Consider the following 143609-nt stretch of genomic DNA (forward strand, 5'->3'; position numbering starts at 1 on the left):
TACGCGTCTGCTACATCTGCTACTTCACCGCAATCTCAGTAACAAACAGGAACACACTTATCCAAACATACAAACATCTACATGTACTTTCAACCCCACAGATGTAAACACAAATGTGGTTTACATCAAAATCACTCGATATCTGGTAACAATCACAGATCTTGGATGTTTGAGAGACCGCTGGCTCCATGCCTTCTGACAGCATGACTGGAAATTAGCTATCATTTGAAGATTTCTAACAGTATCCCAGATACAATTGTAGATTTTTGGTACCAATAACAAAATGCTAAGTGTTAAATGCCCTCTTAAAAAAAGCTTTCAGTTTAAAATTACAAGTGAAAATGATTAAATATTCCACTGTCAGCTTTTGTTTTTCGGTTGATACCAGATAACGTAATGAGGTTTCCATTTCCAACAAAGCTCTCTAAAAATACTTCCAGGACTTTGAACTTCGTAACGTGGACATGTCTAAACCCATGTTCACATTTCAGCACAACAAAATGAGAAAGAAGCACAGTGTTACCTTTACCACTACGTGTGTATTTTAAAAATAGACTCTTTGTCTCTCGCTTGGAAGGAACAGGGAACATCACTGAGGATGACGCAATACTAGAGAAGACAGTGCCTGTAAAGAGCAGTGAAGAAAAAGTAACAGAAAGAAATGAGCATCCCTTATTTCATTTTGAAAGTGACAAGGTGAGATCAGAACCGAAACGTAAGCTAGAAATCCACTGACATTTTCTAAAGGCTTCACGCATACGCAGGGCAAGTTGCTGCTTGGAGAGCTGATGCACACACATCATTACAGTATACACACAGAAAGAAGTAGAACACAGCAACAGCCTCTGGTGCCAAAATGTAAATCCAGGTACAAAGTATATTTTTTGTATTTATGATAAGCGTATAAGGGTGAGAGAGTTTTATAACTTGCCATTTTCAATTATTTAAAGGCTTAGAGTTGTACATAGTTAAGGGCATAATCTGCTATGTTTGAAAGGTGGTTTGCAAAACAGGTTGCGAGGTAACATTATGGTGACTCAGTCCATCATTGAAACAGTCTATGCCAAACAAAAACATAGATATGATGATTACTATGTACTTGTCTAAGTCTAACATGTCCCCTGCGTATTCCTGACCAATTAAATAAACAAAGGTTGCATAATTGCAAGTGTTTAGAATTGGGGCTATCTAAAAACAGTTCTCAGCAACTATGTGCTTCAACAGTTAAGATAGTTTAATGATGAAGAAGCAACACATGAGGAATTTTTCTTTTTCTTTTTTATGCTGTTTTTGGATATGTTCCTGATTTGGACAAAACATTTATTATAACAATATGTTTATACCCTCTTGATAAAGCTGTTTGAACATTCTATGATGTTAAACTCAAATTTGCAGGTCACAAAATCCTGTAGTGGACAAATAAAGAGGTATAACTGTAATTCACGTTTTACCTGAGGGACATAGCTATTATTCCCTTTATTCATTCTCTAATATTGAGCAGTCTTTAACTAAGACCAGATAATAGCAATTCTGTTTTAGCCACTAGTACTCCTGTAGCGAACTGATTATATAAAGAAGCCACGTGTTCTGGTTTCAGACTATTGATTTGGTCCTTAATGCCCCCCAGAATACCGTTACTCCGCGGCCTGTGAAGACTTTCTTTACTTTTTATTAATAAGGTAAACTCCACTAGAGCTCAAATTCTCTGCTCCTGCAAATGACCCCCTCAGTGCCTGCACTGTGCTCTGCTGTCTTTAATCAGTTTGAGCCTGTAGCACTGTCTTTTGTACAAGAGATTGTCTCCAAGTTAAAGCCCTCTGGGTTCTCCTGTCGCGAATAGGGTTTTCCCCACTGTTGGACCATCTGTGCTGGCATGTTACAAACAGCAGTCTGGCTCTCAGGGAAGGTCCCTGAAAACCTGAAGCATGCAGTAGTGCAAACCTCAGTATTCAAAAACGCAGTCTGGATCCCACAGTTCTGGCTAATTTTAGGCCCATTTCCAAAATGCCTTTTATGTCAAAAATCCTGGAGAGAAGATTGTCCTACAGTCAAATTATGTTTTTTCTCTGGAAGAGAACAATATACTGGAGGTTTTCCAATCCGGGTTTTAAAAACTATGCACAGCAGTGAAACAGCGCTTTTAAAGAGTTTTTTAATGACATCCTTTTATCTACTGACTCTGGGGACTTGCGTTGTGCTTCTACTTTATTGATTTACTGCTGCTTTCGATACAGTCGACCATGACATCCTGATCTCTCGCTTGGAGAAGTGGGTGGGCATTGAGGGGAAAGCCCCTGGAATGGTTCAGGTCATATCTGAAGGACAGAACTTTCTCTGTCAGCCTTGGTGACTCCGAGTCATCCCTCTGCTCCACTCCTGTATGGGGTCCAACAGGGCTCAGTATTAGGCCCCCTGCTATTCTCCCTCCATTTGCTCCCTCTTGGGTCCATATTTAAGAAAAGCAACGGCAATCGCATTCCACTGCTATGGAACAATTTCCCAATTTGGGATCAATAAAGTACTATCTTATCTTATCTTATCTTATGCTGATGATAGCCAGATTTATGTCCCACTAACAAAGAAGGAGGGTTACTCAATTAGCCCACAGCTAAAGTGTCTAGAGGACATAGAAGGGCCTGGATTGCGTGCAACTTCCTAAAACTGAATGAAAAGAAAAAACTGAAGTAATGGTGTTTTTGGTAGCACCACTGGCATCACTTCCGTAGACCTGGGTTCCCTGGCTCAGTACATCAAGCCCACCATTACGAACCTTGGCATTGAAACGGACCATGAACTAAAACTTGAGTCAGATTAAATCTGTGGTAAAAACAAGCTTTTATCACCTGAGGCAGCTAGCCAAAGTAAAACCTTTTCTCTCCAGACAGCAGTTTGAGACAGTAATCCATGCCTTTGTCCACGCACTCGGCTGGATTACTGTAACTCTCTCTACATGGGGGTCAGTGGTGGTCCTCCCATCGCTCGTCTGCAGCGGGTGCAAAATGCCGCGAGCAGGCTTTTAACTGGCAACACGGAATATATGACCACATTCCCCCATTTTGGGCTTCGCTCCACTGGCTGCCAATACATTTTAGGATTCATTTCAAAATCCTTTTGTTTACTTTTAAATAGGGATGTCCCGATCACCTTTTTTTGCTCCCGATCCGATTCCGATCATTTGATTTTGAAAATCTGCCGATACCAATTTTTCCCGATCTGATCTTTATGCAATGCATTAAGAGAAAAAAAAGGTAACATATAACGGCTGGTCATCCAACGCGATGAATTCAGCTATCTTGGCTGTTATTTTTTGGCCTTTTCACTGTTCTGGGGGCAGTTTCTCTTTCCTTTTAAAAGGTCTCTGAAAGTGTCGGGTTGTTTCAGTGCCGTTACCTGAGTGGCCGCTGTGTACTCGTCGTGTTGTGTTGGTGTTTGTATTAGATTGGGTCGTGTTGAACGTAGCTCTGTTCTTTCCACCACGCGGAACCTCCGCCTTGCAAACATTGCATCTGGCTGTTGTGTATTTTAAAAACCAAAACTAAGGCCTCAGGATGACTTTAAGACGTGAACATGGTCATTTTTGTTTTGTAACATTAAATAAAATAAAAATATTTTATAAAAAAAAGAAAAATTCCCGATCCCCCGATTTTTTTCTCCCGATTCCGATCTTTTGAAAATCACGTGATCGGCTCCGATCCCCGATCACGTGATCGGATCGGGACATCTCTACTTTTAAATTCCTAAATGGCATGACCCCACCATATCTTTCTGAGCAGCTACACCCTTACACACGCCCAACCGCCCTCTCAGGTCAGCGGATCAACTGCTCCTGAATGTGCCCAGAACCAAGTCAAAGCTCAGAGGGGGCCGTTGCTTCTCTGTAGCGGCTCCCACACTGTGGAACGATCTACCCCTGCACATCAGACAGGCCGCCACACTGCCTGCTTTAGAATCGCTTCTTAAAACCCACCTCTTCTCCTTAGCGTATTAACATCTTTTAGAGCGTTGAATTTTATTGCTTTTAAATTGTCTATTGTTTTTACTTGTACTTGTTTTATGGTGTGTGAGCTGTGTTACTTTTTGTATGTTTTGTTTTGTTTATTTGCCTGTACAGCACTTTGGTCTGGAAGTTTAAAGTGCTATATAAATAAAGCTGTATTGTATTGTATTGTATTGTATAATGATTAATACGCTACAGAGCACTTCATTAATGGCCGAAGTGGCTTTAAAGCTTTAAGCTGCCCTCCCAACCTAATTTAAAAATACAGCATTCATTTACAGTCTTACATACAGTATGCCTGATCAGGATGTATCTGTATTTATTTTTTAATGAACCTGTATTGTACATTGTAGTACTTCAGGAAAAGTAATTGATGTTCAGTGTGTGTTTCCGTAAAAGTACTTATTCTTTTTGTATCATTTCTTTTTGGGAAAAAGGGCTAAACAAGCAATATTACTGTCCATTATTAGAGTTTGCATTATCTTAAGAAGGTGATCATGGTCGTAAAAAAAACTTTTATAAACATGAAACTTACCACTAAGCTACGTCACAATAAAAGCCACTCAAAAGCAGGAACCGTGAATGAAAAACACAACCTTATTATTAGCCCACAAGAACCCACTTTAAATATTAAATATAAAACCTCATTGACGTCTTTTCACAGCTGTCATTCATCCTCGGGAAATGTGTCATAAAAAAACAACCCCTATACACTAAATTCTCAAGTACCGGTAATGTTTAAGATGGGCATCATGATTTAAAGACAAAGCCTGATGACTTTGACCTGAGAGGCCACAAGGAAAGGAACAATTAGCTTTGAATGATTTGACTTGAAAACACAGTCAAGCAATCACTTTGACATCTTAATGCAGGGGGAGGCAACAGCGTGGCTTCCCAGATATTCAGAAATTGCCAGGAGCAATCTTATTAATTAAACGTGGAGATAAGAGATATAATTTCACAATTACAGTACCATGACATTAGTGACTGTTCAAAATGTTTGGTTCTTTTTGTTCAGCCAAGATGTGAACAGTTAAATGCATCAATCCAATTTTATGAAAAAGTAGAGAGTTCTTATTCATTAAGTTATTCAAAGCAATAGTGAGTGGCTATTATTAATATGAAACTATTTGTAGTAAGTCAATGAAAGAATGTATATACAGCAATGCTTAAACATGTGTCTAATATTTATTTGTGAATAACCTTCATTACCAAAGGAGGGAGCTCTGATACTTGATTGCTAAACCTTTGCCATAAAAATCGCTTTTAAATGTGCTTTATAAATAAAACCTGATTTGATTTGATAACCAAATAATATTATTCTTATTAATATTCATCCTCTACTCCACATTTACACCTGGAAGAGCAGAGGGGAAATTACAGGGCAGAAAACAACATAGCTTTTTGGTTTACGTAGGATAATGTTATTGGTGTTATGACAGTCACACATCCCACCTGCTGCTCAGCAGCTTACAGGCATGAATACATCACAACAATTGGCTCCAAAAAGGAGAAGGAAAAAACAATACTTTGTTTAAATGAAACAATGAGTGCAATAAAACCTGTGGTCCCTAAATGGAAATGCTGAGACTCACACTGAAGCTTATACTATTGGCTTTGACTGTGTGAATCCAAAGAGAAAGACAGAGCGCCACGCTGACAAGACAGATAGATAAGATAGACTAATGTGATGGCCAGATAGATGGCCTGTGTCCGCTTTCTGGAAAAAATACCAGAATTCTTGTTTGTGTGGGCTGGTAGAAAATTACCCTGGAACATTACATTGCACCATGTTTGCTATATAGTAATTACATTAAACATACATTATGTTGGTTGTAATGTTGTGCTGTGTAGTTATTACATTAAAAAATATGATTGCAGGATTCACGTTTGCTGGGTTGCAATGACAACAAAAAATACATTATCAGGAAAATGTGCAATATAAGTAAATAAAACAATTATATTTGAATCTTTAAGCTTGATTTGACACTGGGACTCTTTCAAAAACAGGGTCCCTGGATCAGGGGATAAAGCAGGAAGCAAATGCAGGTCATCATTGTGTCAGATGTGTGCTTTATTCTCCATATTACTTCAGAATATGACAATTCATGAAATTGCCAAACAGTGAACCTAGGGCTTTTAGGGCCTTGTGTGCAGTGAATTGCTCTGGTCAGTTAATCCAGTTGGTATTGGTGTGCAAAGTAGTCCAACACTCACTTCCATGTCCCCCCTGACACAGGTACCACGTTGTTACAGGTGCATGTAATAAACGATTCATTCTAATAGTATGTGAGGTGGTGTAACTTTACTCACCTGCAGCCTTGCATTGTGGAGCATAAATTCTTGCTGCTTTTTAAAGTTTGCATCCATGGATTTAGACAGTAGAAACCCCATGGTGGCGCTGTAACTGCTGGCCTAAAAACACAGATTACGTTACCAAACTAACAGGCACAACTAATATTAGAGGTACAAACACACGTTAAAACGGCATTTACTTTAACATGTTACTTGATGTCACCGTCATGGTTTCACTTTCCTGTAGCTTAACTTAGAGCTGTCAGCCTAACTTAGTTAACGTTAGCTCACTCGTCCTTCATTTCACCGTTTCTGTCGAATAACTTCATGCTAATAACGTATACGTGTTGCTAATTCTAGGTGCTAGCATTGCTTAAAGTTAGCAGACGACTTGACGTTTGTTTCTGTGATGTTTGGGCTCTCTTGTTAATTAATTTGGCAAACGTCATGGGCTAATATTAAAACATAAAGTAGCTCCCCACGCTTCACCCGATATGATTAACCTTGAGTGTTAACGCTATCTAGGTTGACAAAACATTTGAGTTTTACATACCTAATGTACTTTGAAGACAGTAATGACACTTTCGTGACGAGAAATTCAATGTCTCTATGAAAACAAAACGTGTGGCGCACGAAATCAGAAACTGCTAACTTCCGGTCTACCTGTAACCTAAAGTAAGATCAGTGACAACAATAAACCATGCAATAAACAAACATGGTACTTCCGGTTAAACTTCCAAAATAAAACTAAAAGCAAAACAGCACGTTCTACGGTTCTACCATAAACAAGGATGATGCTTTCCAAATGACAAAACATTATGATAACAGTACACCCTCACATTTTTTTACACACTGCTTATTTGTGTTTAATAGGTTTAGTGCTTGTCCAAGGCACTTTACAGTCCGTGGTTGAAGGCTAGTTTCACATAAACAATTAAATGGCGCCCTCTCTTGGTGTTTGTGGCATAGACTGTATATATAAAGGTTTGTGGGTGTACATATTGTCTAAATGTAGATGTTTTTTGTTACAGTCGTTGCACCAAACCTTTATAAATACAGTTTATGCACCAAACACAAGTTGAGTGGATACTTTGGACTTTGCACAACCAGGGCCATATTAAGTGGGAGGATACTACAATAACTATGTGGGAGAGTTAGCATCCCAAGCTGCTTTTTGTTTAAAAAGTAAAAGTGAAAATCTTCATTCTGCACTGAACCATATCAAACCAAGCTATATTTTTTCATTAATGCATTACAAAAAGCATGGGGGACTCCTGCCCAACTTCCACCTTGCTGGACAAATAACACCTGATATTGCACTATTAACTCAACACAAATAATTGTTTTACTTTTTGCCTTTTGTGACTGTCCCTTTGCTGTAACATTGTAAATGTCCCTGCTGTGGGACGAATAAAGGACTACTGGTTCTGATTCTGATTACTGTGTCCATCAACTATTTTCCCCTTTTCTACTGTTGATTTAGGTCAGAGTTGCATATGTATTAAAATCGTTGAGCCATACTTCAACAAGTAACTTAAAGGTAACAATAATGATCAACCAATGAAGCAAACTAATGCACAATGTATTCAACTTCACCTCTATTTGACTTTTTCTCTCAGTATTTTTTACATCCTGGTTACACCCTAACAGTAGGCTACCATACATTAGTGTCATACCAAATGCTGTAGCAATGTTTTTACCTCATTAGACATTAACCAATTGGATATCACATGGGGAATAAAACCTATTTACACAAGATCTGTATCACAAACCCTTCCTGCAAGGACAATGCAGTGGTATTGTATATGAGTGATCTGGGTAGTAAACTCCAAAACTATTTAGGATTTTCCAAGGGGTTGCCTAGTCATGAGGGACAGGAAACATTTCGATGTAACAAAAAAAACTGTATACAAAACTTTTTTTCCATCTTTCCAAAAGACCTTTGTGAAAGCCTGTGTGAAAGTAATACTCGTGGTGTTATATCCTCAGAGATGGAAAGAAACAAACACCAACCTCAAGTTCTTTGTCGAATTAAGCGGTGATTTTACTTTACTTAATTATCTAAATGTTCTGCTACTTTACACTTCTACTTTGTCACATTTCAGAGGGAAATATTTTACGTGTATTCCTAATTACATCCATTTAACAGCCATTGTTATTTATTTATAGTAATATGGGGAATTCTTTGTAGTAAAAATTCCCAGCAGGCTTTAAAGTAAATACAATTTGCTTCATATTTTCATTAAGTAGCCTAATAACATTTTCAACAATGTAATTTAGATTCCGATTCTGCTGCATAATGAGTATTTTTACTTTTGGGGCTTTAAGTATTATAATACATTCAAATAAATCAATGTACCTGGATACTGTGTACAGACAAGTATTTTCCAATAAATATTTTACGGCTGAGGGTTACTTACTGTATGTCCCCATTTTATGACTTTTGAGGTAAAGCCAGTGTAAGATAAGATTGTTCTTACTGTCTACTTCCGTGTTCATTGGTAGGCTACTACTTGTTTCCTAGTCGCGGTCCATATTATTTGAATGTAAAAGGTTTTATGATGTGTTTTACAGCCTATTCACAACAGCCGTAAATATTCAATAAGTATATTGAATTTTCGATTGACCCAATGTCGAGCCGCGTGACAGTAAAGTGTGTGTGGGTGTGTTTTCGAGTTGGGATTTCCCTCTTGCCTTGATATGAATAGCAGCATCGGAGCAGACTGCAGAAGAAGGGAGCACTTGATGAAAACACCACCAACATTATCTGATATATGACCAGCAGGTAAGAAAATATCATTGACCTATAACAACAGCTAACAGATGAACAGTAGTTGGGGGTTGCACAACTTCTAATCGTATATTATCATTATTATTTTTATTGTTTTTTATTTTATGTAGTATACTTTTATGGCTGATGTTTATGCATTCACTTTCCTTATTTCCAATATTATATATTTTTGTATTGGACATGTATCACCTTTATGTCTAGCTTTGTAGCTTGAATACCAATACAGTTATATGAACTGTTGCAGGCTAAATATGTTAAGGTCCTAACACCTACTTTTAATTTACTTTATTTAAATGATGCTTTTTGTGAACCAAACGACTGACAAAGCTCAATACTCATTGTCAGCTCTCCCAATTTCAAAGTCATACAAGTTCTGCAGAAATGCTGTTGACATTTTCATTTTACAGGAAATCTGCACAGAAAATCACGTGTGTATGTGTATGAAGCATGACTAGCATTGTTGACTGTGTGTGTGTGTGTGTGTGTGTGTGTGTGTGTGTGTGTGTGTGTGTGTGTGTGTGTGTGTGTGTGTGTGTGTGTGTGTGTGTGTGTGTGTGTGTGTGTGTGTGTCACAGCATCCAACAGCATCTTTCTTGTAGTTTGTTTCCCTGTCATGACTCATCCATCAGGGAAGTTACTGGATTTTCAGTGCTGAGTCATGCTGGTAATAGGAATAAAATGTATGTGACCTACATGTGATGTTGAGTGTGTGTGTGTGTGTGTGTGTGTGTGTGTGTGTGTGTGTGTGTGTGTGTGTGTGTGTGTTAGTGTGTGTGTTAGTGTGTGTGTGTGTGTGTGTGTGTGTGTGTGTGTGTGTGTGTGTGTGTGTGTGTGTGTGTGTGTGTGTGTGTGTGTCAGCATATTAATACTAGATCAATCTAGTTACGGTGGAATTCACATCTTGCCTTCTCCAGTAAAATGACTCAGCTTTATCAGTTAGACAGTTAGCTAACTATTTCAACATCTGTAAACCCCCTTTTGTTTCTTCCTTAGGACTCAATGGATTGGGCCGTTATTGTAGTTTTGAATGTCATGTTTCAACCATCCCTCTCAGGTGTGTAGTAAAAAAGTGTATGAATAAACAAGAGCACACACAGGACCAATTGCATTTACATTAAACATTTCTATTAAGTCAATGTTGTATATTGCTCCAGGGCTGTTTAGCATATTGATGATGTCTGACTTTATTATGTATTATTTCCCTGCAGTGTTGTTCACTGTTGAGGCAGAGCGAACCGTGTATGAGTCAACGTTTGGAGAAGATGTTGTGATGGGCTGCAGGTTTCAGCCTAAACTATCAAACTCTCCTGCTGACCTGAAGGTGACGTGGCACTGGTTCACCTCCACCTTGGTCCGGGACGTGTACCGTATGGATAACTGGGAGGAGAACTCGGCATCCCAGGATCCTGATTACCATGGCCGAGTGATGCTTCTCAATGATGAGCTGTGGGGCGGCTGGTCCAAACTAAAGGTGAATAATGGGAGTCACTTTCCTAGAATTACATAGAATCTGAGTAGGCAAGGTTATTTCCAGTCAAATTTCCACTGAATAATTTACTCCTATCGGGAATTACTGATGTTCAAATTCCCAGGCAGACTATACAATTCCTGCTTATTAAGGTATCATGTATACCTGCCAAGAAGGCACAGATGATACCTTGTATTATAATAAGAAGGTTCATCGGAACCTTTAGTTCATGAGGGAATATGTGTTTTATGGACATAAACAAATCCAAGGTCTGAACTTTCTCATTTTGTCTCTTTTCAGATCTCCAGACTCAGGATCAATGACTCTGGGACATACCAGTGTTTTGTGCAAACAGGAGAAGGAGCTGATTATAAAACCACAACTTTGTCTGTTGTTGGTAAGTCTGACAGTGTTACTTTTTATTGCAAAATCCTAATGGGCTTGTTCTGGGAAGTCATGCTTTTTTTGCAATAGCCTGGGGTCATTTCTGAGCACAGTATATCTCAAAATGAAAATGAAACTAAGCAGAACATTACTCAATTCGGTAAAGAATGATTTTGGCTCAATTTCTTTCGACAAGATATTTCCCTTATCATGTAAGCCTTTATGATCACAATGTTAAGACTATGTTCTTTCTATCTGATTCTTCCCTAGCACCTTATAAATCAGTGACTAAACACATTGAGAAGGCTGCAGGGGGGGATGAGCTGCTGCTTTCTTGCCAGTCTGAGGGATACCCGGAGTCTCCTGTTATGTGGCAGGATGGACACCTGAAGACATTCAATCCGAATACCACTGCTGTGACAACTCCACAGCAGCTTGTCAATGTCACCAGTCAGATACGCGTCAGTTCGTCGGCCAAAAAACAACTACACGTGTATCTTTACAAAAGATGGCTCCTCCGCAACATTTCAAATTCCAGGTACATTTTGGTTTCCTTTCAAAGGCTTTCTTATCACACAGGACTCTATCAATTGGATGGAGATAATATGAAAGCACACAGGGTTTTATAGGTTGACTCTTACAGTATATTGCAACATCTGCAGGTCAAGTCTGGCCAGTGAACTTTCTTCTGTCTTTCCTCCCTTATTTATTTTCAGCTTTTTTGCCACCCAACAATTTTACAAAAGATAAAGAATCAAATGAGAAGCCAGCAAACAGATAATGTGTCCAATTGGTGGATGTAACAGAGTACATTGACTCAAGTCAACCTTTTGAATATTCTCATCTAAAAACAGGAAATATAATATCATCATGTGCCTACCTATCACCGCCTACTGCTGTTTCCTGTTGTGTTCAGTCTCTTTTGATCTAGATATCTGCTGTCAACACAATGTGATGACAAAAGGAGAAATACAAGCATTACATTAGTCATAAGATTTTACCCTGCTTTTCCAGTGAAGCTGATGTGGGTAGTGTCTGGGTTCGAGCTTCGATTCAGCTTTATTGTAGGAGTTATGTTACAAAAGACGTGTGAAATTGTGTGGCTTGTGTGTGTGTGTGTGTGTGTGTGTGTGTGTGTGTGTGTGGTGTGTGTGTGTGTGTGTGTGTGTGTGTGTGTGTGTGTTTGTGCTCATGCTTCTGCCTATATGTGGGCGAATGATTATTGTCTCTTTTAGATGCTTAAACTTGACAAACTGAAAATAAGAAAGTATAAGGGTTTTTTTAATTGCTAAAAAAAGAAAAAAGCTCTGTGAATACAACTACAAAAACAAGAAAAGTAATAAAAGATCAGGGCAGCTCATCACAAAACGAGTATGCAAGCTGAAGTATCTCTAATTGCTGCGGTTTTTTGTTGTTGTTGTTTACCACAAAGAAGAAGTGAGCAATATTTTTGTCTTTGGTATATTTGGTTATTTCCATGGTGGTCAAACATTTTGTAATCGTAGGAATAACAATTAAAATACAAACACGTCAAGTGTCATTGCACTGCTGAATATGAATGCTTTGTTGCACATTTTAACCCTCATCATTCTTCACTCTCTGCACAGATGAAATCCCTGTTCCTCAGAAGAAAAATGATGCTCTCATCATTGTTCTGAGCATAGGTGTGATAATGGTTGCCATTATTGTTGCAATGCTCTTCTACCGACGACAAAAAGGTAAAGCAGTCACTCAATTCTTCATGTGTAAAGCACATTACGAACTCAGGACAAGCTTAAAGCAAATACAGCAGTTGCATAATCATTTTTGTCACAGATTGCGAAATATTAAAGTTACAAAGGGACAATGCAGCCAAACCAAACCACATGTGCAGCAGGATAGCAGGGTCATTAGAGGGTTAAAGAATATCTGCCGGAAAGAGGGTGGAGATTCCAGTTTGTGTATCCTTTATGATTTCCTCATTACAAGTAAACACACTGGTTTATTTTTCACTATTACAACCCATTAAAATATATCACAAAGTACTACAATGACTAAAGACAAAATAAATTGAACTTTTAAGCAGAACCTTATTGTGAAGCCAAAAAATATTTCTTTAATCTCACCTCAAACAATTTACAGTAGTGCCAAAATCATTAGTCAGCATCCAAAGTGTTACATTATTATGTCAAACTCAGAGTGGCCTAAGGGACATTTAATACAACCAATTGTTTCCTGCCAGTAAAAAACGATGTCATTTATAACTGGAAAGACGCTAACTGTATATGCTGAGTCAGTTTCAGTTTTGGCACAAAGAAGAGGAAGTATTTCTGTAAGCTGACATAACTTAGACATACGCTTTAGCTTCATCTGGAGGGAATTTTGCCGGCATGCTGGTCATTCATTTCCTCTGTGCACATGACAGGTACTAATTTTGGAAACACCCATGTTGGTCTTGGTTGATAACAGGGAAATTTGAGGCCATTAGTTAATGTGTGAGTGGTTTTTCAGCATGGCTTGTTGGTAGTATTCCCCCAAATAAACACATACGTCATTTCAATAATGGACTTATTACAAGTTGCTATATTCATGTGAATGTGTAACATGATAAGAAGGGAAACTTCAGCCTAGGGTCCAGATACCTATGATTTTTGTTTTAAGAGAAATGTAAAATGACGCTATACAACTAAATATTTCCAATGTCAATCATAAAGACGGCTAAGTTGATGATTTTTAAACAAACATATTTGATATATTTTTACTAAGCTGCATTATTGAAACTACTTTTATGTAGTCAGCTTTATAAAAATGCCATCCTTACACACACACATGCTGGAGCAACACAGTCAATTAATAAGGTTTTCTTCTCCATAGGTTGCAGAGGTCATAGCACCAGGAACCTTTTGGTTGACGGTCGACTCAAATCCGTTTCTGTTGCTGCCTGTGAGTACGAACAAAGCTGAACAAGTTACAAATAAGTCAACTTTTCTATGTATTTAATCATATTGATTTACCCTAATCTCACCAAGTAAGTGAGCAAACATGAACTGTGCTTTTACAAAAAGAGCTCAAACTCAAAGCACTTCTCATAAGTTACAAATGAAAAACACCTACAGTCATAAAATAAGCCAGTGTTAAAGTTGTACATGTGAAATACTCAATGAAGGTGTCTGGACTGAAACACAGCTATTCCATAAATGAAAAGTGTCAACAGTGTGTGAAAGCTGATTTCATTACATGGACTTAACAATATCATGATTAAAGAAGTGGAGAGTTCTGCTTTCATAAGTTGTACATTTACAAATAGTTTTCTTAGATGCAATTGATTTGAATTTGCATTAAGGTGAATCTGAGTGGATTTACACAACTGTATAGTCACTTCTAGCTATGATGAAATAATGAACTATTTAATGAAGATCACACTGTTTGAATGAGTGTTTCTAACAATGCTGTTCCTTTCCATCAGGTTTAGCAAAAAACAAAGGCAACGATGAAGAGAAAACACTTTTTAATGAAGGTACGGGACTCTCATGTCTCCCTATTTAATATTTTCAGTTTATGTATACAATTACTTTACAAAAATGTTGTTAAAAAAAAATAGAAGCTTTGTTCACACTATTTGCCTTATTTGAATGGAATTACATTGATATGATAATGATCAGGTCTGTTTCTTTGTCTGTAGGCTGCATGGAGGAACATCTGGGGGCGTTTCTGAAAGAACATTATTCCAACTTCCCGCTCAGCACCGAGGTGAGACCTCACTGCGAAGCTTTCGCTGCGGAGGAGCTGATTCACAGGCTGCAAAACAAGTGAGTCACAAACACATCTTCACATTCATTACAAGGACGCCACACTTCTATGATCTTATTTTCAGTAGTAGGAACAATTCACTTTTCATTTTATTTCATAACATTGAAACATTTTAGTGACCCCCCTAGTCTATTTACCTTCAACTAGCTAGCTTGGAAGGGCAGTTTATAGCAGGGTTAAATAAAGACGGATGAAGACGCTAACTTACTATAGTTTCCTACATTAGGGACTGCCATGATATAGTGATGTGTCGGTCGCGAACGAGCCGGCTCAAAGAGCCGGCTCTTTTAAGTGAACGACGGGAGCCGGCTCGCGCCCGCGAACGAGCCGTTTTTTTTTTTTTTTTTTTTAAATTTAAGTAATACAAGACAGAATGATATGATGATCTCCGCGCTACAGCTGCTCCGTGCATGCATGCAGTTACATGTAATATCCAAGGATTAGAGACTGTTGGATGCTGCTGTTTTGAGCATTGCAATACATTTATTTTTATTATGTTTTTTTATGATTAGAGACGGTTGGATGCTGCTGTACTGAGCATTGCAATATATTTATTTTCACTATGTTATTTATTTATGATTATCCTTGGGCTCAGCAAAGATTTGATGTCAGCTGTTGCTGTCTTTTTTTCTATAGTTAATACTGAAATAGAGCCCTGCTGTTTTGTCAGGGCCCTTTCTTTAAATATAATTTTAAAATGTCGATACAGTAGCCCCTTTTTTTAAATGTCTATGCTTAAGTTTTTGTGTTGCTATCTGCTTTGTGTAGCGTGGTTTACAAGCAAGTCTGTGCATTAATTGGATGGTATCAGAGAGATACAAGGGTCTGTAAATGCAATGAAAACAATTGGCCACAGCAAATAATTGATATTAAACATGTAATTTTTACTTTTGAATACTTCAGTACAAAGGATGTATTGAATAATTTAAGTGATATGTGTACACATATAAAGCATTAGTCAAAACAGGGCTACATTTGATTGAATTATAAAAGGTATAATATGTGCAGTGGCGGCGCCAGGGTATGGCTGGGGTAGGCTACAGCCATACCAAGAAATGGCTTAGCCCCACCTTAGCCCCACCATGAAAAGTGATGCAAATTCAATTAAATAATAAGCGAAATGCTAAATGTTGAGAACACGGATTGTGAAAATATACGGGTCGTGTCCACAGCACACAAACTGATCCTGCTGTAACAACAAGTGCACGACGTTACTGATGCAATATGGTTGAGACCATTCGGGCTTATGCTATAACGGACCGTCTCCACAGCAGCGTTAAAAAAATCTTGGAGGTGGGCGTATCTGAGGCTTGGGGATTTTTTTGCGATCAACCAATCACATGAATCTCCCGCCCGCGACATACGAAGCCAAAAAGCCCGAAGTAAACTGGATATAAACTCCCCAAAACAGGCGAAAACATACCACTGTCTCTGCCACCTCCCTCCATGCCTGGCTCCTCCGGTTTATATCCCGGTAGGTCTGGTCATAAAGCACCGGGTGATTGATTCCCTACCGCTAATTTCTCCTCCATTTTTTGGAATATGAGGAAATGACCTGCGGTCTGGCTCTCCCAGCATACACGCCGTTTGATTGGCTAGAGCTTGAACTGTCAGATTTGCGTACACGGGATTTGATTGGCTGACGCTTCCTCCTCAGCTTCAAAAGTTGAACATTGTTCAACTTTGGATCTTGAAAATCCTGAGAATCTCCGCTCGCCTGCCCACAATGCATTTCGGCGAAAGCGAAAAAAAGTGACGTCACCCCATTCAAAGTGAATGGGCAGAAGCGTTTCAAGATTTTTTAACGCTGCCGTGGAGACGGCCCGTAAGAGGGGTGCAAGGAATAGTCTAAGTAGTGGGGGAGTTTTATACACTAAAGGTGTGGAAATTCTCTGGCGTTATAATATCAGCGCGGCCGCGGTCAGATCAAAATGCCTCCGAATGCAATTTGAATAGACCTACAGCCAATCAGAGCAACGCAACGTTGGATCTGCGTCATGCCCTTTATATATACGGCTCTGGTCATGCCTTATTGATTGAGATCAATCGAAACCGCCATTCAGTATCCCCATTGGATCTTCAACGTGTACTATCATACGTCACGTTCACAGTGATCCCTTTTATTTACTACAAGACAAATGTGCCGTTTTATTTCATACAGTTCCATTTTGATTGAGACAGGGAAATAATCTAAACCTCACGCGTGGCGTTTCACTGTCAAGGGGGCGATATAGCGTGTATGTAATTACATTGCAAATACTGACTTGAGCACCACCACTGTATGGGTTAGCCCTACCATAGATTACCCAACAAAAATGCTCTGGCGCCGCCACTGAATATGTGGTAAACTGAAGAGCCGTTTGGGAGCCGAAAGAGCCGGCTCTTCTTGGTGAGCCGAGCCAAATGATCCGGCTCACCAAGAAGAGCCGGAATTCCCATCACTACCATGATAGTGTACAATTGACATACATTACATTACCAAACGTACAACGATAACCCTGTCGAGGAAATCCATAATTAGCATTTACTGATTGTTGTTGTTGTAAATGCTGATGTGACGGGCCTTAAAAAATGAAAGCAAGTCCGTGGATGTATTTGGTTGACACAGCTGAAGGCTATGGTTTTAATATTTGTTCAGAGCTATGTAGCTTACATCACCTCTTCTTGTTTTCAGTGAGGGCCAGTCTGTGAGTCTTCAAGCTTTACTCCCAGAAGCTGGAGAAGTAGTTTTCCTCGAGGGACCCCCAGGAAGCGGGAAGACGACAGCCAACATCCTGGTTTCTTCTTGGACTGAGGATCCCACACATGCCGTCTCTAAACTTCTCAATCTCAGCACTGTTCGATATCTTTTCAACGTCGACTGCAGCAGAGTGAAGGGCGACTTGTTTCAGGAAATAAAGATGCAACTTTCTCTCATGCAAAAGACAGGGGATGAGTTGAGGACTTTGTTAACCAGTGAGGCTCTGCTGGTGTTGGATGGGTACCGAGAAGGGAACCATTTGTTTGACGAGTCCGTGAAGAAGTTTCTAATGGAAAGAGAAGGATGCAGGGTGCTGGTCACTTCCTGCCCCGGACAATGTCCAATACTCAATGACACAGTTGTGACAGGACGTACACTGCAGATCCACAACCAAGTATGACGTTCTTAGGGCACAGACGTTTGTGCAAAAACAAAGACATTATGTACTTTTTATATACATATTTGTATGATGTTACTAGTTTTGTGAATGTATGACTAGATTTTCTATGAGCCCTTATATGCTGCAAAACATTTTGAATTCAATTTATGTATACGCAATAAATTCTATTTTTGTATTATCTACTTTTTGTTTTTTTAATTACATACATTACAGAAACATGGTACAATTCAAGTCATCTCTGAAATCCTGAAAATGGTTTCAGCAACACCATCCAACTCTCTGTAACCGATCCGAAACTTAATATGTGATTGCAGTTGTTTCTGTTTCTGTTCATTACACAGTCCACGAAAAAAAGAAAGGTTATTATTAGGGTCAGTCAGCGGGAACATTTTCTATGGTCTGTATGTGAAAAGGGAAGCGACTTTAAGAGTGTTCCTGGCAAGAGAGCTCACTGATTCCAGTAACATTAGATTTTCAAAAAGCTTTTTCTTTTATTTCTATATGCTCTCCAGGAATTGGATCATCTCGCCTCATCTCACACACTAATGAGTAATTGCGCTTCAGTCAGCATGTTTTGATAATGTATTAAGCAAGTGTGACTCATTTGTACCCTTATTCTATTGCACTGGTTATCCCCTAAAGCTGCAACATTGATACTTATTCATAATTGTGTTTCTCATCAACATGTTTCTGTACAACGTTTATTTTTTCCTTATTAATTGACAAGGACAAACTGCTAAAGACTTACTATGTGACAGAATGGATATTTCTTGTGTTTGAGTTTATGTTACTGGTATAAGATAAAAGGCTTAGCAGAGGATGACAAGGTTAAAAAAATGAACAGTCCATGACCAAATGAAATACGCCCTTGCAGAAGATATAGGTTATCTCCAATCTGATGTTATTTTTACACGGCCACATAAACAGGTGCAGGCATCAAGCAGCAAACCCCAGAGCAATGAAGCACATGCAGAAGTGCCAAAAACCGCAGTTCATCGAGTGGCAACTCAGCAATCTTTATAGACCTTCATGTTAAATGCCCAACTTTACAACAGAAGTTAACATATACAGTTTACAGCCTGGTTTTGTGGGTGCTTTTTTAAATATAACATTATAACTAATCTGTTATATTCAGGCTAAACCGTATGCTTAAATAAGGGTGTGGCCGTTTTGAAGGACAGGTGCCGGCCCAACTGTTATGCATTAGCTTTCTGCTATGCTAGCCCATAGCTATTTGGAGTTTCTGAACATGTCTTCTCAGCCCAGTGCCTTTGGGGTGATTTTCTAACAAATATCAGACAAAAAGTGTAGGTGATTGTACCAACAGACCATCCGAGAAGTATCTTCTCCAGTTTTCTTGGTGAGTGAAATTCTAGTATTATTTAACTAATATGTTAACAGTGTTGGCAGAAATGAGCAGGGGTCAATGTTTCTGCTTATTAAACCTTTTATATTAAAATGGTGCAGAGAAAGCAGAAGAGTGACAAAGCCAAAGCGCCCTTGAGTATTGTGAAAAGAGCTAAAGTAGGCTATCTCCAGTTCATTCATGTGTCACTAACTGACTCAACATCTGCTGCAACTGTGAAAACTGCAGGCAGCGGAAGAGTTTTTGTTCATCTTTTTGGACTTTCCAGATGTTTGCAATCTCTCTGCGTACAAGGAAGCAGCAATCTGTTGAATCACAGGCTTCATTGTGAAACAAGTTGAAAAAGGGGTGTACCAGCATGCCTTGACCACAAGCAATGACCTCAGATGATGCAAAGAGGACTGAGGACAGGGACCATCACCAGGCATTACTGCAGTTTGTCAAGCTACAGAACTATGCTCCCTGCAGCTTAACAAGACCAAGGAGGGGGAAAGTAAGAGGTACACAACAGTAGCCAATTGCCCCCAGGTTCCTACTGACTGGCTTGAGTCTTTTCCCACAGCTGCACAGGCATGATGTGATAAAGCTAACCATGTCCCTGTTCTGGTGAAGATGGTTTCTGTTTGGGAATGCAAAATGTGATTAAATCATATAGCATGGTAGAAGAAAGGTAAAATCAGAGAAGGCATGGTGTGGAAAAATATATAAAATCTTTAATCAATATTAAACAATTTTGATGGAGAATAAGAAAAAAAGGTTGTTGGCCATTCCAGTGAGTGCATGTTTATGTTTGTGGTTGGATTTCAAACCTGCAAAGATATAACAGTTTTGTCAGTAGGTTTGTGTGTTTAATATCTGTTGTCTTTTCTTATAAATGTGTGTGTATTTGAATATATATGTATACAAACTGTGTTAGCGATTATATGTTTTAAGTCAGTATTGATCACAGCGATCTCTTTTAAGCCTACTAAGGTGAGTGTTTGAAAAATAAAAATATTGAATTAAATTAAAGTAAGTTTAATAAACTGCAACTGGTGTAAATGGCACAGGGTATTGATGATTAGTAATTAGTTAACATTAAGTTTATTTTTGTTCTTGTTTAATATCGTCAAACCCTATTTCTGAACAGTAAAACATGCAGTGTTTCATCGCTGCATAGTTTCACTAGATGGTGCCATCCTCCTTTTGATGCAGGCTCAGTGTGAGAGCTGTGCATGGTTTCTGATGTCTGCTGATTATGAATCATCAAGAAATTATGTTAACTAATGCGGAATGAAAGGGTCATAGAAAAAACCCATTACATGCAAAAAAGATATTTTTGATGGAGTCTTATGACAAAGATCATAAGGTTAGGGCCAACTGAGTCAACTGTGTCACTATATATTTTCACTATCTATGCGTTTTTTATAGAAGTCATTGCTATCTTCTTGCAATTATCTGCGTGTGCTTGCATTAATATTCATGTATCTGACTCTTTTACAGGAGTGTCCTTCACAAAAGACCGTAGCAGCATTTGACAGCTTTCAACTTTCCATTTTCATGCTTTCCTGCTCTGCTTGATCATATTTTACTTTGGGGCTGAGAAAAATGTATTTATTGGCCATTTTGTGCCAAACATACAACTGCTTCTTCCAGATGTCCAGGATATTCTCATCATACATTAAATCGGAGAAACAAATGCTACCCCTGAAACTTCACCCCCAAACATAGATGCTGCTATACCCCATCCCAACACGAACACACAGACACACAAACACACACGCAAGCACCCACACAAAATAAGAGTTAACCCCATCAAAAAGGACGGTCTCCTACATGTGTGGCCCCCTTTTCATTTCCTCCTTTAACCCCCCAGACCAAAGAGGCGGTTTCATCATTTGGTAATTAATATTCTAGGGAAGAGGAGAGCATCAGGAAACAATTATTCAATAATGTAGGAGGCACGCTGTGTCCACACATAAACACACATGCACAAGCACATATACATCACTATGATCGACTCTTCCAAAGATCAAGTTTCTCTCATACATGAAACACAACTGGAGTAAATGTTATGGATGTGCTGGGTGGAGGGTGAGATCTTCTAATGTCAGCTTTTACGCAGCCATAAAAGAGTGACGTTTTAGAGTTTGTTAAGCTGATGCAACAGGTGATAGTTGTGCATTCAGTCCTTCAATGCCTTTAATAAACTAAGTAAATAACCATGATATGTTCCACCAGGGTGGGTATAAGACTAGCTTTAGAAGAAAACCGTTTTTAAAATTGTATAAAACGGTAAGGACACGATTGTAAATGAAAACACCAAAAATATTGTTGAGATTATAGACAAAGGGCAAAAATTCAAAAACAAATTCTTAAATATGAAATAATACGCCATGACATAAAAGAGCACAAGACATCCTTTAACAACTTTTCCATCTTAATTGCTGTAACTGTTAAAATGCAGATATGACATGAGATGATTATACATGAGACCCCTGTTGATATGATATATAGTATACTATATTATATATGGAAACCACTTCAAAACATCTTCTTGTTATACGCAACATTGTGCTCCCTAAATGATATGAATATTTTTGTGATAGAGAAATTAAAATGTGTATACAGATAGATGTGTATAAGGAGTGAAATGGAAATCAATGTCATTCCATGCTAAATCAGGACCACTATAGATGTCGAAGTGGCTTTAGATCTCACTAATAATATAGGTGTCAAAATAATGCCAGTCAAAGACATAGACAAAAAACAGATTTGTCTTTCTTTACCACAGATAGAGTACTGTAAAGTGGCGGGGCATATGTGCATGGTGGTGTGTGGATTCAAGCCAAAGGATGCCACAGTTGGGTTATCACTGAAGTCTTACACACGAGTAAAGTCTGCATCCATATAGTCTCCGCTGGCTCTGACCTAGTCTGTCTGGTAATTGGGATCAGATGAGTGGCAGCAAAAGCGAGGCGACCTGGGTTTTCCGGGACCCACACTAACCTGGAAGCATTTATTTTATGGAAAAGATGTTTAGTTAAAGTGCAGAGCTGCAGCCCAGCCCCTCTAATGACTCTCCAGCTCTCTTGCCCGGGCCTGGAGACAGAGCCCTGTGATGGATACGACTGGTGAAACGGGGGCACACACACACACACATGAACACACATGCTTCCATCACCGTGCACCGTGATGGATATGACTGGTGAAAGCTCTGAACACTGTTTCCTGAGTCCTTCACTTCCTTCCTCCCAGGCCTCGGTCGGCCAAGCTGAGCCGCGTTTCACTAGACTCGAGCCGGATTGGATTGCAGATTAACTGACTTCCTGTCCAATCCGTTGGCTGCGTTCATCTGCTTTCCAAACGGTCACTTTTATTTATGAGCAAGCGGTGACGTTATTGAGGATGAATGAGTCTCTTCAGGATTAATGAGATCCTGGGGGGGGCGTTGTGGATTTACTGAGAAACAATGTTTTTTAGAAGTGTATTGTGGAAACAATTTGGGGAAGAATATTTCAATGTTTTCCCAAATAATGACTCAATGTAAAAATAGCAAAGGAGAGGTGTGTCTTGGTACGTGTGCATGCATGCAACAGCTTTCATCCGTATGTGAAGTTCTTTCTGGACTACAGCACATCACAGCTGGATTGTCTTAAACTTGGTTATTAGCTGTAGGATTAGCTGAAGTAAATCCTCCATTTCCTTTAAAAAAAAAAAAAAACAGGTGGCATGTGGATATATTTGAGTACAGATCCACTTAGTAGAATAATTGTTCTTGATTCTAGTGCCTTATTCTGCATTTAAAAAACTCCTTTGGATGTGTTGGAAACTTATCGACATAATGCCTATACAATAACATATTTTTAAATAAGTTAAACTATCTGAAAACATGACATATGGCCTGAATTAAAAAATAAATACTTGAAACTTTTGCAGGGACAGAATGATTTATTCCTCGTTGTATCCTAATCAACCCAGCTCTAATTTCACTTGTTGAAGCAAAGATACTAGACATTTTCTACTAACTATTGCAACATGCAAAATTGACAGCAAAAGGAAAGTATTTTTGGGGGAAATATTGTCCATGTACTGATAATATATTAAATCATTTTTATCAATATAAAAAAAAAAGTAGGTCATAGAAGATACCTTTCCATATTTTCTTTCTTTTCTTGGCTGAGAACTTCAGTATTCTTTAAAGGTTTTGGAAGAAGAAATATATTTTTTAAATTGGGTCCATTATCATTCCCTCCACTATCTCATCACTACAGGGATCCAACACCCTCCACCCCACACCCTCCTCCCTCCTTCTCTCTTTCTCCCTCTCTCCCGCTGGCAGCCCTTGATTACACTTGTCTCCTGGGGGAAGGTTTAAACTCCTCAGAGATAGTAATATCGAGGGCACTACTGGCTAGTCACTTCAGATCAGGGCGGGGGGAGGAAATGGCGACGGACATAAAGCTAAATATATAATTCCTCCCATGCCGGTAATCACGATGTCCAGACGATTCGAAATGACAGTTTAACCACTTTAGACTGAGGAACGCTTTGTTCAGATTGGAGAAGCAGGAGGTGTGTGTTGGAGCGTCTGGTTGGTCCCTACGACGTTTGGGGAGCCTCCTCGTGAGTACAGAGGCTATCAAAAGGGGCCCGTGTGGTCCTTCCTAAATCAGGGGAGAAAGAGTGCATGTTCCTCTGAGTTAAAATGGCTCGCAGACTAGACAGGAGCAATTCTGCCAATGACTGACATGCCAAGAGCTCCGGAAGGAAACACTCTCACCGCCCGGTATTAGTTTACCTGATTATTAGGATATCCAGCTTCCTCCTAAAATGGCCGGCCATTTCCCTGTTAGAGGCAGTAAGAGCACCCACCTGGATTAGCCCCTAAACGTGGTTGGCATTACACCAGGCGCAACAAGGCCGCATGCCACACAGCTCAACCAATTACATCTATAAATATTAATAGGCTAATCTGCACATATTCTTTTCCTGCGAGCCTGTTGCTACATCCCTGAAAGGGTCACAGATACTCTTACGAACATCAAATCCATTACTTTTTTTTTCTTCAATTTGCATATGCAGAGATTTTTTCGCTCAAGACAGGCTCTCTCAATGTCCTCCCTGTCCCCCCCCCCCTGTCCCCCAATCATCACATCACAAGAGGAGAGTGCATTCTGTATTCACGCTCTGATTGGATCCTTGATGAGATCTTCAGGGTGGCTTCACACACTCTGACGCTCTTTACACTCCAGAGGTGATGAGAAGAGGAAGAGAGGGAGAAAAAGACAGAATAAGAGGTGTGTGTACGTGTGTGTGTGTACGTGTGTGTGTGTGTGTGCGATCTGTCCTATTCTGTCTACTCTTGAGTGGTTGGCTCTGTCTCCGCCCGGCTCCGGGGGCTCCTCAGCGGTTCAGCTGCTGCAGGAGCGCCGCAGCTCGATGTGTAATCACAGAGTCACAGAGAGAAGAAGAGGAATCGTATACATTCATTATTTTTGGTCTATTATGCACACGGCGGCGATACAATATAATGTAGGTCTTTTTGGGAAACTACACCATTGTATCGAGCTCCTTTCAAAATATATGAATAATGCAGTACAGAAATCTGCATGAAAAGTGGACATATTGAGAGGTAGAACAATGCTAAGAGGGGAAGAATGAAGTTAGAGAGGACTGAAATAGACACTCGAGGCATTTTGATTCTTTTTTCCAATGAGTTGAAATTGTACTCTTCCGTATCTGTATCTGTGTGTTCTAAAAGAATAAGGGGAAGAAATTGGATTCAGCAAGTGCTCTGCAAAGCACATACTTACTAATATTCCCATTGGGGATTTAAAACGAGACTATTGTAAAAATAAATAACAAATTCTTCCTCTTACAAATAAAAACTGGAATTCATAAGAACTGAAACGGACCCCTGTCCAATTGAGTACACCCCGGGGGTTTTGCTGCTTGAGCCATGTTTGGTGTGATCACTATTAGCTTACTGAGGCTAATGTTAGCAAACCTGAATAAAACTGACATTACTGAGTTCACTGATTTATGAACCTTCTCTACTTGTCCTACTGTTACGTTACAATTTACCCTTCACCATTATCCTAGCAAAAGTTTAAATAGTCTTGCTTGTTTTTTTTTTAAATAAAACAATTTAAAACATTTTGTTGATATTTCTTCATGGCCTGGTTTTGTTCTATTACAATTTCTGTCACGCAAAAATGAATGATACTTTTTGTAGAAATAGAGCTTTATAAAGAGCATCTTGGGAGTAAAAGCTATAGATTTAAAATGTGTTAGTGGTTATCTTTGCTTAAATGCAGCGGCAATAAACAGAACACTATCAAATCCAACGTGTACTGAACCAATTCAGACTTGTATATTTTGGTGAGGAATCGCCAAAAGACACACCACGAGTACAAAGACAAAGCTCTATTGCTCACAGACAAATGCACTCTCACACACACACACATACGTCAAAAGGCGGTGCTAGTAGTAGTAAACATTTGAAAAGAAAAGACGGGGGGTAATTCACTTGATAAATGTCAACCAAAATGAAGCTATCAGCTGAAAGCAATTTCCTCGTGCTTGCCTGTGTTCTGCGCCAGGGACTTGGGAGATTTTCACCCCTCCATCGATCATGAAGCTCTGTTTTAGGCCAAGGTACACAATGCCCTCAAATTGCTGACATATGGACCCAGAATCTCCGCAAAAAAACCTGCCATTTCCACCCCACCCCTCCTCTGTCCCAACACAGCCACTCCTCTGCTAAACTCTTGTTTATCCAACGACTCCGGCCAATTTAGGCCATTACAGCAAGGCCATTCAGGGAGACAAATAAAGAAGACAAATCTAATAAAACTACAATCTGTAGCTAACACCAAATATTACAAAAAACACCATGAAATCTGCATAGTCATATTTTATCCATTTATTTCATCCATTAAAAAGACGCCAAACAGCATTCTGATTCAGATTTAATTAGTAGCGTGCGATGTCGCCCCACTGTAATCAACAAACCACAGAGTGGTTGTAAGAGCAAGTGTGTGAGGAGACTCTTAAAATTAAACCTGTCTGCCATGTGGGCTGCCTGCGACCAGTAGCAGAGGAAGCAAAACAAACCATGATAAAGACGAAGACACGGACCACATAATAGTGCGGAAAAGCTTCTAGCTGGTGTAAACAGCGGAGGGATGAAAGGAGAGCCGTGTGTGTTGCTGTAGGCTTCTCATTCATACATTTCTTGTTATCCATGCACTTTGAACAACGGCAATTCCTGAAAGTGGCTTTAAAAGTGCAGCTTTTTAAAGGACAAAAGAGGTCCAAGTGGACAACATTAAAGTTTGTTTTCCTAATGGACAATTGTGGTGCCAGCAGCCAGGGTCTGGAGGTCTGTACACAGGAAAAGTCCATTATCACTCTGACTAATGGAGGAGGGGGCGACTTCAAACCAAAAGTGGAGAAAAACAAAAGAAAACAAAAAAAGAGAGAAACATGACGCACATGGTACAAAGTAGATTTTCTTTAATGGAGCCCATCAATAATGTTACTTTTCCGACGTTATTGTCGGTTGAGTAGCCGTATTATCAATCCTAGACGATGGCAGAAATTAAAGTTGTTGTTTCTCTCAAGTTTATTTTTGAACCGACTTTGAATCAATGCGAAACAAATGTTTGGCAACATGCTAATCATATCCTGCGTCTCTGGAACAAACCGTCTCTCCCCTTTTCTCTCGCTCTTGCCACCAAGACAAAGCCGCAACCAGTTTACATTCAGACGGGTGCGCTTGTTTTATGTAAACAGACAGCCCTTGTGGCAAAGAGTTTGATTAGGAGGAGGCCCGCAAATCCCATTAAAAGTCCATTCGTCCCTCGTCGGTGTTTGTTTGAAGACAGGAAGAGTAACAAGGGAGGAGGGATGTGACCGGCAGTCTGTCGTTGTTGTATCCGTACCAATTTCTGTTTGTGCACTGACGGTTAAACCCAGATATCCCCCAGCAGCGATGCATCTCCCCAATGCTAGTGAGTGTATTATTAACCAGATATGAATGAGTCCAGTTGAAGTTCAGCTATAACCAAAATAACCAAAATAAGACCTTTTAATCGTCACAGTCAGCCGAGCAGCTCCTTGGTCTTGGCTGCAAGCTGTTTGTCGATGTCCAACGCCATGTTGTCCGCCATCTGCTGAATCTGTCAAGGAAGAGGAGGGAAAGATGAACAAAATACACATTCACCTCCCTCTATTGTATGTCTGGTAAACGGACAGCATTATATAGCTGAAATAAGACAGAATATGACTGGGCTTATGATGAATTTCTCCCTATTTATTTCAACTCTTGGACTGCATTAACAGTTTCAGGTCTTTAGGCTCCAATTATCAGAGGTTTTGAAAATCATCTCTTGCATCCAACAACACTCAACTTTCCTTAAAATATCCCTTCTCAGTCTGATCTATCGATGTAACCATGTGTATTAGAACTGCTGTCCTTCTCCATATCTCTTACCTGTTTCTCCACAAGACGTAAGGTGTCCTCCGATTGTGCATCCTTGGTCTTTTTGACTTGTGTGACAGCGTTAGATCGCACCTTCCTCAGTGATTCTTTAGCCTTGTTGCCGAACTGTTTTGCCAGCTTGGCGAGGTTCTCCCTGTGGTCTCGTGTTACTCTACAGGGAAGGGAGGACATGAGAGAAAAGAACAAATAGTAAGACAGAAGTTGACATACATGGATTGTTCCAAGCAAGGGTTAAAACGCATATGTCTCTGTACGTCGCTATGAAGATGACGAAGGAGAGTTATGCAAGTACGTTTAGCTCAATGGATGTCAGTGGGGTAAAGTAGCAGCTACTCTTTAAAGCAAGGTTATACACTGTACCAAATGATGATATTAGCTAATGACTATGATATTTAGCTTTCAGTGGTGGAGAAAGTGTATTTTCCTACTTTTAAGAGGAATTGCTACAGGAATACAAGATGCCTTTAAACTACACACAGAGACCTAAAAATAAACGGTTAGTCAGACTCTTTTTAAACACAAAACCACATAATAAAAAATGCATTATGTCAAATAATAACAACCTTACTTACTACTTAATGTTAAGGGCATGTAAGCATGAGGTCTAATTATTTCAGTTCTGACCCGTGAGTCCATCTCACTGAGGGACCGGAGCTAAGATGCTCGTCATCCCGACAATTTTGTATTCACTTTGCATTCGTTAATCACTCAGAAAATCATACTTCCCATTTCACTCTCCCTCTTTGTCTTTAATTGGCTTTTTTCTCGTTGTTTTTGCCTCGTGGACTATTTGCAAACAATCCAAGTGTGGTGTCTATTTACCACAAACAATACGGCCTAATTACTGATTCCAGGGCCAATCAAGGAGCGCCTTCTCTTTGGAAATGCAAATGTGGGCTTGGAGCGTGCCGAGACTGATTGCAGGGGGAACGCAGCCTGACTCTTGTGTCCCTCCTCTGCCAGACTAACACCTGCTGCTCCACGCGTGCACACACACACACACACACACACATATGCACCCAAATGCACATAAGTACAGATTGGCATTTATACATGTATGCTTACATGCACATGGGCAGATATGTAAAAAACTAAAAATGATAAACACACAAAGTAGTTTAGTGAGTGAGTGACGGATAGTTTTTCGTAAGGTTGTTTGACTTGGCAGAGAGAAAGAGTGACCCGGCCCTCACATCAACACACTCGGGGTCTCTATACATCTACAAACCAAAGTCAATAAATCTGTCAGTTACAGGGGTTCATTAATGGGGGGACTTTCAAAAGCATGAAAGAGACTAACTGTAAGGTTGTGGTCTAGGATTTGCATCATGTATTGATATTCTTTTGATTTATTGGTATCTTATTTAGTTTATAAAATGCCAATGTAAAATGCATTGCATTGCAATTATTCTCAATTCCAAAATGTAGTTTTGCCATATCAAATAATCTTGGCCTCCTTAAGAGGATCCAACTAATCATAGCATGAAATACCATTTTATAAATTGATTACTTGATTTATCAGATCCCCTAATTTGTTTCATGGTAAATACTTAAGTTAAGTGTATAAAAGTGGGAGTGGGGAAAAAGAGGGATAACAAAAGAAAGGGAAAAGGGGTAAGGAAAGGATTGAAAAGAAAGAAAGTGCAGAAAGCGATTCTGCCCTTGGGGGTTGTGTGTGTGTGTGTGTGTGTGTGTGTGTGTGTGTGTGTGTGTGTGTGTGTGTGTGTGTGTGTGTGTGTGTGTGTGTGTGTGTGTGTGTGTGTGTGTGTGTGTGTGTGTGTATATGTGTATATGTGTGTGTGTTTTAGGAAGAGACTCACTTGGGAACGGGCACCTTGATGATTGTCCCGTCCACCTCTGGGTTAAGGTTCATGCTACTCTCTCTCAGGGCACGGGCAGCGGCAGCTGTATCCTGGGGCAAACACGACATAAAGATCAGAAACACACACACACACAGACATATTAATGTGTGCTTGCTGGTGTGAATGGAAAAGCAGTGCTACAACTGCAGGTAGTGGCCAGGCTCCAGCTGGCTTCTATTAAGGTGTGGTGGGTTGTATGTTATGTGTGTGTTTGGGTGGGGTGTGTGTGTGTGTGTGTGTGTGTGTGTGTGTGTGTGTGTGTGTGTGTCAGGGGAAGCCGATGCAGTGTGGAAGTGCCTTGGGCCACTGTCAGCGCTCGGCCCTCTGGGACAGGACTGAGAGGTTGCAGGGCAAGGCGGTGACCCACAGTGACCTCACAGGACTGTCTGCGGGTGTTTGTGTATGATACATGGATACACACACACTAACACACATGTGCTTTTGAGTTTGTGTGAACACATTTAAAGTATTTTCAAAAATAAAATCATCTTATTGCTTTTAATAGATGTGGGTAATGGTTATTATATTGAGGTGAGCACATGAATATTTACATTCACTTAAACTAACATTTAAAACACTTTCATTGTATTGTGTTCAGATTTTGCATGAGGCTACATCTACCATCTACTGGACATTTACAGTACCAATACAGTGGGTGGCAGAAAATGTCACTCATCTGTTAGAATAAAATGGCAACAAATATTTCTCGAACATCTGTTTTATTTTGAAAGGATGAAACAATTTAATGGGAGATGAAAAGAAGAGAACTTTGTGTTTTGTTAGGGAACAAGTGATCTAGTGTCAATTTGGATACTAGGCAGAGATGACATTGATACCTCAACCCATAACAGGATCAGACAAATACATGTTAAGAGGTTATGTTGGTCTACAGTCACACAATACTTTAATAGTAAAGTGGCTTCTTTGGAATTCTATTTGAAAGTATTTTTGTATTTTTTTGGCAGGCATGCAGACCAGCAGGCAGAGGAACAAGCTTGCATGTTACTCTGGTGAATATTAAAACAGTCTTAACATATGTGAAACATCAAAACTTGATCCAACATATGCAGCACAACCCTTTAGTCCAGCAAATACTACATGTTAACCCGAGAGACAAACACAGTGCAGACAGACAAGGCAGAGGAAGCCAAATCCTTTGAATTACTGAAACAAAGTCACACTCCTCGCATCAGTTCTGCAACCGCATGACAATTCCCATAGCTGATCATTACAAAGTGTGCAAATGCGAGGAAAAAGCATATCATCTGTTTTTTTTCTACTCCATTTCTAACCTACTCTCCATTTTCGACAGCTCCTTCTGGCCTTCTCCGCTGAGGGAAAAAAAAATGGCAGTGAGATTAAAGGAATTTATTTGCGCGCATTAAATTAATTCATGTGGTTTCTTTTCCTTTGTCAAATTCATCCGGAGCGCAGGCCTCTGGTTGCGCTCTTTGAGTGTGGGGTGATAGATTCAGCCCCTACCTATGTTTGATCGTTCTCAGCATCGAATTCATCACCGTTTCCTCTCTCCCGACGGCCACTCCGGTGGTTACGGAAAACCGAGGGGAATTTCTGTGTAAAGGCCGTGCAGGTTCTGGTTAATATGTTCGAGAGGAAGAGAAATTACACTGAAGTTTCACATCAAACGCTTGACGGCCCGCTTCAAAGCAAAGAGGCGAGCGGGGAGGAATGTGTGTGTGTGTGTGCGTGTAAAATAAAAAGTCCTGAAGAAAACGATTTATGAACAAAGTGGTGGGATGCTTTAACATGCAAACTCTTCCTAAAACACACACACCAAATTGGCTCTTGATCTAAGCCTGCTGGTAGTTGTTGTTAGTTCCACCATGCCTTCCCTGGCTGCTTTTAATGAATGAATGGAAAACAATGCTAGGGCCTCTGGAGTGCCTGGTAATGGATAGGCATCATTATAAGCCTATTAGCTCTGGGTACTGAGGACTCACCTCTGTGTGGGACATGGGCAGCGCAGGGCATGACATTGTATCGTGTGCATGCATGAGTGTGTCTGCCGGTGTGTGTGTGTGTGTGGTCTGCGGTCGGAGTTCCTGGAAAGAAAATAGACTCACGGCAAGACCGTTCAGGCTGAAGAGTAGATTTCCAGATTGAAGATGCTGATACATGCTTGGATTTGCATGTTTTGTGATGCCGCTACAACACAGAACAAACAGGTGTAACCACACCTTTCAGATTCACAAAAGGTGACCGGTAGAAAAATAGAAGCTGGTGGAATATGGTTGCAAGAACTTGTTTTTTATTTATAACAGACAGGTGGTTCTCCAAAATAACAAACTGCCTTTGAAAGTCATCGAAGCTTTAAAAAACGGTTTTAAACAGCAACAGATCATGTCGGTTTGGATTTTGTTTTACTTCCCTTAGAATGTAAATCTGTTATTGCCTCCACAGAGTGTTTTATGTTGCTATTTTGTGTTTTTAGCCATGTAGGGCTGGCAATGCCGGGCGGTCGGACTCTTTGGTTCAGACTTGAAATATCTCACCAATCTTCATTCCAACCCTGACTTGCATGCCATTAAATTCGCATTCATGCTCCAGTTAGGATGAATTGTACCAAACATAATGTTAGCATGCCAATGTGCAGAGCTAAGATGGCTGTCATGATACAAACATTATACCTGTTTAACATCAGCATGCTAGCATTGTCTTCATGCCAACATTAGCAGTTAGATAAAAGAACAGCATCACAGCGCAGCTACCTGGACAGTAGACCCTTTTAATCAGTTTTTATTGTAATGTATTTTCGTACTTGCACTTAACTGTATGAATTTATTTTATTTGCGTAATCATAACTGTGGGGGGAAACTTCTGTAGCAATGGAGAGTCAGGACCCAAAGAGACACGAGGAGAGCTGGAGCTTTGATGGCAAACACTGACGGTTTATTTGGAGCTTCGGCCGGAGAATTCACAAGACGTGTCACGGGCCGCGAGTTGACCACACGGTTGAGATGCCACAATCAATTCTGAAGAACCCTCCTGTAGCTCGAGGTTTTAACTAGTTCAGAGTGTAATAATCAACATTCTTCAATAGATAGACTAAACAGCTGAGGACACTGAATCACATTTGTTGTCGCTTATGGCTCTGGGTCATCTACACCCCGAGAAGGATGTGTTCCAGGTGTCCCACAACAATAACTATCTCTCACCGAGAGTTGCCCGGTAATAAACTGGTAACAACAACAACTTGCTAGGGCAGCCCCTCCTTATGGGAGACAACGGCTGATCAAGGTTGGTCAGCTGCATCAGAGGGCAAAAGGTAAACATGTAGGGCGAAATTATTCCCTGACAATAACTATCGGCAGGTTTCTGAGTGACATTTTGTACTTGCAAGCTTCACTTGTAATTAGCATTCATTATTCTTATTCATCTAAACATATTTTTTAAATAAGACCTTCGAGAACTAAATCTTTATTCATGACTTTTTGGGGATATATGATTCAGTCTTGTGTAACTGCTAAAAAAAGCACATTAAGATTTGCCAGGACACCAGAAGGTCTTGAAATGCAAGACGCCCCCTCTGACTAGCAGTGTTGTATGATCTAAAACGGAAAAGAGGGAAAGAAAAAGGAGTAGAAAAAAGAAAATAATCCATTCCTTCCTAACCTGGGGGTAAAATGAGGTCATTTCCTATTCTGTGAAAACTCACACACAGACAGAACCACATCCCAGTGCGCGCACACACACAGTTTGGGTTCATGCTGCTATCTTTCACCGCGGAACAAAGGCCTCCTCGAGTGATCAATCAATTAGCATCTGAGACACAGTTGGAGAGAGAGCGGCCGCTCAGGTTTCATTTGTACAGAACTGAGGGCTTCGAGAGTTCTGCTCTGGCTTACTTTTCCTTCTGCAAAGGCCATCTATCTGTCTTTCGGATCTTTGTCGTCTTGTCGGATTATTTTTATAAAGCTTTTAGTTACAGCGTGCTAGTCTGCGTGAGACAAACACATACGTCTAGGAAGAATCTGTACGTGTGTGTTTGTGTGTGTGATCGTCTTACCTCTGGAAAGCTGCTCATGTTGATCATAATGAGCTGAGGGGATTTCATGGAGACCTGTCCCAGCTGGTTGAGAGGGAACTTGCCATCTTGTGTCGTCACCACAATGTGATCCAGAGCTCCTAAACAAAAGCACATCAAAAGAATTGTTAATTTACCTAATTGAATTAAATGTCCCATGTCATGCTTTTCCGGTTATTACCCGTCCCCTTGTGTGTTATGTAGCTTTTTATGCATGTAAAGGTCTGCAAAGTCACAAACCCTTAAAGTACACCCTGTAGCGAGTAAAACTAACACAGAAAAGACCTGTCTATGCTGCCCCAGAACGCCTCGTTGGAGATTTTTCTTTTTCCATTTTATTCTTCCTGGGTACAGTGACGTGACCATACCCAAATGGACCAATTGGTGCAAATGGACCAATCCGTGAAAACACACACACACACACACACACACACACACACACACACACACACACACACACACACACACACACACACACACACACACACACACACACACACACACACACACACACACACACACACACACACACACACACACACACACACACACACACACACACACACACACACACACACACACACACACACACACACACACACACACACACACACACACACACACACAGCGCTGGGGGGGGTGCTAGTGGAGCCTCGCAGCGGCGAAACTGTGGCGCGCTTACACTGTAGGTGCGCTGCGTTTGGGGGTGCGGGTGCTAGTGGAGCCTCGCAGATGGGGGTGCTGCAGCCCCCCCCCCTTCCCACGTCCATGGTTGGACTCAGGCTGAGTTCAGGCTGAGTTTCGCGATGTCTCGCAGACCCCACGCAGCAACCTGGAAATGACACCAGTAATACAGCTCACACTGTCCGCTCCTCACAGCAGCGAGCCCCGCAACGTCCCGCCAACACGGCACCCAGACCCCACGCATCAGAACAGAGTGGGCAAGCTGACCAATCAGAGCACAGTGGGCTCATAGGGAGGGGGGGGCAGGAGCTCCAACAAGCCGTTTAGGACAGAGAGTGAATACACATGCTATACAGAGATGCTGTATGAGAAACCAATGTCATTTTGGAACATTGAACAATGTCAATCTATTCTAGTAGACCTCAACAATGGAATTATGATCAGTAGAAATGGCCATGACATGGGACCTTTAAATATATTGACATTCAAGGCATTTCGTTGCAAGGTACAACACAGACACCCTGATTTTGTGCGACTAATCTACTAATTTCATATGCCAATATAAACACATATCAAAATATCAATACACATTTTATGCTGCGTTTTATGTATATTTGATTAATTCAAATAAAAAGGTAATATAGGTCTATTTATAGTTGTTTAAATGTAAACGTTTCTTTGGGAAAGATATTGAAGCCCAAATATTAAGTACAGCCATTGGTGTGTGAGTGTGTGTGTGAATGTTTATTGCTCCTGAGCAGGTGGCAACTTTGCCAGTGTGGGACAAGAAAAAAAACAATATATCTAAATGCAGTCAATTTATCGTTTAAACATTCAACATTTTGAAGTATATTGATATTTGTAAAATATCTGTACTGCGAGGCATATATCTTTCTAGCAAAATGGGTAAGAAAGATTTGTCTTCTTCATATCTTGAATTATTATCAGATTTATTTAGCTTTTATAGATAAATATTGGCGGGTCCCAACTATCTAGTATTGGTCAGGCTGCAGCTTTTCTAGTTTAATGACACTATTTCCCTGCAGAGTTAATGAGTGACAGTATGTTTTCCTATATATTTAGTCGACAGGATAACAACTAAACACACAGACAGATGAATGAATGTCCCGCAGGAGCCACAAACTGCATGAGTAAGAAATAAACCCTCAGTTAGAGTGTTAAGAGTTTCCATGATCTACTGCCTCTCTTCCTTGTCAACACAGAGAGACAAAAGTTGGTTTGCCAACAAGGGTCGACTTCTGTCCTTTCCTCCCTCTCTCCCTTTACTCCCTCCCTCCCTCCCTCCCTCCATCCACCCTCTCCCTCTCCTCCATCTGGCTAACCTCAGACGCAGTTGTTTCCTCCTTCTCCACCTCTGTCTTACATCACTCGCTCACTGCTTACCCAGTGGGGTGTGTGTGGTAAAGTGGGGGTGAAGGGGAGGTGAGGCAATAGTGTAATTCTAAAGATTCATTTATCATCTGATTTCAAGGGCGAGAAAAAAAAGAGACCAGAAGAAATAAAAAAAGTTGGTGCAAACTGGATGGCCCACATACCAGCTGCCTGGTAATTAATCTCCTTCTTTAAATGTATCTCAGTGTATATACAGACTTTTCATGTCAGTATCTATGACCTTATGACTGTCCGTCTCTGTTACTTGTGCCTTGACAATGAGCACCTTCACATCTGCTAACACTTTAGGAGGGCAGACAGACAGACAGACGTTTCCTTAACTACAAAAGTGGAGGGTGAGGAGGGGCGGGGGGGGGGGGGGCGGAGAGAGAAGACGAAGGTCAGAGGACGATGGCTTAGGAAGCATTTGACAAATCTCTTCATTATCAAAATATTGCAAATGCCAATGCAGTATTATCTGGTGGGAATAGTATGATATAAATGTACACTATACTTTTTCTTGGTTATTAACATTAAACAGGCCTTTTTATTTGTGTGGAGCGTGAGAATGAATCAAAACAGAAATATTGTGTTCCATAAAACAAAACAAAAATAGCTAAAAAAGTCTGAAAAGCTGTTTGAACTGCAGAGAAGTTACAATCAGAATCAGACTTATTACCAAGTAGGTTAACACATAGGAGGAATTTGACTTGGTGTCATGGTGCATACATAAAGATACATACAAATAAAACAAAAACACAGATAGAAAACTATTTCAAGAAAACTAATAAAATTTAAAAATATTTAAAAATATAGTCAAATATAGCAATATTTACATTGAATATGGTTGAAATTGTATGTGCAGTTACAAGTGTGATATTGTTGGTCTTATCAAACTCGCTGCAAGACAGTGAATATGTTTATTTCCTTAAAAATTGAAACTATTTCTCGAAGCTTCTATCTTCAACTTAAAAAACAATTGGTATATGAAATGTTTCAATGGTTTTTCCAGCAGTACTGTGTCCAAACTGTCTCCGTCTGAATTTTCTTGGAAACAGAAATAGTTTTCGGGCCGGATTACCCATCTGTGACTGACCACAACATGTTGGTCAAGCATTGATCATCTCTCTACGTCTATGACTTGGCTACACCTTTGCAACACACAGACAAACACATGCACATTATGCATTCATTGCAACAGCGCATACAGTCATACCCACACACACATGCATACTCATAAGCTTAATGAGAACCAGATGAGAGGTTGATGGAACAAACACACACACACCTACACACACATTCAGCTGACATCATTCCATTCCACCATCTCATCTCTCCTGTCAGCTCTAAGTCCTGCTGCCTCGCTGGATTACTGTGCAGCTGGACAGAAGGGAGGAGGACGGATGGAGCTGAGGACAGCAGTGAGGGGACAGAGAGATGGAGCGAGGATGACAGAGGGACGGAGGGAAGGAGACAAGATGACAAGAGAAACAAGGAGGGCTGAAGACAGGAAGGGAGGGGTACAGAGACCTATGAACAAATGTTTCCCTGTTGGTCAAGAAGCAATTAAATCCAAAAGTATGACACACAAGATTGAAGATATAATATAAGTGGAGGCCAAAAAATAAAGCTGGGAATTATTGCAAAACAGAGGGAGGGGTTCGAAGATTGACAATGACTCCATAAACCATAAATCACTGAATGATGAGTGGAGAACGCAAAAAGCTGAAGGGAACATGATGACAAATGAGCATATTGAAAATGTATCAAAAATCAATGAAACAGGTGGAGGATATTTACAAGAAGAGACATTGTGGTGTTCACTAGAATACTTATGTTTATGCTTCTGTTGTTTCATTTTCCAGAATGCTGTGTAAATGTCAAAAAGACTGTGCATGCTATAAATCAAATGTAGGAGAGAAAGCTCACTTTCTTCTGAGGAGGAAAAGGAGTAGAAGCTCAGACACTTTTAGTTTGAAGTCTGATTCTAAATGCCGCCATCTCCTGTGGGAGCTTCCATTATAACCCCCCACCTCTGAGTCCAGCTCCCATTTGTTCGAACCCAGAGGCAAAAGGGTCATGACCAGGATGTAGTTGGGGAAACAGAGGTCAACCTAGGGTCAAGGTAAGGTCACACTGGGGCTCACTTTCAGCCCTTGGGCGCTTTGTCAGGTAGATACAAACACACAGGAAGCCTTACTGACTTTCATCCCAAAGTCAAATTCTCCCAGGGACAGGGCATGTAAGTATTTCTTGTCAAATTCATAGTAAAACAATATGGTAGCCCCATGTGTGGCCTCAGCAGTGTATGTTACTTAGTGATTCATGCATATAGTGTTGCCTAAACGACCATTATGGAAATAAAATGGAAAGTCTTATGGATGTCTGTAACCTCATGGATGTCATGGCAGTCCATCCAGAGGCAGATTGATACAACGTTACCTCTGGTCTAGGAAAGAGGACGTAACAAGCAGCTTGTATAGAGAAGAAGAAAAGCCACTTTTTGGAAAGATGTTACTAAAAAAACATTCTTTGGAAAAACTGGAATCAAACATTGGTTTTGCTCCAGGTAAACATTTGATCATTCTGATTGGACCGCAGACAACAGTGAGATCACAGACTTAACTGTCAGATTGAAGATTCTTCTTGAAAATATATACAAATACTACTTCAACCTATCTGTATGTGGTTTGATATACAATTCACTGCTTTTGTTCTTTTGTTCCAGCATGTTTTCTTCTTTAACCCTGTAAATACAATTCAATAACAAACAGAGCAACTCAATAAAACCAAAAAATGTATGACAACACCTTCCTTGCTCTACTTATACTGCCATCTGTAAGGTTTGAGAATCAAACAGAGTTTTCTAAGGAGACAAAGGCAGACTGACAACATGAGAGAGACTTGAAAAAGTTTCGGACGGAGATAATAGATAGTAACGGAGATAAGCTGAATACCTGACTGGGTTCGGATGCTGAGGTTGCGTGTGAAGTCATCTTTGAGCTTATTGAGAACAGCGGTCATCTCCTCCTTCAATTCATCCAGACTGATGATGTCTTCCACCAGAGCTGAATTAATATTCACTTTAGCTGACTGGCCTTTTGCCTTGGCTTGGAAGATGAAGAGAGGGAAAGGAGCAGATCAGTAAGGGAAGAGTGGAAACTGATATTTAAGATAGATAATATCTAGTCACGTAACCCAGTTTTGGCCAACAGATACACAGAAGTTGAACACATGTGAACTCAGAAAATCTCCTCACTGACCTTTTGCCTTCTTGGTGGCATAGAGCCTGGTGCATGCAGCAGGGTAGGAGGTGGGGGTGTTGGGGTACAGAAGTGGTGCACTGACCCTGGAGGTGACCACGAGGGGAGACCGGACCACCAGGGACTGACAGAGCAGAGGCCGCAGCAGACTGAGGCGGTGCATAGCCATGACTGAAACTGAAAGAAACGGTTTGAATTAAGCATTTAATTGCCTGGACGGTATGAAACATTTTTCACAGATAGGTTAAATCAGCTCTGGTAATATTTATTAACATGAAGTAATAGCTCATATCAGCCAGTAGGAGGTAGGCCTTCATCCTGTACTGAAATGACGGTACCAATAGTGTCTTTCTGTTATTTATCTGATGATGATGTGAGGTAATGTGTTGTCTTTGGAACTGGCAAATAAAACAACACTCACCATACACTGTACAGCAAACAGTTCACATACAATACACACTAAATAAATTGTCATTAAAGTCTCATTTATAAAGAAAAAGGTCAAATTAATAACAAGTACACTCAAATAAAAGGTCTCTAGAGAACAGTTAAAAAAAAAAGCTTAATTTATGCAGGCTCTGTCAAAGAATATAACAGCAGACATTTGAGACATAGAAAAAATCAATAGAAAATGTAAATGTAAAAAAGCAAAGACATATTGCCCTATAAAAAAAATAAAAAGTATTATAAATTAATCTGCCAGTAGATCTTATTCACAGAAACCATGTTGGCATATCATAACAGGGAAAGCACAGTTGTAAACAATAACATTATAACTTAATAATTATAATTGGGGTCAGTTTTTGGCGCAGGGTTAGGGTCCCGTTGATCATCAGATCAAGGGGCGTTGGGGAACAACAGTTCGAAACCCGCCTCCTCACTGCGTCAGGCCGTTGTGTCCTTGGGCAAGACACTTCACCCGAATTTGCTCCTGTGGATATTGTCCACAGTAATGACTGTTACATGTCTGATATGTGTAATGTGTATTTTTAAAGCGCTTTGAGCACCAGGAAAAGCGCTATAATAAAAATGTAATTAATTAATTATTTATTATTATTATTATAACAAGTTATTTGAACACCTAATAGAGAAGAGACATTGTTAATTCAATTTGTTTCTACTTTCCTTCTTATACAAAGTTAAATTCACTGCTGTTGACTCACTCAGCTGTACAGGCTACATTACACGCAGTAACACCTAACAAGGGCCAGCACTACGTCTACACTCATGCACAGTTGTTTGGGCATTCCTGAAGAGGAACCTCCCATTCAGAAACATCACAACATTATGAGACCGCCACTCCTTTTCTGTGTAAGACCCACCTCCCACCTCGCACACTGGCTCTCGGCTGTGAACTGTGTCACTGAACCTCGGAGTACACACAGGCACAGACAAACTCTGAGCCCACAGACACAAACACACACTATAGCCTGTCTTTCACAGTCAGTGGCTGTGAAGAGCTCACAGTGCTCTGCAGCCTGATTGACATATTCTATTGTCTGGTGTGTGTTTACAACTCGTAGCTGTGAGGAGAAACAAACTGTTGCATAAAGACGAGAAGTAAGAAGAACTTTCAAATATGCATAATACTACTACTGAGGATTTTTTTTCTGCAGAAAAAGCATACATATTTTCAGCTAATTGCTTATCTTCTTCACTGACCTAAATTAGGTTTTATAAAAAGGATATTAAAAAAAAAAAGAAAACCTTTTCAGCACCAGTCTTATGTCCAAACAACCATTAACAAAACCCACCCGCAGAAAAAAGATATTGAAATAATATTAATGGTTCTGATTGTTTTCAAATATCGTTCTTATTTACTTCTACCTTTACATAGTGCTCTCAATGCCATTAGAAATGTCCTCCACACTTCCAGGAATATTACACCAAATTATTTTATTTGATGTGATTAAAAATGTATGCTCTCTCTTGTCAGTAACAGATACATTTGGGATTTTTCGTTTAAAAAAAAAACATGTCGGAATCAGCCTTACATTTACATCATTACTGATTTTAGTGTCCTCATTAGTTTTTAAAGCCACACCCACCCAAGTCCCTGGTGTCAATCAAACATTGACTCTAGATATTAACCATAATCAAACATATTCCAAAGTCAATATTTAGGCTAGGCTGTGGACCACCACCTACAATACAAACCCATACCAGGTATCGGTGGCTGGCAGGTTTCCTGACAAGCTGATATGATAAAACTACGCACTGTGGCAGAGCAGATAGGCTCAGATGTGGGACGGTGACGGATCTCTTTAGAGAGGAAGTCAGGCATAAAAAGTTAAGCACAGGTGTTCAGTGGGATACTGTAGCCTCATATCCTGTAGATTTCACACACAGCAGCTGCAGATACACCGCTCCTTCTTCCAGTGGCAGAAACCAGCTGGTGAGCCTGCATGATCTCTCCTCTGCACACTTTACAGTTTGAGCAGGAATAATACAGCAGTGTATCTGATAATGTTCTGCCTCCTCAAACAGACTGTGCAGATAGAGCATACAACTAAAGATTATTATAAATATCAATTAAGCTCTCAATTATTTGTATTTTTTCATTGATAACTGTTTAGTCAAGCAAGTGCCAGAAAATGCAGAATAATAATGGTCTCAACAAGGGACAGAGCATATTAATAGAAAACAGTGTAAAAACACAGGATGGACACCCTTCAGTTTGCAAGAATGCTGATTAACATCAGGAGTCAATGGTCATGTTGCCATTTTTGTCCAGTTATATGAATGAATATGAATATATCACTTTTGAATTGATCATTATAGCTTGTGCGTTAATCTATCAACCTCACATTAAACACACTGTTTAAGTAACAGGAGGACACACAGATATTCATTCTTGATTGACTGGATCATTGTGCGTCCCTGATGTGTCTTAATACAGAACATGAAAGTTCACCTTGCCTTTTTATCATCATGCAAGCAGTTGGTACTATGTCATTAAAAGTAGTAGGCCTACGTATATATTTAAGATAACTGACTGGTTGCAAAACCTCTGGGTAAAGTGATGTGGTGTGAAGGTCGGTGTGATGGGGGTGTGCGTATAGCCCTTGTAGCATTCTCCTGTGCATACCACGGGAACAACTCAATATTAACCTCAACCACTTAGAGTCTAAATATAAAACGGTCGTTGGTTTAATTACCGCACAGCAAAATCCGACATATAACTTTAAATTACCCCAAACAGCATACTTACTTTCAAGTTCACAGCCCTAACAGAAGCATGTTAGCTCGGGATAAGCCACATATGACATCTATGTTGTCATCATCACGCGCCAACACTTTGAGGCGGTTGTGCGTTTGAAATATCGTAAAGGGTACACCGAATGGGCGGGGTTTCTGCCTGAAGGTACAAACCACTATGAGGGGAGATTTTCGAGAAACTCCCAACACTAAAACGAGTGCCTCCTCTCGACTCCACAGACAGTTAAACAAACTACAGCATCACCCTGCGCCTTTGTTGTGAGACGATAGCAAGGCGACTGTTTATCATTCGAGTTAGCTAATCTAGGGTCAGTTTTATGGGAGGAAAACATAAATAGTAGCTTGAAATGATATGTATTACGTTTTGACGTAACTGAATCCTCCCAAGGTGGGATCCGTAGCACATCAAGGTTAAGTAGTGAGTCGCCATCCAAGAGGAAGTTTGACAGATCGACGAGGTAAAGTGATACTATCTAAGCTAGCTAACTGCTAGCAATCCACTGCTCGTCCTAAACGGACTATTAACCGTTTAGTGGTTAGATTTAGCTTATCTTCAACATCTCACCACATGTATTAACGATATAAATTTAACCTTACACGATCGGTTTGAACTACCTCAATATTATACCGCTAATATAACTTGTAGTTAATCGATTAACCTGTGGTTAGCTAAGCTAACGTTAGCTAGTAATGTTAGCAAGTCGTCGTTTCCTAAGTGGAAACCTTGAGTTTCCTTTGTATTATGTTTAAATAACCAACTGTTTGCCTGACACTGTCAATAAAGTAACCTTACAACATTTCCTAATTGTTATAAAAATGAATACTGTAGGATATTTATAGATATACAATTCATATTTAATAAAACAAGTGCACTGTTTGAAAATAATGCTACGATATAACATGTTGGTTACATTTCAAACAATGTGCCTATTACACAAAAAGGAAATGAATCTATCGAACTCAACTGAGTGATGATTGACTTTCTTATTTTCAGATTGCATAACCCTGTTTACTGTGTTATTCAAAATGTACTGTCTACATTACTCCGTTATGTTAATTGATCAGTTTGACCTAACCAGCGTATATCATGGAGTACCAGATATATATATATATATGTATATATATAGTTAGAATAGAATAGATACTGTAGTTACTCAACATTTAAGTAGTAAGGCAACATTTCTGTCTCCCAATTAAAAACTTAAATGGCTGCTGAGTATCTGACAAATAATGTATAAAAATTAGCCCTGACTTTTTTTTGTAATCCTAATCTCTCTGTCTTCTCTTCCTGCCTCCCACAGAGTACCCATGACGTCTGCGGCAGAGACAGTGGAAAATGCCTCCATCATGTCAGAGAGTGCGGCCCATGACGGAAACCGCTTGTGGATCGGCAACATAGATCCCAAAATTACAGAGTGAGTGAATACACTCCTGGTTAATTTCAGGCATCCACTTTCTTCCAACGTTTTTGTAAAGTATCTTTCTTCAGATTAAATTAGAGCTGAAACCACAAGTGAGACAGTACAACAACCTTATCATCACATTTTAATATACATTATTTGAGTTAAAAACACATCTGTATGTCACTGAAAGGGCACAAAAAAGCCAGCTGAATTAAAAAAACAACCTCAGCTTTGGATTTGAGGTATAAGGCGGTCCATGTTATGAACCAGAGACATTGCTTTTTAACTTGCCTGGCTCTGCCTCATAGAGAGGCAATGCATTGTGTGCGCGTTTATGATTGATTAACTGGTTGCGTAGTATGTGTGTGTCGCAGGCTGAGACTGAGCAGACAGGGCTGGGTGTGTGAAAGAGAGGCAGCGAGGCGTGGAGACCTGCTCTGCTAAGGAGCAGCCATCATTCCTCACTCACCTGCCCTGTTTACTCTCTCTGTGTCAACCGTGGTGTGGTGGGTGTGTGTGTGTGTGTGTGTGTGTGTGTGTGTGTGTGTGTGTGTGTGTGTGTGTGTGTGTGTGTGTGTGTGTGTGTGTGTGTGTGTGTGTGTGTGTGTGTGTGTGTGTGTGTGTGTGTGTGTGTGTGTGTGTGTGTGTGTGTGTGTGTGTGTGTGTGGTGTGTAGTGTGTGTGTGTGTGTGTGTGTGTGTGTGTGTGTGTGTGTGTGTGTGTGTGTGGTGTGTGTGTGTGTGTGTGTGTGTGTGTGTGTGTGTGTGTGTGTGTGTGTGTGTGTGTGTGTGTGTGTGTGTGTGGTCATTTAAATACACAGTTGATGTTTGGGTGGCAGCTGTTAGTGGTGCAAGCTCCCCACACACTGAGGTGTCTGTGTACATTTATTATTAATGTGTCTCATTTACACTACATCATATGTTTAATTTATGAGAGCAGCTGAGTGTCTGAATGTGCAAAACTCCAAATGTGAGTGTTGAGAATCCCTTTACATATATTGAGATGGAGCAAAGAAGGTAGATGTTCAGGGTGAGGGGTGCGTCTGTGGGGGCTGCTGGAGAATGTATGGGCCGCAGCTCTGGTGGGCGTCTAGACAGGCGTTTCCTTCCCCTTTCCCTGCTCTGCTCTAGCTCTCCCTAAATAGCCAACTACTTCACAGTATGGAGGGAAAACAAGAGAAATGCCCATGGCCCCTGGTGCTGATTGGGAAGATTAATTAGCTCCTGTGTAGCATACGTAATGCCCCATGTGTTTGTCCTGCTTAGTCAAACCAAAACTCAGTGCAGAGGAAGCATGCAGATCTAAAATGCAAGGTGCTGATTATGAATATATGAGGCCATGATTAGTTAATTACACTTTGTTTCTCCTGGAAGTTTCTTTTTGGTAATTAAAGACATCAAATTGCGTATTAAAAGTTGGTTGCTACTCAGTTATTTAATCTTGACTTGAATTTTAACATAATGTTCTTTCTATAATGAAGCAGAAACAGTTAGTGTGAAGATGTTAAACATTGCCGTTTTTCACAACATGTCATAGTTGATGATGAAATAATATAAGTATGTTTTTCTGCACTGGTTGTTTGTGGTTAAATATTACATCTATCGCAATTTGATGAGGTAGGAAGGTGGCACCTTTATCATGTGTAATGTGTCCCTTGTCAAAATAATGAATTGTGCTTTGTGTGTTAGCATATATAAGTACACAGCCAATGTTTCAGTAGTCTTAGAAGGATAAACAACTCCTGTTGCGCTCATAGCTTGAACACCTGGGCAAAGATCTATTCCAAGCCTGTGAACTTTCTTCGTCTTCCATTTCTGTCTCTTTACATCCCATACCCAGTCAGATTTCTTTGTCAGTGCACAGAGCGGAGACACAGCAAGTGTAACTGGAGCTTTCAGCACATATTCATGTTTTTGTGCTTTTGGCTGCTCGGAGAGAGAACTTCTCATTAGTGGTAATCCATCAGCGGCTCCCTTTCTGTTCCCTGGTCTTCTTGTTACGTTTTAAGTTGCTTAAAACCAGGATTTGTCAGACCTATAACCCTCACCTTACTCATATTGCAGCCATGTTTTATGAGGATATTTCAGTTGCCAGAAAATGTTCCCCCATCCTCGTCCTGTCTTAACTTTGTACCCGCTGAGCTGCTCTTTTCTGGACTGAACCTTTTGCCCTTATCTTTTTCTGGACTGGACTCACTCACCCCTTTTCCTTCCTTCCTTTTCTTTGCTTCTTACCTCCTACCTGGCTCCTCACCTCCTCTCTTCTTTTGGCTTTTCCTCCTCTTCCTCCACCTTTCACCCTGCCGTCAACATCCCCTCTGTGAACTTTACTCTCCCTCTCCCCACCTTTCCTCCCCCTCTCCTCCTCTTCCTCCGGTGGTTTTAACAGCCCCCAGGAGGAGCGGTCCATTGTGGTTCAGCTCGCGAGCATCCAAAAGTGTTCTTCGAGTGTAAGCCCTCAGATCTGTCACATATTAACACATATGTACAAACATTGCATTATGTAGCTTTTTTAAAAGACAGTATGTATTTCATCACAACATTGCATTCAACTTAAATGAATGCCTCTCTATTTTCCTAATCAGTGTTTCAGAGATCCAGAGGTGCAAAGGAAAATTATTTGAGTGTAAAAATGCCAAAAAGTTTTATAAGTAATATTCTAAACTTGGATTTATATGTAAATGACTACTGCTGAAGGAGTCACCTTCACATGGGACGCTTGGAGGGTGTTGTCTGGGAAAAGCAGAAATTCTCTTTTGCCTAAAGCCCTCAAGGGAGTCATAGAGGAGGGGGGTGGGGACATTAGAACAACCTGTAGCTGAGCGCACAGTTCACCCTCTGTGTCTCACGTTGAGTCAGTCATGCACATAATTGCACACACACACGCACGCACGCAGACATACAAACAAACCACCCTCCAGCAATACAAATAACAAACGACTAAACAATAATAGGCTCGAGCATCAGTTCCACTCCAACCGGGGTCACTGTGAGGCCTGGACAGTTACATAAGTTAAAGGCACCAAAATAAATAAATAAAAATAGGTGTTCATTGATTTATTTTGTTTGTTTGTCATCAGTTTTTTTTTTTATTGCACGTGCCCTTTTCTCTTTTCTATTTCATGTTGCTATTTGGCTGTAAGAAAAGCACAGGTTCAAATTGATCACAGCTAATTCAGTCTCCAGGTCCTAGTATTGTGCATGCTGGCTCACTGTCACACTGTCATCACCCCACAGTTAGTGAAAGCACCTGGGTTCTTCTGAAGATGACAAAATGTCTTAAGTGAATGATCATGTGCGTCAAAACTAACTGTCTCCATCTCATATTAACTAAATTAGGCAAGTGATACATATACAATTTGATAAACAGATTCTGCCAAAGAACAACCAAGTTATAGGATGTTTTTCTCTCCAGTAGTTCTCGTTACCTCAAGAACATGACGAAGGCGTTTGAATGACTAATCAACCAGGAAGGTGCTGTGTGCTCTCTGAAGAACTGTTTCTGCTAGAAGTGTTTGCCCTAGTCAGAGACACCAGAATTACATGATTAATCAATTAATCATAATCAGCAACAATTTTGAGGATTGATAATTAATTTAAAGCATTTATTGAGCCTATCTGACATTTTCTGGTCTGGACATTTGCTGGGGTCTTTGATATTGTATCAGTCTAAAAAACCTTGTGGTTATCATGAATGTCAGATTAAACGTTAATGGAAAGAATAGTTGGTGTTGCCTTTCCGATGGAAGAATGTGCCTCAGACGATCCATTATTCTACCGACTCCAAATTAAGAATATTGCACATATAACTGATGTACAAGAGCTTTGACAAGTAATGCTATTTTAAAGCACATGCTGCTCAGCTAGCGTTGTAACCATTCAATAGCACTTAGGTATGTACAGTAGTAAGACAGTGTATATAGTGAACAGGTGGCCCTGAACTCATTGCTCTTTCTGTCTGAAGAAATATTTTTCCCATGGCTGCCAGTGGTCCGTTACACACGAACCTCCGAGTCCTCTCACACGCTGCATAGCTCTTCAATGACAAAACATCTATGTTCACTCGCAGGCCTGCGGTCCCACACAGTGAGTGGATGTTGTTTGTGCCGAGCCTGTGCTCAGGAGGGATTTGAGGCTTCCTCTTTTTTATTCCCTCATTGTCCGGCTACTGTATCCTCAGCATTGTCTCAATGAGAGATTTACTGTCACTGCGCTGCCACACCAGCTGGCCTGCTGCTAAAAAGGTGACAGGGAGAACAGGCTGTCATTCTCATTAGCCCCTTGACAGATTCACCGACTGGCAAATACAGTGCAGACCTGATGTACTGTGGGTGGCTGGTTCATAGGGTTGAGCTTAAATAAATATATAACGTGCATTATGTTGATCATTATGGCTAGGTCATTTGACATTTTACTGAATAAAAGCTTGTTCTCTCTTTCCTATGTTCTGTTTTTCTTTGACCTTTTCTGCTATTTCTTACGTGACTCTCCTCTTGGCAGGTATCACTTGGTGAAATTGTTGGAGAAGTTTGGCCATGTGAAGCAGTTTGACTTCCTGTTTCATAAGTCTGGGCCTTTGGAGGGACAGCCACGGGGCTACTGCTTTGTCAACTTCAACACCAGAGAGGTACATGCAAAATCTTTATTTGATCTAAACTATATTATTAACATTTTGCCGCAGTATGTCATTTTGTAAACTGATGGTTTGTACTATGAGTTTGTTGTAAAATCGGTGTGCTTCATACATAGGAACAGCTGTCATTTAAAGTGATATACCCTTGAAAAATAAAATTGAAATCTGTCAATCATTTGAATAAAAATGGCTATTAGTCAATAATGATAGTATGGCAATATACCAGTGCGTCTACTCAAATTAATAAGGCAAGTGAGACTTTGACTAGATTATGTTTTTTTGCATATTTGTGTCAAGGTTCTTCACTTACACATTGTTACATATTCTTTCTTTGTTAAAATGTGCACATCCACTCAAATCCACTCAGTCAAATACATTTTATCAAAGGAATTCCCTTTATCGATTGTGATAATGATCCCCCTACTCAAAGTCCCGAGAAAGCTATTAGACATCTCCTAGCAGTCAGGAGCTGAATATGTGTCTAACTGAAGTGGACCGTTACTCTAAAAAAAGCACTTTGAAGGAGCCGCTTGGCTTCACTGGCTTTATTTGTTTTGGAGTGAGCCTGGGGAACGTGATAAGCATCTCGTTCCACTGATAGTGTCCATCAGTGGGATATAAAGCCCTCCCAACATACAGAGGAAATGTGTGTTTATCTTACACGCTCACACACACTGAGGCACATACAGAAAAAGTACTTCATTAATATCATTTATATTAGAGCCACTTACTCATTTGATTAGACACAACTACCTTTGTCACACTGCTTCTCAAACACACAACAGAGACACACACAGGTTCGTTAGTCAGAGTGGCACATCATCATCATCCTCTGTTAGTCATCAAGGCTGATTTTTAATCATAATGGTAAAAAGAAAATCTTCCTTTCCTTTCCCCCTTCATCTTTTCCTCTGTGTGTCTGCCTGCAGGAGGCAGAGAGGGCCATCCAGTGTTTAAATGGGAAGCTAGCTTTGTCTAAGAAGCTAGTTGTGCGCTGGGCACATGCACAGGTGAGGGTAAGTGTCAAACTCAATTATTTTGTATTTAACTGAAAATCTTATACACCCTGAAGGCTCAGTGCAGTAAGGCACTTCTGTGTTTGCGGCTGAAGAGTAAATTATTGTATGTGTGCATTAGAAAAGACTATCATCAGCTTTTATGATAAAAGAACAATAATACAAAAAACAGCTTTTTGTCATAGACTTGGATATATATAAATAACTCTTTTTTTAATGTGTGTGACACTAAACAACAGTGGTGTACCGTAAAGTAACTAATCACATTTACTCAAGTACACTATTTACTTTGTACTTCTACCCCACTACAATTCAGAAGTAAACGCTGGAAATATGATATAAATAACCAATAATTCTTCAAATGGAATGCTGGGTTTCAGTCTGTGTTGCAGTAAAAGATAATAAGTATCTGTTTATTTACATTTGGACATTGCCGCTGCAGTATCAGTTTATGGAGAGCAGCTCAACCTATGGCTGTGTCTTAACAATAGAACGCCTACTGGCAATGGGTGAAGGGATATCCTGAATAGAGACGAATCACGCCCCACACACACACACACACACACATACACACACTCACACTCACACTCAGTAGGGGGAGGTCAGGGTCAATGCTGCCGCCTCTAAGACAACACGTAGTAGGATAAAGTTGGTCAAAACTTCTTTATAACTTTGTAATTTTAGCAAAAAAACTTCGGGTCATTTATTTTGTTACATACCTATACTTTTTGTGTTAATAAATTATCACAAATTTACAATCAGTCTATAGATTTTGAGTTGATACACTTTAATTAGCAACTCCTCAGCCATAAGATGTTCACGGTTATCAAAATCTGTGTTACGGTCTTTTAAAACACGCTCAAATCCAACACATAGTTAATATGATGCTGCAAACACATCAGCCAGGTTTTTAGCAAAGGTGCATCACACGAAGGGATTTGTTTCTGTCAAGCTTTCCCCTGTGGACCAACCTTTTCTGGTCGTTGTCCCAGCTGATGAAGGTGAATGCTTCATTTCATCCCATGATATGCATTCACAAGCTAGATCAAAAACTATCCTCACATTGTCTGACACCATCTGTGATTGTGCTGCTTTGGGATATAAAAATAAGATGTAAAAGTTACACGCATGTTAAGATTAGAGCAATTTCCCCACTTGGGGCCAGCTTGAAAGTGATAGATGGTTTTTAGTGCCTGTCTTTCCAACCCAGAGGTGGATTACTGGGATAAGTGAGTCAGAGAAAGCTGACGTTAGGAGTTGATGTGTCATTTCCAGTTTTACATCTTATAACATCTCAAACACCCATTTCTCTTACAACGCTTAAACAACTGTGTCCTTATTCATTAATGTCAAATTATATATATGTAGACATACACCGTTTAGCAAAGTTGTGTGTTATGCTTGTCATATTCATGGTATGTGAAACTGTCATCACCTCTAACCCTCTAAAAAACACATTAAACACTTATTTTAATCCTTAATCAAGCTTTCAGTTCTGAAGTAGCTGTGTCTGTAGGTTATTAAATAAAAGTACCACAACTGGAACAACAAGAAGTATTTTTAACTTCATTCTCTATTTACTTACGCGTTGGCTGTTGTTCAGATTCAGTATGTCCTGATCTACATGCCTTTAGTAATATGTGGAAGGGAAGGGTCCTGGCTGATGGAGCGGCCATTGTTTTCGACCTATTCTTGGCCATACGTGTTATTTATTTCATGAACAATATGTTAGATATTTGTGAGTGCGTTTATGTAACCTGATTAAATGATACTCACACCAACTGACCTCTAATCAAATGGCTGCAGCTGCTGCACCAAAATCATCACAGTTTCCTCCCTCCCATCATGTCTTTTTTTTTGTCTTTTTTTTTTCTTCACAGGTTTCAAGAGTTCTGTGTTGGCTGGTGGAGATGTTTGGAAGGTGGTTTTTTGAAAGGAATGAGTGCAGACGTTGCTTTTTGCTCTTCAGCTGCTCCCTCTTTATCCTCCCTCATGCCTCAGGGTGTGATTATGAGCTGGACGCACAGTCCTGCTCGGTTACTGTCTGTTGGAGCAGACACAAACAAAATCAATACTTCACTTTAATAATGTTGATGTTTTGGGAGGAAGCTGGAGTTGGCCCTCCAGAGAACGGCTGTCAGTGTTTATTAGGAGCTCTGATGGTTTGTAAATGTCTGGTTTACAGGATGTTTTACTTTTCTACTCATTACGTGGCACTGTTCCTCTAAAATATTTAAAAACCAGGTGTGACTGTACCCAAATGTGCTGAAAACACATTACTATATGATCCATTTGAAGTCCTAATCTTTAAAATCACTTGTGATGCAGTAACTTCATGTTTTTGTGTTTAGCTGCGACTATCCATGCGTCTCTGTGTCCCTGCATAAGGCTCTTCTCTTATTTTACCCTTTTGTCTCTCTCCATCTGTCCGTCCTTCCATGTTTCCATCACTGTTTGTGTGGGACATTTTGTTTTGTCAACAGAGGTTTGAAGGGTTCCGTAATGACAAGACGATGCCTCAGAGCCTGGAGCCATCGAGCAGCGGGGGGGCAGACGATGGACCCGTAAGTGCCAACCACCTCAGGTTGGTACAAAACACAGTTAACACCCTTGTTCCTAGTTGCTATTCTGAAGTTTTTTGCCTTTTTTTAATTCTTCTCAGAGTAAGTTGAGTCAACTAAATCACAGTTTTTTTGCTTTTCCAACAAAAAGCTATCAAAGAAGGGCTGATCACTGTGGGCTTATTGATCTAGTAGCTTTCTTTTGTCCAGTTGTCTAACAGCAGAAGCAGAAATATGTTAATTACTTCACTGTCCATCTGATTGTGAAACACCTAATACCATAGTGGAGACAACAGAGGTTTAATTCGCTTATCTGACAACTAACTGGTCTGTCTGTCCAAATCCTTACTAGATGTTATATAAAAATAACATAAGAAAGAAAATGTGTACCTATTTTACTTTCTGTTTTGGTGTTTCATCTTGGAAGGACATCAAACTGTGTTCATGTCGTTGTAACACAAAAAGCGTCATTTTCCGATTTAGACAGCCGAGTGTGGATGTAGTTTCTGGTCACTTTAGGGACTACCAGAACAAACTCAAGCTTGTTCCTGAAATCATTATTGGAGAACTTATTGCTTTCACCACAAATGGCACTTCAAGTTGAGTTCATCTGAGTACAACCGGACCAACACTTGAAACATTGAATCAACAAGTGTGCCAGTCAAATGAAGCACTGAAGTCTGTTAATGGCCTCTTGTGCTTATAGCATCAACTCTGAGACAATCCCATATGTGTAGCAAGTTATCAGCTATAAAGATACTCCTTTAAAAAGTCTCCACACTCCAGTTCTATTGTAAACTTCAAAATCCCTCACTCCTCACAGCGCAGGAGAGGAAGTATAAACACTCTTTCCCCCTTTTCCCCCTGATGCCTCCTTCTAGACTCCTTTTTATTTACCCTGCTTCCCTCAGTCTCTCTTCTTCTCCCTTGCTCTGTAATCTTTCTCTCTTGCTCCTCAAAATTCTGTTCCACCGTTGAGATACAAGTTTTCCTCTATCTCTTAGCACAACTGGTAATCTCTTGCTTGTGCTCCCCCCCCCCCTGCATCTGTCCCTCCCTCTCCTAGGAGTGCTAATACCTCCTCTCATTTTCCCCTCAGCCGAGAGCCAAGATCTGTCCATCACTCAGTCCGGCCCTCAGCTCCCGCTCTGGTATTTTCCCCTCAGCCTCGCAGCTAACATCTCTCTCTCTCTCTCTCTCTCTCTCTCTCTCTCTCTCTCTCTCTCTCTCTCTCTCTCCTCTCTCTCTCTCTCTCTCTCTCTCTCTCTCTCTCTCTCTCTCTCTCTCTCTCTCTCTCTCTCTCTCTCTCCTCTTTTTTCTATTTATGTGTTTCACCTCTAGCACGAGTGCTAAGATCCGTGCCATCGAGGCCAAGCTCCAGATGATGGACGAGAATCCGGAGGATGACTACTCGGGCCCGTCGGCCTACGTTTACAACAAACCGCCAGAGAGGAAACGCTGGGAGCCCTACTCTAAATCACACAACAACCAGAGCAGGCCCTTCCGCAGGTTTAGGAGATGACCCATCCCACTCATTCTGGAGATCCCCCCTCCCCCACTCCGTCGACACACTTCAGCCCCCATCTACACACAAACTGACTCCACACCAGATACTATAAAGACTATACACAGCCTATGAAAGGTTTTGAAAATACTTTGAGAACCAAGAACTCTTTGGGAGTAATCGCAGCAATCACGGACAAGTACCAAAAGTGTTTTCAGTTATTTTACAGTTATTATTTACTCTTAACATATGCCCCATACCTGACAGATGTGCAGGTGGGATCTTATACGTCTGCGTTCTCGCTTTGGCAGAGATTTGAATCAGCAGCTGTGAGTCATGTGACCCAGAGCTGCCAGAAAAGAAAAATGATATTATTATAAAAGAGTCTAAATGCTGATTCTCTTATTGGTTTTTGACATGTTTTTACTTTCGGAGAGATTATTTAAAGGTGAAATACAATTTTCTTTAATCAAGACTTCAATGAAGAGGAAGACATGCAAATATTTGTAACAGGTTTGTATCCTTGGAGTTTGAATAGTAAGCCACTCAGCAATGCTTACGGTGTGTTGCAGTATTTTGTGTGACATTGCTCTTTTCCTAATGGTTTGCTTTTTTTTTCAATTTTGTAAGACTGTATTCAAACTCTTTTTTACTGACTTTGTTTCTTTTCTGTAGATTTTTTTGGAAGTTCCCTTTAATATTCCTATTAAAGGCTAATAAATATAACATCTGCAGCCTGTTGTTTTATGCCATTTTAGTGTTTAGTCAATAACATTACAATGCTCTCGTCCACATGCTTTTGCTGGAATAGTCAAATTGTTTTTGTAAGAAATTTGGGAGGAAAACATCTGCATCTCATTAATGAGAACCTTTTGTGGACTACAATTTTAAACCATTAATCCAGCATGGTTTTAAAAAATGCAGTTCAGGACTATGACAGAAATAAAAAAAACATTGTAGAGATTATCACGAGTACTGACAAATGTACCAATACTTTCTGTAATAACTGATCATCCTGCTTAATATGGCGTTCATTATGCTTAGAGTCCCAGATTTCCCCAGACCTGATGGATACTGACTGTTTTGTTCATTTGCATTCTCTCAAATTGTGCCGTTTTAATATTTTGTATTTTCAAATGTAACGTTTGTTATGGATTTCTGTGTTTACATGGAGCAAACTTTTGTTGCGATCCAAGTTGTATTTTCCATCAGGTGTTAAAATGCCCCTTAAGGGGAAAAGAGGGTAAAGTGGACAAAAAATGTTGGCGAAATATAGCATAATTAAGTTTGTGAGAAGAAAGAATTTGCAAACCAAATTTGCAGAACCATTTTTAATAAGTTTAAGATGAAAACTTCTGTGGATAAATAACATTGCAAGAGGGATGGAAATCGGCCGATTAATTGTACAAGTTGAGAGAAGAGAGCATCATTTCATGCGCAGCGTACAAATCAAATCCTACCTCTTGACATGTCAGCCTTTTTTTTCCTCGTAAAATCAACCTGCAGCAATTTCTGATCAACCGTTTTCTTTGTATTGTGTGTTTTTATCTGTTTGCAATAAAAGGCCTATCAGTTCAATTATAATTTCAATTGATTACATCTTTCAAATCCAGTTCTCCCCAGAAATGATGAAGACGTTTCTTAATTGTTTTTGGCTTGGTTTATTTTGATGGGATCAAATGGGATATTTGCTGGATCCTTGTAGATAGCCTGATTGACGCGTCGATGTAAAGCTGTGTGTGGGCTGATCACACGGATCCTGCAATCACCAGGCTTCCCTTCGTTAAAACACTGGGTGAGTTTTAGTTTATTCTGCCTCAGCCCTACTCTCACAACATTAAAAAAATTAAAAAATGTGTTTCTTCCTGCCCATAATATATCCTTAAACAATGGTGTCACAATAAACCTATGGGTGAAAACCCTTTTTGTTAATCCTTAAATTAGGCCATTTAGTCCTTTCGTTTTTCTGCCTTGCTAATCATTGTCTACTACTCATTAACTTTAATGGTACACAATTTAAATATTTGAAATTAATGTTATAACGAAAACATATTTTTATTTTAAAAATTAAGCCTTGAATCATGATGATAATAAGCATTGAAGCAGTTCCATAAATACACCACTCTAATTAATTAAATAACAAATTATTTTGCAACATGTGATTTAAGTAAATGTATTAGGATTTTTTAAATGTATTTTTCAGGCATCATTATTATTTTTTGTGTTGTAGTTTAGATTCTAAGCCTGAATATATATGGAGACGCTGTGTATATAAAAAGGTCTGTATTCCGGTTAATTATTGCGTTACAACCTATACAGCCATTGTATATGTCCAGTAGCAAGTAAATGGCAATTATATGAATAACTATAATTTACATTTTTTCCTCTGGCAGCAGCTATAAATGTCTGAGATATCACACATTCGACAGCAGAGTTTGAGTAAGTTTCTGTCATAACTGCTCCAAAGTGTGTCCACCCTTCTCACGCATATGAAACTCTTTCTCACCCTCCCCCTTCTTTAACTATAAGGCAGGCCAGAGCGGCACAAACTTTCACTGCACTCTGGTTCTCTGCGCTGCCGTCGACTAGCAGCCCAGCAGCCTCCCTGCACCTATGAAGCCTTGGAGTAAAAGCTGCCAGCCCCTTCATTTCATTCACTTCCTGTAGCCAGACTCCTTCGATAAAGTGGAGAGAGTGGGACACGGGGAAAGGAACTATTTCTGTTCTAAATAAGGCTCTCCGAGGAGCACCAACAACTCCTCGCCTCTGCAAAGCTCCATAACTTCAGTGGTGTGTGACAGCGGCAGATCGTCACGCACAGACACAGAGCATTTCGCGTCAAAAACAAAACGGTGCGCCCATTACACCCGAACCCATGCATACGGATGGTTCAAGTTTTGACGCCCATCGCCGAGCCTTCTCCTGATTCCACGCGCCGAGTTTGGATACACTGTACGCTGTGAGACTGCAGGGGTTCATGTACTGGAAAAATGAACTTTTGTCCCCTCTTTCAGAGGGAAACAAGATTTTGTCCGAAGGAATTCCCAAGAAGCAGGTACTAACACTTAGGACACGACTGAGCTCCAACTTTGTGCGTAAAAGTTTCATTGATACCCCACTAATGCAGTGTGGGCCTTCTGTTTGGTTTAGACTAAATCAGCTTGTTATGTGCTGGCTTAAAAATAGCGATATTTGGTGTAACCTCAATATGAAACCATTTTGATTCACCAAACAATTTCTTCTTATTTTCTCATTGCTCAGTGGATCTATCTGTTGTTGCAAATGCATGCAGTTTATTTGCAGCCCGCAGCATTGTGCGTTAGTTTTGTTTTGTCTCTCTGTGATGTCATAAGAATCACTGCTTGTGTACTGAGATCAGCTGCACGCGCCAGCCGCTGTGAAGAGGCACGCGCCTCTCTGTTATGAATAGCGTGATTTGCGGTCCGCGAGCCTCTCGAGCGGTGCCAATTCGCCTGAGAAGAATTGGATTTTAATTACAGCCATTAAAAATCAAATTTGCAATTCTTTGGGTGACCCGTTGCCTTTCTCTGATTGACAGTTGAAATTGACACTCCGGGTCCCTCTTATCCACAGCGTTTCAAGCTATTTGTAATTACAGGTAGTTTTTTCCCCCTCCACTCTTCGTGTCCTGGATTGCGAAGAAAATACTATTATTCTGAGAGGCACGGGTTAAGGGCAGGGAAAAATCAATCCAAATTGAAATAGCTTCATTAAAATGTGCCTTTTGTTGCGGGGGCCCTTTTAACTATTTTAACCGGGGTTTATTGTCAGGACCACTTTATATAGGACTAGCCCTGAAGAGCTGTGTGCAAATGTCTCCCGAGGATTTCCCAGCTGAGGATGAGACCGTTAAAGTGATGAAGACTTCCCGTTTACTGAACGTTGTCTTATAGGTGATCTCCACCGAGCATCAGAGTACACCGGGAGCCTCGCGCTGCAGTGTGGACTCTAACCACGCGCCAATGGTGAGAGCTTTATTGCCTATTAATGCTTTTAAAATGTCACTTGGTGCGCTTATTGCACATTGGTGACACCTTGGTCTGGGTGCATCCGCTGCACGTTGAAGATAGGATTCATTATATTTTACATTTCTGATATAGCCTACGCGCATTGATTGATATCGACTGCATTTTGACTACTGCAATGTGGGGATGACTGTGTGTGTGTTACTGAGCTGTGCTGATGCCCTCTTGCAGTCTCACTCGGACGGAGAGTCCCAGCGGTCCAACATGGAGCCGGAGGACACCCACTCCCCACCCAGCAGCCCCTCCAGCCCTTCCGTGTGCTCGCCGATCTCCACCGCCAGCTCGGTGCCGTCAGACGGGAAGAACGTGTGCGCCAGCTGCGGTCAGGAGATCCTGGACAGATACATGCTGAAGGTGAGAGGCTGACCTTAAGTCTTTAGATTTAAACAGGCTGACGCGATGTGTGGTCACAACAATTAATATATTCTCGTGTTGTTTATTTGTTTAGCATTGTATTTTTTACGATGGCATTAGCAAACATTTGGTCGATACGTGTCCTGTTTTGTTTTGGAAAGGCCTGCTGTATTTTTGCACTGATAGGCCTACTGGAATTAACAGAAGGCCAGTAGGCTACAACATTAGGAGTCCTTACTTTATTATTTTAAGAAGAATAATTACACTAAATAAAAAGTAGGTACAGATAGGCTACATATATCCCAAACAAAAAACACAGAAACGTGTCCCCAATATAGCCTTATTTATGGCTTAACGAAACACTTTGTTATCATATTTTTAAAGGTAAAATATATACGTGAAATGCATACACATTTAAATATTAAATCCAAATTGAACTGCTGTTATCTGCAATGTATTTATTTATTTGTTATCAAAAAGTGATACACGAGGTTTTAGCAGATTCAACAGGGATGTTTTGATTTTTTTCCTGTAACCCTGTCTAGTCGCGTGCGCCCGCGTGCTTCCATTCCAAAACATTCCTCACTCGCGCGCAAATGGGTGTGTTTGTCAGGAAGTGTGAGATAACTTCTGTTGTTGTGTCGAAGTCCAGGCCTATTGGATATCATCTATAATAATTGTTTTAAATGTATTAATACAAACTGAAAAAGACACATGAAAAATATTTTTGCAAACTATTTTGAATAATTATGGGATATAATAATTTGTGATCTCCTATAATAGGATACAACTCAATTATATCAGCATTCTTCTAAAATGATTAGCAATCTTTATCTTGTGTAAAATATCATGCATGCTGCGCCATTACCAACTGGACGATGCTGTAATTAAAAGTAGGCCTATGTAAATAAATATTTTTGCTTTAAATGCTTACAAACGTATATGTTGTAGATGACCTAAAAAAATCACAATATTATAAATATAATACAATTAAGTTCTAGAATTAACATTATTGCATTTCAGAATTGAATTTAGAATCTTTCGAACAGCGTATTATGGGACAGGCTTTATGATCTCTCTCGCCAAAAATATCGGGCTCATTTTAGATAATAATATTTTGAAACATATTAAAAGGGCAGCTCTGTTGACATAAATGGCTTCGCAATTTGTAAAACTTTAAAAAATGATTTAAATCATTTTTCAGTCGTCATTTACAAATTGGTCACTTGTTTTCAACGCCTGGCAAGTATTATTTTTTCTTAATTCTGCTAAAAGGCGTTCATAATTGCTCTTGAACGAAAATATTACACCCAGTGCCAGAAAGAATTATCTCGGGCCTAAGCAGCATGTTCTGGGTTCGATATTTAGAAATTATTAAGATTGCATTTCAGCAGAATATATTTGCCAGCGTTTTAGTACAATTAATACTGTCCTTTAACATGCAATTTTTAAGCAAAACACCAACAAAATACTGTGTTGCTATATCAGAAAACACAAGAAAGTAAAATATGATCTAAGCGATACTAAAATTGAATATTTAAATATATTGTGCCATCACTAAACTCATAATTGTGCATCACTGTAAGATATGCAACTTTCGTGATATTCCCAAGGTAATAATATCTTGAGTATGCTTAATTAGACATTGAATATTTAAATATATTGTGCCATCTCTAAACTCATAATTGTGCAGCACTTTAAGATATGCAACTTTTGTGATAATATCTTGACTAAGTATATGCTAATTAGACATTATGCAGTTTTGATGATTTTCTTTTGTCGTATATTATGAAGAAAGTCAGCACCAGAGACACCCTGTGCGTCCTTAACGCTTGGATCCATCATCAGTGTGTGTTTGACATGCACGTTGTCTCTCTGCAGGTGAACAACCTCATATGGCACGTGCGCTGTCTGGAGTGTTCTGTCTGCAGGACGTCGCTACGTCAGCACAGCAGCTGCTACATCAAAAACAAAGAGATCTTCTGTAAAATGGATTATTTCAGGTAGGGTAAGTTTATGACCGTGTTTTCAAAATACCACGTCTACTCTACTCTGCCAACATACCCCCCCCCCTCCTCTCTTTCTCTCTCACACACACTCACACTCTTCCTTTGAGATGGATGCGGGTTGCCTCATGTGTTCTTGAAAGACCTTTACAAAAACGTCTCAAAGTGTGTAACAAAATAAAAGTGTAGCTGAAAGATCCACAGTTTTGTTTTGGCTATCATTAACAAAACGTTTCCAGCAGCGACAGAAAATAAAACATATCTGGCCTACTAGAATAAGTGTGGAAATGTCTGCGCGTAGGGAGTTGTGTGCGTTTTTTAGAGGTTTTTTAGATTTTTGGTGAGGTTGTTTTTTTGGACCACGTTTTATCAACTTCTATGCCTTTATGGGTCAGGTCAGATTTTAATATTGCACATTATTTATTGTCAGATATCTTTATCGGACCATTCCAAATCAGTCTTGCCATTAACCCGTTAACTTCCACCACATTTTGTAATTTTTCTGGCGCTCAATAAATTCAAGTATCCAGCAGCACGCGCGCAGGAGTTACCGGAGTCTTTAACCTATATCAACACAACGTTAACGGCTGTAGGGGTACAGGAAAATAGCGTAAATCGCTGGAAAGGCACTTGGGTTTTGCAGCTATCTGAGTTGAGTATGTCCCTATTGACACACAAACCGTTATGCAACGAAAATATACAACAGAGGAGGCCTTTTTTATTCTACTGTACATTCATGACCAATTATCATGTATTATGATAATATACTATATCATATCGTTGTAATAGGCTACATTTAAGAGAACCGAACAGCAAATAAAACTAAACCTCATTAATAAAATACATTCTGTTTTTAAGCTATAAATACTTATTTTACACATTTTTCACATGTTTATTACTCATATCATAAACGATTAATTTCACTATTTAAAAAATAAATACATTGCCATGCAATATTGAAAGGCATTATAACAAAACGAGACACTGAGACATGCAGATACACACTCATTGAGGGGTTAATAATGCAATGGGTTCTTCAGCCAATCAAAACATAGCCTGCTGCAGCCTATTTCTGTTAGGAAAAATCTTTATTTACTGATGTTTTTAATCATAGATTTTTTATTCACTTTTTATCCAAGTGTGTGGATTTTATTTGTGCCTGTGTGAGGCTGTCAGTGGCGGTATCTGAGGTCAAATGTGGTTCAGACCAGCAACAGCCATAGTGAAATTCAGTTCTATAGCCTGAAGCTGGTGGATATGTTGTATGGGCACATATGCATTGTTCGTGTGTGTATGTATGTGTTCGTGTGTGTGCGCACATGTGTGCCTGCTTGGAGTGAGCTTTGGTGTATGTCTGATCGGAACATGACACCAAGCCACCGCTCTGAGGTTTATAATCACCAGCAATTAGTTGTCCTCCATCCCAGACCCTCAGGCCTCCAGATCAGCAATTAGACCGCCCCGAGTGCCTGGTCAGCATGTTTCTGTTCTGAATGTGACTCCTCTCCAAACTAAAAACACACACACTCTAAAACAGATATGTGTACAAACCTTCAAATTAAAACATGAAGGTGGAACATTTATGTGATAGCAAGAATGCACTGTACACATTGGCTGCTTTGATAACGCCAAAGACACACTTTACACACAGTAAACATACATTGAGATCTCTGTTTATTTATGCATGTCCAGCAGCTGCCACTCATTTTGCTAATTCCTTCATGAAATGGAGATTTTTATGTTTGCTCGGCCACATCATAATATTTTACCTGACCCGTCTCCATTTAAATGCTCCTGCACCCTTCTCGCCCTAAACCCTGCGTTGTGGACTCTGAGCCAGTATTTAAAATATGTCAGAGCATTAGAAAACGGTAATGAGTGGTGTAGATGTGGCTGTCACCGGGTTACATGTTGGCTACTCATCAGATAAATCGTACCCTGTAATTATATGATATACAATCATTGTGATTCAAACATGTGCCTAAATATAGAAGCAGTAAATGTTTCTACACTCGTTTTGACAACTTTTATTATGAATTTCTAAATGATTGCATACAGGCATTCTGTTATATCATTTTTTGAAAGAATGGGTATGGACAGTTTCCTGCAACAGCTAAAATGATGGGTCTGTTTTGCTTTTTAATAAAGAAAAAAAATGCAAACCTAAACCCAAACAGCTTCACATTCAAACTCCTAGCTGCCAGTCTTAGTGTCATAACCTTTGGAATTTCAGCTTTAGCCGTTACTACTGTAGGCAACAAAGCAAAACACTTTTGATTGAAAGACCAGAATCTTTTTAAATATGATAACTTCCAGGGTTTACTTCTCTCTGTAAAGCCATTCATTTCCCCTATTTGAATAAATAATAAAGACTGTACTTCTTTATGCATACTGTAGACATTTCGTACATAATAAACTCAGAATCCCCTACACAAGGCGTAAAACTAGATTTGTTTGTTGTATTTGTTAGTTTTAATACGGTCCATAGCTTGGTCATATGACAGAATCACACACATTTTCATTCATATCTATGGAATAACTGCACACTATCTGCTCTGTAGAGTGACTCTTAAAATGAGAATAAGAAGTAATGCAATAATATTTAATTTGATGGTCAAGATATCCTTAGGATCAAACTGTTTTCGTATCAATATTGTGAGGAACTTTGTAGAAACCCTGCACAAAAAAGTTACCTCTGAAAATATAAACTTTAATCTGGATTTAGGCCAGATTTAAACTAGGCTAAACACGACCGCGGGCCCAGATCCTCTGGGCTGGGTTCAAACCTCTGGAGATATTCCCTCATCTGTGTCAGCCTCTCATCTGGCTTTGGACTGACAGCTCCTTTAATGGGGCGTAATAGCAGGAAATCAGAGTGGGTTTCCCTCCATATACGTGTGTGTGTGCGTGAGGAGGGGGTAGGTAGGTGGTGTGTATATGTCGGGTTAGGGGGTGCAGGACAGAGCCCACGTTGCGCCTCTCAAAGCCATGTCAGGCCTCAGGGGCTCCCTCACGCACACACACAACTACACACACGCACACCATTTCTTTATCAGCCTACTTTGACCCCCCTCGCCTCCCTTAGCTGCCCCCCTCCCCTCCCTGAGCTCTGTAGTAACATCATCCTGGTCCGTGAGCTGCAGGCCACACAGGAAGTTGCATTGGCGCACTAATCAGGGGCACCCTGGGATACTGACAGTGTAACCAGAGTCCATGTATGTAGGGAACTTTCTGGGTGAGATGTGTGCACTTGTACATGTGACTCTTCATGTGTGTGTGTGTGTGTGTGTGTGTGTGTGTGTGTGTGTGTGTGTGTGTGTGTGTGTGTGTGTGTGTGTGTGTGTGTGTGTGTGTGTGTGTGTGTGTGTGTGTGTGTGTGTGTGTGTGTGTGTGTGTGTGTGTGTGTGTGTGTGTGTGTGTGTGTGTGTGTGTGTGTGTATTGTAATTATTATTATTCATCATCCCACCTTTAGTTAGCTGATTACGTCTCCATAGCAACAAAGGCGAGTAACCAGTACAAAGCGAGGGATATGAGTTTTTCTAAGAACTGAATTAATTTAAATTATAATTAAACATCTGCCACACAATGCTACACGTTTAAATAAAGACTGCTCGTTTACAGCTAGGAACTAAATTCTTCTTTTGTGAAATAGATTACAAAGAAAACTGAGTGTTCACAGTTACTGCAGTGTCGAAGAATAGAGAATTGAACAATGTCAAGGTTTCTCTTGTGCAGGGTTAATATGTTAAAGCCGGATATCATGTCAAATTGTATTGTCAGTGAATCATTTAAATCACTTCCCAATCTTAGATTTCCATGCAAAGGCCTAACACGAAACCTCGCATCGTGAAACTCTCTCAGGACAAATCTAATAGAGATTAGAGTATTCTCATAGCACATCAGAAATAATCCAAAAAACGTGTACCTCCTCAAGCCACTCTTTCAGCAGCAGGTGAATTACTGTTAAGGAAAAGTAAAGATTAGACCAAAGAAGGGCAGCAACTAGGAGACGTCTGAGGGGATAGGCAGTTTTGCGGTGCAGGATTTTCCCTCTTGTGATACTGGGGGGCCATGGGGATTGACATCATTCCAAAATAAACACCAGGTTTTTGGTGCAAATACAAAACGTGATACAAAAAAAGAGATGGAGGAGATGAAGATGGAGAGGGAGGGGGTTAAAACAAGGGATGATTTGCAGCTTTTCTGGGTTCTGTCTCGGAGCATGAAACTGACAAGCTGTCATGCTAGATTAGACGCAATGTTCCACAATGTTTTCCTCTTTTACTGTAGAAACGGCCAGGAATTCTCCATAACAATCTGAAATAGTACGCACACACAGCGCAGTAAGCTATGGAGACCATTTGTCTCCGGAATGGCTTTATTGGGTTATAAGAGGGTTTTTTGGTTAAGTTGCACATATCTGTGACAATTTAAGCTCCCTGTAAGTGGTGAGCGAGCTAATTTTATTTCAAGGTCACTGCAAAGACTTACTGCTTTTTAATGCTGAAATGAATTTGTTTGTTATGAGGAATGCCAGGCCTGGTACTGCAGATGCTCTTTTTGGATTTGGACATTAATGCATGACTTAACAGTGATACAAAACCAGGAAGGCAGACAAACAGAAGCAGGATGAAACAGATAAGAGGCAGATCCTCAAACAGTAGGCGTTTAATGATGACCTTTACATATTCGCTACCATACTACATGCAGAGAAAATGAAACTTCTGGCCAACAAGCTCATATACATGATGAGGGGCACGAGTTTTTGAGATGTCAGGTTTATAGTATGCTTTCATCCCAGATAGAGTGGACTTGAGTGCACTGATACGCTGCCAAACCCACTCACTTGGCAACCCTCCTGCTCTCTGTCCCCCTGCTCTCTCTCCACCATTGACGCTCTTTACTTTGCTATTTCCCTCAGCCACTTACTTCCTCTCTCCATGTCTATTCTTTTCATCCTGCCCTCACCAGCTCCTTCATACCTATCCACGATTGACAGCTCTTTGAATTTGCCTCATGTTGGGCTTGTATGAGTTTCCTCTTTATCCCGGCTCTTTGTATTTTGCTGTAAAGAGGCAGCGCAAAGAAGAAATAGCTAAGTGTATAAGTTAAAATGTCGAGTCGGGCATCAGCTCTTTATATATGTGTCAATGCCTCTTTTACAGAACAATCCCATCAATATGGAAATGTTTCTCATTTGAGCTAGAGCCAGTTGGCCGCTATGCTTTTTGCTCCCAGTTTTACCCTTGGGGCAGCACTTTCTGTCAGGCTGCTTAAAGAATCCTGCCTCCTTCACCAGAATTGGCAGCTGCTGACCCTAACAATGCCTCTTAACCTCACTATAACCATCTCAAAGTACAGCGTTTTATACCCATTAGACCCACAATGTGCTCGTTAAATGAGCAGCTTAATGTATTTTCATTCTGGTGTAAAACAGGAAAATCTGTATAGTATTTCATTTGTGTTAGAGTGAATGTTTTTTTGGATAACCCCACAGTGCCAGCTGCTCAGTCAGCCATATTCCAGTTAAAGGAGACGGCTGGTTATGTGCTATACATTTTTGTAGTATCATCAAATCCCATTAAACGTCAAAACCAAAGTCTATGTCTATAACCATAGTCTATGTCTGATGAAATATCTGATTCTTCTCTGTCACAGACTTCCATTGTTGTACTAAAACTATAACAGAAACACATTAATGAGCCACACTTTTTCACTAAGTGTCATGAAATGGTGAACATGGGCACTGTTGTGTATTTTTTGTCTGTCTAATATACACCGTCCTGCTTCTGTAAATATTCACACATGTGTGTAAATCTGCCACTAAAAACAGTCCCCGTCAATACATTCTTAATTATTTTTGTGATATGTTTGCAAGAAATGGACTTGATGAAATGAGATTGGGACAACCGAGAGGGCAGGATAGTCAAAAAATATTGTGAGATGGACTAATGCACACTTCTCTCTCTGAAATATTGTGAATATTATGGTACTTAAATAAAAAAAAGTATTTACTTTTCACTCTGTGCTTAGGCTCTTTCACTGTTTGGCTCATTCAGTCCTCAATTGGATTTATATATATTGATATTTTTCAATGAAAGAGCGTAGTTATTTCAGACATCTTGTTTTGAGGTCATCAGGAATTGTCTTAAAGAGTTTGCTGACTTAACAAATGTACGTCCGCTAACCCGTTCCCTGCCCAGCCTCTCTCTTTCCATAATTTTCTGTCCATTTATCTTTCATCCACCCACCCATTCAGAACAGTAAGTCAGGTGGTTTAGGTTTATATGCCGCCTGACCTCACTGTTGCTATCAGTTACAGCGGGGCGATCTAGAGTGATGTCATCCAAGTCTTTCTTCATCTTCCGCTGTGTGTAAAACCACCCTGGTTTGTTCCCTTGTGTGTGTGTGTTTGTGTGTGCGCTTGGGTACATGTCAGGGTCTTCATGCATCAGCCAGGAAATTGCAGGTGTTGGTTTGTTTGCATTCAAGGCTCAGCTTGCAGCCGCAGTCAGGGTTTCTTTTTCAGAAGGCCACATCCTTCTCCAAGGTTTCTTCCTTAAACCCTTCGAGTTCTGCCAAAACTCCAAGTTTCAAAACACACATTTCCTACTCTCTCAACATGTTCTCAAAGAAAAGGACGTCTGTGCATGTTTAATTTAGTTTGTTTAACAATGTGTGTGCTATATGGTATTGGCTTTGAGAATTAGGTTTAAAACATATTTTACCACTTTCTGTACTGAAATGTTGCTTTTACCCCGTCAATGAAGCACTAATTCCTCATTCTGTCTCTCCTCCTCTACCTCGGCTCTCTTTTTCTGTCCCTCACAGTAGGTTTGGTACTAAGTGTGCCCGCTGTGGGAGGCAGATATTCGCCAGCGACTGGGTGCGCCGTGCAAGAGGGAACGCATACCACTTGGCATGTTTTGCGTGCTTCTCGTGTAAGAGGCAGTTGTCTACGGGAGAGGAGTTTGGCTTGGTGGAAGATAAGGTCCTGTGTAGGAGCCACTACGACACCATGGTGGAGAACCTCAAACGAGCGGCTGAGAGTGGTGAGTCAAATGCTTCTCTGTGGCTGCCCAGATTTTTGCTCCAGAGTCCCAAAACTGAGGTCTGCTGAATTTATGAGCAAAATAATGACTGTATAATTCACCTTTGTACAATTTATTATTTCTTAAATCATTGATGATTTAATGTGTCTGGCCTGCTTCTTACTCATTACTCAGTGGTCGTGTTACAAGAGCTCAAAAACCTCAATTTTGGCTCCCAACTGAGGAAAAAGTCTAAATATGATTTTGTGTCCAAGTCCTCTTGTTCAAATGGGCCTCCTGGGACAATCATGGTCATTTTAAAATGTTATTCAACACTTTTGACTGTCATGTCATATTTCTGTTATTGTGTTTTTCAGGCAATGGTATCACATTAGAAGGAGCAGTTCCAACAGAACATGACAGTCAGCCCAAACCGGCCAAAAGGGCACGGACATCGTTCACTGCAGAACAGCTACAGGTCAGACACACACTTATTTTGTGAATATGCTGCACTCTCGGCTTTATTTTACCAAAAATACAATGTGTAATGATTGGATTTCAGCAGCCTTTTCTTAATTTCATGTTACATTTTTGCCTCAATATGCAGATAATGCAGGCTCAGTTTGCCCAGGACAACAATCCAGACGCCCAGACGCTACAGAAACTAGCCGACATGACAGGCCTCAGCAGGAGAGTGATACAGGTCAGTACACAGAAATACACTTTCTCTAGTATTAATGAATCTATGTATGCTCTGAAATAGCATACTTTTGAAACATTCAAACACATATACTTAATTTACAGAAAAACATAGTAAAAGGTCAAATTATGTTTAATTATGTTCAGGTATGCATATTCATACTGATTTAGGTATTTTCAATGTTTTGTCTGCTTTTGAAATAAATCAACATGTTTGATATTAAGAATATAGCATCATGATGTCTGGTTACATTGCGTCTTCATAGGTGTGGTTTCAAAACTGCAGAGCAAGACACAAAAAGCACACGCCCCAACACAGTGGGGTTCCCCAAGGTCACCTCCAGTCCAGGATACCCTCGTCCATGCCCGATGAGCTGCATTACTCCCCCTTCGGCAGTCCTGAGCGGGCGCGCATGGTGGCCCTTCACGGGTATATCGACAGTGAGTCACAATTTACTTCAATGTATAATAATAATTATGCAAATACACGTTTTAGACTTTTTATATTTTCACCTAAATCCTTATTTCTTTTGTGTGCTCTTCAGGTCATCCCTTCTCAATGCTGACTTCTCAAGGTCTCTCTCATCAGGCCATGTCGCTGCCCCAGCTCCCCCTCAGCCGCTAGTGCTCCACCACTATGACCCTTTTGACCCCTAAACCTCCGGATCTGAACCCTTGATCTCCCATCACTGACGTCTGTAGACCTGACCGGGGGGTCATGCAGTCATCAGTTTGGAGAAAAGACTTATCTTACAGGAGCCCTGCCCACTCGGACATAATGGAAAGAAAAGGAAGAACGAGGAAAAACTCAAGATACGTCCATCATTATGGGTTTTTATTTCTGAGGACAGGAATATCCCACCTGCAGCCACTCACAGCCTCAGAAGCATTTATCATTAGCAGGAACTCAGTGACGGTATTTTACACCACCTTAAGGACCCATTTTGCTTCAAATGTACAGCATCCTCCACTCTACCCACCCATCCTTTTTTTAAAAGGGATGAAGCTGAAAGAGGAGTGAAGCTTTTTGAGCGCTGTCAGAGTACTGAAGATAAACAAAGAGAGGGAACTTGAGGGGAACTGTCTTTGTGGCCTAAAGGCCCGACACACTCAGTAGACCACACTAGAGGTAAGACTGCTATTTTCTCTCTAAGCAAACATGAAGGAAACCTAAATGTAAAGAAATAAATATGACTGTTGAAATATTTTCTTTAGGAAGGGACCTTATGACATCTCAAAAATATTCCCTATGTTACATTTTTGGTCGATTTTCCAATGAAATTAGGTTAATTTTTGACATTGTGTGCCTTATCTTTTCCATAATTTAAAGAAATTCTGCAGCATTGAACCAGCTAATTAAATCTAAGCCTGTAATTCATCTCTACGTTTTAATTACGTAGAAAAAATTAAGAAGATTTAAAATCTTCTACTGGTGGAAAATGTGCATCTTGAATGTGTCAATTTGGAAGTAAACCACAAAGCACACTTTCTGGGCTTGTGTGTTTTTAAATTATGGCTGTGACATTAGAAGCTAACAGAATTTGGGCCACAATAATCCTGCTACATTTCTTTAAACTGAAAGGGAAACAAATGGAAGACTGAGATGAGCTACACATTGCTACAAATTCTGTTACAAGTTACATATTTTCATATTTCCAAACATGTGTATTGTCACTAATTTATATGTTCTCTGTCTGTGTGTCTTTGGCACAAAGAGGGAAGTGTTGGTGTTTTGGTACAATATGGAAAATATGAAGCAGACTGGGGTTGTACATACGTGTGTGTGTATGTGCGTGTGTATGTGCGTGTGTATGTGTGTGTGTGTGTGTGTGTGTGTGTGTGTGTGTGTGTGTGTGTGTGTGTGTGTGTGTGTGTGTGTGTGTGTGTGTGTGTGTGTGTGTGTGTGTGTTGGCAGGGGTAAAGAGTGTGCATCTGTATTTAGTGCCATGGCCATTGTGTGAAGAACAGGATCCAACAAGACCTCAATGTCCTTGTATTTATTGAGATGGTAAATCCCTGTAAAGCACTTTTCCCTCTGAAATTATTTGGTTTTTGTTAAAAAACAAGAAATGAAATCAAACAAAAAGTTTATTTGATAGACTGTGCATCATTAATGTTTTGTGTACTTAAATGCAATAAAATAGAATGTGATATTTTCTTTGTGGATTTGGATCATTTGTAAGGGTAAATTAACCAGGCAATAATTCACTTTTATTTTCCAAAACAACACGTGTGGCACAAAGCAAAGGACATGTGGAACAACACTTTTTCTATGTTCTTTATGCAGGATGTTTATCCATTGGGGTGTGTATTTGCTTGAATTGTGTGGATAGTTGTTTACATCCCAGTGTGTGTGTGTGGTATTTGTAAATGTGTATCTTCAACGAAGCAAGAATGGTGCATTGTGGGAAATATTCTCTTTGTGCAAAGCACTGCTGCCCTTAGAAGACTTGATGTTTAATTATTTTTTATTTATTGAGGCTTTTTCAACTTTCCTTGTGAAGTTGTGTGGAGGATTTATGGCCGTCATAGCCCAACATATCTGCTAAAGCTAATGTCCCCTGTCAATGTTATCTGCACATTAGCAAAACACAGGAATATGTTGATTTGGTTCAATTGGTCTGATAATCTATCCTTTTATTTTTAAAATCACACACAAAATCGAATTAAACATAAGAAAATAGAAATAACAAAAAAACGCTTTATTTGCCAGAGTTATATTACAAGACACAAAAAACATCTGATGTTCTAAAAATGGACTACAAAAGTCTCCGGTCTCTTCAGAAAGCGACAGAGTTTTCAGGATCAACACCGGCAGCCTCATCCCAAGCTTTCCGACAAGTCCGCAGAATCCACTCATGCTCGGAGTCATCTGTTGGAAAGATTTAATTTCAAATGGAGGATTATGTTAAAACTATTGGAAACAAGGCCTGGAGTCATACCAGCTTAATTGTTTTTTTTAAACGTTTGACCTACGATTACATAAGAAACAAACGCAGATTGAGGTGTAAAGGTAAAGCGTTTAAATCAAAACTATGAAGCAGTTGCCTGCATAATTAAACCACAGGTCTGCGACAGTGAAGTGCCATTCAAGTCTCGGGTAAACCAAGATAAGCCTGACAATTAGGAGCAAATAACTTCTCAGAGCCACTTCAGACACCGATAAATAATAACCTCCAAAAATGGACGACGATTTTTCTTTTTTTAAACCGAAACGACTGCCAGAGGAGCTGATAATAAAGCAGTTTTGCATTGTCAAAACTGAAATGAGAAGCTAATTGCGGGGGAAGTGAGCTTTTCTCTGGAGCGCATGCAGCTGCACGCACTTGAGCAGCGCGCGGGCCTCACCCCCAGGTTCCACTGCGCGCGAGGCTCCATTGTACAGGGGAGCAGGTCTGCAGCTCGCGGACTGATTGTGCGTAATTGCCAGGCGTCAACACCAGCAGCCACTTCAAGTATAAAACGCTCCTCTTTCTCTCTTTCTCCTCTCTACCTGTTCTGATCGCGAGGTCAATTGAACGTATCGGACACGCGGACAGCTGCCACGCAAACAGTCTTTGTGACGCATTCGTGGCGGAGAAGGTAATTATTGAACACGTCGTTACGTTTAGACTGACCTCAATTAGACCCAAACCACAACCTGCCTTAATGATAATTTCATTGGGACATTTTCATATTTGCTGTAATTCTGCCCTCTTGAGATTGTATAGCAGCGTTTATCTCAGGATTTAAGTCAAATGTAATTGGTACCTTGGGTTATATGAGGGCACAGGTGGCTGGTAATTTCCTGCAATCTGAGGACAGCCGGACATTTTTGTGATTTACCAGTCTTTGTAAGTCAATACATCAATTTATAAACCTTTTTAATGACCCCTTTCACCATTTCTGGTGTTGGGATATCCAGTTAAAATGATAAAACAGAAATAAAGACACCTTATGTTCTCTGGTGTAGCCTAATAATCACATTTGTGGTGCAAACTTCAGGGAAACATTTTAGTCTTTAGGGAATGAAGCTCACTAAACACACTTGTTTATTGAACAGTTTTTTGTATATCCATCTTGACTGTATCCACCTGCACAGACAACCTTTTTGCGATGTACACAGGAGAGAGTGTGCGGAAGCGATAATGGCACCTTGTTAAAAGTCTGTTTATCTTAATCCTTAAAATACACTCAGAGGGGAAAGTGTTTCCTTCCAGCCTAATGGCTCCGAATTAACACGCAGACACACAACCAAACACATGCAGAGACAGACACACTGGCATAATGAGCAAAAGCAAAAAACTGCTTTCTGCTTGTAGATAGTTAATTTCATTAAAGATGATTGTGCTGCAGAAACGGATGGGGTATAACACTGATGTTGAACTCTGAACCTGGTCCACTCACAATGACCTATAGGGTCATATGTGCACATTTTGTGGTTTCCAATTGGAGGCACCACAGTAAAATCAAACTTACCTAAATGTGAAAGCTCAAATAAACATTCAAATGCGCACATTTAAGGCATCTGTCTCCAATTCACTGCAAGCCGAGCGGCCTTTGCTTTTTTTGGTTATGATGACATCACAGAAAACGGTGCGGTTTTCATGTTTCCAGCTTTGAAGGAGAGATACCAATCTTTAACATTATTAATCCATCCGTCACAGTTCGGAGGATTAACATGTGAATCCTATTTTATGGTGAATTTTTGTCCCTAAGATGTATGAAAAATGAGAGTTTCAGGAAAGGCAGCGTGAGGATATGTTCCACTCCCAAGGGCCCCAGCTGATCTTATCTGTCTGTGAAACACCTCGGCTGGACGGGGACAAAGGGAGGGGCCGCGGCTCGGTCACCAGAGGTGTTTTCCTTGGCAGTGGAATGTTTTCAGTGTGGAACTCTTTCAGCGCGGAGTCTCAAAGGGAAGCGGTTATCCCAGAAACAGGAAAGTGCTACAAACAATATGGCAACACATGGCCCCTGCTGGAGCTGCTGCCGCCTCCTGCGCCCGGCCGACTGTTGCTGCCTGTTGCCATGAGAGCACACACACAACTGACGGTGTGTGTGTTTGTTTGGAATAATACGCTCAATCAGTCAGCGGTGGAGATTTGATTGTGCAGATGTGGCCTATGTATCCTTTCTCGTTCTTTTTTAATTACAGTTTCATTGAGTAATGCAATGTTCTACCTTGTAACAATATTCATACAATTATTTTGTCCTTTTTGTGAGGACAGATAAAAGTAGCCCTGTAGACTTGTTTGTTGATTACATGATTTGTTTTTTTTAGCAGCAAAAAGGTTTGGCTTTCTTTGAAGCTAATGTACTTCCATAATTCTTCCTATTCAGTGTTTGTCTCTTCATGGTTGAACAAATAGAATTTGCTTTGGATAAACATATCGGTTGAATGTTTGTTAAAGGTTTAACAGTATTCATTTTACTGTGTTTACCCTGTTGGCATTATTTAAGCTGAAATCTTAACTATGACACACTGATGTGTGGAGTCATATTAAAAAATCTGAAATAAATAAAATTATGATTCTAATCAATCAATCAATTTCATTAGTTGCTTAACAAGGAGTGTTTTGTGTTTTTAAATGTAGGGATTAGCTGCCACCTCATCCACTATGCCAGTCCATTGACATGTTTTCTTGTGTAAGACTGAGTAACTAATTGGTGATTTGTCAAAGTAGATATTGGACGCCCTTAAAGTTTGGAAATAACATCGGCCAGAAACAAAGAATGTCACCCCTAAATGTTCATTTTTCACCACAATCACTCAACACACACACAAACGTACACATTGCTGCACAGTCACACACACTCAGACCTTCCTTCCTTTCCGTCTCCTGTGTATTGCAGGAGTTGACTTTGTATCCAAATGACACGTGTGACTCCTTTCTGTTACTTAAAATCTACGAGGAACAGGAGTCTGTTAAAAATGTTTTTCATTAAGTTAAGATGAAATCATGGGGGCGATATCATCATGTGCATCCCATCACACCATTTCCCCCATCATCCTACATTTTTACGAGGCGTACCAGTATTCTCGATACAAACCCTTCCTACATTGTTGGCATAGCAGCCCCTTGATGACATCTCCCAAAATAATCCATAACCTCTTGGGGAATATTAGCAAAAGATCCTATTGTTTTGCTCTCTGGCACTATGCCAAGAAGGACTGTTTGTCCAAGTTAGCAACAGTAACTAAGCAGGCCAGGACTTTGTGATAAATCAGTTTTGACCAATGAGTTTGGTTGAGCCTGATATCTCCTTGCAAGGACTTTAAGATCAGGGGGGTAAACTTGATTCATCTGCAGTTTCAACCCGTTCCATATGCAACATTTTTGCAACTCTAGATATGATCTTCGTCTTCACGGGCTAATTTCTTCCTTGTCCTACATCCACCAGCTGCTACACAGGGAGCTCCTTCCTCTTTCCTTGCTGCAGCAAACGTCCCCTTTGGGAGGGTGGGTCTTCCCTGTGTCCCATCATCCTGGGCGGAAGCCATGAGGCAATAAATTCTGTCTTCACACCCACTGTGACAAATGTGCTTTCACCTCAAGGGTTGAAAAATGAATCCGTACAGGACACAGGAGCATTCTTTTCAAGTCTTGTTTACAAAGCAAAGGGATAGCGGACATGTATTGCATAAGCCACATTCTCAGTATATAATATACATCACTCTATAGTATTGCACATGAACAGACACACTTCTATTAAAGTTCCCATCAGTGTAAGTGCTATATGAATGCTTAAAAACAGGGTGTCCAAACTTTTTTCACGAGGGCCACATACAGAGAAATATACGAAGGGCTGGGCCGCTCACCAGAGGTATATTGCCTCATAAGTTATAAGTTAGAAAAATCTATCAAATGTAGGTAAATGATGGTTGATATTGATGAAAAAAACACAGCTCTCTGTAGGGTTTCATTTATTTTGTTAGCAGCTCATTCCTTAAAACGGGAGGCTCAGATTGCTTATAAAAAGAGGAAATATGAAGGGTATATTTCAAGGTTTTTATGTAAATGTGTTATTGGGCTTTTTTCTTATCAACTAAGATTTGTTAGAAAATGTTTTTCAACTTTAATTGACTGAATTTATTTGAAATTTGGGCTTATTAACACATGAATACTGTGTTATATATTTGAACATATATATTTAAGAAGTACAATAGCAGATGTTTAATTTGTGGGCCATATTTAATTATACTTTTTGAATTTGGCCGATTCCAAACGTGGGCCGCATTTGGCCCCCGGGCCGTAGTTTGGACACCCCTGCTTTAAAATTATCAAAACGCTTAATCTGTGGGGAAATGCACACAGTGGCTTAAGCAAGCCGGCAGGATTTCCTAAAGATATACAATAAATAGGTAGAATGTGCTGCTATAGTGCCATAGTCATTCCCCGGCTGCAATGACACGTGCATTTACGGAAATCCCCAAAAGACTGACCAATCAAAGCAGAGTGTTTCAGAGACTGAGAAAATCTAGGTATATTCAGATTTATTGTAGGAGAAGAAAATAGTCATTTTTGAACATTAGAGAATGTGAAAATGTTCTTGCAGAAACCTAAAGCATAGGGATAAATCTGAATGATTACATCTCCTTTAAATAGTTTGTTTGATTGCAGATGTATTTAAATCAAAACAGAGTAAGAGAATGGTTGGAAAGTGTTCAGTTCCTTTTTCTTTCTTCATCTCAACTTCCAGAACATATCTTTTATCTTGTTTTCTTTCTCTCTCTCTCTCCATCACTCCACTGATCAATACCAGAGCTATAATGATGATGAACAACCCCCATCAAGGAAAGAATTGAAAAACATATTTTTGTCTTCTTACACACGCTGAGGACATCTGGCAAGGATGTGGATCTAATCCTCTGTTTCCTTCTGTCTCTCCACATATGTAAATTAGATTTGTGTGCTTGTGGAACTAATCTGTATTATGTTGCAAATAGAACATCTGAACACAAATATTCTGCCCAAAAAAAAATACCTTAGGCAGCTTAGTGAATCATACATTAACTAATGCCAGAAATCATATTTCTTACACATTTCTACATTTTTAAGGTTAAACAGTCACAAGCATCATATTTGGATCAAAATATGGTCTGGTTTGAATTCCTCCTGCATTTTCTGCAATCAAAAGCAACAATTCCCACAGCCTTGTACACCATCACCATAGATTAAGCTTTGATTAAAGCTTTTTTAAGCTACTATACAATATGCTAAATAATGTCAAGCCCCTTTGATGCGCAGTAAACACTGGACCAAACATTAGTGAGCCCATAGTATTTAGAAACTGCATTCACAGCCTGCTGCCTAATTCACAACAGTGTCTTGTGATGTAAAATCTTAGGAGACATGACGAGCAGAGGATGTCAGAGGATTCCTATCTGGACACCTGACAGACCGCATTCACTTCAAATCAGGAGTTCCAAAACTGGGCACCCACTCAGGGGAAAAATGTGTCTTGAATTTTCCACTTTTGACAAATACCAAAAGGAAAAAAAAGTTTTGAATTGACGGCAATAGCCTATAGAAGCATGCTTATCAGATGACTTAGCAATAATCTTCCATCAGAGAGTCCAGGGATAATCCATTTAACATAACTCCATTGGTTCATTGCTATAAAATCCTTCCCATATGGCCACACTGTGTGCTCTCAGAGAGGCAAAGACAAAGGGTCCTCCCCGAGGCAAATTCAACACAAGCTCTTTAGTGTGTTTGACAATACTTTGAACCAACTCTACTTTTCTGGCCTGTTTTCAGAAAAGTAGAGTTGTTGAAAAGTAGACATGTTATACACAGCTACTATTCTGCCCGACAAAGCAGCAACAATTGCTCCCTCAGTATTTATTTAGCTGATTATATGGCTATAAACTCTATAATAAAATTGTATTGAGGTATAGGCCTGATGTTGCATTTCTGTTTACCTATATCAAACAATGATTGGAACATTTACATGAGGAGTCTATATTAAGGAAATGGAATACTTTGCTCAGGTGTCTGATGATGATGAATGTTCAAATAAACAACCAAACAAAAGCTGAAATAAACCTTAACCTTGTCAACTGTGTCCTTGCTCTGTTTCCCTGTTCTTGTTTGTGTGGATTGTGGTTCTTTATTATAGCTTTTTTAGAAGCAAAGAATTGATTATAATTTGAACTAAGGGTTTACATGAAGACTGAAAATGCATCTTCAGGCTATCATCTTTCGTTTCACCGGGCTACAACATTAAAAATAACAGGATATTCTCTCTCTCACCTGCATTTCTGAGGAATCTGCCACTGTAGGAAGTAACAACTCTGGCCTTGGGATCATAGGAACCATCTCCACAATCGTAGCATCCATCAGGAATAAAGTGTGGTGGATGAAGATCACTTAGCTGAGATTCTCCTGTACGAACAAGTCAGTTGTTTTGTGTTGAATGGTTATGTGGTTTACAACTACTAAAACAACTTGTTTTTATATTCTTAATCTATCTAATGGATTTCACCTTATGTTGTACTTGTTATTATTGTTTGTCAGGTTAATGGCTTTGGGTGATACTTTTTTTACTCAAACACGTTCTTCCTCTCAATGTATTTCCAGTAGTTTATTATGAGGCAAAGTTCTTTATATTTTCCAAGCCAAATCATGTGAGGGTGTTTGTCTGATGCGATTAATAAGAAATAATCTGTCCCATTGAGAACACAATAATAAATTCCAACCTGCAGGTCTGAGTCCATTGCACCTCTCACTGTAGAAGCGCCTGTCGTAACCATCGCAGTAGTCCCAGTCCTTCTCCTGGTACTGCAGGCCATCAGCGAAGGTAAATGACCCCTTGTAAGGAAGCACCATTTTAAAATCACCCCTATTTTTCAAACAAGTTTTTTTAAATGGGGAAAGTAATTATATCCCAAACTTTTGTTATATTCACATCTTTAAACATACACATACAATAGAGTTGTATTTGCGCTCCTCAAAGCAGTGAAAGAGCTACATTTGAAAACGTTAAAAGCAGAAACAATGCTGATATGCAAGATAATCCACAGACCTCACTGCTGGCAGTCTTCCCGCGGGTTATTTCTTTGACAGAAAGTAGTTCCAGTTGAAACTTTTGAAAGTAAGGTCTGGGTGTAATTCTATGTAACCCATGGTTTCTGGAGAGATAAATGGCTGTTGTGGTTTTCAAATGTAACTTTTCAGTGCTTTAAACCCCACAAAACAATTTAAAATGTCTTCCATTGTCATCTTTAGGTCAAGGCGGGAATCTAAGGGATGGATATCTCAAAACCTCAGCAGATAAAACCAGAACTGTCTGCATTGATGTATACCACGAGTGAAAAGTGGAAAAATATGTCTTTGGCAGGAACTGATCCACTTTGTGTACATGTGTGCATGTCCTTCTGAGAAAACCTTCTGAGAAAAAACTTATTGGGAATGGAAAAATAGCATATATTTTACAGTTTTCTGCCAAATGTGGAACCATAATAACACTTTAATGTAAACAAATGCATTAATTCGGATTTGCTGAGGCTCTGGAGGTAGAGGGGTCATCCATCAACTTTGATCCCCGACCCCCTGCGGTTCATATGTTGAAGTTTTCCTCCCGATTATTCAACCATTGATGTGTGAGTGTGAATTCTGGCTTGTTCCTGTTTTCATGTCAATATGTCTAAAATAAAGAAGGCTGAGAAACAACTTTGAAGGATGTGTACGTTTCAGAGTAAGCTACACTTTAAGACATCATATATCATTTCCAGATTTTAAATTATTTAGGTCATAGGATAGTTTAGGTCTGTTTTAAATGGAAGTAGAATGTCATGGGCTGGCATGGATGCAGGTGCAGGGTAGTCTGGGCCATGTTCAGTCATGGTTCAGACCAGCTATCATTTCAAATGAACCGCAACTGAAATGATGATAATAATTGGAGTGATCGCTGTTGTGGCAAAAGCCCATGAAAGATTGCATCAGAGCAGAAGAGAGGGTTGCTCGATGCAGGTAAAAAGAGGAAAGAAACCTAATAACTATGACAGTAATGGTGAGTGATTGCTAAAAGGGACCAGATGTAATATCAACTATAACCAATGCGAAACACACACTCATGTGGATGCAGTGATATTCTGACATGCATGCAGGGACACATGAACCCGGCTCCCCACCTGTTTAGCTATGCCGTTTTCCCAGGTGGCCTCATATTTACTCCCATTTGGAAAGTGTAGAACTCCTTTGCCATGGAACATCCCTTCTTTCATCTCTCCCTCATACTTGGTCTCTGTTGGAAATGTGTACTCTCCTTTTCCATCCATCCTGAGGGAGAAAAGAGATGATCATACAGTGCTTTAATAGCTTTTGCTTTTTAGGAAGCATAGCTAACCTGACTCAACGTTCTAAGTTCATTCTAAATGTTGTGCATATCATGCATATCCTGTTGTCTTTAGGGTAGGGAAAAATATATTTACCTGCCATTTGTTGTGTCTCCTTTGTAACTGCTTCCGATGAACTCCATTATAACATTGGCTTTCCAACACCCTTTCTTCTAAAAATAAATACAACATAAGACTTATATCGTCAAGTAAGTAGGCAAGACTACACACAACAGCCAAGTGTATCGTTACCATGGCGACAATAACCAAGAACAACAACGAGTCTACAAAAAGTGGTTCGTTTGTCACAATTGTATTATTTTAAATAGTTCGAAACAGACCTGAAGAAAACAATTCATAAGTTGATACGATTGAAATTCGTCTTTTTTCCTCTGTATTTTTAAAAGCGCTTTCGCCTACGTCATCAACACGCGCCTCCCGGCTGAGCAGGCGCAGTAAACTGACCTTCTCCGCGGCCTCGTAGCTCGTCCTGGAGCCCGAGGAACAGGACCTTGAATGTTTTTCATTTGATTTTCTGCGGTTGTTGTATTAAACAGAGACACAGCCATGCCCTCAACGCTGGAAATCCCCTCCATGGAGGAGCTGAACGTGGACGAGGTGAGCAGCGGTTATTGTTTCCCTTGAATGGAAACTTTAGCAGGATATAACATGTTAGCTAACTAGCTTGCTATCGCTAGCTGCTGTATGTTTCAAAATATGCTCAGTAGCTTTTAACTATTGCCACTGGTGTTACCACGTTTCCCAATGCTTACAAAGCCTGATAATAAATCAACCAGCCGATATTTCTGAATGCATCTAAAACCTGGCGAATGTTCCGCTATCTTTATGACTGAGAAACCAAACTATTCAGGAACTCATGGGCTGTTTATCGTTGTTAACCTTGTATCACTCTCTTAATAATCCATATTACTGCTTCAATGTACCCCTAAGGTAACAGTAACTCTACATTGACTGCCCCTGAACTCATATCTAGCCTGTTTATGTGCAGTAGTGTTAGTTGGCACATTGAGTTGTCCTTGGAAGTCAGGTGTAAGCTGGCAGCAGCTTGTGTCTTTCCAACATCATGGAATATGGCAGCATCATGGATCTAATAAACTATATCTGTGCAGGTACACATTTCTTAAATTCAGTAGTAACTCAAAACAATCTGCTTAATAAACGTACGGTAAAAGGACATTAACATGCAATTCACAATAACCATTAAAGAGCCAAGAGAATAGACATATAAAACAAGTGACACTATAATAAGACGGTAATAAGTAGAAGAACAAAGGTTAGTGTACACAGTGTTAAAATACAGCATAGCATGGCAGTGTCAAACAAAAGTCTTAAGCCTTAGCACTGAGGGTTGCAGCAGAACTACAGGTCTTCATAGAGTTTATGCACTTTTTAAATAAACACATTTAGTTATACAGTTGTTTACAATGTATAGACTGAATATGACATGTTTGGAGTTTAAAGAGTGCACTTTTCACTGTTAGAGCTAGCCCATAAGTTTCAAGCTGCTCCCACTTGATCCCAACTGATTGTTACTGTATTGATCCGTAAAAAATGATTAAGCACTTTCTCTTGGATCTTAAATATGAGGTCACCAATATCAGCCACTGTCAGGGAAGCACCAGAATAATCCTGTGTCTTGAAACAAATCTAAAAGTTTGATTGCATTTATTTACTCTGTGGTCATTATATATAATTTGAAGCGGTCTCCTTGTTGTTGTTCATGCTTCTGTCCCTGGTTGTGTCCAGATCAACGTTTCCTCTGCAGTGCTGAAGGGTGCTGCCCACCATTATGGCTCCCAGTGTGACAAACCCAACAAGGAGTTCATGCTCTGCCGCTGGGAGGAGAAGGACCCCAGGAAGTGTCTAGAAGAAGGGAGGAAAGTCAACGAGTGTGCGCTCAACTTCTTCAGGTAACTCACCCCAAGGTTTTTTGCTCCAAATACTTCTGGTATACATAGATCAGTCTGGAAACGTCTTTTTTCGGGAAGGTTTGTTCTAGTGCTTCAGTACAAAAATGTAGTTAATCAGACATTTAGGTAACTAATGATTAGGCATAACCGGCAGCAATGGTGTCATCTGCAACACTTTAAAGTCAGCGACAGATTGGAGATGTGACTGAACTTTGGAGCAAGTTGGAGGGTCAAAAGCTTGAGACATTTCAGAAAATGTTGGTGAGAACTAAGTTCAAGTGCACCATATGGGATGAGATTGTACAGTTAAGATTAGGGTTTAAAATAACTTCATTTTGGCCCCTCCAAACTAAGGACTGAGGTTTATAACACATTATTCCTCCATCAATTCCAATGCACTGTTTGACTGAGCGTTAAATATTCTATGGCAAACTTTTGTTGTATGAGGGGATAGCCGATCTACTTGCACTTTCTATGTAGAGTTAATGCGTCAGGTGCTGATAACACATTTTTTATAAAGAAGAATTTCCCACAACAGATTTTTGTATCAAACTTTAAATAACTTGGCTTTCTCTGGGAACTGTCCCGGCGTCTTAAAAGTTATTTTCCATTCTGTTTTATGTCATAGTATTAATCTTACAGCTGAGAGTTTTTGGGTCATTTCATTACTTTATCAAGTCAGTATTCATTCCAAAAAAAGTTGTTCCTGCATTTCTTGGCAATTGAATAAGAGCCAGTCTCTGCATAAACACTTTGTTATCTTGAGATAGATAAATAAATAGTGGTGACTTAAGTATGATGTAGAGAACACCTTTATGAAATGTCTCTGTGCTATTTGAGTACAGAGTTTATTATGTCTGTAAAACAGCCCTTGGGGGCTATTTGGGGAAGTGGTCTGGGTTTTTTCACTCTAAACTGCTGTGTCTGTGTTTACTGAAAGTTTTAGACTGAGCGTTGGTTATACCCTGATGCCCATACACCCACTGAGGTGCTTGTGTGTCTGTGTTTCTGGTTCTCAAAAACACATGACCTCTAATTGTAAAGCCGAAACAAACAACCGACACTCTGACCTCAAAGATAAACTGAGACGTTACTGTGAAAGAGCAATACCTGTAATTATTATAATGAGGAAAGATTTGAGAAAAGCTGTAATTGCATCTGGGACCTGGTTTAATTCTTGGGTGCTTCTGGAAACTGCCAGACACCTTTTTCTAGGAGTTCAGTCAGACGACCTGTTTGTGTGGGTTTTGAATCTGAACAGTTAAGGCTCATAGGAGGAACTATAATTTACTTTTAAAACTGTCATATCAATCATTATTCTTTAATTACCTTTGGTGAGTCACAATATCTCTTTAAACACAACATGAGTTTCTCTTTTTAAGCTTCCAGTTCATGCATTACAACCAAGTTTTCTGGACTACTTTTGCATATCTCATCTTGATTAATTCTTTCTTGTAGGCAAATCAAGGGAAGCTGCGCAGAGTCCTTCACGGAGTACTGGACCTGTCTGGATTATTCAAATTTGACAGAACTGCGCCGTTGCCGTGATAAACAGCAAACCTTCGACAGCTGCGCCCTTGAGAAGCTGGGCTGGCAGAGACCTGAGCTGGGAGAGCTTTCTAAGGTGAGACTTGTGAGGGATTGACTGCACAGTGTGAGCAGCATGGGGGATGGACTCCATTTTGGCTGATTATGGGCTATGCAAGAGGCTCTGATTGCATCTGCGTAGTGGTCTTATTCTGCTGCAGTTTGGAGCAAATCATGCATTTTACACTGCATTTCTTTTTGTTACCTTTTTGAGGGTCTTGCGTAACACGCTGGCAAGCACTAATACGGTATCAGCAATCAAAATAAAACCAAAGGCCGATCTTAACAATAGCTTTTCGGACATTTTGACATTTGAACCAGAGTGGGAATCTGTGAAAGGCTGTGATCAACCGTCTGGCCATTTTTCACTTCCCAAGGCAGAGCACAAAACAACAGAAATCCAACTTTTCCTTTTTGAATGGCTCAGTTTCTCTGGTTGTTCAGCCATCTAACAAATGAAAAGAAAGAGTAGACACAATGTGGAAGGTGGTTGAAAGAGAGATGGTCCTTCAGGTTGTGAGTTATCGAGTCAGGAAAAGAGGCAGAGCGTTAAGGAAAGACAGTCCTGACCCAGAAGTCATAAAAAATGTGCAAAGAGGGGCAAAGCAGCGGAAAAGATGAGGTAGTTAACAACTAAGCAAGAGGATGTCATCATGATTTGAGAGCTAAAAGAGGTAAGAGGAGAACTGAGGAGATGGACAGGCTTTCAGTTTTTCGATTTGATAATCTATTGTTTTTTAAACCCTGATGATACAATGAACATTTTTATTTTGCTTATACCTCAATCATTAAATCACACAAGTAATTATCATTTAGACTCTAGTCAATGTCTAGTCAGATATTGGCAAAATGCATACCTGTTGAACAATCAAATTGCGCATGTCCATCAAAACAACTTTTTAATTCTCTTTTGACACGTCATGGCATGGCTTGTTTTTTTCGTAGGTGACCAAAGTGACGACCGAGCGGCCCGTCCCTGTGGACCCGTACCACTCTCGGGAACGTCCTGAGCCCAACCCGGTCATCGAGGGTAACCTTGTGACTTCCAAACATGGCAGCAGGTTAAACTTCTTTGGCTGGTGAGGCAGTCACCTCCAAAACCAGGGGCTCTGTCCAAAAGCATCGAGACTACGCGTCACCATCGATACATCAATTACACTTCAAAAGGTTTCAAAGGATGCAGACACTAGCAGTAAGGAGGCTGGTGTCTGCACCCTTTAAATGTGTAAGGGGTGCGGGTTGGTTTTGGACAGGGCTCATGTCCCAGCAGTCTTTTCATCAGCTGCAGCTCCAGCATCGTCAAGCTGTTTGATAAAGGAAAGTAGTATGGATGAGTGTGTAAACAAAGTCCATGAGACTTTCCTGACCACTTCTGTAAATGTAATGAGTGAACAAATGCAACATGCTGTATAGTGTTGCCAAATAATAAAAAGATAAATTATCATCCTGGATTTGAATGTCTTTATTGATCTATTGAAGACTCTGTTGCCTTAAAACAGAATAGATTCATAAATGTTCTAACAATAAAAGGATCATATATTTAAAGGCTTCATGTTGCCAGACACCGTTCCTTCAATATCTGCAAACACCACCGTGTTTGCACATCTGTGTTTTGTCAGACTGAGTATTGTTAGACTGATGGAGGGCGAGGTTGTAGGTCAAGGTTCAGGGTCATTACCTGCAGCCAGAGAGAGAGCTGCTTCTGCTTCCTCCTTTTCTCCCAGCTCACTTCCTGCCTCTGACCTGGACTGAAAGAAGACTTTAGGAGTCATTGCGGAGATTCACAGTAAAGTGTTATTGCTGCCGGCACGCGTGTGTACTCGTGACCTTGAGTCGTAGGAGAGGAGAGGCCAACTCAAAGACATGCCGGCCTGTGGAACAAAGTGGACTGTGCCAACGCACGCACACACTAGATCAAAGTTGAAGTATAAGTTACCATAAAAGCTCTGATTTAGTTTCAGCACATGTATAAATTGTTTAAAAACGATTCTAGTAGTCCTGATATGACTTGCTTTACTACAAACGTGAGACATGTTGGGTCTTTAACCCTGTGCCGTGTGGTGGATTTCTTCAGGGACCAATAGTAGTGCATGATTTGACAGCTTTCTCATACTCAAAAGCAGGGATGTGGCCCTCGGGTGTTCGCACATGATGTAAAAACGTCTTTTCTTTAGTGCTCAGAAACACAGGGACTTAACTTATAAGGCAAGTCGACAGCTATCCATTTGTGGTCACTGGGATTGTATTCTGAAAAATGTAAAAATACAAAGAGCTTTTGCTTATTCTAGATGGAGCGTTGATATAATTCATGTTGATTGTGTCTACTACACTGTCTAACATTTTTCCCACAAGTTTCTTTTTATCCTTCAGACGGCATTTCAACACTGTCACAGCTTATTGCCAAAAACAACCATCATTTTTCAGTGTGTGTACAGTAGCTCCATGGAAGTATGTATGCATACATGAGTGTGCACGTCTCCTTGTTTCTATAGGGCGTCACTGCAGTATTTTGCAGAAATCCCCTCGCAAGGTGTGGTCTGGACCTACGGCCCGCTCAGGAAACGCCTGACAGACCCTCTTCTGACCTGGACAGTGGGACAAAGGGAGGAGGGAAGAAGGGATGCAAAGAGGAAAGGAGGTATGGAGGAGAAGGGGCAGAGGACACACAGAAGCACGTAATAAAATAGTGAAGGAGGAGGGTGATAGAAATTAAGGGAATTGGAGTAACATAAAAATAAGCAATAGTTATAAGGATGAAACAAGATACAGGGCTTGGAAAAAAAGTGAGATCCAGAAAGGGCATGGAGGGTAATGACCTGAAGGAGGCAGACAGACGGAGTGGGGTCTCGGAGGTTGTTCAGGGGCTGGCGGTGAGGCCCCGGGGCTCGTGGCAGGCCTGTCTCCATGCGACTTGCAGGAAGCAGAGGGTCATCGTTTGACACGGCACCGCCACAGGAAACGGCTCTGGCACAGGAAAGAAATACAATACATCGCTTTCACAAAGATACAGCCCGCCTGGGAGCCCAACGCGCTGAAATACTCAAACAACCCGGCTTGTTCATAACACAAGACTGTCAATATTCCCATTGTTCTGAGACTGGTTCCACATAAAGGGAATGTTTGAAGTGATGATGAGCACAAGCAGTCCAAGCTGGTAGGTGTTTATTTTTTCCTTTACTGTCAATCATTTGAGGATTGAGTTCAAGCTGATAAAACTAGGGCTGCACAGTATAAGGAAAACATGCAATTTGCATTAACGGTACGTCCACACGGCAGCGTGCGTTGAAGCTTGCCGGTGAGCGTGTCTGGCGTGCGACCAACAACCAATCACATTAATCTCCCGCCCTTGGACACACAAGCACACGGTTTGATTGGCTAGAGCTTGTACTGGCATATGATTTGATTGGCTGGCGCTTCTGTCGAACTTTTCTCAACTTTCGAAGCGAGCAACGGAGGCAAAGCAACGCGACGGAACCACAATGCAGTTCGGCAAAGCGTGACGTCACCCCATTCAAAGTGAATGGGAAGCATCGTTGAAGCAACGCACGCTGCCGTGTAGATGGGCCGTAACTATTAAGAAATTGTTTTTCAAAATCAAGAAAATTACTTCCAACATTCTTTAATGGAAAAGTTTAACTCTGTAATAAACACAACCTTTCAAGTAACCTAAAAAAACAATAAGTACAATATCGCAGTCTTTTAAGTTCATATTAAAATGAAAATAAAAAAATTATATATTATGGCATCCTAGTTTTTTACAGCTGGTATTGTTCATGAACCATTGTTTATGTCCCTCAAATTTGTTTTAAATGCATTTATTTGCACAAAGATCAATAAATAAATCAAGGGCCATCTGTATAATTAAATATAATTTTTATTTTCTGAAAAACTATAACTAATGCATTTTCACTATCAGTAAAACTACAGTAAAATTCTCTTCCATGAGACGTCTGCTGCATCCATGCCTTCAAGAGCCCCTTACATGTGGGTGCACTTAATCTGACTAACTCTAAAAAAAATGTAGGTGCACCAACATAAACAAATCAAACAATTTGTTTATGTTGGTTCGCCTTCCTCGCCATTTCACCCTGTGATCTTTCGACCGTGCATGTCATTGAGTGCTGCTTTCATGTCTCCTCTCATCCCATCATACTGCACAGGGTGGCTTTGAACTGCCATGCAGGTTGCTCTATGTATAAAACACACGCCCACAAGCCACAAGTACCACCAGTGCATCCCCGACCACCACTCATGGAGATTAATAATCCGAGAGCTTCAAAAGGGTAAACACACTCACACATGCTCACTCACACAGCAGACAGTGTTGTTTTTAATCTTTGTGTTTTCTGAGGAGAGCCATGCAAGCATCTTTACATGAGGAAGAACAACTCTGTAGTAAAACCAGGGCCTTTGTCGTGTGTAGGCGTGCATTGGGCAATTTCACTTTTGGCAAGAGTCAGAGATGTGGTGGATAATTGGATAAGAGAGAAAAGAGTATGGTTCTTTAACTTGTGGTAAAATAAAAAATGTTGTTAATAAAGCTGTGGGTGTTCTTTTTACTAGAGGTGAAAGAAGTACTCGCATTATTTCAACAAAGAAGTAATCTACCAAACACTTATTTCCTTACTTTTTGTGCTTAGTTTATAGTTTTTTATCCTGAGAATAACAGATGTCCACCTCTTGTGGAAAAATGATATCGAAGCATATCATCTGTTACTTCAGTATGCTGAAACATGTAAGCAAACAGTTGTATTCTTAAGGAGAGGTTTTTCTCTCTGACAACATCTGCCTGCTGCAAACAAGGTAAAGTTGGAGCCCAAACTATGAGCTGAAAGATGCTTAAAGGCTAATAGTCTCAGGGGAACTGCATTGGGTCATAATAGTCTGCTACAAGTGACCCCTGTCTTGGTATACAAATGTCATGGTTATTAATAGTAAATATATACATTAGAGCTGATTTAAACAACTTCTCTTTGTTGAGGGTGCATTCTCTTTTATCAGCAATGTTGCTTCATCCAGATTAAATTTATCATACAAATATTTTCACACAAACACACTTTAGTCCTTGGTCCTCAAAGCCTGTATCTGTATGGTGACAGAGTGATGACCATGACTAGTGTTTTGCATTCCAGCCAGACATGCTTCACAGCAGCTCTTTCATGCTGCAGTTTTGCCAAACGCCTCTCAATGCGCTGCTTAAGATAACATTTAGCAAGTTTTAAGGTTTCACTCAAGGTGTTAGTTGGTCAAAGACAAGACAGAGCAGGAGAGCTCCCGCTTCACAGCACACTAATGAAGCCCAGTCACACACTCACTGACAAACAGAGAAACACCCTGACACGTGCAGATAAACACTCTTTAACAAAAGCAGAAAAGACACATACAAGCATGCACATTAACGGTTGTGACTAATATCTCCCCACCATTTGTACGTTATGATTACATCTACAGCTGGCCTTTGTTTCCAAAGTAAAAGTCATTGTAATGGTTGAAGCAGTTTTTTAAAATGTGTCCACCACTCTGCTTATTCCAGATGTTTAAAAATAAAACTCCCTCCATTTCTTTTGACTGCATGTTTATTCTGTGGTATCTGAGCAAATGGACTAATGTGAAGTATGTGATGAAACGAGATGTCTAAATGACAGCCTGGGCTGTTGTCACACAGCTTAACACTCAAGAAGTTGTGGTCTGGGAGCCATACAGTACACACTGTTTATTTATCTGCAGGCGTGTGTGTGGGCGCATGAGTGTGTTTGTGTATATGTGTGCGATGTGGATTTATGATGAATATAAAGTGCTGCTCACAGCCTTAAGTGTTTGTATGTTTGTGCATCTTTTTAACATGTATGCGTGAGTCACATCCATATATGTGAGTGTGTATTTTGTGCGTAAATGTGTGTGTGTGTGTGCTGCAGCTCCTTCTGGGCTGGCCTGTGTTTATGTTGGCCTGATCCCAGACCTTCATCACTTCTCTGCTGATAGCTCCATTCCTCCATCCCTCTGTCCCTCCGGCTATTTACAAGTCTACCGCAGACTGCCTTTCCCTGCGTGCCAACATCCAATCCTTTTTCTTCCCTGTCCTCTCCTCTCCTTCATACTGTCGTCATTAGCTTTATCTCAGACTGCGTTTCATTGCTCTTCCAGAAAAAATGTCTCACTCTTCTTACTCTCAGCCAAATGGGTCATACCAAGTCAGTAGTGCAGTTGTTGCAACTTATATCAAGTCCTTTCAATGCATTGGCGAAGAACTTAAATAATTAGGCTTTGTTGCTATGCAAGACCGGTCTGTAATTGTTTTCAATACAAAGACATAAAGTGCTTAAAACCTTTTGTTTGAATTGTAATCTAATACATTTTGCCAAATCTCAATTAAGTCACATCAAACTTGATTCAAATTCTAACTCTGAAGTCTACTTTGCTGAGTAGTCACTCGACTTCTAACAACTCTTATCTTTTTGACAGTAATCCACATCAAAGGGAATGTATATGCATCCATACATACAGTATGCATGCACATTCACAATTCTCAGACCTTCCCACACACCAACACTGAACTCCAGTCAGTCATAATCCTGCAAGTAGCCAGAGTGGACTTATTCCCATGCGTTGGGAAGCTCATGTCGCTCTAATGCTGTTGTGCTTGTGGTTGCTTCAAGGTATACTGAAGCATTCCTCCGCCGTGCGCTCATCTAAACAAAGCTAGTTAAAAAGGACGCGCAGGGCTCAGGCTACACAGTTGTGGCGGGGCTACACTGGGTGGCTCCTATCTGACAGAGGGCTCAGAGAGGCTTGGGTTTCCTACGCATGTCAAGGTAAGTTAGCTGTTCCCTGCGCCGGGCCGCTCCGAGGCCCTGGTGGGCTTTCAGTCACAACTAGCCCTCCCGTCTCCTGCTCTTGAAGCCTCTTTTCCTCCATCCACGCCCTCCTCCCACTCACCATTTCGCCTTTACTGACACAAAGGCTGTCTTCTGGCTGTCATCCCAGGTGCACATGTGAGGTTTTCCCCTTTTCCCTTGTCTGTATATCTCAGACTTACATCCCCTCTGCCCCCTTGCTCTTTTCCTTCCACTCAGTTCATGGTGTGTCATGAATACAGCACTCACTTGTCGTCTTTAATTATTCTCTTAACCCCATCATGCACTAAAATAACACTCTTGTTGTCCTGCAGCATCCCACGATAAGCAGGGAGAACTTTTTTTGTTCTTGAAACATCTTGCTTGCTAAGGCTGCAGCTAAGGCATATACTTTTTGTTGGTTTTGACAATGTATTTTCAATATGCTTATATTGTTTTATTTGAATTTAAAGCTTTTAGAGAGGAAACACCATTGTCCCAAAGAGTCATTTGATTGGCCGACTGAAAACAACCTTCTGATTGGCAGACTGAAACGTGCCATTTCATTGGCTGATTGAAACAAACCCTCTAATTGGCAGATCGAAAGGACCAATTTGATAGGTGAGCCATCTGATAGGCCATTTCAAAATGTTTCAAGTCATCTGACTGGTTCATTGAAATAAGCTTTTTTATTAGTTGTAGTTAAAGTTAGCATTTGGTGGCCACTTGAATTTAGCCATTTGATTGTTTAGTTGAAACAAGCACTCTGATTGGCTGATTAAAACGAGTGATCTGATTAGCGATGGGTCGCTGTGAGTAAAAGACAGTTCTTCCACCTACACGACTCAACAAAAACATAATAGCCAGCTTCCAGTTTACTATCCAGAGTCCTGCTCTACACAAGCCGGGCTACAACACTGTTGCTTAATTGCAAATGCAGGCAGTTTGTGAGTCAAAACTAAAATAACTTCTTGCAAAAGAAAAATAAACTGACAGGGATTTTTCCTGAGAGGAAACCTTTAGTTTACTATATGACATGTTTCTTAATAGTGCTAAAGTGTTCAGTGTTCTTTAAATAAACAAAGTGGAGTTTTGCATAGTGGGGCATGAAAGAATGCAGGAGTCTCGCTGCCCCTCTCACACATGTCAGCAATTTGGCTGCCTTGTGTATTTTGGATGTTGAAAAAAAGGAACATTTCAAAGTAAACGAAAGAAGGAAAGTCTTATCCGCCTGGCAGCTGCGCTCCGGACAAAATTGCTTTCAGCTGATGCGCTGCAGCTCAAACTTGCTTGGGTAATGTCAAGTGATGCATTGCAATACTGAGAAAACAACACAGACACAAAATAAATAAAAAGGAAAAGAAATGCTGGAAAGTTCCAGTGCTTATTCAGGCAAAGCGTAACAACCCCCCCATAAAAAGCAGACATGCGCAGCACATTTGTAGTTTTTTAAAGTTTATCCTCATTAGTTGTCTTTAGAGTCAACTATAAGACATGTAGCATCCAGTTCATTTTTGATCGACATATTAAGCACTTAAGAGAGACTTACATTATTGTAAGTAGGAAAAAGATAATCATTATATTTGGCCTACCGGTTTGTTACTGAGCAAGAGTGAAACAATAAGAAGCAGGGAATGAAATTTATCATTGTTTTTCAATAAATAAACAAAATTATACACATTAAAAACTGAGATGTTTTCATCTACCTCACACATATATCAGACATGGTGATTATGATAATGTGCTTTATATCATACATTACATCGTGTAACTAAATGCTGGCATCTCTAACTACTTGACAAACATGCACTGAATGCCAGTGCAAACAAACATGGGGGCAAACAAATGAAGGTGCAAATCAAGCATTATGCAGTATTTATTTTTCTTTCAGCATGCAGGCGTGCTTGCACAAATACCCTGATATATTAAATCTTAAAACCCACAAATCACAAATGCACTGAAAACATACAGTATACATTCAGAAAGTTTCACAGATGGAATTGATAACATTATGTTACAAGGCTTGTTTTCTTTATTGATTTTTTTTAGCAAACTTCTGAAGATAATTGAATTATCCATGTTCAGAGGAATTTAGATTACCATCTGTGGTTATACAAGTGATACTTTACACCTTATATTCACACCTTAACCATGACATTTCCTACGGTGCAAGACTGTCATGAAACTGATTTATACATTTCATTTTCAACACACAATTTTCCCATTTAGTAAAATGCCATGGACGTTTTTTCTCCTCTATAATGGGTTCTCTGTTTGGTGTTTCTCTAAGGAAACACCTAACTGAGGTGTTTCCCTAAATTTCCCTCGTCCAGAAGTCAGCAAACTATTACACAAGTTGTTCAGTGCACCTTTCAGGAGCTGTGGAGAGCAATTATTTATAATAACTTTAATAAGCTCTGAGAGGCAATATGGATTTTAAAGGAAATATCTGGACAGCTTATGTAGAACCAACACATATTTCCCACCACATTTGAAGGGGAATTACTCTTAGGAAAACACAGAAAGAGATGCTTTATAAATAGTTTAATGTAATTGTTTTTGGTACAAAACTCAACCATTCTATATTCCTACAGTATGTATTATGTTCATTTTATTACAATTGTAGGCAAACACTTGACTTTAAGCACCCAAAAAAGTTGCTTTACCTTTGTATATATACAGTGCAAATGTTGATTTGTGTGTAAGAACATTTATCTCAAATGATGTGTTTTAAAAAAAAAATAATAGTTGCGTACAGGGGTTGGCGTTTTAGTGCTGTATAGACTGATTTTTATAGAGAATGCAGGGAACAGGGAGAGAAAGATTGGATATGACTTTAGGACAATGCAATTACATGGACAACATATTCAAACCCTAACAGAACAGCCTGAGCAAATTTGATCCAGAGCTGTAAAGAAATTACAAACATTGGATTCTCACTGTTGTTAATTTTCGACATGAGGAAACAACGACGTCTGGTTCATCTCAGTATTCCAGCTCTGACAAAATATTTCCCCATCAAGAGTCACCACCTGCACACCCTTGACTTTTTGAGTAAAAACAACACACAGAAAAAGTTTTGGCCGACCAACTAAACAAACTAGACCAGTCCGAGCTTGCTGTGTGACACGAACACAACAGGTTCACTTGCTCTCTCCCAGCCCCCGGCTCTGTTTACATTCTGCTGGCAGGGAGATCTGGAAGTGTTTGGCTAGGCTCTGCGCTCACTGGGAACTATCAGACAATTCACATTTTAAACTATTTTGATATCAGCTCTGTGGAGAGTTGCTGTTTCCCTGAGAACATGACTTGCCTCTGGGCTCTGGGGCCTGTTGCACCGCCAGAAGAATAAACAGAGGGGGAAAAGAGAGGCTGAGCGAGAGAAGAGGCGATGGGAAGAGAGTGTGGTCCTCAACTTGGACAGTAAAAACAAATATGTTGAAAAATGTACAAAAATGTAATGATACTGAGGATGAATGCAGTGTCATGTAGGATGAACTCTGTGTTGAAGGATTCCTTGTAAGATATTGGCTCATGGGTGGAAAAAACATAAATATACTATAAATAGAAAAGTACAAAGAGCACATTTTAAATAGATGAAAACGGTTGTACTGTGTTTGCTGAAGTGAGCTCCAGTTTTCTGGTCACCCATCTTATGTTGAGGTTAAAGGTGGTGGAATTAGAGGGGGAAACCTTCAGCCCGCGTTAATTAGGTAAGCAGTTAAAGGTGGGGTATGTAATTTTGGAGAAACCAGCTCGAGTGTGCTAGAATTTGAAAGTACACAACCGGAAAAAATCTGCCCCTTCCTTCAGACTTCCTTACAGAGCCCCTCCTCCAACACACACGAACGCGCACATGACCAATGAGGGCACGAGATAAGTTTGTGTACAGATGGAAGGCTGACAGGCAGGTAGGCCATCCAGTTATTTTAGCCGGGCCAGCTAAAATGATTGGTCGTGCTTTTTACAGCGCCACGGCTTCCACAGATGAAATATTTTTATGTATTTATTGTCAAAGCATTTAATATATTCATTGCTATTGGGATGTTAAGAGCATTCCATGGAATATAACAAAAAGTGTTTCTGAAATAAATTACATACCCCACCTTTAAGGTTCACCCTGCTCATGCAGCGCCTGAAGCTGTGTGTGTCCATGTGTGTGTGTGTGTCAGTGAGTGATAAATATATGTTTCAGCCATTGTTGATTGGTTAATACTTTACATGTTATGCTTGTGGTGATATTTGGAGATGTGCCAGCATTGGATTTTAGTAATATTGTTAGTACAGTTTTGAAAGAATTGTTTGTTACTTAAATATTTCCATATCCAGGTTATAATATAATGTTATAATTGTACTACCACTGCATCGATTCAACAGCTATCTGTGTATGTGTCTTTTCAGATTAAGCTTTTCTTCTTTGCTTTTGTCATTTAATCTCTCAATGCTATACTTAACTTAAATGAAATGAAGATTGACAAGATATTGATGGATGCACTAGTTTTTCCAGACTTGTAGCATAGCATAATTTGCAATAATTTCACTAATCAACCAAAAGTCCTGTCAGTCTTGCCCTGAAAGCTTTATTAAAGCTGACACATACATTACTAATTTCAAATCAGCTGCAGGATTTAAATTAGGATTTACAGTATAGACTATAATCCTCGGTGACACTCTTGACAAAAATCACTATTTGGCGTTGTATTGTGTTGTTTTGTCCATTTATTGTGCATGCATTTGCCCATGTGAGTGTGCATGCATATATTGCTAATGTAAGCACTTATAGCAACCTTGTAGCCAATCAACAGGCCTATAGCGTCTCCGCCTCAGGTTCGAATGACCTATTAGCCAAATGTGTTTATTCAGTGTTTAGTCACTATTACCCTCAGTATGATCCCTGCTCTAAAGGGCTAATGGCTGAATTTTCTTTCCCCCAGCCCGATTTCAACGTAAAATAATTGATCTCATATGAGAGCAACTGGCACGCGTTTCCTCTTGTTTTCCTAAAGAGGTGATATCATGTGGTCAGGCTGCTTGTTCCTCACTGAGATATGGTGATTGCTTCTGGTGCTAAAGAAAGGGAAGAAAGAAAGCAAAGGAGAGATGTTTGAAAGGTCAATGTAGTTCTCAGTGAGGCGCTGCGGCATTAAATCACACATGGAATAATTTGGTGTTATCGCTCTAAAAACTGCCTTCCTGAAGCAAAGCCAAAAACAGAACAGGATTTCTTCTACAAGCTGTGTTTAAAATGCTCTGCCATTACATCAGCAGGAAATTGTCCCTTATCAAAAACTACTCTATGCACTATACCTCTTCTGGAGATAAGAGTGCAGCTGAACAAATGTATGTTGTTGCTATCTTTACTTTTACATACATTTAAAGGGTTAAGAGATCTTAATGTTCCCTTTTCTTTTAATCTTACTTTTGGTTTGTAAAACACTGTCTCTCTTTAGACATTTAGATTACATAGTAAACTGTAATAAATAATAATTCAGCATTTTCAATCGTTATGTCTTTAAATCTGCCCTGACTCTTACCCTTTATTGTTGCAAGTGCATGATCAAAATGTATTTGCACATTGCTCAGCTTTTTTTACATAATGTTCTGTGTGATAAATCCTTTAGTCCAGGAAAATCTACATAAGCAATTTCCTTACGCATGCATGCATGTGTGTGTGTGTGATTATTCACTGTTTGCCTCCCATGAAACACTATCCTGAATGTGTGTGTGCTCGACAGATAAAGGTGCATGTGTAGTAGTGTGCCTGTGCCATTCATGTGTGTGTCTGCATGGAAGTGTGTGTGTGTGTGTGTCCTATATGTTACATTTACCTAAACTGCTGCTCTCTCTTTTTCCTGCTTCATTTTGACAAATTTGCGTTTCCAGGAAGCCTCTGAGGTCAGCGCAGCATCTGTTGCTACTTAGGTCCAAGATGCAGTCATGAACACACGCACACGCACACGCACACGCACACGCACACGCGTACATGCACATGCACACGCACATGCATGGTATGGTGCAGGAGCTGCTTTGTATACGAACTGAGACCCAATCAGACATGAAGGCGTGTTTAAAGTTCCCAAAGTGACTTTAAGAGGAGTCCAGGTCTAGACCTCCAGATTTAACAGGGAGGTTAAGAGGTGTGTGTTAAGTAAACAGATTATTATTTTAAAGGGTCTATATAAGAGTTATACAATAATTGTTCACATTATAGTCAAGTTAAATGTGATGAAATAATGCTACAGTAATTTTATGTATCTCAGACATTCAGATGTTTTCTTAAAGCTGATCTTTTGACAGTGAATAAAAGCTCTACATGACTTCATGCTGTCTTATCTCCTTAGCATGTGTGTGTTTCTTCTTTATATATCAGATTACTGACATGCAGACAGTTTATCTTCTCAGAGGTTCTGCCAAAGCGAACAGAACACCTGGATAGTTGTATTGGCTGCATTGGTCTGGCCAAACGGCATCAGCCCTTCAATCTGAAGTGTTTCACCCTGTCAGTTTTCATTCCCTTTCAGTCATGTCTCTTCGCCCAAAACCACGTTCATGACCAAACATGGCCTGATCCCATCAAAGTGATGCTTCAGAACCTCAGCGAAACCCTCAGATACTTCAGTGATACCGCAGCGATGGAAGCAGAGAAGAAGAAGCCCATTCTGCTCTCACGGTATCTGGATCGAGGAGACACTGAGGGATGAGACAAGCCAGACATCTAGAAAATACAGTATCTGTAAGTTACTAAAAGGGTTTCTGTTGTTGGTTTGGTCTGAGGCCACAGGAACCGGGCTTCACAGCCAAGTCCCTGAGCAGAACCGACGTGACCTCAGCGGGTTGAATAGAACCCAGAACCGCAAATCGCAGACCTCTGTCTCGGTATGCAGAGGGGTCTGGATTCAAGTTTGTTTTTTTACATTAGGTTCATGAAGAGAAGCAAAGCTGAACATATACATTCTTAAATTGAGTGTTTTTACTGGATCATTCAACACAAACCAGAATGCAATGCACTATTTATCACCTGTGGACCGAGAAATACAGAATTTGAATTACTTGAGTCAATACCACATATGCAATCATGTTGCTTTAATACTCACCAGCGCACATATTCTATGGCTGAGATGGCCTACAAATGCACAATTTCTGCTTGTTCAAGTGAAGATTATAAAAGCTACAGCGCTTCATAATGATCTGACACTGACTGAGAATTTATCTGCAACAAAAAACATTTAGTGTACTCTTTAGGAACTCTGGGACAGAAAGGTTGTGTATTTGCAAACATTTAAGAATAGACAAACATTATCAGCTTGAATTGATTGTAAATCACTCACTGCAATCACTAGAAGTCCTGGACCACATGGTCATACAAATAAGAAATACTAGGCTGATGGTTCCAGTAGAATACAAGACTTGCCATGCACACGCACACACGCACACGCACACGCACACGCACGCACACGCACACGCACACCAAATGCATGATCTCCAGACAGGCTTGGCAGAGCTAAATATAATGTGTTTATAAGTCAACAGGCTACAGGCTCTTTTTGTGTCTTTAACAGGTGGTATCGATCTTCTCATCTAACTCTTGGCAAGAAAAATGTCAAACTATACTTAAAATAATGACCTTTGTTTTTCTTATTTTTTTAAGGAAATGAAAAACTGGAAAGAACTGCTTCTTTCCACCAGCTGCCATGCCCGATCTCAACCTTTTAGTAGCTTTTGCTGCGCTGAGCTGTGAGTATTGCTGAGCTGAGGGGATGTTAAGATGTTAAGACTCTCCCCCGCAGGGTGATGGACTCTCCGTGGCCTGCCGTGTTAACAGGACGGACCTGTTGGAGGAGCGAGGACCACCCCAACGCAGCTTCCCTCAATAAAACTCAACCAGATGTGTAATGAAGGCCGTGTATGCGTGATGATGGTGTGTGTACGTGTGAGTGTAATCATTCTCACCTGTGTTGCCGTGTGTGCTGATACAACCCCCTGTGTGGAGGTTAATGGATGCAACCCAGCAATACCCCTCTCCACCAAGTTTCTGTCTCCCCCTGTTATCTCCCTCCCTCTCAATCAATTCTGTACATCACCTCCGCCTCTCTTTTCTTTGGTCCAACATTTTATTTTTTTATTTGTGTTCTCTTCCCCCTCAGGGTCTACATGCGGAATTCATTTTCATATTCCCTTTCCATAATTTCTCCCAAAATCCTCCCCCTTAACTGACAGCCCCCAACCCCACTTCACCTCCTGTACCTCCCCTTCACCTCCCCCCCTTCATCCCCTCATCCCTACCTTACAGCTGTTGTTTTGGATTAGTCAAATAGCTCCTGTCAGATCCAGTGATCCCTCTCCTTTGCCACCCACAGAGCTGCACTACACACTCCACTCACTCACACTTTCTGTTTCCCCCCCACTCTCTCTCTGTCGTGCATGTGTACCCAAACCGTATTGACGTCTCTGACAGGTGCGTGTCAAGGTGTCTCCGTAGGCAGGGCCGTGAGGTTGCCGTGGTTTCAGAGGACTCCGCAGGCTTTCTTTCCTTTCAGGTCCAGCAAGGCGCATCGGTGCTGGCGTACCGCTCACACCTCTCAGCAAAAATTCCCAGAGTTCCCTTCCCCTGGAATTCACCTTACCTTTCAACTGCTCCTCTCTTCTTCTCGGGCTCGAGTAGTCTTTGTTATTTTTGGTGGAATTTTGACAGCTGCAGGTCTGGTCAGCCATGCTGGGCGAGACAGACTGACACCGAAAAGGGTTTTGACATGATGATGGCAAGTGTAATAGTGTTATTTCAGTCATTTGGAGAAAGGGAGTTACCGTTTGTGTTTGTGTGTGTGTGTGTGTGTGTGTGTGTGTGTGTGTGTGTGTGTGTGTGTGTGTGTGTGTGTGTGTGTGTGTGTGTGTGTGTGTGTGTGTGTGTGTGTGTGTGTGTGTGTGTGTGTGTGTGTGTGTGTGTGTGTGTGTGTGTGTGTGTGTGTGTGTGTGTGTGTGTGTGTGTGTGTGTGTGTGTGTGACAGAAAGAGAGAGTCCAGTTGCAATAGCAGACTAAAGATATGCATTGGAGCAGAATTGGTAGAGGTGCTACATGATAATTTGACATTGACATGTCGAATAAATTATGTTGTTTCAGGTTTTACAGAAATAGGTTGCTTTACATTTTGAGTTTCAGTGATACAGTATACGGGTGTGGTGAAAAGACAACAAAGGAGTAGCTGTAACAGTTATGAATGAGTGTCAGGAATCTGTCTCATGACCTTAAAACAGTCACATTTTGCAGTACGGTTGATTTGATATTTATGTATTTATGAATTTGTATTGAAATTACGCATGCAGTAGCAGCCAACATATGACATAATATAGAAGACAATATATGTTACATCTTCAGATAGACATACAAAAATACTATAGACAAGAACAATTCTGGGGCTTTACATAGCTTTCACTGCTTAAGCTAATGCTACAATCACAATGGCGTTGAATGACAATGCTAACATACTGATGTTTAGCAGGTGTCATTTTATCATGTTAGCGAAGCAGCCTGCTAATATTTGCTAATTAGCACAACACAGTAAAGCTGAGGTTAATAACTAACAACAATAGTTTTACATCACAATTTTTAGGTGAACAGTAAAAGGATACCCAAAGTTTTTACAATTCTTCCTGAATGTCTGTAGCAAATTTTATTTTGCGACCAAGATGTTTTACTCAAAACCACAAATGCTAACTGATGCATCTAGAGGAATAGTTGTGTAGGATAAATAATCTGGGGACCATGACTGAACCTTTTGTCATGGTAATCAATCCATCATCTTATACTGTATCTCTGCCTGGACCAGAGTGGTGGACTGACCAACATTTTTTTCTCAAAGTGTTTAGTCAAATCTTCTTTTAATTAGAATACTGTCTGCTTTGTCTGAGTCTCAGACATATCACTTATGGTAACGGTCAGCTCTTTACGAGCATATAAATAATGTATCAATCACACACATACAGTAGATTGATGTGGTGGCTTTAATCAGTTAAATAGCTCTGTGCCAATTTAAAGTACTTCTATCCACTTAGCAGTATAGCTATTATAAAGCCATCAGAGCCTTACACGCTTGATGAATGTGTGTGTTGTGCGTGTGTGAGAAAGATATCCAAGGTTTTCTTTTTTAACAATCCTCAAATAAATGCATATTAGACCACAAACTAACTTCATCCAAAAGCCCCTCCTATGGTTCTATGCATATAACTTAAGCTCTCCAAAATACCTCAGAATAAAACTGCTTTACTCACAGCTGGCCAAACTCCCTGTCAGCAAAGGTCTGAGTTTTTTTGGAAACAACATTTTACCTCGTCCTCTTTTTCCTCTTCCTGTTCCTCTTTCGCCTCCTCCTCGGCCTCTTCTCTCCATCCTGGTGTTTTCTCTCTATCGGCCCCTCTTGCCCTAAGTTCTCCTTCAGCTAAGGACAAGATCCGACCTCCTCCTCCACTCACATGCTTCCTCTGCAAGACAATGGCAGGGCAAAGGAGCTGTGTGTGCAGAGGTGTGTGTGTGTGTATGTGTGCCTGTTTATTTGCAAATGTACTCCTGTGTGCAGCATAGTAGCATGTGTATATTTTATTTGCTTCCATCTGTGCACATTTATATATTTTTTGTGCATCATTATGTTGTTGTTTTTAAATTATATATATTATCGTATGTACATGTAGATTTATGATGCAGGAAACAGCTACGATGTCACTGTAAAACAATAGAAGATTCACAGCGCCACTGCAAACACACACACACCCACTCACACCCCCCCCCACACACACACACACACCACACACACACACACACACACACACACACACACACACACACACACACACACACACACACACACACACACACACACACACACACACACACACTTTTGGCAGTAACTACTCCTGAGACCCCTTCGCTTCTTCCACAAGTAACTCCCTTCCTGCTGCAATGCTGGCCCACACACACACACACACACACGCACGCACGCACGCACGCACGCATACGCACGCATACGCACACACACACACACACACACACACACACACACACACACACACACACACACACACACACACACACACACACACACACACACACACACACACACACACACACACACACACACACACACACACATCCCCTGGGCTCACTCACAAGTCATCAGGTTAAAGCTTCAACAGTTGTGCATCCTCTTTTAAAAAGTAAGGGTAAAACTAAATAAGACGTAATGCTGAAGGGAAGCAGCACAGACAGGATGCAGGAAATAAAAGTGAGAAGTCTTGTACGTCCACGTACGAGCTGTCTTATATATATTTATGAGATTATGGCTGTGTGGAGGAAGAGAAAAGTGTTTCACCCTCATATAATGTCCTTTCCTGCTTTGATAACTGATGTAATATGCAGCCATACACTGCTATCAAGCTGGAAATCACTGCATTATGTTGCAAGAAAATTATAGATTGCCTGTGTTAGCCTATAGCCTGCCCACTGTGTGTAATTTTCATGAGACAATAGCCCTGAGTAGCAGTGTTCACTTATAGAGGAATAATAAGCTTTCTTTCATGTAACCCTTCCCCTTTCTGTTTGGATGGAAGCACTGAAGGCCCACTTGAGACGGGCAGAGATGTGGAAGCCACCGTCCTCTCGCCCCTGTGAATGCACACAGTCGACCCGAGATAAAGGTGATATAAAATACATGAGATTATGGTGGTTCCATTGAGCTTTTCCTCCAATTCTCTTTCAGAATGCAGTAAGTAATCACCTGCATAAAAAAAAGCCTAAATATAGGGTTTAAGACTTGTTACACCACTACCCGTAGGCTTGTAATTGAAACTTTTCCATTCTGTTTTTTTCAAATGCTTTGGCTGCCGAGGGGAGATTGGCAGCTCTGAGTGGCCAGCAGATGAAGCGGCTGGCGCGTTAATGAATAGAACGCTGATTGCAGGATCCCCAAGATGCAAATTACCGTGCCTGCCACCCCTGACGACCGGCAATTACCGGGCCGCCGCGGCGGACGCCTCGTGCATATTCATCGCACCCGCTGGGCATATTGATCAACAATTTACTTCAAGCAAGAAGAACTGAAATGTAACATGTCGCTCAGTCAATGCTAAAAAAATACTCTTCATTTTCCCGTTGTCAAAATTGAAACAGTTAAATCAAGCAGGACAAGCCCTTTAACTAAGGAAGGAGTATTAATTGTAATCAGGCTAACGTATATGCTAATTGATAATATGTCACATTGGAGGAAAGAAGTGACAAAACATGTCATTCATTAGAAAATAATCTTAATTCAACTATTAGGCTAATTCCTGCTTGTACTTTAACTAATTAACTGCACTTAAAGTTCACTGCCCCAATAATGACACACCGCTTTTTGTTCATCTACAGTGCACAAAATGAGAAAAACGATTTCAACATAATGCCTTTTTCTAAATGTACTTCGCACCACATGCTCCATAAAGATCATTTCAGTTTAAATTAGTTTAAACATGAATCAGGTGTCTGATTAAGTCAAAATTATGTCAATACACTAAAAAGTGTTCAGTAAATCATCTTTCATGTTTTATGCTGCTAATAAGAACATACACTAACCACACTGGCAACTGACTTTTCTTGTTTTAGTTCAATTTGTGTCCATTTAACTTGTATTTTGGAGAGCATACTTTTTCATGGAGTAATGCCTGAAAAACACACACACACACACACACACACACACACACACACTCAACCACAGTCCAGACTTCAGAACATGGAATATGAATATGAAAGGGCTTCTTTCAACAACAACGGAAAAACAAGAGTGCTGCCAGTGCTTAATGGGACTAAATGATGGAAAGCTGAGCAACATTGGATTTTGAGCTCTCTCCCTCAAAACAAACATCCAATGATCACATTAGCGATGGATCAGAGCTGTGCCATTATTGTCTTGTGTGTCTTGTCTTGTTTATAGCTTAATCCTCAGTCACTTTTGCATTAGAACAAAGGATTTGAGATGACACAAACTTAATTTATGGAGTTACATTTTCACAATTGTTTATATTTTTTTCCCCGAGGCAATTTTTTGGTTTACTGGCCAAACATTTTGTATATAAAAGGTCACTGATGTCCACATTATATTTAGCATGCTTAACACTGAACAAACCTGAAAACAAGCTAACGTGTTTTAAAGGAAATGGTGGTTTTGCTATCCACAATAGTGTACTCGATTTTTTGTCCATCCTAATGCAGTGTCGTTTTCTTCAACTAGAATAAAAAAGATGTTAGAGTCCATGAAAACGTTGCGTCAAATCTTAAGTATTTCTTAAAAACAAAACATATTCATGACTAAATAATTGACAGTCATCAGATTTTGATTCAAACATTTATAATTCCTGGTTGGTGCACATAAACATATGACATCACCTGATGTTGGTCTTGTTTCCAACTTCAAACCGGTTAGAAAAACGTAACATCACCCATTTAAAAGCCTAAAAAGAGGGCCTTTATAGACACTGGAGTCTCAACCGTTTAAACACTCACAGCTGGAGTGTGAGGTGACTACTGCCATCGAGCAAGGCACCAACTCACACAACTGCAACAGCGGCACGGCTATCAATAAGGACTGTAGTTACACCAATAAGCAGCTCCCAATGGTGAGCCCTCCCTTCGTCCGCTGCTACAGGATAAGAGTGTGCTCTTAGTGATGTTTTCTTCTTAAATAACACACAAACACACACTCTCTCTCACACACAGAGACCTCTTTCCCTTTCAACTTTTCATACACTCACCAGCTATGCATATAGATGCATATCTTAAATATTACCAACCCTTCTGATAATAATCTCCACACACATACTGAGCAGTCTGACGTGTTTCCGCCACACAAAAGCAACCTGCAGTCAAAAAGAGGGGGAGGAAAACCCAAGGAAAAAAAAGTACAGTCAAAGTAAAAAGGAGAAGAAAGAGCGAAGGCAGGTGCTGACCTTCAGAGCTGCTAACATATGTTGTTATCGGTGTGTAATTTCTCTGCTGCAGATTCTTATCTCCTTATCAGAGAATGGCTGGTGTACTGACGTCCGCCCATCAAACGGTGACTCAGGCCCCAAATTGCATCAATCAGGGTCTGGAGTGGAGCGGTGCTTTGAGTTCCTTAAATTGGTGGGATAACAAATCCACTTCCAATTGTTACCTTAGATTTAAACTTTTGATGGGAAACTGTGGGAAACGAAGCAGAGAGAGCAGAAACAGCAGAAATACTGTCGAGTTGGGGGAAATAGTTGACATAATGGCTTGTGTGAATTTACAGCAAGATTATCTTCTGTCTGTCAGACTCTCTGTTTGTCTGTTTGTTTGCCTGTCTGTCTGTCTGTCTGTCTGTCTGTCTGTCTGTCTGTCTGTCTGTCTGTCTGTCTGTCTGTCTGTCTGCCAGCCTGTCTGCCAGCCAACATCAAAACCCACGTAAGTCCTACCAGCAACAAATCTGTAACAGGAAGCAATCACTTCAGGAGCAAAATGACTATTGAAAGGCGTCAGTCATGTCCGTGGCCAGAGCAGCAAGGATGTTGCACAGCATGATGCTGGACGCATTTGTTTCTTCAAGAAGTCCTTTTTTCAGGACTTTGACCAAAATAACAAGAAATCTGTTTCTACAGGAGTTATGGTGTTTTAAATGCTTTTATATGTGTTCTGGCTGTCACATGTGTGTATGTGTTCTCCCTTATGACCTTGGTTGCTGCGTCCCTCTGCGTCATGTTGTGTCATCAACTTACAATTCAATTATTCCCTGTAAACTGCTTATAAAAATACATTTTTGTTTTTTGTGTCAAGTGCTAAACTGTCATGCTGATTTCAGAGTGGATTTCAAATGTTTCACCATCCAAATATACCATATCATTCTCCAGGCTGTGCAGTTTAATATCTTGTGCATTAATGAAAGTGATGACTTGACCTGGGTGACTCGATCATCACAGTGTATGCTCTCCTCTCTGCCTGTGTGTGCATTTTGTTGCCATGGTCACATGATCGCTTGTGACAGGGGTCATGAAGGGTCAAGTGGGGTCATGAGTAGTATCCTGACATCCTGCAAGTCTAATCACCTGTTTATTTTTTTAACAACCAAACTCTGATCCACACTTGCAGAAAAAGAGAGAGCGAGAAGAAAGAGAGAGTGTCAAAGTGACAGTAAGACGAGAGGTGGATTCAGGTTCATGACTGATCTCACGCAGGGGATGTGTATCTCATATTTACCAATGGTTTTTCTGCAACACGCCACGCTTGTTCAGATCTACAGAACTTCTTTTGCCGATCCAGAAGTGATAAAAGATACCAAATATGTTAAGAATTAAATATGGATTTTGGGGAAGTGTGCATAAAATGATGCAAATATTTATATTTGACTAAACGGTGCAGCTACTAAGATAATTATATACTATATATAACACATTTTTCAAGCGCTTAAACACATGGAAAAATTAATTAAGGCAGTCTGTTGGGTTAAGGAGAATGAAGCTGGCACTATACTGCATAGTAAAGCTTGTTGCTGCCCTCTTTTGGGAAGTATTGGGAGACTACTGCTTTGTTGTTCACTGCAATTGTAATGACCACACTTCACCACAGAGGGGCGATATATAACCGACTGAAGAAGGACATGTGGTCTGATAGGAATATACACCAAGGGCACTGACAACATGTTGAACCTAGAGAGATTTGCAATCATGAAACAATAGCTTTTTTGTATTAGTTTTTTTACTTTTATCTCAGTGCATTATGAAACCTAACAGTGTTCTTGTTGGACCCCGGTCCGTGATTAGTGTTATGTGTTGTCTCATTTCTAATTTGTAAGTTATTTCCTGTTTTATTTTGGTACTCATCTCTTTTAGAGACTGTCCTCGTGCGTTTCCCTGCTTCCCGCCCGTGTGATTAGCTACCTCGTCATGATTAGTTTCACCTATACCTCGTCATGATGATTAGTTTCACCTATACCCATACTTGCCAACCCTCCCGATTTTCGCGGGAGACTCCCGATTTCATTGCCCTCTCCCGGTTTCCTCCCGGGGTCATATTTCTCCCGCATTTCTCCCGATTTCTGACAAAATCAGATTTACTCAGGACTGTTTCCACTCGGACTTTAATACAGCTACACCATTGTTTGGTTTCCATGGTAGCGTAGCGTGCGCAACTGAAAGTCTGAGAGGGTGAGGAAGATAGTCACAGCAAACAGAACAAGAATAGACAATTCTACCCTCTGCTCACTCCTTTCCTGTAAAATACAGGTCCAGCCCACACATATGGTGCTACAGGCCGCAAGGCAGTGCACTTACAACTACAATAAGCATATACAGCTCCGGCGATCCACTAGCACCCCCAAACCCCCCCCCCCCCGCGGTGGTTTTGGAAATGCTCCCGATTTCTGAGGTCTCAAGGTTGGCAAGTATGCCTATACCTCATTACCTCCTTGAGTATTTATCCTCCCCTTTGTCTGCAGAAGCTCGTCTTAGTAAGCGTTGCATATTATTTATCTGGTGCTTACCGTGGTTGACCATTGCCTTGCGTTTTGGAAACATTTGACATTACTTTTGACAGTGACCTTTAGAAATAAAAGGAAATGTGACCACTGCATGATCAAGGTGTTAAAAACGCTAAACTAATATTAAAAGGTTGTTGTTTTTTTAGGTAATGTGTTTCTTAGTTGTAGCTAGTAAAAGAGATGTAATGATACAAGAAAAAAAGTAATAAACTAATATAACAATAAGAAAGCTTTATGTTTTTTTGCTCAAAAGCAACTGGCAGGAACTAAATGCAGAATGTTTGTAAATGCAAATAAAAACATTTGCAATGCAGAGAGACACAAGGATTATCCTGCAATTTGAATATGATAATATGTGGGATGCACATGTTTCACCCAGACTTTTTTTTAATATCACACATCCCTCTATGCTTCTGTCAGACTTTGCATGGACAAAGTTCAAATAGTCATAGTAACAGGATAGACTACAGCAGTCCTTCATTGTATGGGCTGTGTAAGCATGAGTGTGTGTATGTGTAGTAAATTAAAGCAAATATTGAAAACAGCAAGGTCTGTTTGTCTTCTCGTGTATTTATGTAAAGAGTAAATTAGTCTTTCTTTTTACAACTTTCTTCTTCGTAGCTTAAATGTAGCTTAATCTTTAAAGTTACAACTTTTACAACATGATACATTTGTTACAGAGTACAATGTTCTCAATATTTAATATATGTTGTGTCTCCATGTAAAACTACTATGAGGTTACACCATGTTTGTTTCAAAGCCCTTCTGCCGGCAGGTTTTCTTTCTCTGTGAGCGACTTGTTGAATATTTTATCTCCAACAGGTAGGCTCAGGTTGCAGCGATGACTGACTGCGGGACAGGAGGAGAGAAATCTGCAGGCAAGACTTCAAACAGTAAAGGCATGGTGATGATAATGAGACATTTAATATCACAGATACAGGAGTAGGCATGCGTTGTATTGTGATCAGTGATGCTGAGAGGTAGAAGCTGATTACTGCCAACACATATCTGTCAAGAGGAAATGTTGGTATGTATGTATTGTGTTTTTTTAGTGTGTCACAACCCCACTAGTATGTGTTCAATACATACAGCTGTGAATAACTGAATCACTTACAATAACCAAAATAGTGAACTAAATAAATGCAGAAGTTGTATCTCAAAATTACAAACTTTAACCATTCAATTGGATTTTTCTTACATAAGTCAAAAATATAGTGTAACTGCCTTCTCATAAACTAGGCCCAAAGTGAGCATGGGGTGGAAAGAAAAGGTTTGTTTCATTACAAGACTCAACATCTACCTTTCTGAAAACCTTCAGTTACAGTAAACACACCTTCAGTTCAGAGCTAGCTCCTCCCACTTCCTGTACACCTGCATATAAGCTCACCTGTAGCATCCGCAGCACAGATCCTCCACTTTTTACCTCGATCACACTACCTCCATCTCAACAAAACGTTGGTGAGTAAAATACTTTTTTAGAAATTATAATTTTTTATATATTGATTTAAATAATAATAAAACAAATTACCTTGTTTGTTCATTATGTTTAAAAGTTTGGATCATTAAAATGTATGTAATTATATTTTTTCTAAACATTCATCTAAATCAAAATGATAACCAAAGGGAAACGTTTCTACCACTTTTAAGCAAATTGATCTTATCTCTATGTTCAATTTCATTTAGCAGTTGTCAACAGAACTATTTGTCTGCTAATGATAAGATGATTTAGGGAAGACAAATGAAATGAAAGTCCATTTCCTGCTGAACAAAGTGTCCTTGTGAAACTGGAATTCACTCTAAATATTTCTCCGATCATTTTCCCAAGCTCTATCTTTCATCTGAACAAGGACTGTCTGTCTCCTGCTGGCTCCTTTGTAGTGTTGTGGGAACGGTGTTGCAAGGATCAAGTGACAGAGAGACAGAGAGGTTCCCTTGACCGCTAATCTAGAGAAACACACGCACACACAGGGACACGCAAAGACACACAGACAAAGACACACTGTCTAGGTTTGACATTTATACACTAACTAGTGACACTTTAAATCCAGGAAGTAATGTGAACACCTGTTAAACTTACTGTCAAATGAGGTTGCAAAGAAAACATTAGGTATTTAAAAAAAAAAAGAAGAAGAAGCTTGAAGCACTTCAAGTCCATCAGCACAGAATTAAACATGTTTTTCATTTTGCCACATTTTATAACATGTAACACCATCAGCAGTAGTATTTAGGTTTAGGATTGCTTTTATATTTCTGAAGAATCTTTCATCTCCCCCCTTTTTCTCAGTTTTTTACGAATCCTCCATTAGCTTCTTCTTGAATATAAAATGCACCTCATTATCATAGTAATGAAACCATGTGAGTGCGTTCTCAGTTCTGATAAGAGGCTCTCCTTTGACCGAGGGTTGAACTGTGCTCATTTACATTTTTATTTTACACTGACTTGAGTTGAAGTTGCATTTGAACGGATCCGAGACGGACAGATTGAAGTGGCCCTGAGCGTAAAGACAGTCATCTCTTCAATGCAGATGGATCTTTTGAAAAGCCACTAGATGGCCGTAGATATACTCGTTGAAATTCTCCTTTCATCATTTTCAGTGGCCTTCAATATAAGCCCCTACTTGTATTTAAGTCTAGCCAAATGCTTGAATAAAACACATTTGCTTAAGGGCCAAACAAGAGCTTTTCTTCAGCCATATCTCATGTTACATTAGCTTTGAATGGCTGCAACAGGTCAAACAGTCATTTGGAGTTATGTATTTTCCTTATGATGTGTAATTTGAACATCCATCCACTCTCTATAAAGAGAGATGAGTTCTTCGCAGCTGTGATGGATGTTACATGTGAAATTGTACTCTTGTTCTGATTATGCCTTCATGTCTTGCCTCAATTTTGTCTTTACAAGCCCCCCCAACGTTTCTCTGTGATGTTCTTTGTGTCCTGACAGCAACTCGTCATGGCCTCCAGCATGTCGGTGAGGAGCTTCTCTCTGGGCCGTCAGCCTTCCTTTTCCAGTCGCTCTCTGATGGATACTGGCCGCGCTCGCTCCCGTGCTTCTGTATCTTTCGCTACATCCAGCCCTCTGAGCCGCTCGGCCTCCATCGGCCAGGATCTCAACGGGCCAATCAGCCTGCAACTTAACGGCGTACATGGCAACAGCACCAACGATAAGGAAGCCATGCAGAGTCTCAACAGCCGTCTGGCCAACTACCTGGACAAGGTCTGATACATAAAACATTAACAGCACTGTTAAACTGTTGTTCAGCAGCCAAATGGGCGATGGGTGCATCTCTGTTAACATGCAGACAAGGAAATGATACTAGCAGCAAACTGAAACACTGAAATCATTAATTCGCATCTCTTTGTCTTCATCCAGGTCCGTTCACTGGAGCACTCCAACGCAGACCTGGAGACAAAGATCAAGCAGGCGATGGTGGACCGCATCCCCAAAGGTCATGACCTTGATTCCATGATGACCCAAGCTCATGCTGTTGAGCAAGAGGTAGGCATGAAGGGACGGGCAAAAACATCTAACATTTTATAATAAAGGAATGCTGAAGGCCCATGGAGATTATTCAGACCTGCAGCCAGATGTGAGTTTTCTGTCAAGGAACAAGGCTCAAGGTTATGATGTCATTGGTTATTTTACATAGACAAAACATTTATGCAAACATGGACGCATCTTTTCGCAGGAGCTGCATCAGTAGATTCCTCAGAGGCAGAATTTCCCCTACACTTGATCTTTGGGTTAACTTGTAAACCCGAGTAAAGTTAATCATTATTTATGCTATGTTGTCCAAGCACAAAAGTTACAGTTTAATGAAAATGGAATGGGTAACCCTTTTGAATTTGTATGTGGCATTTGTACTTTTGTGCTTTCACTGCCAGAATACCTAATACAGTAATATAATACATGAAGCACTTAATGCACATGACTTCTGCGCGAAGATTGACATTGATGAAGGATGCTCATGTCTATTAAACATTGTTTCCCCATGTTAATGTCTGCCAGGTGAGGAAGAGGACCTTGGAGAATGCACGTCTCATGTTAGAGATCGATAATGCTAAACTGGCTGCAGATGACTTCAGAATCAAGTGAGTGACTCAGGATCAATGCGAACAACTGCCTGAAACTATTTGATTGACTGCCTTTTAGAGCCCTTTAGAGCTAGATTAAAGTCTTTGATTTAGGCTTTACTACCTGTGCAGCATGGTAGCATTACATTCATATTAAACAGATGAAGTCTTTTTGTATAATGTTGAATCTGTTGAGGTATTTAATGCACATTTATGATTCAGATCATTTTTATCACTGAAATTACCTTGTACTGCTTCAACTGTGCTATACTATTCCTGTCCTTTTCCACTTTAAAATCTACCAGGGTCATAGAAACGTTTGGGTATTGTATTTAATGATTACAAAGAGATGAAATGAGACGAAAATCAATACAAATAAATTAGAAAATATTTGTTTAAATGTTACTTCATAAGGCATTTGCTATTGCCATTAAAAAAGAAAGTAAATAAACAACTTATTCCTTTATTTATCTGAAATAAACCAGGTGGGAGACTGAGCTGGTGATGTGTCAGTCTGTGGAGCGAGACTGTGTTGCTCTGAAAAAGGCCAAGACCGACCACGAGCAGATCATCGCCTCCCTGAGGGGAGATCTGGACAGCCTGAAAGAAGAGCTGTACTTCCTCAAGAAAAACCACGAGGAGGTGAGTCTGTTCTAACTCTATCTGTTTGGACTCACTTCTTAACTTCTTTGCCCACATTTCTGCTGTATGCCAGTCTTTTAACACGCTCTTTACCACATTAACTTCTCCATTACTCCACATTTGCCTCTTCTCATTTTCATTTTGGCCCTCTCTCTTGTTCTCCAACCTGCCCTCGCAAACAACAAGTTGTTTGATTTCAGGCTGACCCAGTTTAGTGGACTCAAGAGGTCTTATTTGGAGTTTAAGCACACAGATATGTGTAGGGAGGGGAGGCAGGAGAGAAAGAGGTGGTCATCTGGTTACTACAGATTAAAGGAGCAGTTAGATCTGGTTTCACAGACCTGCTGTTTCTGCCCAATCAGATGATCCCTGTCGTCCTCTGGGGGGGATATGAAGATACAATAATTGACCCCCTCTCACCATGAGAAGTATCGATCTCCTACTAACAGAAACAGGATGTGAATAAAACTGCACAGATCCAATTAATCACCTACTGCAGATATTTGTTATCGACTAAATGAAATATATAAAGCACATGTATCCTGCATGTGTGACACCTATGTTTATTTCATTTATTGTTTGTCTGATTTGACAACATGTAAAGGTTTGTACCTTGCCTCTGTGTGTCTCAGCTTTGAAATGAATGTCAGGCCTTTTTGTTGAAAATAAAGACTTTCCCCCCACTAACATACCTAGGCAACTAGATCCCATCACATCTCTCGTGCACCCCCTTCCTGAGCAAGGATACAATTACTGTGCATGTATTTTAACTATATTCTTCAACAAAGCCTAGAAGATTGTGTATATAGCTAGCAAGAACATTAAATGCACACCACATCATATTAAAACATGTGTGACATGACACAATGCCACAAATGACAAAGAAGCGAGAGTGAAAGATATCTAGAGAATATGGATGAATAGAGTTTAGTGTGTGTGAGGTAAGGTGAGCTCTGCCCCATCAACTATTGATAGAGAGCATCTAAATAATCAAGATGTCCTCACATCCTCAATGCCAACATGGTCGCCTGTTCATTTACACATATGGGACTTTATTTAGACATGAGACAATGCAACCATTATGTTTCTTGTAAATATACACAGTTTGATAAAGCATAATTCAGGATCTAAGTATTGAATCTCCCCCAACTGCAGGAACTGGAGCAGATGAAGTCCCGTATTGCCAGAGATGAGGTGAATGTGGAGGTGGACTCAGCCAGCGGGCCTGAGCTGGGCACCATTCTGTCCGGCCTGCGCTCCCAGTATGAGGGGATTGTCAAGAAGAACAAGGACCAAACGGAGCAGTGGTACCTCAAGAAGGTGAGGAGTAAAATGCAATTCTCAACTAAATATAAGGAATTCATTCTAAGAGGCCAAAGTAACGTCTTCGTATGTCCAACCAAAAGTCAAACACCCTAAAGCAGCGAATCCTCACCTGTGGGAAGCTTGAGCAAGCAAATATTTGGCAATTTTTTTACAGTTTATGCTTGAACATTTTTCATCAAAATGATTGTCTTTTTTCTGTCTGTTGATTGATTGACAAATCTTTGAATTTCTACAGTTACAGTCTGATGTCAGAATAATCATTATAATCGTTTTTCTGAAACGATGTGAAAATTCTTAATTTAGAGAACTCGTAGAAGAGTGAGTGGAAATTCACAATTGAATTCATCTAATAACACAATGTATTTCATGTGCGTGTGTATTCTGGTGTTTTTGTGTCCAAACAAGCTGGAGACGGTGCAGAATGAGGTGAAGGAGAGCAATGAGGCCCTGAGAGGAGCTCAAGGCGAGCTGATGGAGAGGCAGCGCTTCCTGCAGAACCTGGAGGTGGAGCTGGAGAGTCTGCACAAACAGGTGAGCTGCTACGCCTGAGGACAACAGTTGCAATTGGAGCAAAATATCCAAAGAACACTCACAAGAAACATAGGAAGAGGACTTTATTCTACATACAGTTAGATAAAAGAAAAAAGGTGATAGAGAAATGCTGAAACTGGACATGGTTGTAAGTGTTTGTGTGTGTGTATGTTTCTACATATAGAACTGTGCAAACGAAATAAAATGCACATAAAGCAGTGCAAACACCACAACAGAGATTTTACAGTGTCACATTTGCACAGAGCCGTAATTAGTTATGGCATTGTGTTTAACAAAGGCCGGATTTAGAGGGGATTTGTCAAATACCAATGCAAAAAATCCTTACACAAGTTCAGATTCTGTCTCACGTTCTTTGCATCAGTGTCTGACATTTTTTGGTTTTTCTCTCTTGACTAATCCTGTGTTGACAGTCAACATGTTATCCCACGCTAATAAGTCTAGCTAGAAGATAGCAGGTTCAGTTGCTAAAATGTATGGGGGTGGGTTTCTGTGGCGAAGCAGATAATCATGTCTGAACAGCGAATGTTTGTTTTGGATGCCAAGGCCTTGTCAGCTCAGGTTTTTGTTGATGGTGGTTTGGGAAGTAATTTCAGAATCAGAAGACACTGTGGTTTGATTTCCACTGACTGGCAAACACGATGAAATGTGAGGAGGTTGAAAAGAAAATTATGAATAATTTGGGGCATTTCCCAGGTCACCGGTCATGTAACCTTCTAAACTGATATAATGATGGGCAACACAATGGTAATGTTAGACCCAAGAATGTGGAAAAGGCAGGTTAGGCCTTATTATTGTTGTTTTTTTGTCTCAGGTAGCAGCGCTGGAAGGTAACCTGGGTGAGACCGGTCATAAGTACTCTACTGAGATGGAGCGTCTGCAGGCCACTCTGAACCAGCTAGAGGATGACCTCTCTCAGCTCAGGCTGGACATGCAGCGCACCAAGACCGACTATGAGCAGCTCCTCCGCATCAAACAGAACCTGGAGATGGAGATCGCCACCTACAGGCGCCTGCTGGAGGGAGAAGAAAGGTGAGTTTCACCAGGAACATGGCTGAATGAGAGCCAGACTTCAAAATAGCACCCTCATATCAGTTCACTACAATCAGCAGCCACTTAGCCTAGCTTAGCATAAAGGCTGACAGGGGGTAACCACTAGCTTGACCCTTTACAAAGTACCACTGTGAAAACAACATTTCCCAATTAGTTTTTGACCAGATTTAATAAATATGATTTAATAAGGAAGCTTGAGAGAAACTAGTAAGTATAATTTGTTGTTACGTTGGACAGAGGCAGGTTAGCTGTTCCTCCAGTCTTTTCAGTCTTTATTCCAAGCTAAGCTAACTAGCCTCATAGTGCCTCTATAGATACAAGAGTGGTTCTCATCTAAGTAACAGGAAAAGTGTTTTTCCCAAAATGCATAACTATTCCTTAAAAATGTAAATGCTCTTTTTTATGTCAATTTAAAGCTGTTTATTCTGACATGTATCATTTCTGCCTCTCAGTGTCAAGGAAGTCCCTCCTCCACCAAAAAGTGAGTACCATGACCTCTGATTTTTACTGAGATAAATAAAGTGCAAAGTCACAACTTTTATGTCGGAACAACTTCCAAGCACAGTATTTTATAAAAAGCATGTATCACACCAAAGAGTAAAGCACTGCTCATTCACTAATTTTTATCTGCAATTTATGACAACCTGAAGGAAACACCAGGGTTGTAAAGAGTGACTAAAGCTGTGATAATAAGCGAGATAAGTTGAGCAAACATAATATTCATTCACACGCCGAGCGGCCCAGGAATAATGTCTGTTTCATGAACCTCAAAACAATGCAAACAACACTAACAGCTCAGCTCCTATAGCAACAAATATGGGTGTGAAAACATTTATCGCAATTGTGTAACTGTTGTATGCTAATCTCACTGACTCATGCTGGATTAACAAACTGCAAGGTCTTGTGGTTATGTTCACCATCAGCAGACCAAAGACGACACAGAATCAACGACTGTGACGCCTTTAAGAGTCCTTCGTGAGACAGGATCGTTAAGCATTTAAAGCTGTTTTTACAAACTGTGTCTTTAGTGAAAAATGCACATAGTCCTTTAATTTAAGCTGTCCAAACATGACATGTGCATTACTGGTGAAGGTCAGTGTGAAACACATCAGGAGAAATAAGTGTTACAGAGTGACGGAAGAATCAACCAAAATTAAAGAGTAATATGAGTCCAAATGTTATTTTGCCTTCTCATTTAACTGCCTCCATGTTGTCTCTTCTCTCCCCCCTTTCTCTCACCATATCTTTTCATATTTTGTCTCATTTGATCTCATCTTCTAAATTCAAATTATCATTTTATTGTTTTTTCTTTCCACTTGATCTCATATCACCAATCCTTTCTTCTCACTTGGATTATCGCAGTTTACTACCTATCCTGTGTAAATCAAAGTCAAAACTATTCTCACATTACTGCATGTCATCTCAATGAATTTGATCTAATCTCATTTAAAATCATACTTTTAAAAAAGATGTTCTCTTCCATTTCATCCCTTCTCATGTCATTGCATCTGATCTCATCCCATCTCATCTCTGTCTGTGCAGAGGAGCCTGATGTTCGCACCAGGAAAATTGTGAAGGTGGTGACTCAGACGATGATCAACGGCAAAGTGGTGGACGAGTCCAGCGAGGTGGAGCAGATCGAAGAGACCAAGAAATAAAAATATTTTTAAAAAAAGAAGCAAGATGCAAAAAATGACAGGGTCTTGCGAAACAAAAAAGAGAGCAGGAGACATGTTTCCGGATATTTCAAAAGAGCTGCGGAGTATCATTTATTCTTCTCAAATGAGAAAATATTGTTTTCAATGGGGAATTTTTGGGGGTATTGCTCGACTATGAATGTTTTGTGTTTTCAGTTCATGGTTTTTCCAAGGTTGACTTATCAGTGACACTGATATTGAGATAATGCTACAATATATATCTATATATATACACAGTGCTGTAGTTATGCATGCTTATACCATTTTAGAATAGAAGTGCCTTTTTTGTTTCTGTGCTACCGACCAACCATGTTCGTTCTGTTTTACTAAAGACTGCTGTGTACTTCAACAAGATATTTATTACTTAGTGTGGAAATGTTTACTTTAGTAGGTGTAAAACATTCCTTTCCTGCTTTGACAAGAATATCATTTACATGTTTTTACTGTTTTTGTGTTTGTATTTAGTCTAAATAAAGTTTTAATCCATGACATATTTACCTTTTCTATTCTTATGTCACTCACAATAAACATGTTGTGGCTTTTATACTGAAATAGTGGGCTTGGTTCTAGCACTATTGTGATGTTACTGCAACGTGATGTAGGTTAAAGTTTCATAAAAGCATGTTGACTTTAAATCATGCAAATACTTTGAACAGGACTAATATCCTTGTCCCAGGACTGTGTCACATCTGTGCTTTGATTATAATCATGCTAACATGCTCACAACAACAATGCTAACATGCTGATTTTCAGCAGGTATTATGTTGAACATGTTCACCATCGTTTAGTTGTTTGCTGTTTTGATATTTGCTATTTAGCAATATACACGAAGCATTGGACTCTTTTTGATCTGATGATGAGCTTAAAGGAAAGTCAGATCACAAACATCATGAATGTCAGTAAAACACATCATGGCAATCGATTCATTTGTTTAGATTTTTTAGTCTGGACCAAATTGTTGGCCCGAACAACAATTAAAGAACACATTAAAGAACATTGCCATCCTTTAAATGTGTGCGGATATTGCAGGAATAACACAACTATTTAGATCCTTAGAAAACACTTTATAAATACTGCCATTTCAGAAAGAGGAAAAACAATTAGTAGACTTTAAGTTTGAGTTCCTATGATAAATCTTGAGTATCTTTTTAAACTAAATCGTTTTAAAGGACTGCAGTAAGGTTGTTTTATTGTAACAAATATCTCGATCCATTTTTGTGGGGGAAGATAAACGTAGCTACAGTAATTAAAATAAGTAACAAAATGAAAAGGTGAGAACTATATAATTATGGCTGTTGGTAGCATGTGATTGAACCCACAGTTGTTATGAGGTTAGACACACCTGTTGTCATTGTGGTTAGCTGTGAAGCAATGTCTCTATATAGCAGCCAAAATGTACTCACTCTTTCATCAAGACCACTCCTCTAATAATGACAGTTCTACAGGGTCAAAATGACTAGGATGAGACAAGGTTGTTCAACAGAATTATTCAGTGGCTAGCAATGTGTTGACACACATCGCAACTGCGATCCGCAACGCCCCTTCTCTCAACATCTTCAAATCAACCCTTAAAACTCATCTGTTCAACATCGCCTTCCAACAATAACTCAATCTCCCCCCCCACTTACACTTCCATTTCTGCCCCCCCTGTTTTATGTTTATGTTTTTATGTTTTATGTCTTGTCCTTGTATGTTTCTTTGTATGAAAGGCGCGATATAAATTCAAGTTATTATTATTATTATTATTATTATTATTATTATTATTATTATTATTATTATTATTATTATATCTAATGATCCCTTAAAAGGCAATTCCTACTTGTCATGATATAAAAACCACACTGTGACTCTCATCAACCCATATCATTTAGGGTCACAACCTTTTGAGCCAGGGGTCACCATGCTCTTAAAGTGATCATGAACAAAAGTCAAAAAGGAAGGAAACCAAAATGACCTGTTGAAAGAAGACATGTCTCACTTTTCTAAATTAGTAATATGATATGAATGTCCCGAATTCATGAGAAATCCACATTAATCTACAAATCAACCACATTAATCATTATTAATTATACTTTTTTCGGTTGTTCAAGCTCCTCATACAGATGAACACAGCAAAACAATTGCAAACAGCTGCTCTTGAACAACAACTCTACACCTCTGCCAAGCAGGTTTGTACATAGCATTTTGGAGTTTACAGAGCAAACGTAAAACAGACCCAACCTGCAGAATGCGTAAACAATAAGAGTTCACATGAGATCACATGACAAACAGACACCAAATATCTGAATACCAGAGTTTTTAAAAGTCAACGATACAAATGTAGAGAGCATCCTGTCTATGAAATGTATAGTCTTCATGAATGAACTAAATATGACCCTGAAACACATTTTACTCCAGCCTCAGGTTATCTTCATGAACACCTTCATTCCTAGACATTACAATAAAAGCCCAGTGTTCACACAGTAATTACACACATTTGACAAGTTCCCCCGAGCAAGTTCCCTGTCAGTTGACTCAAAAAGTCATTAAATGACAGACAGAAAGTCAGCTGAGTCACAAGGAGCATAATCAGAGAGACAGGTGTTCAATAAAATAAGCAAGAAAAGAAAAGTGTCACCCTGGTGCCCAGTGCTCATAATAACTGTAATTTCAGAAGCATCAGCAGCCTTTTATTCTGTTAATGCCATGCTCTTCTCACCAACTGACGCCTGATATGTAATGTAGAGGCGCTTTTTTTAGAAAATGAGAATGCCCTCAGTAACCCCTTTAAAGGAACAATTTCCCTCAAGAAAATATCTGTGTAATGAATGCCAGAATCCTACCTTTGATATCGAACCTATGACATAAAATCTGTGTTTTCTGTAAGTCTAATAGGATTCAGGACCTTTTCAACTGACGTAAATAATACAGTACAACATAAACAGTCAAACTGCTCTGGGAACAGATCAAATCATATCACTCACTCAGCATCAAATTATCTTTTGTAAATAATATGCATTTTTAGACTGAATACAAGGTAATTTGCACATAATCACATATAGATTTAGGGACCTTTGATCATATACAGTAGAGACAGCGATAAGAAATGTTGCAGGCAATATTATCTGCACATTTATTTTTGGAGCAGGGTTTTTTCTAAAGTATACGCAGAAGTATTTATTGTGCTACCTCGATGTGGTAACTCAATTAAATATTAACAATGTTTTTTTTTTGCACCCTTATCAGCCACGTACAACCCACAGATCAACTTAATGGAAGTCTTTATTATACTGCAGGTGTGATTCATGGAGTCTGATCCACAAGCAGAAGCTTGTTTTATGTCTCTTGTGTCTTCTGACAGAGAGAGAGATAATGATGACAGACGTAAGTCGGAGACAGACAGATCATTGGATTAAGCGGTCTAGTGATTTTTCAAAAACAAGCAAACCTCCAGAGTTCAGACGCTGCATTCAGGCCCCATATAAAAGACCTCGCTTCAATGTAGTTCAAAGTGAAACTGTATTCTATAGTTATATTGTCCTTTGTCCTTTCTTCTGTTGTTCCTTTATTGGTTATGTGAACAAGAAAAGAGTAAAGCTAGAATAGAGTCAGATCAAATTTCTTCCCCCGCCCTGAGCCCACAATCACAAACACAATAGCACCAATTATCTCTCAGCCCTTCACCCCTCACTTCTTATTCTGCTAATGTCTCACTGCACTCTCAGAAGCAGATCTGAAATGCACCTCTTCTATTAAAAAAAAATCACTTGCATATCACAACATCAGCACGATACGAATGTAACTTATAGAGAATAAGAATATAGAGTAGAAGGCCTTATTGTTTAATTTTCCAAATGTTATTAGCTAAGACTGATTATCAATTCAGATAATGTTCATTGTTACTGATCAAAGGTGACAATTAATGACTGTGAAAATAAAACTATAACTAGGACAAATGTTTATAACAGTCATAAACTATTAATATTATAAAAGGTATTCAAACTCAGATTACATTGTTCATTGTTCATTGTTTGATGCCCCCTAGTGGGCACATGTATTATAGAGCTCAATATAGACATAATACATTCAAGTGTTTGCTACTTGCTATTGTAAAAACGAATTAAATAGCTGAATGCAGAGACCTGATTCATGGTTTAAAAACCTTTCTCCCTCAGATACTTCAAAAGTCAAAAATGTGACAGTACGAGAGGCGACCACTTGATTGATACACGCAAGTTGCTGAGTATAACACAATATTAGATTAAGTAAACATTTCTTATGAGCAATGAGCAGATTTTTTCTAACCCCTTACTCTGGAATTCTGCAGACGTGGGATAATTGAGTTGGAGCCTCACCAGACTTAAGCAGATAAATCCACTTATATTCTTACTTTAAGCTTGTTCACTATTTACATGAATACAGTCAATGTTTTAACAGAGAGTCTGGGTGAAAGCATATCACAAATGGAAATCTAACATGTTTTCCCAATCAAAGTGCTGTAATGTTAGTTTATTTTACTGTTATTGCCTTGAATTTAAGGGATATTAAAAAAAATTGTATGTACTTTAGGAAAAAATATATCAGTTACTGTACACAGGCTAAATAATGACAGAAGTATCAAACTCTGTTTTGGTTTAGTTGTTTTGAATTGCGTTTCGCAGATGGTTTTATTTCCAGCGATGTCAAACAGTTGATCCCATCAGAGCTTAGCTTGTTTACAGTCAGTAACTTTTTAGCTTTTTCATGGTGCTCTTTACACACTGTCCCGCCAACCAGTGTCACCAATCACATAGATTACCCATAATCCACCTTTGCAAAAAACAACTGGGATGCCCATCCAAATAAAAAACTGAACAAAACCTTATGAATTATTTTCATTTCTATATCAATTTTAGATAGAAGAAATATAACCCTTTAATATTGAGATTTTAAAAACAAGAAAACATCACAGATTGTGGTGTTTTTGACTCGACATCAGGTGTCTGGAAAGTTTGAATGGTGTATTGTTGGATAGAAATGTAGACAAAGGACAGAATAGTCAATCGAGCATGCTTTTATGTTATTTACCAGATAATAAGTAAGGTTTACAATCTTTTTTTCCATTTAGGGTTGACAGCTTTTAATGCTCCCTGTCATTATACACCTCAAAAATAAGTTAATAAATGCTTAACAGAGTGAACTATTTGCATTTTTGGAGTTTTGGAATAAGAGGATTTGTATTCTCAAACATTTGTAATGATCTAATTCAATGAAAGAATACATCCCTGTGATGTAGTAAGAACAATAGGGTAAATAACTTGTATTTTTGTCCTCCTTATGTCTTCTTTGGCTTTTACATTTTCTTGCCAAACTGCTGCACTGTTTTGACTGCCTGTTGTCCGTGCATATTTCCAGGACATCATGCGTATTCAATTGGCTTACAGTACTACTGGACCATAATTGGCTTTAGCACATTGCTTTCCAGCTTGTTGCATAACATGGACAGGATTCGTGCAAGCAATAGAGACAAAACAGCCTCCCTCTGTCTTTCTGCCTGCTCTGTCTCTTACTTTTCGCTATCTTGCTTCTCCTTTAGTCAGAAACATTTAACATTTTGTATTACAAACAAGCTGTGGCCACAGAAAGTTCCTGATATCATCATTAACCCCTGGCACATGTCCAGTGCATGGTACGACTTACAGGTGAGTTAGTATAATAGGACTAAGGACTGACCATCAGACCACCAGTAAGCTTATTACTGCTCAGTGTTTATTGTGTTGTTTGGCTGCATTCTCTTGAGCTCAGGAGGGATCACAGCCACTTGCTGGACCAAAGTGCAACATGTTTTCAAACTCAAATGCTTACAAATATTTGTTTTTCTGCTCCGAACATGGCTATATGATTTATTTTCATATTTAATACCAAGGGATTCATATTCAGTCACAAATGTATATTTTGAAAGTGAAATATACAATTTTAACAGCACAAAAAGTACAACATTTCAGTGATATTGTTTAGAAAAATATTTTTTTTATTTTTATCTTTCAAGTTCACACAATTCACCACAGCAGCAGTAAATTCTCCTTGGATAAACATTGGATGGACACAGAGTAGGAGGAGGAAATTGATTGAAACCTTGTCCAGGTTTTTCACAGTTTTTGCTTAATTGTCTTCCTCCTCTCACTTCTCCAACACATTATTGCATCTGTCCATTTACATTATCACACTCACACTCTTTCTCTCCCCCTCGTTCTCTCTCAGCTTCACACTCTCTCTCTCTCTCTTTAGCAGGCTCCAGACTGCAGAACAGGCTGGAACTCTCCGGCCATGCAGATGTCATCCTGTTTCTGACGGACGACGCGCTGGATGGCTGGAGGCAGGCCACGGGGGTTCCTGGAGAAGATGATGGCGTAGCCGTCATCGCAGCTACCATCTTCCTTCATGGTGCGGCAGGCGTAGGTGATGGCGTAGTTGTCATAGTCGGTGTCGATCACCCAGTAGTTGTCACCTGTTTCAAAAAAGGAAAGGAGAGGTTAGCCGAGGAGGAATGATGAGATGTAATAGGGGTGTGAGGGGGACATGTTTGCTGCTGACCTCCACTGGACAGGTAGCTGGCCAGACCCTGGTAGTTCATGAACATCTTGCCGGGGGTGGTAGGGTCGGGGACAGAGTACTGTGCAGCCATGTCAGCGCAGACAACCCAGAAACTGTAACACAATGATAGAAAAACACATACAAGTTCGATTAAGTATTTCTTGCAGTTACAGTAACATTATTAATGTAACATACAACAATTCTAATGTAAAAATTGAAATGAGACTATTAATCTATGACATGTGCATTTTCAATTGAACTTCATACATGTGTTTGTATGCTAAAGTGCATTCAAGTCCACATTCCTGTCTAAAAGCCCATGTCTCCAGCCTTCATTTCTCTATAATCATCCATAATCCAGAGAAAACCGATTTGTAGCTAATACTGTTCAGAATGTTCTTCCAGAAAATTGCACTTGATCCTAACTGCTGACCCTGGAAACTGAATATTTGAAATCCTAGATGCTTATCCTGGAGATACAAACAGGTCTTTGTGAGCAAATAGACCTGTGACCTTGGATTTGCATGGTAATCGTATCTGTCAATAATGGTAAGTGTTGGTAAAGAGTGTCTCATCCCTGTCTCTCCTGGCCATAGGTCTTACCCAAACAGAGTGACGCGTCCCTTGGACGCGGCGGACATCGAGCCGTCATCATCAATGGTGTACTCAGCGGAGATGTTGTCCTGCAGGAACAGGCCCTCTGGATCTTTCTTCTGCAGTGCGTACCACTTTCCTGCATACTGCAATGAGAAGGAAGGAAGCAGACAGTCAGTAATGCTTTTACTTACTTTTCTCAACATGCATATTGTCTGTGTGTTTCAATTCACTTACCCTCTTAGATTCAAAGTCATCTTTGACTGTGAAGCTGTCAACCACACAGGAAGCAGACAGACTGAGCTCTACACAGGACAGCAGGACCAGCAGCAGGGCCACCTTAGAGGATCCCATTCTGTGATGAACACACATTTTGTAAACATCATTATATGACACTAAACTGTGCATGTTTGGCTTTCGGGATAACATCCATGATCTTTTTTATAGCCTACTAAGATACTGTAAATGCAACAACAATATGTTGTAGCAATTGACATTAGTAAAAGAAAAATGTAGCACTATCTGACAGACTGGAGCAACACAACACAATAAAAATAGATATTCTGAGTTCAAATATGAATACCATAAACCTGGACCAATCTTGCATCTTTACACTGTAAAACCATTTTATATAGTCCAGTGATTATCAACATTTGCAGTTGACAAAAGAAAGTTTACGTTGTTAAGTCCACAGTTCCCTTACAGACAATCTAGCAAAAGTAGAAGGTAAACAGAGTGAGATGTCAGTGTCTTACCTGTTCTGAGTCAAACAAGCAAAGGCGATTAAAGTTCTGTTCGTGGTTATCCACCAGATTCAGTCTTGTGGTTCTTCTGTGTGTGAGGCAGCCTTTATATACACACTCCACAGACAGGCTTATGTCTGATTTTCATTGCTGGGAACTAAATAAGGTGCTTAAATCTACAAGTAATCCTGTTGGGTTGAAATACTTACTGTAATCTGGCTTCCACGTTAAAACCTGCCCAGGACTTACTATAAAAACAATTATACCTTTATGTAACTATTGGGAAGCACAATGATACAGGCACGTGCATGAATGATATCCGATGATTTGTGTGAGAGCTTACTGAACTGACTACAATTTTAAGTGTCAATCAAATAAATAAATTAGACATAAATGGAATTGTTTCTGATTGAAAAATAAAAACAATGCACGGTAACAACTGGCTTGCTTATTTAGAAAATAATCACATGATTTAAACAGGCTTTTAATATCATCTTGTCAATGCAAAGTATATGCACAATTATTATTATTAGTATATAAGAAGTTTTGCACAGTACCTATATTCACTACGTATGGCATGAAAGGGATTTTCATTGATTTATTTTTCAGGTTATAAATCTGTTGATTTGCACACAACACCAAGTCAATGTCGTGTAATTGTTGTGAAAATGTTTATGGCAAAGGGCCCCACTGGTACACAAGTCACAAATCCGCTTATGAAACTAAACTTGAAAAACCTCCACGCCTGAGTGGCATTAACAAGACAGCAAGCTTAAACACTTTACAATTAAAATGTAAACCATACAGCTATTCAAATCAATAACAACATAATTATACTAAATGACCTATTAGTTAACCTAGAAAATGTCCACTTTTTAAGGTATATACTGAAGCATACATACACTTCATATGCATTTTTCTGTGAGTGAGATTAAAATCTCAAATATTTTTGATTGAGCTCACCGATGCAAGTACTGTTCAAATTAACAGACTATTATTTGAAATATTTCACAAGTCATTGCATTACAACGGAATTTAAATAATGCACATCAAATAAAGACTACATAAGAGCCACAATAAATACATTCACTAGAAGTACACATGGTTGAATCCTTTACAAAGTGTAATGATGAATTACATTACATTCAAGATGAATGAATGCATATATTTAGCATTCTTCTTTGTGAATAATGGGATGAACAGCTTATAATAACAACAACACTTGTAATTCAGTTACATAACGGTGCATTTACTGTACACTATACTATGTTTGAGAAGGCTTTACCTGTCAACCTATACTGTATATTAAATGAAATGGGAATCCTTATACCTATAACTTTGAATGCCTGAATGCCTGGATGCATGAATGCAGTTATGCAATTACACCTACACAGACAAACACACACCTTTCTCACTCTCACTCTCACTTTGTGAACTAATTAACTCTCATTTCCTGGATTAGCCCCGGTCACAAAAGATTACTGATGGCATAACACTGAATATCATGTAATAACATAATGGTCATCGCGTTGTTCTTCTTTTATAATCTTTGCTGTAGAGTTTTTTAATCTAATAGTGTTGTACATAAAACAAAAGGTAACAAGTGCAGCCTCACCCTACACTAGTAGTAAACAGTGACCTCAGTGTGGATACAGACAGACAATCTATTTCTTCCACTGACTCGGCTGCTCAGTACTTTAATCCTACTTGTATGTCCTGAAATAGATCATCGACAAAAATATACCTACTGTATACACATTTGTATCTTTAGTGACCCCACCCCACGGAGAGACAGAGTATGCTCCAAGCATCAGGTCATGATCATCAGCTGAATTTGATTGGCTGGTAACTCGGGTTGAACCAGGACAAGGCTCACAACCATTAGCCATCTGTTGACCATCATGACTACTGTATTTACATCTATTTAAGTCCTGTCATATTCAGAGACTGTACAAACATCCACTGTCTAAGTACGTTTTTGGGCCTTGAAATGATTAGGAAGATCTGACTTCTATATTCTTCAGACATATCCTTATCCATTGTTTAGTGTCGATATGCACATTCATTGCTTACATCTTTCAAGTCAAAGGCACTGACCATTGCTCACTTACTTCTTAGTAAGTAACAAACTCATGTTAATTTATGTAAGCATAATATTGAATGTTACGTTCTAGCCTCTTTTAGGGACTAGGGCTATGTGGGACTGCTGCCACCCTGTGGTGGATATCAGAAATGCAGCAAGTACGTGTTTACTATTAGTATTACGTTTATTGGTTAAATAGAAGCGACGTAAAACACTTATTTCAAGTTAGATTTGGCCTTATGTTTGGTATGTTTAATGAAACAAATACAATTCAACGTTATTGTTCCATCTGTCAATATATCATACTGTAGATCAGCAAGAGACAGCAAGTTATTGATGAGTGAAACATTAGGAAAATGAAAAATAGCTAGAGGGTGCTGATTTAATTTGTGTTCTAAAGTGTTTTAGTATTCTGTGTAAATGCAATAATCAAGCATATAAATCAATATAACATCAAACATCTACAAATCTCATTGTGGTCCTTGTGGTAAGAGATTGTAGGCTATATAATATATCAGGTACTGTTCTAATTCCGTAGTAGTGTTATTTTCAACTAAATCTACCCAACAAAAGATGGCCAGCTTAAAGTGGATCATGCTATATTTGAATAATATAGTGTAGGACCATACCTATATAAGGCATATTTATATATCTATACCAAACAGATCATGCATTTTAGCCATGCCTCATTTCGCTCAATTTGCACTTTTTTAGCTCTGTTTTTGCAAGGGCTGATTCTGTGAGAACAGCACCACCTACAGGCCTGGCATATGTACTACAGCATCTCCAGCGCTTTCGTACGGCAATGGCGGTGGCTGTCTCCTCCTGATTGGTGGAGTTGGCCCAATAGCCGTAGCGCCACTGTCCTGACGTCAGGATAGTGTTCAAATCTGGATCAGTTTTTATCAGATCCGTTGCAGCCCCTTTTTTAGAGATTTGGGTATGGAGGAAAATAGAGAGGGTTGTGTTTTTTGACACTTGGTGAGTTCCCTGGAACACCGGGGACACATATTCATGTATAAAAGACGTACAAAAGTGCATTTTGCATGATAGGTCCAATTTAAAAGGAAACCTATCATGCTATATTTAAATGATATTGTAGGGCCATACCTATATAAGGTATATTTATACGTTTCTGTTTTCAAAATACCAAACAGATCATGCATTTTAGCCATGCCTCATTTCGCTCTATGTGCTGTTTGCTGTCTACGGGTCTGATTCTGCTGACCACGCCCCCCTGCAGGAGAGGTGAGCCGTGCTCTGATCAGCTGCTGGGCTGTCAGAAGAGGGGGAGAAAAAGAGATCTCCGTGTTTTATTATATAGAGTCGTTATTCATTTGTTTTAAAGCTCAATAAATAACAAAGAAGACCTTTGACCGGCACTTTTCTAATTTTGTCCGGAAGATTTAAACTTTAACGGACATCTTGACCGGCGAAACAAACTGAAACTGAAACTTTGCCGCACGGTCCCCTCGTTCCTTGGAAGAGGCGGAGAGGTGGGTGTTTGTCATCTGCTGGTGGACTAACCGGAGAGAATTACAGTGCTTGCCTCGACGGGGAGGGATTGCATTGCAGCGGGAGCAAACGCTTGCCTCGGGGAGGGAGAAAAAAAGCCACAGCGGAGAATAAACAGAAGGGTAACCATGGTAACCAAGTCTTCTTCCCTGCTTTTGTGGCAGACTACAGCGCCACTTACAGGCCTGGCATATGTACTACAGCGTCTCCAGCGCTTTCGAACGGCAATGGCCGTGGCTGTCTCCTCCTGATTGGTGGTAGCCGTAGCGCCACCGTCCTGACGTCAGGACAGTGTTCAAATCTGGATCAGTTTTTATCAGATCCGTTGCAGCCCCTTTTTTAGAGATTTGGGTATGGAGGAAAATGGAGAGGGTTGTGTTTTCTGACACTTGGTGAGTTCCCTGGAACACCGGGGACACATATTCATGTATAAAAGACGTACAAAAGTGCATTTTGCGTGATAGGTCCCCTTTAATAAATAAGTGTGTTGACTTTTCTTTTATATAAAGTTTGTGTTTGCTTGGTTACATGAACAAGACACATAGTTACGTTATTGCCCTCTAATTTTGACAAATTCTACCCAACAAAAGATGACACATTTTGACTTAGTTTGGGTAACTTGCTAACAAACAGCTAGATTGGATACCAAGAATGGATCTAGTCTCACAATGTCATTCATTTAGCTCCACCTGCTGGCTGCAAAACATAGTTGGGTTCTTGTGATACTGAAAGAATAATTCCACTATTTTTGTATTAATTCATGGCTTCTATTAATCGATATTCTACAATTTAAGGTCAGTTCATGGGTATGGAAGCAAATAATACTTTTTAAATGGTGTTTTAATGCTCACAGAAACCAGCAGTACGCATGCGCAAAACTGATTGCCTGTCCTGTAGCCCAGCTGCAATTTGATTGACTAGAAACAATTGGCAGAAAAAAGTACAGCATTTATTTCAAACAAAATATCAACTGCCTCACTGTGAACACGTATATTATCTTCTACATCACGGATTCAAAAGTATGCCTACTGAAACAAAACAAAATCGCTGGAAAAATAATAACAGATTTAAGGTGAAATGGAAGCAAATGGCTAACTGCTAAGTTAACTTGATACAGAAGATGCATCTAGTCAAGAACAGTTGCACAAAGCCTCTTATCATACGGATTTCACTTAAGGTAATATTGTTCCTTATAACGATTTATATTTGTTGTTTTTCCACTTAACGCCACCACACCTGCTTTTGTTATTGGCATGCTTATTAGCATGTTTGCATAAATGTGAGAGATGGTAACATTACGTTAGCTCACCTGTATCAAACACATTTCTTCCAAGCACAGAACATATTGTCAGGACTGCAGTTAAAAATGAACACTCTCGCAGTTACAGAAACTAATAAGTAGTATCCTTATGTAGTATATAAATCTAGAAATAAATTAAAAGCTAAAACCACTTATGCATATCAGCTAGCTTGGCTTTAGACTGTTAACTGGCTTGTATCAACAGATGGATTATTTAGACTTTACCTGCAAGAAACATAAAAATAACAGTTATTATAATAAAAAAATAAATCAAATTGAGCTTACAGTTTCTTAACCTGAACTATTTTTGAACCCAAACGAAGTAAAGGAAACATGTTGATGCAAAGAACAGCATTCACACATATGGGCCCAAGACTCCCTTTTTAGTGGGGTTTACAGAGTAGACACCATAGTATGTATTTCAAAACCTCACCAACCTCAATCTCAATGGCCTCCCTCACTTTCTATATGTGTACAGTAGACACACATTGCTACCGTCTATTATAATGGAAGCAGATTATCTGTTTGACCTTTTGTTTAAGGTGTTTATGGAATCTTATTATAGACTGGTTCTCCCTCCCTGAATGAAGGATTACATCTATCACAGAAGCACAACACACTGTGTCAATTTGTTTGTGTTTGATGCTGACACTACAATCTCAATAATGTTACATTAGTGCCTTCAGCCTAGTTTCTAGCTGGCTTTACTCTATCATCCTTCTCAGGAAAGTATTTACCATGAATCTCCTAAACATGGTAAATACAATCATTGCTGTGGAAAAGAGGCTGTGCAGGTAGGCTGCATTAAAGATTGCACATGGAGAAAGGGAGAGAGTTGGGGTACTGAGATAATCAGCTAGTGTCCTAACTAAATAGGGCTTATGCCAGAGGAGGCCTTGTTTAATAAGGACTTAAAGAGCTTGTATAGGTAGACCAGCATGTGTGTGAGAGAGAGACACATACAGTATACTATACAGACACCACAAACAAGATATCGGATATACTAAAAGTACTCATAAATGTATAGTTTATCATTAATTTATTAGCAAATGTCAGAAATACAGGCGTTGCTACATTTCCCTTAGCACATAAAGCCTGACTAAGATTTCTTATATGCACAAACATTTAAGTTTCATGCTTTTGTTTGAAGGACTATTCTTTGTTTTGCTTTTCTGCCTTTTTACAACTTCATTTTGTTGTATGTTTTATGTTTGCTGATTACTTGTATTGTTACCTCTGATTGTTGTAATGGTTAATTATGTGTAAAGGAATTGTATTCAACCCAAATGATACTCTCAAGAATGCAGTCAAACATTAGGAGAGGGAATTTGTTGCTGATTTATTTGATCTAATAGGGATGTTAAAAAGGTATTGAATGCACTCCGGAGGCTAATAATTTGGCCCACATATCCGTTCCTAGAAGATCAGCTGATGAGTTTAGCAGAGGCAGATCCCTGCTAACCTTCAGCACTATCTGCTGATGACAGATGGATTGTTTGGATTCAGCCCTCCGCCTTCTCCTCAGGGATCTCCCTCACTCAGTTCCCTCATCCCACTAACAGAGGGGATTATACTTGCATTTGGATATGTCCACTTCTGTTTCCCCCCTTTGTGTGTAATACCTGGGTAAGATTTGCTTTTCTTTAGGGTATTATCTGGATAAACCAGAATCGAAGTGCTTTGTTTTGCTTATTCTCTTTTCTTGTGCTTCTGTTCAGAGAAGTTGGAAGTAGCTCGCTCAGGGAAGTGTTGGACCGAGCGGGAGCTCCGTCACTCTGAAGAGGGAGAAGACAGGAACATTTGGAAGGAGAGAAGGAAGGAAGAACAATGTGTGCACAGAAGGAAGACGTGGAAAACTTCCTGAAGGGAAACCCTTCATTTGCTAAACAGTACTTTGCTAAGAAGATGAGCCCTGCCTCCATATCGAAGGCGTCAGGACTCCCAGACACACAGATTGACTTCAGCCAGTTCCAGGAGCTCGCTCAGGTACAGTTCATTATTTCAAGTTGTTTATTTAGGAGAGGTTGTGTCACAGTTACCACACATACATATAGTTTCATACAATATAACCTCTGACAAACCTTTTGCATGTATTACAAAGTTCCTCATTTTCTCCAGTGAAACCAAATTCTAAAAGTTGTAGTTTTTCACTTTGTTTCAAGGTTGAAGAAAGCAAAGTCATGTATGACCTGATCAAAGACATGCAGGAGAACATCAACGTGGAAAAGGTTGTGTTCAAGATCCTGAAGAGAGTCACTGCGCTCATCCACGCCGACCGCTGCAGCTTGTTCATGTACCGGCAGAGGAACGGCATCGGGGAGCTGGCCACAAGGCTCTTCAATGTCAGCACAGAGGCACAGTTTGATGACTGTGTGGTGCCACCAGACTCTGAGATCGTCTATCCGCTGGACATGGGAATAATCGGACATGTGGCCCTGACCAAGAAGACTGTTAATGTGAAAGATGTCACAGAGGTTAGTAGGATACAAATCCAACGTTTAACAGAATTCCTAAACTTGGAAAAGAGTCTGTCACAGTGTTATTCATGAAACAACAACCAGATGAGGCCACAGCCTTCAATTGTTAATTCCCACATGTTGTGGTTTTATCTAATAAATAAATGTTTTTCTTCATTACAATAACATATTAATCTTGTAGCAAGCATGCCTACTTCTTAAAGTCACTGTACCTTGTAAGAGGGACATAAATGAATGAATATCAATGTACAAGTATTTATACTTGTTGAAGCGAGATTGTAAATCCCCTTGTCAGACATGATCCAGTTATTTCCAGATCCCAACAGCCTCTGCTCTAGCTGTGGATTACACACCTCTGACATTTAGTCAGCAGGAAACCGATCAAAACAACTTTACTTTACATCATACAGACTGAACATATAGTAAGCCCATTTAAATTGAACGTCAGTTTCATAATTAAAAAAAAATCTAGCACTTGGACTCATAAAATAAATGTTCCATATAGGGAATCTTTTTACTTTTCCAAAGAGATTATTGTCAAATAATGTATTTTTTTTTAGTACTGGGACAATAATTATCTTGGTTTCGGTGAAAATTGTAATACTTTAGTGGCTAAGACCTACCTACCTAACATGTGGCATTTAAAGAACTAGACACTTCTAAGTCCTGTTAGTATTTTTCTAAACAGTAAACTTAACACATGTATTTTCTGTCTTTTAGAGCCCGCACTTCAGCTCATTTGTCGACGACCTCACAGAATATAAGACCCAGACCATTCTGGCTTCGCCCATCCTCAACGGCAAAGACTTGGTGGCTGTGATCATGGTTCTAAACAAGACCACTGGACCACACTTCACTGCTGAGGATGAAGATGTGAGCAAAAGCAAATATAACCTTAAAGCAGATCAGTGTGACGTACAGAGGCCTTGTCAATATAGATATTAAGATATACAGCAGGCAAATTACTGTTCTTAACATTACACAACAAAATAAGCACAACAATAACAGGTTGGTCGCATATAATAGCTGCAGCAGAAATCAAGATATTTACTACAATATTTCTATAGCACGTTCTTCAGAAGGAAATGTTCAAAAAGCGGTTAATGTATAATGTATTTGCTAGGGTTGCTATCTGCCTGAATATCTTGATTTAAACCATTAAATAAAATATGACTTTTTAATGAACATGAAAAATACATTTCGTTTTTAGAAAATCAAATTTTTTCGAGATCACTCTTACTTTTTTGGCTTGTTGCAGATAAGGAAAAAAACACTAAGTCACACTTTATGTGCCTCAGTTTTGTCATAAGGCTTTGAGTCATGTAGCTTTACAGTAGCGCAATGTGAGTTTAAAACGTTACAAATATTTACTTGATATAGTCAGTCTATTAGTTATGTCTGTAAGTACAGAGAGTATTAGAGATCTAAACAGGTGGGACATTTTAAGTTGTTTATTGCTTGAATATGTACTGTACTGTATAATGTATGTTAAATTGTGTTTTTGTGTGTCTTTATAATGTTTTTATATCGCTTTTCTTTCTCTTGATTGTCCGTTAAGCTTTTTTCAAAGTTAATGAAAATTGCAACTTTGAACTTGAAGATCTACCACCTCAGTTACCTCCACAACTGTGAGACTCGTAAAGGACAGGTGAGTGGATTTTCATTCTACTAAAAAACAGGAAAAACTGCATTACCGAATGCTTTTCATGACTGCTGTGTGTGTGTGCTGTACTCCCCAGCTGCTGCTGTGGTCTGCCAACAAGGTGTTTGAAGAGCTGACAGACATTGAGCGACAGTTTCACAAGGCCTTGTACACAGTCCGAGCCTACCTCAACTGCGACCGCTACTCTGTCGGTTTACTTGACATGACGAAGGAGAAGGTACAGGGAATTAATATGCCCCTTCCTGAAATATCCCATGATTTGCGTTCTTGCCTTTGTTACCCTGAGGTGCTGATTTTTCTGTGCAATTTTGTGTCTGTTTCCTTCCAGGAGTTCTTTGATATCTGGCCTGTGTTGATGGGGGAGCAGGCCCCATACTCTGGTCCTGTCACTCCTGATGGCAGGGTACAATGTTTTATCTAATTTGACTTGCATTATCATCACTAATCCATTATATAACTTCGCTTGGCAGTGAAAATATTAGATACATTGCTTGGTCTTTTTTTCCATTTAAACATAATGTTGGTGTTTTATTTTTTCCTCCAGGAGATCATTTTCTACAAAGTCATTGACTATATACTACACGGAAAAGAAGACATCAAAGTAATACCGTAAGTCATCATTTGACTGTTTCCTTTAGTCTGATTATTATAGTTTTTTAAAAATAAATCTGTGTTAATATCTGCTTACCTTTCCTCTTGCCTTACTGCCACACAGAAATCCGACTCCAGATCATTGGGCTTTGATTAGCGGCCTGCCTACTTATGTTGCTGAGAGCGGTTTTGTGAGTTTCTTTACATTACTACAACCAGTAAATCAGGTAAAAACGAATTAATGTATTCACACATCTTCCACTTCGATCAATATGTTTTATTTCTGTTTTTCAGATTTGTAACATTATGAATACAGCTGCTGACGAGATGTTCAAGTTTCAAGTAAGAGACTTAAGACAGCTAAGTTTAGCTAGAAGGTAAAAAAAGATGGCTTTGCAATAAAACAGTCAAGTATGTTTAGAGATTTTCATCGAGTATCACATGCTTTTGCTTGTCGATGCATTATTTCAGACTGAGCCACTCGACAGCAGTGGTTGGACCATAAAAAATGTCCTCTCGCTGCCGATCGTCAACAAAAAAGAAGAGATAGTTGGTGTGGCCACTTTTTACAACAGAAAAGACGGAAAGCCTTTTGATGATCAGGATGAACAGCTCATGGAGGTATATTAACACTGCATGCATTATATAGTCACTCACTATGCTGTGAAATCAGAAACTGTAGTACAGCTCTTCTTGGAATGATAATAAAAGTGTAGCAATGAATTTCTGTGAGTTACACAGTGCATTCTGCTCATTTCCCGCACCCTATTTTCTCAGGCTTTGACCCAGTTCCTGGGCTGGTCTGTTTTAAACCCGGACACTTACGACAAGATGAACAAGCTGGAGAATAGGAAAGACATCGCTCAAGACATGGTGCTCTACCACATCAAATGCCGGGATGATGAGATTCAGGATATCCTGGTCAGTTCTTTTTAATGTTTTCCACATTTGCTTTTCAGTATGATATCCTATAACTACCTATGTAGTTGGGCTTGCTATTTAGTCAATTCATACTTGCAGTACAACCTTCATTTTTTTCCTAATTTATCTCAGAACACCAGAGAAGTGTACGGCCGTGAACCCAGAGACTGTGAAGAGGAGGAGCTCCTGGATATCCTGGTAACTTGTCTGAAATTGAGTGTCCAAACATACAATGTGCCTAAGTAGAACCTAATCTTTAGGAGAGTAGCCAAATTGTCACTTTCCTTTTTAAGCATAACTATCTGCACATTCTGCTATGAATGTGCCGTGTACACAGTTTCATCTTACTCTGCTTTGTTATGTTAATTTCCCTTTTAGAAAAAAGACCTGCCTCCTCTCATAAAAAAGTTTGAGATCTACGAGTTCCACTTTTCGGATTTTAACTGCACAGAGATGGAGCTGGTGAAGTGCGGGGTGCAGATGTACTACGAGGTCGGGGTGGTCAAGAAGTTCCAGGTCCCTCAAGAGGTGGTTTTGGCACACAGATAATATTATTTAACTTGATTATAAAAACAAAGACCGTTTGACTCATCAGTTCTCTTCCGTCAGGCGCTGGTTCGGTTCATGTACTCGCTCAGTAAAGGCTACAGAAAAATCACCTACCACAACTGGCGTCACGGCTTCAATGTGGGCCAGACCATGTTTACACTCTTAACGGTAGCGCTTTTTAATATCATTTTCTTCTGTATTTAAATGTCGGCAAGCACTATAATGTTAATTTTAAAGCCTGGAAGCCTAAATAAGGTGAACTATCTACAACATTTTCTTTGTTATGACCTCTCTGTGTGTGTTCAGACGGGATTGCTAAAGCGGTACTACACTGACTTGGAGGTGATGGCCATGATAACGGCAGGCTTCCTCCATGATCTTGATCACAGAGGGACCAACAACTTGTACCAAGTCAAGTAAGTGCTGTTGATTTTTTTACATTTCTTAGTGGAAAGATAATAAAATCTACACACAAATAAATACGCATTGCTAATAGAGATAATCAGAGAGGTTCAATAGTAACACTGATGTGTCTGTCCCATAATACTGCTTAATATCATGGTTTGCTGACAGTAAACACACTTTATCATATTTCGAAAAATCTACATTTGAAGAGAATAAAACAATTTAATAGAACAAAGAAGAAAATAAAAAGTATATTAGAACATTGAGAGTTCGGGAAAAATGTTTGTAAAAGGCCCATAAAGTCCTTTGATATGTAAATGCTTAAGCCTTAGACTTAAAACTGATGATATTGTTGTTAATCTTGAATTTATCTATGCCAACAGATCTGGCAACCCTATGGCTAAGCTCCATGGCTCCTCCATCCTGGAACGACACCATCTAGAGATGGGAAAGTTTCTCTTGGCTGACGAGGTAAGAAAGGAGAGGTGAAGTAGACAGGAACATCATTGAAATGTCTATAACTGATGCCCATCCGTCTCATCCTATCCACAGTCACTGAATATCTACCAGAACCTTAACAGGCGCCAGGTTGAGCATGTGATTCATCTAACAGACATCGCCATCATCGCCACTGACCTGGCTCTTTATTTCAAGTAAGCAGAATCTCTTATAGTCTCACTTTACTTTATTATTACCTCGCTCTTTCTTGTTTTTTTTAAACCATAAAAACACATGATGATTAATGGTTAAATGACTCCTCTCCTCCTACTTTGCCAGGAAAAGAACAATGTTTCAGAAGATTGTGGATCTTTCCCACACATACGAGGATGAAAAGAAGTGGGTCGACTTCATGTCCCTTGAAACAACCAGAAAAGAAATTGTCATGTGAGTGCAACGAGCATGTAAGTTGTTCTTTGTTCCTTTAACAAATATCTGATCCTCTAAAAAAAAATCTTTTTTTCAGGGCAATGATGATGACCGCATGTGACTTGTCAGCCATCGCCAAGCCTTGGGAGGTACAGAGCAGGGTGAGAAGAAGAAAATATGTCATAAATCAGTGTCTAGCTGAGTATTTTTTGTTTTGTGTGAATGTGTTATTTTTGTGTGTCTCTTTCAGGTTGCCTTGTCTGTAGCAGCAGAGTTTTGGGAGCAGGGTGACTTGGAGAGGACAGTCCTTGAGCAGCAACCTATTGTGAGTTTACAAATAGTTTTTGTAAATATGTCTTGATTTTCATCTTTGTTGAAAATGTGCATATGAGAAAGCGTATGTTAGTATCAGTGAATGTAGGCTACTTATGGTTTATAAAATGTCCCAGACATTTTAAATAAATTATAATATAAATGACACGTATAAAAAATGTTGATTAAACTGATTTAAAATGACTCTCCCATATCAGACTTTGTGCTTATTAGGCTACTTAACATAAGAATGTTGAAAATAACCAGGAAGGAAAGAGATGATGTCAGGCAGGTGTGTTTAGTAACAAGAAGTTATAGATTTTTTTTTTATGTAGATATATTTTTGACTCAAACACTGCCTGTCCCTCCCACCAGCCCATGATGGACAGGAACAAGTCAGCAGACCTTCCAAAGATGCAGTGTGGCTTCATTGACTTTGTCTGCACTTTTGTCTATAAGGTAATGTTTAGTATTGCAGTCTGATTATTTGCGTCTGTTCAGTTAACCTTTTTTTCATCATAACCCCCTTCTCCTAAAGTGCTTTTTTTAATCCTTGCATTTGTTTTTTTTAAGCGTGATTTGTCCCTTTCTTCTCAGGAGTTTTACCGCTTCCACCCACAAATCAAGCCCATGCTGGACGGCATCCTGAATAACAGGAAGGAGTGGAATGCTAGAAAAGAGGTGTATGAGGCATCACTCAAAGCCATAGAGGACGAGAAGGCAGCTAAAGAGACCAGTAAAGGTGCAGTGATTGTTTTGATATCGCACAACTGTGAAATGTTTTAGAAGCATTGCAATGATTTGTTTTCAATTGTATTCATATTTGTGCCATTGCGTAACATTTTGTATCACCTGTTGATGATAGCCTGTATACCAATGTGCTGATTTATAAAAATATTGAATATTTTCTTTTGTATGTCTTTTTCTACCAGCTCCTCAAAACCCCAGTGGAGGCTCCAAGACTTGCTCAATGTGCTAAAAGGTCGGAAAGCTTCTCACGCGATGGGAAGGCACACGGGCAACCTATGACAGACTGACTTCAGTCTTACTGACCAGGAAAACATGAAATAAAGACGGAAACTAGAGTAAATGCAAATAGTGGACACATTTTTTCAGACAAACTGGTTGAATCGAAAGAAGGAAAAACGTTTATATTTAAGAAAAACTTAACATTTTTTTTATTGAAGACAGGAACTCTTGGGAAAAACCCAGAAATAGTCATGACTAAGATATGGATCAAGGGTAAGGGTGATTTTTGAATCTCAGGTTATCACCCACTCATCCCCATATAGTATCAGCTTCCTTACATGTTAAGGATTATTGTTAGTTCAGATGGTGCAGATATGGTTATGGGTGCTTGTTTCTTTGCTGTGGGACAAACATTTCTTTCCACAGTTTCTTTGAAGTTATGCAATACTGAAAAAAGATGTATGTTAATCTGTGTTGTAAGTGATGCCCATGTACAATATTATGTAACACATTATACAATTCTTTAATGCAAAGTCCAAGGCACAGCAGATGGTATATCTTGTTTGGAGCTGTTTTCAAACAAACTGTAAATTGTACATAAATATGATATTCATTTAGGGGTTCAGAATGCACATTTTAGAAAATGAGTACATAGATATATAGTTGAACTACTGTACTGTACATATATTTTAAAATGATCATTTCATGTTCACTCCTTCCAGTCACTTACCATTTACAAATTAGTGTTGTTTACCTTGATTGCAGAGAGCCAAATGTAGATTAATAAAATATATATATTTTTAGTTACGTTTACTAGCGTGCATTTATCAGATACAAGTGTTTATGCAGTGGATATACCCATAAGAAATATATACGTAGAATTACTGGCTGGTCAGTATTGTAAAGCTTGCCTCTTCACATATACACTGATGACACAAATAAAGCAAATATATTTTTACGAGATAACTGTGTGAATTTATTTCTGTAAATTACTTTTCTCACTTTTTCCTGAAACTTGCCTAGAAACCAAAATAAATTACTTTTGAATTACATCATAGAAATATCACTATCCTAATTTTGAGGGTCAGCAAAATGAAATGACCTTTAACAATGTAATAGCATGCACTGTTTATGCAACAAGGTAAGGTAGAGTATGTAAGAAGGTTTTAACAGAACACAACGCAAGAGTATTTAGGGAACATTTCTGTCCACACTGCACTTTTTACTACTGGTCCCTGACCCCAATCCTGGGATTGCTGCTTGGCCAGGATTACAAACAGGCTCATCTCCTACTGAAGGACACACACACACACACCTTTACTCTGTGAAGGATTCTCAATTCTCTAATTCCCCTCCTCGACTCCTATCCTCGTGTCTTAGTCCCGCCCACAGGAGATGCGAGCGGAGGAGTCGGAGGGGAACCGAGGAGAGAGGAGTAGCAGGCGGTTAGAGAAATTAGAAATCCTCTCCTGTGAGCAGTCATTTTAAAGAGACGTCCATTAATGATGACAGGAGGCACAGCAGCACTGTCTGATGGGCAGAACTGTGTTCATGATGACTTATATATTTACTTTTAATTCATTCACAGTGCGGTATAATGAGACAATAACAGGCTACAGATGCGGACATATACACACACACATATAAATATATACAATTTCAGATTCAAACAAGTATGAGAGCACTCTCATAACGTAACACTATCAGAGACTGGATATACCCCCCCTCTCTGGTCGCTGCAATGGGGAAATTAAATGACGGGCCAAAAGTTGTATTTACAATTATTAAAAGTAAGCAGAGGACACCAAACCAACTGAGACCTGTCTGTCTGCTGCACACACACACACACACACACACACACACACACACACACACACACACACACACACACACGACTCTATGTAGATATCTACTAAACTAAAGCATACAAATAAAGAGAGTAATGTAGGCCTGTTATACTGAGTGATATATATTATACACACTGCTCTGCTTTCTGCATGGCCCTTACAGCTGTTCTCACTGTAAACATCGCATCGCGATTCAAGTTAATAAAATAATATCCAGGGGATGCATGCAGAGAGCTGTCATTGGCTGAGATAAGTCCGGCCGTGCGTCACGACTCTTTTAAACATCACTATTGCCGGAAATACATCCGCGGAGGACCCATCAGTGTATCCTCGATTATAGCTCCTCCAGAGAGCCTCCTCGATGCTCGATCCTCGGTCCTCGAAGTGCATTTAGAGAAATTAGATGTCCTTCAACATGGCGCGCTGAAATCCATTTCCGGGTCACTACCGGAGGACTGAGGAGTCGAGGAGGGGATATTAGAGACATTAGAAACCTTCAATGTGTGTGCTAAAGTGTGTACAGGCTCTGTCTTTACATCACGTACAAACTAAACCAACACAGTCTCACTCCCTGATCGTCCAATAGCGACGCTTGGTCAGGGTCCTTTGGCATGCAGTTGTGACGCACCGAGTCTCCTTCAGCTTCATAAACGGACGCAAAGAGCTTTCAATGGATTGCAATGTATTCCCATCGGCGGCGGTATACGCTCAGGGAAGCACAGCATCCGTCCATGGGTGCGTCTCACTTCTCTTATTTTTCATTTCCTCGCTACTCGGGCTCGGTATCACCGGAAGTTGATTTGTCTGCGCCATCTTGAGTACCGTCCCAGTGGCCGAGGATCGAGGATCGAGGAGTGATAACGGAGGAGCGATAATCGAGGAACTACCAGACCACCCTCCGGTGAAATCCACAGACACTCGCCCCGCCCCCTTACTGTGTATCGCTCACTGATTGGACGATGCAGCACATGCACTGATCTGGCTACTTCGATCAGCTGTGCGGCGTCATCACAAACGGACGTCGCTTCACGCGACGCTCCGGAGGAAACGACGTCCCATTGCTCTTAAAACTCATTTCCCTGCTTCTCGTGGGTTGCGGTCCAATAGTCCATTTAGCTTATGAACCTTCTTAACCGAGTGAAATGACCCGGAAGTACGTCAGTGGCAGCCATGACAAGTGCCGTTCCAAGGTTGCGGTCGAATAGTCCATTTAGCTTAGGAACCTTCCTAACGGAGTGAAATGACCCGGAAGTCCCTCAGTGGCAGCCATGATAAGTGCCGTTCGAATTCTCTAAATTAAAAGGAAAGGAGGTTTCAAACTTCCTTTATAACCTCCTTTAGCTTAGGAACCACTGGACCTCCCTAACCGAAAGGAGAGGAGAAAATGCTGCCCCACAATGCCTTGCGGCCGCGGCATTTGCCGTCACACAACAGTCGGCCGTTCACGGAAACAACCGATTATGAACGAGAAATGATATCATGAAAGTTACGGTGCTTATTAAGCATTTTAAAACGTATGTGGTAAGTTGCCAAAGTGCTTTGTTTTGAACGTTCATCAGTATTATAATCAAAAAGAGAAATATGAACGTTAGTTTTTACTGAAATGATCAAATAAAGTCAAGATTTCACAGTCTTTACTGAGCTGTGTGGGGTTTGTTCAACTTTTAAAAGATGTTTGAATGGTGATATACACAGTGATAGATGTTAAGGACTAACGTTTATAATAAATACATTTGTATTGATTTTAAGATCTTTTCATACAATCATACGTATTGGGATCATTTGTATTAATGTGGACCGGAGGGAGAGGGTGACGAGCATAAGTTTCACTTTCCTTTTTTATTTCAATTCCAACTTTGGTCATGAAGAATATGTTTCTCTGTTGTCCCCGTTCATAAAGCATAAAACAACAGCATCAGAGCACGGTGCAGAGTCTCTAGATGAGTTTACAGTAGTCCCTCGTTCTTATTAAACATCCATGTTGTAGTCCGCTGTATAGAAAACTGTAGTTTCCATAGTTTCCCCACAGCAGCAGGCGCACATTTATGACCTCCGCTGGCGCATCATAAACACGTCGGATAGTGAAAGTGCAGTCGGATTCTCTAAAGTACCGCAGTCTCTTCTCCTAAATCCTTTTGAATTCTCCTATCCACTATCCCTTAACCCCATGACGTTTCACTCCGAGGTCAAGGAATAGACGATAGGGTTAGAATTTAGGAGCTGTTTTTTTGGAGTATTCGACCGCAACCCAATTCTCTAGATCAGTTGTTCTCAACTGGTGGGTCGCGGACCGAATCCTTTTTTTTTTTTTAGGAAAATAGTCAAACTTTTATTTTGAAGGCCCAATTTTCTAACGCTGTGCATGCAGTAGGCGTTGGACTGGAAGTACCGGAGACCATAAACGGTTTTGAAAACTTCTGTCACGTAGTGATCATCTTCTCAATAAAACATCTTTGCCGATGTTTTTTCGAGTCTTCTGGGCAATCAGAATCAAGATTGTTGCCGGAAGTCCCCACGGAGAATAACTTTGCGGTAGAACTATTCTTTATACATCCATGGGTACAATTTCAGATAAAAATGAACAAACAATGAAATATGACCCCCGGTTTGATGATTGACAGGTCACAGAACAATGGGAGCTATCTGCTACTTTCTCAGTTAACGGTTTGAAAGCTGCTAGCCCCAGGTGCTCAGGCTACATCCATGCTCTCTCCTCACTGCTGCCCCACACAGTGGAGGCGGCCGCAGGGCACTGTGGACCCTGCTGAGGGACTCTGGGCTGTGAGTAGAGATGGAATAAGTATGGCGGTGTGTTTACCTTCCTGAGGTATTTACACCGTTGCTTTGTTGATGTTCTAGTGTTTTTTTTAGGCTGGTTGTGTCTAGTTTTTGAGGCTGCATTAAATTGTGCTAAAGGAGGGATAATGCAAAGCTGTAACCAACTATTATTTTCATTATCAATCATCTGCTAATTTGTTTCTCTGAAGCAGACTAACCCTCAAAAAATTACTCGACCAATTAGATTTACAATATTGTTGCTGATTCATTATCTATTCATCAAACTATCAATTACTAACTTATAATTCAGCTCCACCAATAAATAAAAACGCAATAACACTGGGTAGAAAGATACCAATCACCTTGTCTCTAACCTCTATCTATCATGTGTGTCACTGTCAATAACTTAACCAACAGCACCATACAGTCTGTGAACATCAAACATTGACTTCTACTTTTATCCAAAATCTGTCAGGTTTGTTTTTGTAGTTCCTGTTGGCTGCCACTAGATGATAGTGCTTCCCTTCTTGCTCCTTAACTGCACCGTTAAATCGAGTTGAAGTCATAATTCAACATCAGGGTTTTTTGCATGAGATATTCTCATGAAACAGGAGCTCTCTCTCTATAGCAGATGTGCTATTGCTTATACAAAAGGACAAATAAAGATGTTTAGACAAAAATCAATATGTATTTTATAAATGTATGTACAGTACAATAGAGACATTTTGGCACCAACAGTTGTTTATTCTACATGTTAAAATTTGAGACAAAGACAACAGAGTTAACTACGGAGCTGTTAAAATGCCAGTTGGCCTTAAAGTTAGGAATGGAATATACAGTATCCTATTATGGACATCATTTAAAAAACAGAAAAACAATAATGTTTAAAACATGTAGATCTTCCTACCAAATTACAGAGCACAATAGAAGCATACATGTAAATACAGTGCTGTGGAGTTTTTAAATGCTTAACGAAAATACTGTTTGGTTACAAATGTTTCCCATTTTGCTGAAAAGTTGCAAGTAACCTTATTCCAATAGTTTGTTTTGTGTTTTTGAAGAAAACTACATTTAAAGGATGACATTTAAGAAATTAAGCTGGCCAAATTCCAGATCTCTGAAACATCGCCCACATGTCTAATCTATTCTGTGACTCAAATGTTGATAAATAAATATTTAAGAGAACATTTGAAATTTGGTCTAATTAATTAAATTAATAAATAACATGAACAGTATGAGTGTGAAACTATAAACCCAGTGCGATGGTTCTAATCGTTGTCATAGATGCAATCTGAAAAGAAAATACAATATTTATTTTAAAATGTGTTTCTTTTCAAATGGAGATTGGGGTCCACTGCTTAAAAAAGGTAATAAAAAACATACCATCTCCAATATCATCGTAGATATCACCATCACTGTAAACAAAAACAAAACGATCAGTACCGACAACATGTTCTTATGTCTCTCTTTCTTAATAATAATAATAATAATAATAATAATACATTGTATTTGGAGGCGCCTTACATAACAGCCAAGGTCACCTTACAATTCACAAGTCTTCTAAAATCAGTATAACCAGACTTGTGTGTACTTATGTGTGTGAATGTTTGTGGTACTTACTCCGTAAATATGTGGCCGGTCGAAACATAACCAACTGTAAAATACACACAGAAGCAGATTTTAGACTTGGGTCGTCCAATTTTGTGTTGCGACGAATAAAAAAAAACTGTTGTGTGGGAATCTTAAATATTTATAAATGTTTTTGCAACCCCTAACAATGAGCTGCAGATACTCACATTTCCCCTCATCGTTCCGGCAGATCAGTTTGTTATCCACGGCGTTAACAATTACGTCAAGTTTCTCTCCTGCTCTGACTGCGAGCTCCTTCCCACTCCACTTCTTATTCGTCAGTGTCGGGGCGATGGTCACCTGGTTAAGCACCTGTATCTCCCCTTCATACTGAAAGAGAACGACATCATCAATGTTGCGACTATTGACACCACATTTGTTTTTAATGTAGGAAAAGCTTTGCCAGTTTAACTTTATATTCACCAGTATTATTATACCACATTTTCAAATTTAATTTGATATAAAGTATTATTTGTAGCTGTAGTCTGAATTCATTTTAATTATAAAGCGACAGTTTAATTTTTTTTTGCAGCGGTCAAATAAACATGCTTGAAGACATAATAGAGCAACACACTTTAAACTTTTTCCTGAATTCCTTCTCCTCTTTCTCAAACTTTTTCTGCTTTTTTGGGTCCATGTCTAGAGTCTTGCTTCTGCCTTTTAGTGGTGGAAGGCTGCAGAGAAAAAATATATATTTTATGTCACTTTTTTAAACCTCTGACAGTTTTGAAAATACAGGTCAAATCATAGATATAAGTAGTTGGGAATTATTGTACCTGCTGATGGTCGGAGGAACGGGAGGCCCACTTTGAGAGTCAACATCGTCGTATATATCCTCATCAATTGCTGTGAC

The 143609-nt window shown here is 39.8% G+C and overlaps 11 protein-coding genes across 17 annotated transcripts in view; 6 read left to right on the forward strand and 5 right to left on the reverse strand.

Annotated features, from left to right (window-relative positions):
• The window catches only part of plgrkt (plasminogen receptor, C-terminal lysine transmembrane protein), a 15422-nt gene extending 6618 nt beyond the window's left edge, over positions 1-8804 (reverse strand). The window contains exons 1-2 of one of the 3 annotated variants that reach the window (XM_034122953.1): positions 8713-8804; positions 6311-6412 (exon numbers count right to left, since the gene is read on the reverse strand). In XM_034122953.1, the coding sequence (XP_033978844.1) occupies positions 6311-6391 (81 nt within the window). In that variant the 5' untranslated portion in view covers positions 6392-6412; positions 8713-8804. Of the gene's footprint in view, positions 1-6310; positions 6413-6492; positions 6816-6845; positions 6972-8712 lie in introns of those variants that run through there. The other 2 variants (XM_034122952.1, XM_034122955.1) reach the window with 2 other exon arrangements.
• A 148-nt stretch (positions 8805-8952) lies between these two features.
• On the forward strand, positions 8953-18046 carry LOC117476406. Its single transcript, XM_034122939.1, is given in 11 exon segments — positions 8953-9077; positions 10077-10137; positions 10292-10554; positions 10852-10948; positions 11206-11396; positions 11398-11473; positions 12543-12653; positions 13789-13857; positions 14381-14431; positions 14597-14723; positions 17399-18046. Coding segments are annotated over 10 exon segments (1506 nt in total). The 5' UTR covers positions 8953-9077; positions 10077-10082; the 3' UTR covers positions 17865-18046.
• An 8667-nt stretch (positions 18047-26713) lies between these two features.
• On the reverse strand, positions 26714-42264 carry mrrf (mitochondrial ribosome recycling factor). Its single transcript, XM_034123211.1, has 7 exons — positions 42176-42264; positions 38965-39141; positions 38659-38811; positions 33608-33726; positions 29539-29630; positions 27710-27869; positions 26714-27395 (listed from the first exon to the last, which is right to left on the reverse strand). Exons 2-7 carry the CDS (start codon positions 39131-39133, stop codon positions 27318-27320), a joined length of 771 nt encoding a protein of 256 aa, XP_033979102.1. The 5' UTR covers positions 39134-39141; positions 42176-42264; the 3' UTR covers positions 26714-27317.
• A 153-nt stretch (positions 42265-42417) lies between these two features.
• rbm18 (RNA binding motif protein 18) lies at positions 42418-54888 on the forward strand. Of its 4 annotated transcripts, none has more exons than XM_034123214.1 (6): positions 42418-42641; positions 43485-43598; positions 48085-48211; positions 49147-49233; positions 51717-51817; positions 53136-54888. In XM_034123214.1, the coding sequence occupies exons 2-6, from the start codon at positions 43492-43494 to the stop codon at positions 53314-53316; spliced, it is 603 nt and encodes a 200-aa protein (XP_033979105.1). In that variant the 5' UTR covers positions 42418-42641; positions 43485-43491; the 3' UTR covers positions 53317-54888. The 4 variants fall into 4 exon arrangements, with proteins under 4 accessions (XP_033979105.1, XP_033979106.1, XP_033979103.1 ...); XM_034123215.1 differs by having other exon boundaries at positions 49147-49227; XM_034123212.1 differs by lacking the exon at positions 53136-54888 and having other exon boundaries at positions 51114-51817.
• Positions 54889-55883: 995 nt separating this feature from the next.
• On the forward strand, positions 55884-69275 carry lhx6 (LIM homeobox 6). Its single transcript, XM_034123311.1, has 9 exons — positions 55884-56353; positions 57213-57284; positions 57516-57698; positions 59580-59701; positions 66537-66757; positions 67114-67214; positions 67344-67439; positions 67702-67876; positions 67981-69275. The coding sequence occupies exons 1-9, from the start codon at positions 56276-56278 to the stop codon at positions 68058-68060; spliced, it is 1128 nt and encodes a 375-aa protein (XP_033979202.1). The 5' UTR covers positions 55884-56275; the 3' UTR covers positions 68061-69275.
• An 886-nt stretch (positions 69276-70161) lies between these two features.
• morn5 (MORN repeat containing 5) lies at positions 70162-79133 on the reverse strand. Its single transcript, XM_034123506.1, has 6 exons — positions 79100-79133; positions 78855-78931; positions 78555-78702; positions 77121-77232; positions 76675-76806; positions 70162-70307 (listed from the first exon to the last, which is right to left on the reverse strand). Exons 1-6 carry the CDS (start codon positions 79115-79117, stop codon positions 70216-70218), a joined length of 579 nt encoding a protein of 192 aa, XP_033979397.1. The 5' UTR covers positions 79118-79133; the 3' UTR covers positions 70162-70215.
• Positions 79134-79196: 63 nt separating this feature from the next.
• ndufa8 (NADH:ubiquinone oxidoreductase subunit A8) lies at positions 79197-83720 on the forward strand. The gene is made up of 4 exons (XM_034123507.1): positions 79197-79376; positions 80526-80689; positions 82148-82313; positions 83222-83720. The coding sequence occupies exons 1-4, from the start codon at positions 79326-79328 to the stop codon at positions 83357-83359; spliced, it is 519 nt and encodes a 172-aa protein (XP_033979398.1). The 5' UTR covers positions 79197-79325; the 3' UTR covers positions 83360-83720.
• A 23279-nt stretch (positions 83721-106999) lies between these two features.
• si:ch211-243g18.2 (uncharacterized protein LOC559906 homolog) lies at positions 107000-115454 on the forward strand. The gene is made up of 10 exons (XM_034123473.1): positions 107000-107078; positions 108565-108837; positions 108994-109119; positions 109630-109712; positions 110180-110336; positions 111492-111656; positions 112068-112193; positions 113026-113243; positions 113717-113745; positions 114807-115454. The coding sequence occupies exons 2-10, from the start codon at positions 108574-108576 to the stop codon at positions 114920-114922; spliced, it is 1284 nt and encodes a 427-aa protein (XP_033979364.1). The 5' UTR covers positions 107000-107078; positions 108565-108573; the 3' UTR covers positions 114923-115454.
• A 5551-nt stretch (positions 115455-121005) lies between these two features.
• On the reverse strand, positions 121006-122461 carry rbp4l (retinol binding protein 4, like). Its single transcript, XM_034123419.1, has 4 exons — positions 122345-122461; positions 122117-122253; positions 121514-121626; positions 121006-121427 (listed from the first exon to the last, which is right to left on the reverse strand). The coding sequence occupies exons 1-4, from the start codon at positions 122459-122461 to the stop codon at positions 121204-121206; spliced, it is 591 nt and encodes a 196-aa protein (XP_033979310.1). The 3' UTR covers positions 121006-121203.
• A 7114-nt stretch (positions 122462-129575) lies between these two features.
• pde6b (phosphodiesterase 6B, cGMP-specific, rod, beta) lies at positions 129576-136600 on the forward strand. The gene is made up of 23 exons (XM_034123364.1): positions 129576-129734; positions 129911-130222; positions 130946-131098; positions 131784-131873; positions 131965-132105; positions 132217-132291; positions 132433-132497; positions 132604-132670; positions 132774-132821; positions 132951-133100; positions 133257-133400; positions 133533-133598; positions 133779-133928; positions 134010-134117; positions 134256-134365; positions 134738-134825; positions 134907-135007; positions 135132-135239; positions 135319-135382; positions 135472-135546; positions 135909-135992; positions 136131-136275; positions 136466-136600. Exons 1-23 carry the CDS (start codon positions 129576-129578, stop codon positions 136510-136512), a joined length of 2550 nt encoding a protein of 849 aa, XP_033979255.1. The 3' UTR covers positions 136513-136600.
• A 5195-nt stretch (positions 136601-141795) lies between these two features.
• The window catches only part of fybb (FYN binding protein b), a 13389-nt gene continuing 11575 nt past the window's right edge, over positions 141796-143609 (reverse strand). For both annotated transcript variants that reach the window (XM_034123111.1, XM_034123112.1), the window contains 6 exons: positions 143533-143602; positions 143331-143430; positions 142924-143086; positions 142748-142781; positions 142511-142542; positions 141796-142418 (listed from right to left, as the gene is read on the reverse strand). In XM_034123111.1, the coding sequence (XP_033979002.1) occupies positions 142396-142418; positions 142511-142542; positions 142748-142781; positions 142924-143086; positions 143331-143430; positions 143533-143602 (422 nt within the window). In that variant the 3' untranslated portion in view covers positions 141796-142395. The remainder of the gene's footprint in view (positions 142419-142510; positions 142543-142747; positions 142782-142923; positions 143087-143330; positions 143431-143532; positions 143603-143609) is intronic.

This window comes from Trematomus bernacchii, unplaced genomic scaffold (genome assembly GCF_902827165.1).
Source record: "Trematomus bernacchii unplaced genomic scaffold, fTreBer1.1, whole genome shotgun sequence".
NCBI lineage: Eukaryota > Metazoa > Chordata > Actinopteri > Perciformes > Nototheniidae > Trematomus > Trematomus bernacchii.

Coding starts and splice junctions, on each gene's coding strand:
- mrrf (XM_034123211.1), bottom strand. CDS start 39,133: ATGGCTATGCACCGCCTCAGTCTGCTGCGGCCTCTGCTCTGTCAGTCC. Junction 33,727..38,658: donor CAGCATCCGAACCCAGTCAG/GTATTCAGCTTA, acceptor GCTTTTGTTTAG/GAGCTCTGGATCACATTGTG. Junction 27,396..27,709: donor TACGTCTTGTGGAGAAACAG/GTAAGAGATATG, acceptor CTTCCTTGACAG/ATTCAGCAGATGGCGGACAA.
- rbm18 (XM_034123212.1), top strand. CDS start 43,492: ATGACGTCTGCGGCAGAGACAGTGGAAAATGCCTCCATCATGTCAGAG. Junction 43,599..48,084: donor ATAGATCCCAAAATTACAGA/GTGAGTGAATAC, acceptor TCCTCTTGGCAG/GTATCACTTGGTGAAATTGT. Junction 49,234..51,113: donor GGGCACATGCACAGGTGAGG/GTAAGTGTCAAA, acceptor TTTTCTTCACAG/GTTTCAAGAGTTCTGTGTTG.
- lhx6 (XM_034123311.1), top strand. CDS start 56,276: ATGTACTGGAAAAATGAACTTTTGTCCCCTCTTTCAGAGGGAAACAAG. Junction 66,758..67,113: donor CAAACGAGCGGCTGAGAGTG/GTGAGTCAAATG, acceptor TGTGTTTTTCAG/GCAATGGTATCACATTAGAA. Junction 67,440..67,701: donor TCAGCAGGAGAGTGATACAG/GTCAGTACACAG, acceptor GCGTCTTCATAG/GTGTGGTTTCAAAACTGCAG.
- morn5 (XM_034123506.1), bottom strand. Junction 78,703..78,854: donor GGAGACACAACAAATGGCAG/GTAAATATATTT, acceptor TTTCTCCCTCAG/GATGGATGGAAAAGGAGAGT. Junction 70,308..76,674: donor CAGATTCCTCAGAAATGCAG/GTGAGAGAGAGA, acceptor TCTTTCCAACAG/ATGACTCCGAGCATGAGTGG.
- ndufa8 (XM_034123507.1), top strand. CDS start 79,326: ATGCCCTCAACGCTGGAAATCCCCTCCATGGAGGAGCTGAACGTGGAC. Junction 79,377..80,525: donor AGGAGCTGAACGTGGACGAG/GTGAGCAGCGGT, acceptor GGTTGTGTCCAG/ATCAACGTTTCCTCTGCAGT. Junction 82,314..83,221: donor AGCTGGGAGAGCTTTCTAAG/GTGAGACTTGTG, acceptor TTTTTTTCGTAG/GTGACCAAAGTGACGACCGA.
- si:ch211-243g18.2 (XM_034123473.1), top strand. CDS start 108,574: ATGGCCTCCAGCATGTCGGTGAGGAGCTTCTCTCTGGGCCGTCAGCCT. Junction 109,713..110,179: donor GCAGATGACTTCAGAATCAA/GTGAGTGACTCA, acceptor GAAATAAACCAG/GTGGGAGACTGAGCTGGTGA. Junction 113,746..114,806: donor AGTCCCTCCTCCACCAAAAA/GTGAGTACCATG, acceptor CTGTCTGTGCAG/AGGAGCCTGATGTTCGCACC.
- rbp4l (XM_034123419.1), bottom strand. CDS start 122,461: ATGGGATCCTCTAAGGTGGCCCTGCTGCTGGTCCTGCTGTCCTGTGTA. Junction 122,254..122,344: donor ATGACTTTGAATCTAAGAGG/GTAAGTGAATTG, acceptor TTCTCATTGCAG/TATGCAGGAAAGTGGTACGC. Junction 121,428..121,513: donor CAGCTACCTGTCCAGTGGAG/GTCAGCAGCAAA, acceptor TTTTTGAAACAG/GTGACAACTACTGGGTGATC.
- pde6b (XM_034123364.1), top strand. CDS start 129,576: ATGTGTGCACAGAAGGAAGACGTGGAAAACTTCCTGAAGGGAAACCCT. Junction 132,498..132,603: donor GAAGACATCAAAGTAATACC/GTAAGTCATCAT, acceptor ACTGCCACACAG/AAATCCGACTCCAGATCATT. Junction 132,822..132,950: donor ACGAGATGTTCAAGTTTCAA/GTAAGAGACTTA, acceptor GCATTATTTCAG/ACTGAGCCACTCGACAGCAG.